Source organism: Barbus barbus, assembly GCF_936440315.1.
Source record: "Barbus barbus genome assembly, chromosome: 48".
NCBI classification, from domain to species: Eukaryota; Metazoa; Chordata; class Actinopteri; order Cypriniformes; family Cyprinidae; genus Barbus; species Barbus barbus.
Window position 1 is genome coordinate 11,260,263 of NC_136726.1, and position 114,277 is coordinate 11,374,539.

At 35.8% G+C, this 114,277-nt stretch overlaps 5 protein-coding genes and 1 pseudogene across 10 annotated transcripts; 5 read left to right on the top strand and 1 right to left on the bottom strand.

Annotated features, from left to right (window-relative positions):
* Nucleotides 1-5,877: 5,877 nt before the first annotated feature.
* LOC306867095 (putative adenosylhomocysteinase 3) lies at nucleotides 5,878-13,513 on the top strand (the record flags this gene model as incomplete). Of its 5 annotated transcripts, none has more annotated exons than XM_079412604.1 (17): nucleotides 5,878-6,180; nucleotides 8,976-9,087; nucleotides 9,179-9,322; nucleotides 9,414-9,514; nucleotides 10,095-10,197; nucleotides 10,300-10,394; nucleotides 10,508-10,614; nucleotides 10,741-10,857; nucleotides 10,945-11,008; nucleotides 11,141-11,229; nucleotides 11,314-11,384; nucleotides 11,472-11,566; nucleotides 11,675-11,773; nucleotides 11,994-12,062; nucleotides 12,354-12,432; nucleotides 12,544-12,664; nucleotides 12,763-13,513. In XM_079412604.1, exons 1-17 carry the CDS (start codon nucleotides 5,893-5,895, stop codon nucleotides 12,767-12,769), a joined length of 1,761 nt encoding a protein of 586 aa, XP_079268730.1. In that variant the 5' UTR covers nucleotides 5,878-5,892. The 5 variants fall into 5 exon arrangements, with proteins under 5 accessions (XP_079268730.1, XP_079268733.1, XP_079268731.1 ...); XM_079412607.1 differs by lacking the exon at nucleotides 5,878-6,180 and adding an exon at nucleotides 7,778-8,127; XM_079412605.1 differs by lacking the exon at nucleotides 5,878-6,180 and adding an exon at nucleotides 7,781-8,184.
* A 1,869-nt stretch (nucleotides 13,514-15,382) lies between these two features.
* Nucleotides 15,383-19,748, top strand: LOC306867126 (uncharacterized protein). Its single transcript, XM_079412664.1, has 2 exons — nucleotides 15,383-15,465; nucleotides 16,243-19,748. Exon 2 carries the CDS (start codon nucleotides 16,384-16,386, stop codon nucleotides 19,123-19,125), a length of 2,742 nt encoding a protein of 913 aa, XP_079268790.1. The 5' UTR covers nucleotides 15,383-15,465; nucleotides 16,243-16,383; the 3' UTR covers nucleotides 19,126-19,748.
* A 2,500-nt stretch (nucleotides 19,749-22,248) lies between these two features.
* Nucleotides 22,249-30,452, top strand: samtor (S-adenosylmethionine sensor upstream of mTORC1). The gene is given in 6 exon segments (XM_079411900.1): nucleotides 22,249-22,415; nucleotides 25,957-26,098; nucleotides 26,177-26,275; nucleotides 26,277-26,397; nucleotides 26,400-26,498; nucleotides 27,632-30,452. Coding segments are annotated over 6 exon segments (1,230 nt in total). The 5' UTR covers nucleotides 22,249-22,276; the 3' UTR covers nucleotides 28,262-30,452.
* A 634-nt stretch (nucleotides 30,453-31,086) lies between these two features.
* Nucleotides 31,087-35,978, top strand: LOC306866281 (transmembrane protein 168-like). The gene is made up of 4 exons (XM_079411373.1): nucleotides 31,087-32,848; nucleotides 33,985-34,127; nucleotides 34,232-34,506; nucleotides 35,257-35,978. The coding sequence occupies exons 1-4, from the start codon at nucleotides 31,712-31,714 to the stop codon at nucleotides 35,802-35,804; spliced, it is 2,103 nt and encodes a 700-aa protein (XP_079267499.1). The 5' UTR covers nucleotides 31,087-31,711; the 3' UTR covers nucleotides 35,805-35,978.
* Nucleotides 35,979-38,305: 2,327 nt separating this feature from the next.
* Nucleotides 38,306-47,283, bottom strand: LOC306866947 (zinc finger protein 277-like; annotated as a pseudogene). Its single transcript, XR_013786114.1, has 12 exons — nucleotides 47,250-47,283; nucleotides 46,279-46,489; nucleotides 46,074-46,162; nucleotides 44,582-44,664; nucleotides 43,304-43,395; nucleotides 42,485-42,594; nucleotides 41,900-42,032; nucleotides 41,745-41,812; nucleotides 41,573-41,669; nucleotides 41,418-41,460; nucleotides 39,788-39,962; nucleotides 38,306-38,810 (listed from the first exon to the last, which is right to left on the bottom strand). The product of XR_013786114.1 is annotated as a zinc finger protein 277-like (transcript).
* Nucleotides 47,284-47,588: 305 nt separating this feature from the next.
* On the top strand, nucleotides 47,589-113,756 carry dock4a (dedicator of cytokinesis 4a; the record flags this gene model as incomplete). The annotated part of the gene is made up of 52 exons (XM_079411891.1): nucleotides 47,589-47,625; nucleotides 65,522-65,605; nucleotides 66,357-66,397; nucleotides 66,612-66,667; nucleotides 67,121-67,217; nucleotides 68,640-68,788; nucleotides 70,268-70,352; nucleotides 72,210-72,361; nucleotides 74,162-74,243; nucleotides 75,188-75,248; nucleotides 75,918-76,050; nucleotides 76,178-76,266; nucleotides 79,347-79,472; nucleotides 80,397-80,521; nucleotides 81,375-81,537; nucleotides 81,673-81,779; nucleotides 82,161-82,317; nucleotides 84,897-84,994; nucleotides 85,108-85,191; nucleotides 86,060-86,160; nucleotides 90,988-91,069; nucleotides 92,052-92,222; nucleotides 94,326-94,518; nucleotides 95,259-95,383; nucleotides 96,668-96,802; nucleotides 96,894-96,992; nucleotides 97,096-97,190; nucleotides 97,288-97,363; nucleotides 98,638-98,738; nucleotides 98,994-99,052; nucleotides 99,141-99,289; nucleotides 100,131-100,216; nucleotides 100,922-100,948; nucleotides 101,092-101,187; nucleotides 101,290-101,350; nucleotides 101,467-101,560; nucleotides 101,845-101,993; nucleotides 102,240-102,326; nucleotides 103,212-103,316; nucleotides 103,840-103,981; nucleotides 104,717-104,883; nucleotides 105,236-105,322; nucleotides 105,556-105,732; nucleotides 108,695-108,778; nucleotides 109,252-109,371; nucleotides 110,091-110,218; nucleotides 110,382-110,502; nucleotides 111,264-111,345; nucleotides 111,510-111,619; nucleotides 113,009-113,084; nucleotides 113,197-113,258; nucleotides 113,352-113,756. 52 exons carry the CDS (start codon nucleotides 47,589-47,591, stop codon nucleotides 113,754-113,756), a joined length of 5,778 nt encoding a protein of 1,925 aa, XP_079268017.1.
* Between the last annotated feature and the right edge of the window lie 521 nt (nucleotides 113,757-114,277).

The window sequence follows — 114,277 nt, forward strand, 5'->3', positions numbered from 1 at the left end:
CAAAACAACATTGAACTGTTGAAGGCCCCTGAAGTCTTAATGGGAAGCAAAAATGGAAACTACTTACATTAAAGCAAGAATGATATATATCAAACATATGTATATAGGTGTGTGTCAGTGTGTGTGTTAAACTTCTTTTTTTTTTTTTTTTTTCCAGAACAGCTAAAAAGATCATTCTATGTATTTTCCTTTTGTTCTGTACATATCCTTTAACCAGGTCAAATTAGTCATGCAAGAGTTGGATTAAAGCTCTTATTTCTTACTCGTTTCACTTATAGTACAAATAGTTCTTTAGATAAAATCTATAGCTAATATATAACTACTTTGGTAGACATTGAAATAGTTTGATTTGATTTCTCACATTTGATTTGTTATCTAAAACTATTACAACAGAAACTATTACTGAAATAAGTACCATCTATTGTATAACATTTCATTGTATGTATGTATGTATGTATGTATGTATGTATATATATATATATATATATATATATATATATATATATATATATACACAGTGTTGGGGAAAGTTACTTTTAAAAGTAATGCATTACGATATTGCATTACTCCCCAAAAAAGAGCTAATTACGTTACGTAGTTACTTTTTAAGGAAAGTAATGCGTTACGTTACGTTTGCGTTACTTTCGCGTTACTTGGGCTTGATTGTTTTTAAATATAAGAAGTTCTATTTATAGCAAATGCAAAAGCCATTTCACACCAAAAAGTATAATAAATAAACCTCAGGCTGAAGGAAAAGTAAATTCACATCTGTACAGTAGAACGCAGGAGAAGAAAAAAAAACAAAGCACAATTGTTAGTTTATCTAAAGTAATTTTTGCTTATTAGTATGGTTGAACTGGATCAAAGGTCAGCAGCAAAGACATTGGTTAATAAAATGGGATTAGATACATTTGTGTTATTTAACATTTAATTATTGCATTGCAAATTATTACGTAACTCATTACTTGTAATGTGTTAACCCCAACACCTTTATTTAGCCAGGGTAATCTCTCTTTAAAAATCTCTCACAAAACAAAACAGGAAACAAAAAAACTAAAAAAAAAAATAAAAACAATTGCACCTCATTGAGTCTTCTTCAAGTGACCGAATAATATATTTAAAATGTTTACACACTGTATATTGCTGTATATATTCTATATTGGGGGCAGTCGTGGCCTAATGGTTAGAGAGTTGGACTTGTAACCCGAAGGTTCTCTCCACCCTCAATACCACGACCCTTGAGCATGCACCGGGCTGCCCACTGCTCCGGGTGTGTGTTTGTTTGTTCACTTCTCACTGCTGTGTGTGTGCACTTGGATGGGTTAAATGCAGAGTACAAATTCCAAGTATGGGACACCATACTTGGCCACACGTCACGTGACATGTCCTTTCCCCTGATTATAGCAAATAATTATTCTGCTATAAACAAACATGGAAAATTGTTTAGGCCCATATTAATATGGTTTATAGAACAGCTTTATTTAAGAGCTTTTTCAAACTGTATTAAGATCGTCTGCACATCATGCATGTAATAAAAACCTGAAAATTTGTAAAACGTATTTTAAAATTTCACCCAACCTCAAAGAATCCAATTCCAGAGTTCCAAACAGCAATAAATAAACTCCCCACAAGGTGGTGTTACTTTCCCTACTTCAACTGGATTGGGCCTGCAACTGAAAAAACTTTGATTTTATTGTTTTTATATGGATTTTATATAAAAAGCTTTTATAAGCTATTATAATCTATTAAATTAATTAATTATTAATGTAGAATTATTGTTTTTTGAACATTTTTCACCTAATTACAGAACCACCCATAGTTAAGCTTTTTTTTGTTGTTGTTGTTGTTGTTATTGGACAGCTCTTGGATATGTCATAGTCTGCCTATGCACTGATTTTCAACATACCATGTGTCCTGTATGAGATTCATATTTTAGCCATGATTTCATTTAAAATGGGACATTCAACAAAGGTTGAATTTGCGGTGGCAGGGCCACGACTTAGTACCCTGTACCCTGCCTTTAGAGATTAGAATGGCCCCTTCCCTGTCTGTTTTTAAGTCCCTGCTAAAAACCTACTTGTTTTCCTTGGTGTATTGATTGCTGTTTTACTGTAATTTCAAAATGGGTTTTTCTTTTTATCTGGCTTGTTTTCTGTGTATGTTTTTATAATTTTCTCTCCTGTAAAGCACTTTGGTCAGCCGAGTGGCTGTTGTAAATGTGCTATACAAATAAAATGAACTTGAACTTGGTTGATGAAAGCCTTATGGTGACAGCTAGGGATATGGCAGTATCAATAACCATGAAAGGTGCAATAGAAAGGGGCAGCTACAATCTATTTATACAGCCACCTTACAATTTAGACATTTATGGACCAGTCAGTGAAAACTCTCAGTCTTAAATCTTAAAAAAAAATAGAACTTAGCATTTTCTAGCAATGAGAATCCAGCCTGTTGCTACACTTTTGAATGAAACTAAAACGAAAGCAAAAACCTGTTAAATGGGGCAACCTTAATCTCAGGAGACACATGATTTCTGTCACTCTGTATTTAGTCAACACAAAAGACGAGTTTCCTGTAAACAGATCTTTCCTCAAACATTGTATTACTTTAATGATAGTCTGAAATCATCTGGAAATATAAAAACACCACTATTATAGCTATATTTAAATCATAATGTCATACACAAGCACTAATTTAAAAGTGAATCTGAACTGGCGAGTGAATATAAGTATATTAAATAAAAGGTTTCTTTTACCTCAGATGAAACCCCTCACTTTCAAGTAAACTGATTGAACTCATTGCTTACTTGAACTACCATTCAAAAATTTTGAAAGTTTTTTAAAATGTTTTTGAAAGAAGTCTCTTATACTCACCGAAAATAAAGTGTATTTGCTCAAAATACAGTAAAATAGTTATACAGTGAAAGATTATTACAATTTAAAATGGCTGTATGGGTGAATTCAGATAAATTAGGATACTTTTGCCATTGAGATTATTAGGAAAAAAGTCCCAATTAACCCAAAGTCCAATTATAAAATGTAATTTATTCTTGTGATGGCAAAGCTGAATCTTCTGCAACCATTATTCCAGTCTTCAGTGTCACATGATCCTTCAGAAATCGTCCTAATATGCTGATTTGCTGCTCAAGAAACATTTCCTATTATTACCAATATTAAAAACAGTTGTTCTGCTTAATATTTAATATAAACAGCAACACATTTTGATAAAAAGAAGTTCAAAATAACCCCCCAATCTACCTCCATGCCATTCACACTGTTTCCACAAGCAGTTAACCTGTTAACCCGCATCGGCCCGCGGGCGGGCCGGAAGGGCGTGGTCGGGCGTGGTCGGACTTTTTATTACCTTTGTTTTAGAACAATATTCAATCAATTATCATTAACTATATATCATTTGAAAGCTAAAACACTCAAGATTAACGATGTGAGCTTGTTTTTGAAATCAATACACCAGAGAGGAAAGGGTTAACAGAAATGCTGAAAGACCGGCCATTTAAAATGAACAAAGCGAACCGCAGTACTCATGTTTGATCGCCAATAGCGCTGGTCAGCTCAGACTATTCCAAGACACACCAGCATACATTTCAAGAGAAGGGTCCACTCTTCAAAATGCATCCACTTTTTAATCCAAAACAACGAAAAAATAGGGGAAAACACGATAGATCCTCCTTTGTTTACATAAGCGATTCGAGTTATAGTTATCGATAGCGTCCATTTTCCAATAAATATCGATTATAATTCGTATTCCAGCTTTGAAACGCCATCTATTTCCAGCAGAATCGTCTCTTCCGAGTAAGAATAGCCCTCCCTCGTCTCTCTCCTTCAATCGCAGGAGCTGTTATAACCCGGGACAGTAAGCGCGTCCGTGAATGGGTCAGCGAGGTGTCAATCCGGACACATCACAATAGGGGTGTTTGAAGCCAGCCAATGCTTCGCCAGCACAGTTTTGATGGATGGAAGTGTTAGCCAACCACAAGAACGTTTACAGTGATTGACAGTTTGAATAGTTTACGTAAGATTGTTTAGAGAATAGCTCGGCGTATTGTCCGTGTGTTTTCGTGCGCTCTCGGGTTACGCATGAAGCGTACACATAATGGCGTCGCGGCGCTACACAGACTGGCTATCAGCGAACAGATGTTGTCCAAAGCTCACATCTGAATCTCTCCATCGTGGATCTTCGACTTGAGAAGTGTTTCTGTGGCGTTTGGTGGTGTTTTGGAGGACGTGGGGAGAAAAATGGCTAATTTAGTAGCCGAATACGCGCTGAGATCGCTGGGAAGCGTGGATAGCATTAGCACGTAAGTGTCTCCACCCTCCTCTTGAATGTTTATGTGTCTTTATCATGTATTTGCAGCTTTTGTTTCATGTTAGCTGTTTTAGATTCTAAAAATGACAACGGAGAGGGATAATATGAGGGGATTACATGAGTTTTGTTCGTGTGGGTGGGTGGGTGTGTTTGTTTGTGGGTATGTCCCGGTTATTGTGTGTGTGTGCGTGCGCGCGTGTGTGTGTGTACAAAATGTAAACAGTGTTGCAAGTTTGATTTGTTTTGCTTACACACTTTCTCACTCTTTTTCTCTCACTCTTCCCTGTCTTTTCAGAGGTCTGGTGAATCCAGATGGTCAGAAAAAAAACCATTTTAGTGGCTGCTAGAGCGTCTTCCTCCACTGTAAATACTGTAAATAGTTTTTTTTTATTATTATTTAGTAATATTAGTAATAGTAATCTATTACTATATTAGTAAAATAGTAATATTCATAATATTCACCATATAAAATAAATAAAAAATACAAATGTTGTAAAAACAATGTATTTTGCATGTTTTGTGTTTTCACTAGTTCAAAAATGATCAAATCTGTTTTGGTTCACTGTTTTCATTATTGGAATTGTTCAGAATAAAGACTGTTTAGTTATGTTCAAATTCTGAAATAGTTTTGTGTTTTTTTGTGGTTTCATTGGTAGAGCAGTTCTGAATTGATATACATATGTAGTATGCAGTGTCTTATGGAGTCTCTAAATAGCATTTTTGAAAGGATTCCTAGACTTTTCTTGAAATAAAATATCCAAATGACTTTTCCAAAGCTTTTCTTGAAATGAAATACCATAAAGATGTACTTTCTGTAAGTCTTTACCTATAAAAAATTTATTATTTCATATTTTATTTCAGGAAATATTTAGGCGTTTTTTTTCAAAAATGCCATTTGTAGACTAACCAAATGACTAAATGAGTCAGCACTACAAATGCTGTTCAGAAATAGTTTTTTATTGTGTGTTTTGGTGGGCAGAGCAGTTCTGAATTGATATACATATATGTATTATGTAGTTTTGACTCATTTGGACATTTGTTTACAAAGTGTCTATTTGGGGTCTCCAAATGGCTTTTTTGAAAGGACGCCTAGATTTTTTTTAAATAAAAGCTTACAGAAACTACATTTTTGGGAGTATCATCCTCAAATTTGAATCAAAACATGGTCAGATGTTCAGCTTTATCTTTATGGTGTTTTCAGGCCTTTGGCATGAAAGTCTCATCCATTTTTCCCTTAGTGAGCTTCATTAAAACATATCGCGAGTCAATTTCATGTATATTTTACCTTGTTTTACTCTATTGCTATACTAATTTTGAGTTATTATGACTCTAGAGTAACAAAGGATCAAGTGTCTAGTTTCAAACAACACCAGATTTTTAAATATAGACCTTAGGGTTCAAGAGCTACAGACATTTTTATTTGGTTATATCGTTTTTTACAAAATGCTCAAAAATAGGGGCGCAGGGTAACAGGTTAACATGAAGGCAATGTTTATACACCTTTAAGACCCTCATCTGTTCAAAAGAGAAACTGTCTGTAACTTCAACACTCAACTAGAAGACATTAAAATGGACAGCAGTCTCAACAGCAAACCAGGGATTCGGTCTGCAACTCCACCAATAGAAGACAATAATAGCATGAAAGATAGTAGCCATAACAACGAAGCTGCAATTTCTTCTGCTCTGGAAACAGCTGGAAATGGAGATTCCTCACAACCACCAACAATTAGCTCCAAGTTACTGAGAATGCTGGAATCAGCAACCAACCGGCGACCTGTGCTCACAAAAATGCAGAACAACGAGGAAGTGTTCGATGAAAATTTGTCAGTTGTCAGTGAAGCACCAAGAACAAAAAGAGTAAGTGCTACTGAAGCTGAATTAATACAATGGATATTAAAGTATTGTTTAGTGTTGTGCATTATAATGTAAAAACAGACTAAATGTAAATACAATGAACTAATTCTATAAGTCTCCCATATTTGTAATATTACTGTGATTACTGAGTTATTTGGGTTCTTTACCACCATTTGTCCTTGAACAATGTACTTGATCCCTTGTTTTTCTCAACAGGAATGTCCCTATAGAGATAGAGCTGTCAATTTCATGTTTTATACCAGATTCTGGAAGGGTTAAATTCATTTTCTTTTCATTGGAGGTCATAGAAGTCCTGAGGTCAAACCTTGGAAAGGGAGAACTGTGAATCTTAGTTGTTCAGCGTCTTAACAATTTTGTCTTTGAACAAGGCACTTAATTAGTTGCTTTGATGAGAATTTCCTGTTAGCAACAGGACTGTCCATTTTCTTGTTTTATACTAAATTCAGAAGGGGTTAAACGTCTGTGCTGGACATGATGCAGAGACCCATGAATCTGGGAGCTGTGTAGGTTCTTTACCACCAGTTTGTCCTTGAACAAAGTGCTCGATCACAGTTTGCTTTAACAGGAATGTCCCTAAAGCATCAGAGCTGTCAATTTCATGTTTTATAACAGATTCTGGAAGGGTTCAATTCATTTTCTTTTCATTGGAATTCATAGAAGTGCTGAGGTCAAACCTTGGAAATGGAGACCCATGAATATGAATGTTGTTTAGGTTCTTTACCAGGATTCTGACCTGAACAAAGTGCTTGATCCCCAGTTACTTCAATGGGAAAGTCTCTAAAGCAACAGAACTGTCAATGTCCTGTTTTACACCAGATTTGGAAAGGGTTAAATGTCTGTGCTGACAATTCATTTCCAGCGATATCGTCGACCTGATTGCAATTTTTTTTTTCTTCCATTTTACACTTTTGACACACTATTTCCTTTTTTTTTTTTTTTTTGGATATTGTGCAGTTGCTTTGACACAATTTACATTGTTAAAAGCGCTATATAAATAAAGGTGACTTTACTTGACTTGACTGTGCTGGTCATTGGAGTTCATAGAAATCCTAAGGTCAGACTTTGGAAAGGGAGACCCATGAATCTGAATCCTGTTGAATTCCCTTACTTCCATTTTGTCATTGAGCACTTCTCCATAGGTTGTGTCAAGGAGACGAGAAGCGAACTGGTTGTTTTTTTACAAGGTGAGATAAGGGTACATATCTGGGTGTAGTAACCTAAATGCGTGGCATGGGTTTAAACGCCAAAAAGCCTAGAATCTGAGAGCCATTGAGTTTCCTTACCTCCATTGTGTCCTTAAACACTTGACCCCAGGTTGTGCCAAGGGGTCTCTGTGAGAAGCAAGCTGACTTCTTTATACCACAATGTGGTTGGGGTAAACAGAGTTTCTGGTTTGGTAAATTAAATGTGCTGGGTTTAAACCCTGGAAAGCATAAGCATTGAGTTGCCTTGCCTCCATTTTGCCCTTGAACAAGGCACTTGACCCCAGGTAGCTCCAAAGGACTGTCCCTTTAGTAAGAAAACAGCAAGTAATTTTGGTTACAACATGCCTGCTAAATGAAGTGTAACCAAATAACCTGTTCTTGATCATCATTAACAGAGACACAGGCTGAACAAGTGCTCTTACAGGTAGAAGCTCAGTGGCACTGGGACAGAATTAATAAATGACTTGTGGGAACTTTTGTGACCTCACAGACTTTAATCATTGTTGAATCACATAAGCGGACAGAGAGCTCTGAATTTATTGTACAGGCTTTGGTCTCACAGTGTAGGATTTCATCTGACAGTGGACCTGTGGTTCTCTAGCCTGCTCATTTAACATCATGGCATGACAATTACTGTTGTGGTTCAGCCTTTAAATGCTTACGTGGGAGTTATTCTACGCATTTCTCAAGAGGATCAGACACCATGAGGAAAGTCTACAGCCTGGTTAGTCACCCTAAAAACAGGGAATCAAAAGATGCTGTGTTATCTTTTAACATCAAGGTATTTACAGAGAAGTTGCTTTTTCTTAGAACTAGGTCATAAGACTTTTTGTGGGTTTTTTGTGATTGTAGAAATTTATATTGATTAATTTAGTCATTTTGTCCTGAGTTGTGTTATATGATTGGTTTATTGAATAGGACAATACAAATGTAATTTCTCATCCTAGAGTAGACTGTGAAAAGATTTACTGTATATTACCTAGTGCTCAAGTTAATTTTTATTCATTACTTGCTAATATAGTTAAGCAGTATCAGCACTTTTAAATATTATCGCATTTTTGTTGGCAGATAAGACAATGGGACTACTAGTGCTAATTCTAACAAACACATAATTATGATGCCGTGTTTAATTTCAAGTTCTTTCATTATTTGTTTGTTAATTGTGTGTTAGTGAGCAAGTGAAAGTTACTTCATATTTGGTCTCTTAGTATCCTGTATCTGAAATGCATATGTTTCTGTGTATTGTGTCCTAACAATATATTAACATTTCTACCATACTTTTAGAATAAAGAGGTTATAATTATTCTATTATTTTGAGAAATTACTTTAAGATTTTGGTTTTCTGCAGGAAATGGATACATTCGCAATCAAATATCAAGATTTGTAATTAGATGAAAGGTTGACAACTGTACTAAGAAATTAAAATGTTTTGGTAGTAATGCATTTGTATAAATCGAATACTGCATACAAAATTATATAAAATGCATTTTTATAAAAAAATACATATTTGAGGCATTTTAAATAGATTTTATATTAAATATACAAACAAATATAATTGTTTTTTGTCCTTAGCAAATCCAGTATCCTGAGCAGACACGAGAATTCGACAGTCGATTAACAAAGACGGGACGCCGCTCCCTGTCCCACTCTATTTCTCATTCCTCCACAGACAGCAACAGCTCAGGTAGATGCCACACAAATTCCCTCAAACTGGAAAATTTATATTTTTGGTAGTTCTTTTTATTTTCATCGCAATCTACTTTCTCGTTTTTCAGTGGGTTCAGATGCAGAAAATCCAGAAGATGAGGTCTCTCCTCGAGACATGCAACAGATTAACTCTAAAGGGAGAAGGGACTTCTGCATCAAAAACATCAAACTGGCAGATTTTGGCCGCAGAGAGATAGAACTTGCCGAGGATGGTAGGCGTACAGTATGGTTTAAAACACATAAGCACTGTACAATATTCAAAAATAAATGTAATACATTTTTGCATAATCTTATTAATTAAAGAGATGACTGCACTAATGGCCTTGAGAAAAGCTGCCCAGGGAGAGAAACCATTGGCAGGGGCTAAAATAGTGGGATGCACCCACGTCACGGCCCAGACAGCTGTAAGTGTCATCCCTTCACGGCATCTTAAATGTATACTCTATCATGCTAAAAGAAAAAAGAAAAATTCACACAGAAACAAAACCTGTTTTACAAGGTCGACAGCACCAAAGAAACATGAAACCCCCAACACCTCCCATCTCCCCCAACCTCAGCTGATTATACAATGCAAAAATAGATAAATATAAGTAATAAATACAAATTTAAACTACTGCTCAAACTACTATTGTACTGTTTGGGATAAGCAAGATTTTTTTTTCTTTTGGAAAGAAATGTATACCTTCATTAAGCAAGGACACATTAAATTGATCAAAATTAACATTAAGACATTTATAATGTTACAAAAGCTTCTATTTCAAATAAACGTTGTTTTATTCATCAAAGAATCCAGAAAAAATGATCAAAGCTACCATAAAAATATTAAGCAGCACAGCTGTTTCTAACATTGATAATAAAGGTTTCTTGAGCACCAGATCAGCATATTAGAATGATTTCTGAAGGATCTTGTGACATTTAAGATTGGAGTAATGGCTAATATATTTATACTTGCATATATATTTACATATACTTTTCCTTAAACAGGTGCTGTTTGAGACTCTGATGGTATTAGGGGCTCAGTGTAGGTGGGCAGCCTGCAATATTTACTCCACTCAGGATGAAGTGGCAGCTGCTTTAGCAGAGCAAGGTAAAATAAACTCTCAGTCTAACTGTCATTCTTTTTTTTTTGCATGTGATTATTTACCTTCTTTGAGTTCTCCCTCGTCTTGCTCTCTGCTCTCCATGGCAGATTTTCCAGTGTTTGCATGGAAAGCAGAATCTGAGGATGACTTCTGGTGGTGTATTGATCGCTGTGTAAATGTGGAGGGCTGGGAGCCAAACATGGTACAAGTGCCTTCAGTGATATGGGACCACTTTCCCTTCAAGGATCAATAGTATCTCTTATCTTGTGTTTTCACCTGTAAATAGAACTTTATTAATGGTCTTTTCTTTTTTAGATCCTCGATGACGGAGGAGATATGACACATTGGATATACAAGAAATATCCTCACCTCTTCAAGAAAGTCAAGGGTATTGTTGAAGAAAGTATCACTGGCATTCACAGGTTGGGTCCCTTTCTACTCCTGGTTATTTGTCACATTTGTGGAGAGATGATTACACTGAATTGACACTAGGGTGTTCTACAATGAAACTTACAGCTTTGCAAATGTTTTTGCATCACAATTATCAGACTTCATCACCTCTCTAAATCTGGAAAACTATGTGTGCCAGCCATAAATATGAATGACTCGGTCACTAAACAAAAGTTTGACAATTTCTACTGCTGCAGGGAGTCCATTCTGGATAGGTAAGATAACAATACAAGTGTTTCTCCATTAAATTCACAGTATTTATACGATTAAACCTACTTTCTGTCTTGTTCCTATTCTCTCAGTCTGAAAAAGACAGCTGATATCATGTTTGGGGGAAAGCAGGTGGCCGTATGTGGTTACGGAGAGGTACGTCTCCTGATTCCAGTAAATGATAGTTTCTATTGTCAATATGCCACTTGAGAGCAGTGTCCATCACCTGCAGTAGTTTAGCATTGGCCTCTGTTTTGTGTGCGTAAATGTAAATATTGGTGCCCACAGGTGGGAAAAGGTTGTTCTGCAGCTCTGAAAGCGATGGGATCTGTGGTGTGTGTAACTGAAATCGACCCCATCTGTGCTCTACAAGCATGGTAAGATATTAGTTATTTGAAAGAAACTATCAAGAGAGTTATATTTTCCACAGTATCTCTCCTGACCAACTATATTTCAACTAGCATGGATGGCTTTCGATTGGCCAAACTAGGTGATGTCGTCAGACAAGTGGACATGGTTATCACCTGCACAGGCAAGTTGCGCAATATGATAAAACAAGTGTTTGCTGTAATATTACCTTACACTGTTTGCTTTGACAACTGACCCTTTGTCTGCACAGGTAACAAAAACATTGTTGTGAGGGAACACATGGACCTAATGAAGAATGGCTGCGTTGTCTGTAACATGGGACGCTCTAATACAGAAATCGATGTCGTAAGTGGTTGTAGGACACGATAAAAACACGATTAGTGATGACAACTGTATGCTTGTAATTTAATTAGTTGCATTTCTTGTCATTTGTGTTAACTTTTGAATTTTCAGAGCAGTCTAAGAACCCCAGAGTTAGTATGGCAGCATGTGAGAGCGCAAGTGGATCACATTATTTGGCCTGATGGCAAGAGAATAGTACTCCTTGCAGAGGTGAGAGAATACAGAATACTATTAAAAATATAAAACAGAAACATGTTTACCTTATTTTTCAGCATATTAGGAACAATTTGTGCTTCAAAGCAGTGGATCTAAGAGCATGTCCTTGTGTAAATCATGTTAAACTATAATCGACATTTCCTCATTACAAACCTCATGGCATATTGGTCATTAATGTTAATGGCATAGTTACTGTTTTTCCATTTGATTCTAGGGCCGTGTCCTTAATCTAAGCTCCTCCACTGTACCCATATACGTGCTTTCCATCACAGCCACCACACAGGTATAAAAGCAGTTTGCTAATTCATTAATTTAAGTGAGGTTTTAAGTTGGTAGCCTAAAGGCTACTTCTTCTTTTACTTAGCCTAAACATTAGCTGGGCATAGCAATAAAATGCCCAGCAATAAAAGCAATAAAACATCTAAAAGAACATTTGAATTTAGTACAACACAACGTAAATGGGAAGCATGCCAGTCTTGGGCTATAGTTGGGTTTAAAATTGTTCTGTGGATAGTGAATGCATAGGTTGTCTCCCTCTTGTTTACATGTTTAGCTTTCTGTATACTTTTTGAAGGCTTTGGCATTGATCGAGCTCTTCACTGCCCCTGAGGGCCGTTACAAGCAAAATGTCTATCTTCTTCCCAAGAAACTGGGTAACAACACGATGGCCAGAATTCAATATTGTTCATCCATATTTCATAATATACCACATAATATTTGGATAAAAATGACATCACAAACTGATTCAGTATTTTGTGTACCAGATGAGTATGTTGCAAGCCTGCACCTGCAGACCTTTGACGCACACCTGACTGAGCTCACCGATGAACAAGCCAAATACATGGGCTTGAGTAAATATGGCCCCTTCAAACCCAGTTACTACAGGTGATGAATGTGTTTAAAAACTCAAATTAAATTATTGCATTTATAGATATGTAGTGTGAAACATTTAACGCTTACTTTGTGTTTTGATTTGTTTTTAGGTATTAAGTCTCAATGTAACTCATCATCATTTAAAAGAAAACAGATGGATCTATGGGCAGAAACCAATTTGACTCAGCGGGGATTTCATTCATCCTGCTCTTCACCAACACATCATATTACAGGCTTGACCATTAAGGGTCAGAGTGTACAAATATAAAGTGATGCTAGCACTTTTTCCTCTTGCTATTGTACTGCTAACCATTTTAGAGAAGGTGTCCATTCTGGTTTATACAACATACATTACCACTAAAACTTCCACAAAGTAAATAAATACATAAGGTAAAAGAAAATTCAATAAAAGAACATAGCATGCTACAAGTATGTTATTTAGACCCTTGCATGCTTCTCTAATAAAACACTATATTCTGCTAAGTTTATGCATTTCACTGTATTTCACATGAAAACTGAAAACACAAAATGACAGTATAGAATGGAAAAGGGCTTGGTGTACTCATTCTAAGTTCAGTAAAGGGGTAAAGGGTAAGAATTATAGGGAGAACATCTGTCCTTCAATCTTGAAGTAGGGACAAATTCATCAATGTGCCTCTAGATGGAGGTAATGTAAAAGAGAGTAAAGCTTTGGCAAAAGACTGGAATATTTGCTTGTCTAGTGGCAAAATTCTGGTTGGATCTCAAGTGGCTTGCAAGACAGAAATTTGTTGATTACACTTTTCCTCCACTGTATCTTTTGTGTCCAAGTAGTTTAATAAAGGTATTTCAAAGCAGCACAGCCTGTGCTTTCTGAAAGCTGTAGCTTTAAGTAAACAGAGTTGTGGTTTTCATGTGCTATCAAAGCTTCCTTTTTCTGTTACAAAATACAAGTCTCTTACAAATATTGACCAAGTTTTAGTTTACTACTGATAGTAAACTACAAAAAAAGGGTTTGGTAATAAATAAATCATTTTGTGTAATATTACTCTATTTTATTAAATGAAAATTGCTTGTATAAACATTGAGAAATTATAAATATATTTAGAAATGACCACAAATCCAAGCCTTTAAAATATACACAAAACAAGCATGTACTTTTTAAACATGCTGAAACTATTTAGCATATGCACAAATGATTAAAGAGATCACCCCAAAATTCTGTCATCTTTTACTCACCCTCTAATATCTTCCTTTATGTTACAAGAAAATAGTTTTGAAATGACATCAAGGTGAGTAAAGTGAGAAATCAGTAGTGATGACAGGATTTAAACTTTTGTGTGAACTATCCCTTTAATCATCTCCTTTAAAACATTGACACGTATATTTGCTGTGTCTATTTATGTATAACAGTGTTTTTTGTTTGAAGCGTGCCTCTAACATATTTTTTCATGGGTCAAGTTGTTTCTGCCCTAAATATAGAGTTGGCTTTTCCCTACAATGTCAAATGTAACTTGATTCCATAAGTTAAGTCACAGCACGTCAGTTGCTGGCTGACCGGCTGAGTTCCTCTCACTCTGTGCCACACTGCCTGATGGAGTCTGTGGGAGAGCTATGCAGCCCCACTGGGGCCAGCTCCAACCTACTGAGCTTGCCGGCATCCTGCCCCTGGGATGAGGATGAGGAGTCACTGGGTCTGGAAGGAATCAAGCCCAAATCTTCACCCATACCGAGACGACGGAGTTCAGCGTCCTCCGATGACTCCCTGCCTCCCCCTTCCAGCAGCCGAAGAGTGTCCTTTGCTGATGCCTTCGGTTTGAGTCTTGTCTCAGTTAAACAGTTTGATGCTTTGGGAGTAAATGACCCATCAGGCTCTTTGGAGAGAGACTTGAATGAAGATAAGGAGTATTACATGGTTCCTCTCTTCACTCTTCCACAGACCTCTGAGGAACTAGCCTTGCGGGTTCACGAGCAGAAGCTAGAACTGGAGAGTTTGGAGTTGCTTTCTGGGACCACCACCCTAAGAGGAATCATTCGTGTGATGAATATTAGTTTTGATAAGATGGTCTATGTACGTACCTCTTTAGATTCATGGAAAAGTCATTTTGATCTGTTGGCAGAGTACGTACCTGGGTCAAGCAATGGTGGGACGGATTGTTTCTCCTTCAAACTCACACTAATACCCCCATTTGGAGAAGAGGGCGCTAGGGTCGACTTTTGTTTGCGATATGAAACATATTTAGGCACTTTTTGGGCAAATAACAATGAAAAGAACTACTCTCTGTTTTGTTGTGAAAAAATGAAGGAGAAACCCCAAAATGAGAGTGAAAACAGAAGAAAAAGCTGTCTGAAAACAACCAGGTGAGTGATCACTAACACATCTGTTGCATAAATAGTAATGAATGTCAATAAATATTTTTTAAATATTAATATTACTGTACTTTTATCAAATATATCAATAATGCATACTAAAAGACTTGATTACAACTGATACAGTTTTTAAATTTAAGTCAGTGACATGCCAGAGTTAATATATGTTTAAAACTATACTACAGTGGAACTCAATGAATTATGGAACAATATACATGCTGCCTTTTCCCCAATTCTTAATTTTATAATTGTATAATTTTCCAGCCCAAATGTCTCTGCTTCAGCTGTTTCAGCAACAAACAAAGAAGAATTTCCTGGTAACTGACCTTCTGAAAATTACAACTAGATTTGGAAATACTATACATTTCTGATAAAAACACATATGTTTTGTTTCCTCAGATATAAATCTAAATTCTGGATCTCTAAATGAAAACTCTGAGAAACTTGAAAGCAAGGAATTAGTGGTGAGTTCTAAATTTTACCAAAGATTCATCCACTATCAACTAATTGTGTTTTAATGAAAATGCATTTTAGTACAAAATTATATAGTGAAAACTATTTTATAAATTGTTCTGTGACACTGGCTGCTCTCTCTCTGAATGTCATGCGGTTACTGATGTTAGGCTTTGACAAGTGTTAGTGTAACATTACAGTATGTACTGTCCCAAACAAGACACTTGATAGGTCATGCTGTTCAGGGTCTCTCCGAGACCATCAAGTTCTGTTGTTAAAAGTAAAGTCAATGGGCCTCGTTCACATGCGTATTGCGTTAGCACAATATTTTTTTCTGTGAAACCTGCATATAAACGTTTTCACGAACAAATCATGGTTCTCTAAAACTTTCATAATAAAATTTATTCTAAATTTAAGAAAAAAAAATATATAGGAACAGCTGAAAGAATATGGCGCGTGATATGGGTTGCGTGGAGTATCTTTGATGAAGAGTGACGAAGGGCTGTTAGGAAAGCGTGTGCAGAAAGTCTTTGTATGGAGACGGCATGTTTTATTCAAATTACTAATCTTGTGCATGCAGAGGCTCATTTAGAATACTCCAGAGTTTTCGTGAGAAGTTCGAATGTGTGTATAAATGCGAATAATCTACACAATTATTAGTGAATGAGATCCAATGTCTTGAAAGTTAAAAAAGGTATTTCAATAAGATCTTAAGAAAAGTTATTATTTAAATTGTATTTACTGAAGACGGCATTCAGTATTTTTGACATATATCTCTTTGGAAACAGGAGGAAATTAACAGAAACTGCAGCCGAAGAAGCAGAAGAAAGGCTGCGCGATTAGCAAAAGTCAAGGAACACTTTGCTAAGAGGGAAAATGAAAAGAAACAAGGGGCCAAGACCAAAGAACTTGGTACAGCAGACACCAGCATGCAGGAACAAGCATCATTGCTGGAAAATACACCATGCAGTTCCCTATCACAACAAACTGCTCGACCACCAACGTGTAACCAAATATCACCCTCTTCAGCTGAGTCCCTTAAATCTGCTGAGTATAGTGGAGATTCCACTGACATCGTCAGCCAAGCTCTAACACAAGATGAAGAAGACAACATAATCCACTCCAAGACTAATTTATCCACAGCAAACACAAATTTACCCCTGGAAGACTCCATCAGTTGTGATGAATCAATTGCATGCTCTGCTTCTGAAGTCTTGGAGAACACCCAACATACCGAGTGCATTACTGACCAAACAGTTTCAATCAATCAGGCTGCTCCTGTATGCCAAAATCCCAACTTGTCTATTTGCAAGAATGTTGAAAATGCATGGAAGGACTTTGAGAAGGATGCTAAGCAAAGAATTAAAAGTTTGGCACTAAGCTCTAAGATGCACGAGGACATGAATATTAGCGATGGGAAACCAAAAAAGGATGCGAGTTTGAAAACTAATTCAGAGACTAAGCTGTGCTCCCATGGCTTCACATTTGGGACCATTGTAGCGCCACTTTATCATCAGGTTTTTAAAAACATGGAAACAGAGAGAAAGGACTTCTTTCCGAAAGCTTTAGACAGGTCATTTAGGAAACTAGAGGATGAGAGTCAAAGAGCGGTCACAGCCCCTGAGACCACAGATATTTGGCCAGAGTCTTGCATATCTACAAAACAGACAGTAGATGATAGTAATGTTGGCGTCTGCAAAGAATCAGAACAGAACTCCCAACTTACAGTAAAGCCAACCAAAAAACCTCTTCCTAAACCAAACGAGAGTGAACATGTTGAAAACACAGAAGCTTCTTACAATCAAAATGATTGTACCAGTAGTATTAGAAAGTACCCAAGAGACATCACATTTACCGAAACAAACCCTCCAAAAGTTACATCCAGGCAGCCAGATCCTCCACTAGGAGAAGTTTCAACAGCGTGCACAGTCACACTAGTTTTGACTGAATGCTCCATCCAGGATGATCCTTGCCAAAGTCTGTGTTTATTTACCCAACAAGGACCAGAACTTTTAGTCACAACAAATCAAACAATAGTGTCAGGTACTGACAGCCTATGTGAACAGATTCATTCATCATTACCCACAGCAGTTTTGAAAAATGTATCATGTTTGGATAATCAGAGGTCCTGTATAAAAACTGAAAAGTCACAGAACCAGGAGGACCCTACAATTATCCACACCAAAGAGGAGAATATTTCTGAGCAAACAGAATATTCAATCAGCACTTCTTGCTCTCTAGCCCAAGCTCCAGATGACCCCAAAAGAATCACTTTAGGTTCCTATGATGATAAATTAGAGCCTGACCGCTGTGAGATGAGATCGAGCATTGAAAAACTTGAAGAACTTTCTCACTTAGCAATAGCAAAAGCTATGCCAATAGAGTCATATACAGAATTGGAGAACACACAGATAAATATGAGCGATATTTTGGAGAGCTACCAAATCAATGAAAAGGAGGAACAAATGCTCATGGGTTTTTCTACAACGACTTCAGAGACGGAGAGCTCAAATATTATTCATTTTGATGCAGAACATAACACATCAGTGATTAAAGAGATGGAAGAAATTCACAAAATGAAAAATGATGAAAGCCTGGAAGAGCAAGAAGAGGGAAATGGAAATCAAATTAAGCAGATGGAGAAGCAGAAACAAGAGAAAGAGCAAGAACCAGAAGAACAAGAAGGTGCAGAAGAAAAACATGAAAGTAAAGCAGGAATAAATAGCATTGAAGACGAGTTGAAATACATAGATGATGAAGAGGACTTGGATGCAATGGAATCTGAGAGAGAAAAGAAACAAGCAGATGCAGATGATCTGCTTTCTCTTGAACGAGATTCAGAGGAACAGAAGCAGATCATTAGTACCAACACTCTTGAATCATTACCACATCATATTGACTTAAAAGAAATAGAAAGTCTAAGTGAGTACTCCAAAAAAGAGGACATTCACATCAACCTTGGATTAGAGATCTGTGAGGAAACTGCTACATCTTGGCAAGAATCATCTCAAAAGAGTGATATTGAATTCAGTGGAAGTACGCAAGCTATGGAGAATGATTGGAATTGTTTAGAATTTATTGATAAAGAAGAGAATGTGTCCTATGAAAGTAGGAAAAGTGACTGGAAACCTATTGATGATGTAAAAATTATGCTGGAAAACATGGAATGCCTGGCAAAAGACAGAGATCTTGAAAACGTTGAAGACAATTCCTCAACAGAATCGCAGATGGATGACGAGATGGAGCTGTACCTGAACAGTCTGAGGAATTCACAACAGTCAGTATTCAGAGAAGGTGCAATGAGTGGAAGCTACTGCAAAAGACCCTCCTTGAGCAGAGGGAGGCCATTAGCTATGCCTTCAATCTCAGAGTCTGTGGACGAGCACCGGTCGAATAGTTCTCTAGAGGATTTAACAAATATGGAGTACAACATGGAGCTGGAGAGAGCTAAACTGCCCCTAGTGGATGGGAATGAGCATGTCATTGGACGTAATGTCTTGTGGTGGAAAGAGTTTCTGTCCTATGGCAATATGTCAAGGGTGACTGCATACACATTTTTGTTGATAGTGTTTTTAGTTGCAGCATATTATTATGACTTCATTGCATGTTTTGCCCTATATATATTATTACAGTGTATTGGCTGTTTCATCAAGAGGAGGAAGAACCACTGAAAAGCTCTCAGAAAGGTGTAAGAGGACTGCAGTAAATATGATTTACTCATTAACATTTGTTGGAGAACTTAGGAATGTGGAGGTGAATCCAAATATGTGTTGTACACATAGAGTTGCTGCACAACAACATTGGATTATATGGGGCTATTTATCACACACAATTTCATAATGGCAAAGACATGATTATAAGATGACTTGTAGAATGATGGATTGTGAATAAACTTTTACATTAATTTGTAAGTCAATAGGTATATCTCCTTGCTTTACAGACAACATAAAGTTGGCATACAGTATCACAATGCTCTTTAAAAAAAGAGCTGAACATAATCAGTTTGACAGATTATACAGGATTAGTCTTGAAAAAAGGATTATAGTGCAATTTCATTGACATACTTTTATGCATAGCTTTAATTTCATGCTAAGTACCTGATTGGATTATGATTTATGTACATATAAATCATATATAAAACACATAACCTTTTAACTATAACTTGTTTTTTTTGTTGTTTTTTTTTTTAAATAATCATGTTGATTTTTATGTCTAATATATCTTGGCAAAGAAGGCAATAAGATGAATGCCCATGTAACATATCATATGAAGGGATGATAAAAATTAAATGAAATTATTTAACAAAAATGTTTTCCTTATTAGTCGCACATGTTTACTAGAGTTAATTAGTGTGTTAATTTGTCTATTCTATTTACAGTAAAACTGTTTGAGACTACCTTTTTCTAAAGACATCAAGGATCCATTTCCTCTTTTGTTTCAATATACCAAACATTCTTAACATCTCCAAACTGACCAGCTTTTGCTTCATAAGGACAGAGGTGTCATATGACACGTGTGTAAACATAATGAATAAACCATGTAAAATAAACCATAATTTCCGTCATTGTGCACTCAAAATAGATAAGATTTATGGATTTTCTTTCTTTGTGGTGTTTGTAAATTTGCTTTGTCCAATCAACAGAGTATTTTATTGTAATTCAATATTGTGCACCTGTTATTATTTCAAGTTGTCTTTATCTTGTCCATTTATTGTTAGACATAATTCATGGAACTGGCTTTCAATGAACAAACAAATGAACTATGATCTCATCTCCAGGAGATTAGGCTCTGCAGTTCACAGAAATAAATTTGACCACAGATCTCCCCAAACAGATTCCTTTTTTAGCTGTAGATATTTTGGGAATGTTTCAATTGCTTCTGGCCATTCAGTGAAAGTCATTGGGGTCCATAGCAACATCGGAACCAAATGACTTTAATTACTGGAAATAAAAAGGTAATTAATTAATTAATTATTTATAAAGTCATTTATCAAAATATTGTCTTTTGTGTTCCATAGAAGAAAGAATGCATATATGAGGGTGAGAAAATCACAGAATTTCCACCTTTCGGTGAACTTTCCCTATGGTCATCTTTAGAACGCTATAATTTCATGGCAAGATGAATGACTGCATATTTTTAAGATGTTAAAATAAGAAACACTGCAGTTCATGCGGAGGAGTTTGTACAGTTGAGCATGGTAACTATTATGGGATTATTATTCCCCATAATGACATTTTCAAACCCAAAGGGACACACAATGGCATTGTGGCTCCATGTTAGCTAATTTATGGTTGATGAACCACATGATAATATGCTTACATATATGGTTAATCCATTTTTCACATTTTTCCCAATGTTAAAAAGTGTCCTACTTTACCCAAATTTAACTTATCTTTTGCTATGAGAAATTGGTAACAGCATCACCAACGTCATACTTTACATTATAGTCATTTTTAATACATAGTTTTAACATGATTCATCATAATTCAAAAAACTATACTGCAAAATATCTTACTGGGTCATATCAGAGTCGTTGAAAAACGTTTCAACAGCTCTGGGTCAGACTAGTTCTGTTATCCACTGGGTGTGATGAGGTTTCTAATACTCACAGAGTAACCCAGGCCTCTGTGGGGTGAAACGTGACAGAACTCATGTTCTCTTCTCGCCACACAGGATTCCGTGTCAGAGCGCAGGAAATGTGACCCGCTGATGTGATTCTCACTACCAAACGCTAGAAAGAGCTACCTTACGTGGATAATTTTTAGCAGTGGGACTCCCAGCTTTGACCGCCCATTTATTCGTAGTCCAGTGTATATGAAACGTCTACTATGGAGCGAAGAAAAGCTGTGAATGAACATCTTTTCTTCTCACGCCACACTAATTTCGGTGCGAACTACAGGTAAATTGTTTACGCTCAGGCCCAGCCAATCACAGCGCGACAAAGTTTATTTTAAATAATCACGCGTTGCGTGACTATGCATATAGTGTGTATTAGCGTGTAGATTTCAGTTTCTGTACAGTCTAATCTAATTGTCATGCCATTCGAATTTCATATTAAGAAATTCTTTAAACCCAAAAGGCAAACTATGCTCCTTTCGAACTGTTTGTCTTTAAAATACAAATATTGTGTAATCCCAGGTTATCTGTAATCAGAAGCGCGTTTAAAACTGGAATATAATTTAATTTCATTCACATGTGTTTCATAAATATATAATCCTTTCTGGATCACAATCTGCCATCAAAATGATACATTTAATTATTCTAGCTGCTGTGAGAAAAGGTTATAAATGAGCTGCCACCTGCAGGATCCTCACATGCGATAGCCTACTAGCCGGGACAACTTCTTTATGTTTACAGATGTGACATAATGATGCAGTGCCATGCTCGAATTTCCCGGGAAAACCTAACCGTACCACTCAAATTAGAAAACATTATTATAAGATAACTGTTGTGAATCGGGCTAAAGTAAGGTGATATATATAATTAATAATAATAATAATTAATATAATTATACATCTTATGATTATATGAGTAATTGTATAGAATAATACTGAACATAACCATAATGATGGTTAATAATAATTATTATTATATGTAAAATAATATAAGTTATCATTAAGTTATCAAAACTTAATGATCAAACTTAATTATCAACCCTTCAGAGAGTTTGATTTGAGTTTGAGGCGTTTCATGTTCAGCGTTCACAGATTGGTCGCGCACTTCCGGCACGTTCGCTGGAGAGGTGCAATCAGGCTGCGCGTTGCTGCGGTGAGTGCGTGCGTGCTGACGGAGCCGGTGCTCCGGTAGCCTCAGTGCTGTACTATGGACCTGCGGAGCAGCGCGGAGACCGAGTCGGATCTCTCGGTCGCGACGGAGCTGCAGTGCAGGAAGCAGGAGCAGGAGAAGCTGTCGGGGGTGGTGAAGAGCGTGCACCGAAAACTCCGCAGGAAATACATTGAAGGTAACTTACTGCCTGAGATGCGTAGCTGTGTAGCCTAGCCTAGACCAGTTTCTGTTTCTGGCCTCATCAGAGATGCCGACATTTAAACGACTGGATAACAACCGTGAACAAAAATGGAGTTATTTTAATGTAAACTTGTGTTGCATGACTGTTGACATGAACTGATTTCGTACTTGGCTCGTTTTGGAAACCATTGGCTGTGGCTCAAAACCTAGTGAGATGTCTACATAGACAGCATTTTGGGTAACTTTTCAATGGAACGTTCCGAACGCACTAAAGTATGGTTGTCTAGGTAACAGCTAGGCAGCACATTAGGTATTGAAACAGCCTCTGTCTGTCTGTCTGTCTGTCTGTCTGTCTTTCTGTCTGTGACCTGACTTTATAGTCTAGTCAGCAAGCCTGTGCAGGGTCGTTCATCTGTTCCTGTTTTGCTCTTCATTGATCGTTTGAAAGCATAAACAAGTTTTAATTCTCTTTAGGGAAGAAAAAGGCATGAAGCCTTTGAATTAAGTGTCCTGTGTACAGATGACAAGTGTGCTGCTCTAAAAGCTTTAGTGTCCTCTTCACTGTCAATTATTTATCCATTTATTGTTTAACACCCTTCTTATCTAATGACCTAATACAGCGATGATAAATAATGGTCAGCTGACCGATTTTTAGTGTGTCTACTTGCTGGGGATGGTATAGTATATGCAAAATAAGTATATATACCGTGTTTTTTGTATTTATTTATTTTTTTAATTTTAACATTTGTTTTAAGGATAAATATATAAAAAAGTACATAAAGTAAGTGAACTGAAAGATTCATTCAGCCAGGTAGCAACAGAAATACTGCAATCAAGAAGAGTTAGAGCTGACTTCAGTTATATTGGTTATGAGCACTTGTGGTGTAAATCTGCCTAATCTTTAGTACACTAGCTTCTCTCCTCAGTTGACTTTCATTTATTAGAGATTTTAGCATGTTCTTTTTAAAGTGTACCTAAAAAAAGAACAAAATTCACTGAGTTCACACAAAACAAGGGGAGTCTGCTTTTAGCTATTATGCCGCCCACAGTTGGAACCATCTTCCAGAAGAGATCAGGGCCCGTATTCACAAAACATTTGATATTACCACTAAGAGTTCTCCTAAATGGCAGTAAAAGTTTTTAGCTAAGAGTTTTCTCTTAAAACCTATTCACAAAGCTGCTGGGACAAACCTTTACTAAGGGATAGAGAGTCTTAAGTCTTAAGCTAAGAGTAAAGGCCATAAGGTCTCAGTGCGTGCGCTCTTCATTCAAATGTGTGAGTGCACATTAACGATCTATCACAGTCCGTGATTACCACATTGAGATCGATAAACGAGCGAGAATGATAAACTCTCTTCAGGAAGCAGCACTGACCTGATCATTCAGATGAGACGACAAATAGGGGGGCTGAAGCCCACTTAAAAAGGGTCTAGAACCGCCCTTGGCTAATTGTCAATCTCTTTCATGTATGCTTCTTGTAGTAGATGCATATAAACCGCCTTTTAATTAACAGAGTAGAATAATCGTGGCTGATAGTAAGACATACAAACGTAAAAGAAAACCAAACTGGACGCAAGAACAGCTGTAAATTCTTGCCCAACTGGTTAATGAAAAGGATATAATCAAAGGAAAATTTGGAGTTGGGATAACCTCCAAACCTTAAAGGCGATACGCGTTTAAAAGTTCATTATCATCAAATGTTTCTAAAATGTTTATATTCCAAGGCAGATTGCCGGCAACATTTTAGGATAGTTGTGAGTTGGTCTTAGTGACTTAGGAGTCCTCTTCAGTACTCCTAACGTTTCACAGATTTAGGAGCTAGTTTTAGTGCTAAAACGCTTTGTGAAATACTCTTAGAGGAAAAATTTAGGACTGACACACCCACTATTTTTAGGTTTTCTCCTAAATCGGCGAGTTAGGAGCTACTTTTAGCCTTAAGATGTTTTCTGAATACGGGCCCAGATGTGCTAAAACATTAGCCACATTTAAATCCAGACTCAAAACTCATCTGTTTAGCTGTGCATTTGTTGAATGAGCACTGTGCTATGTCCGAACTGACTGCACTGTATTTTATGTATAATCATTTTCTCTTAACTGTTTTAAATTCATTTTAAATCAATTTCTATATCATTTTAAAATTCCTTGTTTTTCTTATTATTTTTAATTCCTTGTTTTAATTGCTGTGATTATTGTTAATGACTATTTCATTTTCTTTTATGTAAAGCACTTTGAATTACCACTGTGTATGAAATGTGCTATATAAATAAACTTGCCTTGCCTTGATAGTGTTCTGACTTAAATATCTGGGTAAATATCTGCATCCAGTCCTTTTTTGGCAACCTTAGAGGTCTTGGCCTTCTCCACTGTATATAAAACAAACATGCAACCAAACATACAACACTGTCAACATTAATATGTTGAAATGAGACTAAAATGAATCAGAAACGTATTTTAATTACTTTTGTCCAAAAGTAATTCATCTTGTCACCATGTAAAGAAATGAGGGTGAGTAAATAAAGACAGAATTTACATTTTTGGGTGAACAAAAAACTTAAATCACTTTAAGCACAGTCTATCATGTTTAAAAATGCCATTTTTTTGGGCCATATTTTGCACCCAGTTTTTGGAAAGTGCCTCTTATTATGTCTGATGAAGACTAAGTCTCAAAAAATGATGCATGCACATTTTTAAAAAAAGATGTAAAAAATATTATCTTGAGAATTGTTAGACAAATAGGCCTAGTCTTTTTTTATTGATAGAGATAATTGACTGTGTGAGGATGTTGTTACATTTCCTGTTACAGTCTTGCACTGCAGTGAGCTTCATCCAAGACGGAGATTATGAAATGTTATATTTTTGCCTGCAATCAGTTGTACCCGCAGGAAGCAGAACTTTATATAAATAAATACCACCACGTTTATACCATCTGACTTTAAATGTGTTATTGAGTTTCTCATGGTTCAGACTAGCTTTATCGATTCTTCCCTCGAGAGGGACGAGCAGCGCTATAAATCCCACACACAGTAGTCTATTCACTAGACCCCGTGATGGGTTAATAAGGAAGGCGTGATCTGGTCTTCTTGGCATTGTACTGCAGTATTCATATGTAACAGCACTGCAGTCTCTTCCCTTCTTGTCTTATTCTCTGTAAATCTGATAAGGCCTGTATTTTCCATTCTGTCATGGGACTGCTCAATTTTTGTCAGTTCTTGCCCTCCCGAGCGCTCTTGTAGGGTAGCAGTTGCTTTCTGGTGTCATCGGCGTTATCAGCAAGTTTGTGAACTGTGTGTGAATCAGCACAAACACTTTGATGATATGGTACTTTTGAGCTTGGCGATGGAGTTTCACTGAGTTGTTGAAGAATTCGGGCTGTTTTGTGAGCCGTTGGAGGCTACGGTTTCAGAATCGAAATTTAGAGGAAGCACAACATCAGCTGACTTCTGAAAGTAGGCTTTGTGAAAATGTTCACTTAGTTATGCCATGCAGAAGGATCAATCATGACTGTATGCTCCTCTGTTCTGTCTTTTCGGCTGCAGTGGGAGATTTTGAGAAAATATGGCGTGAACATTGTGAAGACAAGCAGACTCTTAGCGAATATGCCATGGCCATGAAGAACTTGGCTGACAACCACTGGGTGAATAAATGCGAGGGCGAGGGGCGCATAGAGTGGTGCCGCAGGTATGAGTGCTAATGGTTAGTATTTTATGTTGAGAAGCTGATTTGGTATTTATTGCTGTTAAATGTCTCTTGCCACAGTGTTTGTCAGGAGTACTTTCAGGATGGAGGGATGAGGCGAGTGTTGGAGAAGGATGAGAAGAGCGCTAGGCATGCCACAGCTGGGAATAACACATCTGCAAACTCTCCACCACAATCATCATCTTCAAGGTGCTCTAGAACAACATGTTTTTACAGAATTTAACAGTTCATTGACTAAATCAGATTTTTATTCATGCTTGGTAACAGCTCAATGTTCCAGCTTGGGAGAATACGACTGCTGGATGTGGGCAGCTGTTTCAATCCCTTCCTGAAGTTTGACGAGTTTCTGACAGTTGGAATCGACATTGTGCCAGCAGTAGAGGTTTGTGTTTCTTGAAGTTATATGAGCCTGTCGGCTTGTTAATTAGCTTAATAAATAAAGTATTGTTGGAGCCAGTAGCACTGTGGGCAGTGCACCAACATACAGTGCTGTTGCACAACGGGTTTGAATCCCGAATTGAGGACCTTTCCTGATCCCACCCCCCTCTCTGTATCACTTCCTGTCAGCTCTGATCTGTCCTATCATAATAAAGTGCCAAAAATAAATCTAAAAAAAAAAAAAAACAATAAATCAAGAATGGCATATACCCTGACTAAAGTTTGCTATTGATTAAATTACTTTGTTTTCTTTGTCTGGATCTATTAATTTATTTATTCAAAGCATCAAAAATGTGTCTTAAATATAAGCCACATTTTATATATATTTCATTTGGATGTTTTTTGGGCATCAGTTTCAAAAACCTGTCAAAAAATGTCAGGGTAGTACAACCATCCTGGCAATGAAATATTTAATGCTCACCAGGGTTGCGTTTATTTAATTAAAAATGCTGTAAAAACAGGATTCTAGTGAATATATTATTACAATTTAAAATAACTGTTTTCTATTTCAGTGTATTTTAAAATGTAATTTATTTCAGTGATGTAAAGCTGAATTTTCAGCAGCCATTACTCCAGTCTCCAGTGTCACATTGTCCTAAAAAATCATCTTAATATGCAAAAAAAAATGTCTTATTAATGTTGAATACAGTTGTGCTGCATCAATTTGTGGAAACCGGGATACGTTTTTCTTAGTATTTTTGATGACTATAAAGTTTTAAAAAACAGCATTTATTTTAAATATAAATGTGTGTATTAAATATGGTAAATGTCTTGACTGTCATTTTTATCAATTGAATGCATTTTTTTCATTATACTATTAATCAAAAGGTTTTTTTTTAATGGTTACACCCCATTTTATTGTCATTAAATTTAAACTTTTGTAAAAAATGCTATAAATGTTTTTCAAAACCAATATGAATACAAAAAGTAAATTTCTAGGAAATTATTATATAATACATAAATTTATATCCTTTATTTTGGACACTCTTTCTGTTATTGACCCTTGTACCAAATTTGCCTGTCCTGCTGAGTCAAGCTAAATGATCTGATTTTGTTTGTTCCTCTTTATGGTTACAGAGCGTCTACAAATGCGACTTTCTCAACTTGCAACTGCAGCAGCCTCTGCAGCTGGCCAGCGACGCCTTGGATGCCTTCCTGCGGCAGCTGCGCGGCCCCATCGATGCTTTACCTGCCCAGCTATTTCACGTGGTAGTCTTCTCCCTGCTTCTCTCCTACTTCCCATCGCCCTACCAGCGCTGGCTCTGCTGCAAGAAAGCACATGAACTCCTGACCCTGAACGGCCTGCTCCTCATCATCACCCCCGACTCTTCCCACCAGGGCCGGCACGCTCTTATGATGCGCAGCTGGCGAGTTGCAGTGGAGTCTTTGGGCTTCAAGCGCTACAAGTACGTCAAGTTCTCCCACATGCACCTGATTGCTTTCCGCAAGGTGTCGCCCACCACCAGTAGCGACCTGGTCAGCCGCAACTACCCAGAGATGCTTTACATCCCGCAGGACTTTAACACGCTCGACGAGGACGGATTCACAGATTGCTATGAACCGCCGCGCTCCGATTTCGAGGACGACCAGTTGGCTTGTAGCTTTGCGGAATTGCCAGACACACCATACGATTCGGACTCGGGCGAAAGCCAGAGCAGCTCGGCTCCCTTCCACGAGCTGGAAGACCCTATTTTGCTGCAGAGCTGAACTTGTTTACTGCCCCTCATGATATTTAGTACCCTACCTTCGTGTTGCCAAAATTGCTCCGCTGCATTTGTGTACTCGACCCCTTTTTAAGAAGCAAAAAGTTTGCACAGAGTGAATGAGGACGTTTTAGTGGGCGTTGATTTTTTTAAGAGCGTGCAAGACATCCTTTTGAACACAAATGTACACACTAAACAATCTTAGCTTTGGACTTCTTCAGCTGAATTTCGGAAAAGGATAGTTCGCCCAAAATGTCGTTTCAAACCTGTATGATGCCCGTCTTCTCTGAAATGCATATATTTTGAAAAATGCCTCAGTGTAATTTTGTCCACACAGTCAATGTAACTTTTAGTAACAATGAAACTCAATGGGGTCCAAAACAACATAGTTCTTACATTGATACTAAAAGTTACATTGAAATCAAAGTTACAATGAAAGTCGTTTTGGACCCCGCTGACTTCCGTTGTAAGAACAAAAACAGTTCAACATTAAAGTAAAAAGAAATTAATACAGTTTTGGAACATGGTGGTGAATAAATGACAGAATTTTCCATTTTTGCATGAACTATCCAATTAATGGCTTGATTCTTAGCCAGTTTTCACTGGACATTTTAGATGACAATTTCAGCCATCTGTTCTCTACCGAATTTTTGGAATAGCCTTTATCAATGATATTTGTAGCATTTTAAGTGTCTGCAGAACTTGTGTGTTTGGATATGTGACATTGTAACTGTGAATGTGGATTTCTCGCTTCAACAAGGTACAAATCATGCAAAGTAGTCATAGTTTTTCAGAACAAACAATCTTGCAGGTGACTGGATTGGATGCATGCGTTGTGGCAACGTGTTTCTAATCTTGTGATCAAACGGCCTGAAAGTAGCTGCGTGTCTGCCTTCGTTTTCGTTTTAACCGCTATTATAACTAGTAATATCCGATTACTTGTCAGTAGTATGTAGTATGGAACAGGTTAGATTTCTCTGCATTTCGCCATAATGTGACTTTGAGTAGGATGATTGTTTACTCTCGAAACCTTCGGTTGCTCTAAATCTACTTCCTGTATCGTTATCTGGTGTATATCCCATTGAGTTTAGTACATTATTTTAGTTTCCCGCTTTCAATTACAAAATAAAGCTTTTAAGGTACAAAAGTTTGAAAAGTACTCTGCCAAATGTTGATTTAAAAGTACTACAAAAAGATTGTTGTGTATCACTGTACGTTTTTAGCTTCTATGTATGTAACTGCAGAATTTGCAGCTTTTTTATTCACTCCAGGTTCTTAAAAACACTATTTTGACTGTCCAAGCACATATTTGCGCTTTTTCGATAACACCCTTCGTAGGGTTGGCACAATATCGATATTGGCATCAGCACTTCATTAGAATAGCAATACATTCATAATCATAAACGGAAAAATTCCCCATATCACTGTAACCTGGCAGTTATATTGAGTAACTGATATTAGGCACTGTTTTCTATTGTATCCAGGTGGTTACCGTTTGGTAAACCTGATGACATGAGACTATGCTGTGATGGGTCTTTACTCTTGAAGGAGTGTGTGAGATGTACATTGGGGTTCTGTTGAAGTATATATGTGGTTTGGTTTTGGTGTTAGGCACTTTAAATGTGTTTTAGGGGTGCCAAAAATAAGTGTGGAAAGATTTGAAATGGTGATCGAATTCAGTATGTGATCTTTCAGGGTATCAGGAAAAAACAAATCCTCCTCAAGGTGCCTTCAAACCCAAATTGTATTTTTGCATTTGTGATTATATAGACTGGATTCAAGAACGGGCTACTGATTGTCATAAGAAAGTGCGATAATTTCTCTCCCACAGTAAACAGTTACAGTACATACTTTCAGCAAATTAACCAGCTCTTGGAAATAAATGACTGAAATACTGCCCTGTTAGCAATAGCAGTTAAAGGCATTATTTAGTGTGTCAATGATTTATAAATATAAGAAAAAAAGACGTTTTAAAATATAAAAAAAATAAATAAAAGCTTTGTATTATATTGTTTACTCTGTGGTGTGTTCAGATATTCACATATCAAATGTCTTTGTCTTCCCCAGGCTCTAATACACTGTTTGCATGATTGATTTTCTTTATCAGTGTTAAGATGGTTGACTCCCACAGAACTGGACTATTTGTGAGGAATATTGTTATTCATCTTTTATAAATAAAGGTTTTTGTTGCCTTTCATCTCTGGTCTTTCATTTGCCTATAGCAGGTCGCTTTAACTGCTTTACAGCTATTCATATAAGATTATATGTGTTCCATATCTGACAGAATACATTTGAAATGTTATCTATTGTAGTGCTATTTAATGTACACAAAAGTTTGGGGTCAGTAATATTTTTCATTCAGCCAGGATGAATTGAAACTGATCAAAGGTGTCAGTAAAGATTGTTAAAATAATTGTAATATAATGGATGGATATATAACTGTTTTCAACATTGATGTTGAGCAACAAATTGGCATATTAATATCACGTGACACTGAAGACTGGAGTAATGGCTGCTGAAAATTCAGCATTGCATCACAGGAATTACATTTTAAAATCAGCTATTTTAAATCAGAATAATATTTCACAATATTGCTGTTTTTACTGTATTTTTAATCAAATAAATGCCGCCTTGGTAAGAATAAGACATTTCAAAAACATAAAATCTCATAACTTTATATAAACAAAAATTATGCCCGTGTACAAATTTTACAGTATTTTTAATATTGTAAAAGCATTTTTTTTTTTTTTTTGCCATGAATAACTGGTGTAAATCAAACATTTTATTCCATTCACCCGTTTCACTGAGACGCGTTGTTTGTCCTTTCAGGGATTCCGTAGCGGCTTAATACCGATGTGCAAACATGGCGGACATTGAGCGAAGTTTAGGCGATGGTCAGGATATTGTGCGAAACATTTCCAGTTTTAGTTGTTTCTCTGTAAACGATAACGATCAATGACTTGTATATGTACTGGCGTATTTCTTTTAGCTTGATTTAATGGATGTTACTCTCGTCGTGAACAGAAGCAACACATTCTGTCAACTTTCTGATGCCGGTAAACGCACTGGAATCTGCTCGACTAAATCAGACTGACAGCACATTAAAGCTCTTCACCTCTGATATTTACCCTTATTTAATAACTTTTGACGAGTTTAACATTTGCGCATCTACTTCACGCCTTCCTTGTAACCTGACCTTGAGTTGAACAGTTCGGTTCATTCAGCAGTAACAGGTTTCATTGTAGATGTGACTCTAACGTTTGCACTAAAATGTCTCTAGGAACAGTTTAGTTTTAGATTTACCTCAAATCCACCATACAAGATGCCCTTCTTGCATCCTTTTTGCTGAATAGTTATGTCGCGAATAATTGTTACTGTTGTGAAGTATAAATTACGTGACTCGCGACGTTGAGTCTGCACGTTTTTCTGCTGTTGTGCGAGTTTAACTGCAGCGATGTGCAAGCTGCTCAAGTATTGCTTCAGTCACTTCCTTTACGCTGCCATGACCCGGCTGGACGAAGCCAACAAAGGGGTCAACATGTGGTCATCCATTCGGTACCTGGGTTACCTGTCCAGCCTGAACTCCCTGGTGGCTATTTGCCTGGGAATTTACGTACAATGGGAGAAAACCGCAGACACTATCATCTTGGTCATTTTCATTTTGGGCCTCTTTGTTCTTGGGATTGCCTGCATTCTCCACTATTACTTTGGTATGGAAAGCGTCAGCCTATTTCTCCTGCATCTGTGGTTTGGTTTCCTTTTGGGTTTGCTGTGCTTCATCAACGTCCCATCCAAAGAGCTCGATGTTAAGGAGCAGGTGGCCAACTATATGTTAATCGCGAGCATTGTGATACGAACCCTATGGGCTTTGGTTGGAAGAATGTGCGGTTATATCCGACATCAACCTGCTTTGCTCACCTTAAGGGAAGCTTTGGAGCTCACAGGCTTCGCTGTGGCCAGCACAACCCTGGTCAGCCAAAAGTCCATAAGCCTTGTGGTCCTGTCACTGGCTTTGGCTGCTGTAGTTGTGGATTTGCGCATGAAGTCCCTCTTCGCGATCCAAAACCTGGCCTGCTTCTCGGTTATTGCTGCGTTCTTCTTCCAGGAGTCTTTAGGAGTGTCCACCAACCCCATCGCCTTGTCGTGCTTTTTCAGCCGCCTCGTCTGCGACCCAATACTGGACGTCTACTTCAGCGGACTTTCAGTCACTGAACGCTGGTCACCGCTGCTGCTGAGAAGAGGCCTGTGGAGACGCTTAACGCTTCTTCCCCTGGTTGTCATGGAGGTGATGTTTTCGGTCGTGGCCGCTCTGAAGATGAGAGATCTAGATCGGTGGTACCTGCTCATCCCGGGTCTTTTAGTATCTGCTGTTTTCTGGATCATCTGCCATCTGGTTTTTCTCGTCACGTTGTGGGGTTTTCACAGCAAGCTGAGTGACTGTCAGAGGATGTGCATGCTGCACACGTCAGAGGCTGGAGAGTTGGATAGGATCATGGCGTCTAAGGGGATGCGTCACTTCTGTCTCATATCAAAACGCCTGGTGCTCTTCAGTCTGATGTCCACCATCATACTCGGGACTCTGGGTTGGCAGGTAAGGCTTCCTGTGAAAATTGTTCTTAGTTCTTAGAAATGTAGTAGTTGTGTTCATGGTGGTTTCACATGGTTTGAAATACATTTATACAATTTTCAAGAAAGGTTTAGACATAATGACTCTAAATAAGTAAAAGTAACATCGTTTTCTTATACCTTGAATACACACAAGTGACTGTCAGTCCTTTCAAAAAAGTTAATTTTTTTTTAAAGGGATAGTTCACCCAAAAATGAAAATTCTGTCATTAATTACTCACCCTCGTGTTGTTCGTTCATCATCGGAACACAAGTTAAGATATTTTGGATGAAATACGAGAGCTTTCTGACCCTGCATAGACCGTAACGCAACTGACATGTTCAAGGCCCAGAAAGGTAGAAAGGACATCGCTAAAATAGTCCATGTGACATCTGAGTTCAAGCTTAACTTTATGAAGCTACGAGAATATTTTGTGTGCAAAGAAAATAAAAGCAATTACTTTATTGAATAATTTCTTCTCTTCCGTGTTAGTCTACAATGCGCTTTTATAAGAGTACCACGATGAGTAATAAATGGCAAAATTAAAATTTTTGCCTAACTACCCCTCAAGGTATACAGTATAATTATTTATTCATATATATGTTTTTTTTTTTTTTACTAATATCAAATTAATATTTCAAAAATATTCCATTCTTTTTTGGAAGTCGCACCAGATGATGGTGTACATCTTACCACCCATAAAAGATCAAATTACAGTCATGAGGGTTTACAAGAGTCCTCTCCATGAAATCATTTCCTGTTTTATGGTTATTTTTCATGTTTATTGGTTTCACACCATGACTTTTATTTGGCACACATGTTTTTCAAGTAATAATATGTGGTAATGCACCTAACTGTTATAAATAACTTTTTATAAATGTATAGAAAATAAATATAGCCTGAATTTTCAGCATCATTACTTCAGTGTCACACAATCCTTCAGAAATCATTCTAATATGTTGATATGCTGCTTAAGAAACATTTATTATTATCAGTGTTGAAAGTTGTGCTGTTTAATATCTTTGTGGAAACCGTGATATATATAAATATAAAATCTTCATCAAAATATTCTGCCTGGTGATAATTTTCTTTGGTCCTGAATGTTTTGTTTTCTCCTACAGCCGTCCAACAGTCTGTTTATTGCGTTGTTTCTGCTGGTGCTGCCTCTAGAGTCACTAGCCCACGGTCTCTTCCATGAGCTGGGAAACAGCCTCGGAGGAACCTGTGTCGGCTACGCTGTGGTCATTCCTACCAACTACTGCAGGTACTGGAAACATATACACTCACATTTCACTAACTCAGATACTTTAGGTCAGTAACTTACACAGAGCGTCAGTATTTCATCCTCATCCTCTCATTTTCTCTCAGCCCAGATGGTCAGCCCACCCTGCTCCCCCCAGCGCATGTGCAGGAGCTCAACTTGCGTTCCACAGGGATACTTAACAACGTGCAGCGCTTCTTCTCTCATCACATGATCGAGACCTACGGTTGTGATTACTCCACGAGCGGCTTGAGTCTGGAAGCCCTGCAGGCCAAGCTCCGCATTTTCATGGAGGCACACACGGCTGACGGCCCACGACACGACACCTACGTGCTGTATTACAGCGGACACACCCACCGCAGCGGAGAGTGGGCTCTAGCAGGTGGGAGAATCATTACATAACATTTGTTTCCTGTAGAAACAGACACAACGGAACTTGGGAGAATCTTATAACTAAAAGAAAAATATATTTTGTGTATGGAATATTTTTAAAAATGCATTTTCCTTAACAGTTTTGTTTTTACTGTATTAACATTCTGTATAATAGTAATGAAAATAACAGAATTTGATGATGAAGATCATCTGATATATATCATCTATAACATCTGTCATCTATTTGAATAAGCAAATGAATTAAAGGCCTTAGCAAAAACAACCATAAAGTATACTTTACAATTTAATATGATTTTAGTTTTTTCAAATGGCAGCAATACATTTTTTAATTTTATGGAAAATGAAATCTAATTTAGACCAATTACCATTTTTAAAAAAATGTAAAATGCATTTTCCTTCTATTCTTTTTACTGTAATACATAAAATCTAATTAATATTAGTGTGTTTGTTAAGGATTATATAGCAAATACAATCATAATGTATAAACACTTTCCAATTTAAAAATATGATTTTTTTCGACATGATATCTATCCGTCTATCTGTCCATCCATCCATCCATCTATCTAGAGTTTGCAGATAAATATGATCTGGAAATTTGTTTGTAATTAACTCTCATATTAGTACAATTTGCATAACATTTACATAAAATGCATTAAAAAATATAATATGCATATGGAGCTCAGCCAAACTCTGAGAAAGAGTTTTATACAGGCCTTTTTTTGTCTTTTAATATAATCAGGTGGAGATGTTTTACGTCTAGATGAGATTGTGCAGCTCTGGAGAGAAAAGAATTCCGGATTCTGTTCCCGTCTCATCATTATTCTCGACACTGACAACTCGCTCCCCTGGGTGAAGGAGGTGCAGAAAATCGAGGGACTTTATGTAGCGGTTCAAGGAGCAGTGCTCTCTAGTCCCACAGACCCGGAGGTCCAGGACACGCCTCAGCTCGGGGACTTCACCTGTCAATGGGTTGATTTTAACTGCAACCCTGACAGCATAGTTCGGTGGTCTGAGCGTGGGCGGCCCGTCCGAGCAGCCTATGGCATCTCCAGTCACTGGAGCGACTACAAGCTTCACCTGCCCACTGAAAGCGACGTCACCCGGCACTGGAGACTCAACTTCCCACGCCTGACTTATCCTGTGGTTCAGCTCGCACACTGGTGCGGCGGGTTGAACCTCTTTTGGGTTTGCAGATACTGCGTTCAACTGCTCCGAAGGATCAAACTCACGTGGTTCCCACCTGCGGTGCTGGATACGGGCCAAGGTTTCAAACTGGTTAAATCGTAGAACAGGACCTAAAGTGTGGCGGTACTGTAAGCAGCTGCCGGTCGCAGCTGGTCTGAGCTGTTTCTGGACACGGTAAGGTGACGCTCACCAAAGGCAGCTTTAGGTTGTATTGACCAGCACAGCAATTTATAAAATCTCAGGTGTGAAAACACTCCATGTGTGTGTTTGTGATTGAAAAAAAATAGCAAAAAATTGGCCAACTTACAAGAATTTCATGTTCATTACTCCACGAGGGTGCATTTTGTGAAACCAATCAACATTGCTGGGTCATAGATCACCTCTAAATCAAAAGATAGATGAACATAAGATATTATATTTTGCATAAAGAAATAAAATAATTTTTTTATTAAAAATATTATTTTAATGACAGTTAAGTATATTTTCTTGCCCGAATCATAATGAAAAGATGTCATTATTGTAATATGAATTTTTTTTATTTAAAAGTAAGTTCTTATTATAATCCTTATTGGTAAAAAAAACTAAAAAACTGTCATTACCGCAGTGTGAATTTATTTCCACATAAATAATAAATACAAAAACTGTTTTATTACAGTAAATTTTGAATTATTTTTATATTAATTATATTATTGTTATATTATACAAAATATACAGGATTATTTATTACAGTAAAAATATCCCTGTGATTAAATAATGAAAAATTTTATTACTGTAATGCAATTTTGTTTTTTTTAATTGCAAAATAAATGCAAATTTCTATCCTTAATTGTCATGAAAACATGACCCTAAAATAGTTTTTAATTTTTTATGCAAAATTATTCTTTCCTTTTGATATTAGGGTAAAATATGGCCTGGAGTTTTTTTTTTTTTTTACAAGATTCACATACAATATGTTACTGATGGGCCTAACAGCACTGCACCCTCCAACCAATTCAGCTGTTACAGCTTTAATTTCTTGTATTCTTAACTCCCACTGCCATTTGAACACTTCTCATTATAAAATTTTTCATGACTTTTGTAAACTGTTATAATGTATCATCACTAAACTGTTGAATTAAGCATTTGTACACAGATCCAGCAGCACAGCGTGAAACCCACTTTACTGCACTAGACAAAGCACAGCCTTATATTTGGTGTCTATACAAGGGACATAGTGTCCGTTTAACACTATAACCCACACATTCAGATCTGTCTAGTCAGTGGAGTAGTGTATTTATGTATTTTATTTGTTTAAACAGAAAAAGATTTTCTACAGCCCTTTATAAATGGATAAATTCATACTATTTTGTATAGTTTGGTTTGTCTCGATCAGTTAAGTATATTTGACTAATATTGCGTTTCTAGCACTTACAGCAGTTTGGGTTGAGTGTTTATACTAGAGGTTACATGTTCTGAAGTGCCTTGGGTAAGATTAGTCCTCAAGACACGAGGATTTACTCCTAGTGAAATATGCAATATTTATTGATTGACTTAAAACATGTATGAAGAGGTCTAAGGCTTTGTGTTTTTTTAATGGCTTCAACAAAGTATGAACGAGACGCTGGGATGATTTCAATGATTGTTTGTCTGTTTGAAATCAGACATGAGAATGAATTCGATATTTTGATAATAAAAGTCTCTTTTACTGCAATATTGTGTATTGAATTGTTTTTATCACACCAACAGACAAAAAAAAAATACCCTGCTAAATTTTTAAATTTAGGTTACTATTAAATGCATATTCAGTGAATTGCTTCATGTTTAAATAAGTGAAATAAACGAGAAACTAAAAATGCAGTGACTCCTACCACTGTTCTGTGAGTTTCCGTGGATGTAATTACGTACAATTCGATAGGAATTTACATGATAGTATGGAAGCCCGTTTCATGATTTTATTTCATGATGAAGACTTTTTTTCTCGCAATTCCGAGGTTTTTCTTCTCAGAATTCTGAGTTTACGTCTCACAATATTTTTTTGGTTTTTGCCATGGAATAAAACACTTCTAAAAAGTTGCAGTTAGTTTTTTTTTCTTACAATTACAAAGACTTTTTTCTTGAAGTTGTGAGTATAATGTTATATCTCAGAATATATCGAGTTATAAACTCCTTGGATTGAAAGTGACTTTTGTGCAGCTTCATACTTTGCTACACTATTGACAATAGACCAATTTTTTCCCCAGAAATTTTAAGTGAAGTTTTGCGAAATTGACCGAACATTATAAATGAATGCATTTCTATTAAAACATATAACTATGTTGGTGTCAATAGTCTCCTGGAGAAAGGCGTGGACATATAGCGCTGTTTCGCTTCGAGTGTCCGAGTTTGAATCCCAACTCTCTCGCTCACCTCGCTTTTTGTCTGGAATACTGTCCTATCCTAATAAAAGCAAAAATCTTTAAAAAAACAACAACATGTATCTAACACCATTATATATAGCACCATATTTTGACTTGATATTCCCATTCTCTACCTTGTTTTTACATTTCTTCTGGCTATTCTTAATAATTTAGCATTATTAGTGTTAATGGACCTGTAAATTGTACTGACTATTGATACTGTTCTTTCTGACAATATCTTTATTAAAACAAATGTTAATATTTACAGTGCCAATACACTACTGAATTGCCTGTCAGCCATGATCCAAAATTTCCCAACAAAGAGGTTATTTTCAGTCAAATCCTTTCAATTAGGGATTTCCATTGATCAGCCCATGACATAGGTAAATCAAGTTTATTTGACTGCTTTTTCACAATGTGAGCAGTCAATATACTGTAAACCCACATGAATAGAAATGAATAGTCACATCATTAGTCTCAACATATACATTTTTACACTGAAAGCAATAGATGCATTGAGCATAATTCTCTGGGTGTCCCTCATCTTCAGTTAGAGCCGCCTCTGTCTTTGAGCAGTTTATTAAGCACGCTGGTCTGTTTTATAACCTTGAGCTTTGAAATGTCTTCAGCAATAACGGGAACTTCAGAGCTGGGATTTGGACCCTCAAATTCGCTCTCGCTGTCTGACAGAGCTGTAAGAAGAGCGTCGTTCTCATATGTAGGAAAGTAGTATCTGAAAAAGCAGCACATTATATTTTAATTAAATTTTTACAGTAAAAGAGTCAGTGCTCATTCTAATGTCCAAAGCCTATATTATAAAAAACTATTGCCGTTTAATGGCTCATTTCAATTCTACAGACTTTACTGGGTCTAATATTTCACATAATAAAACATCTAATAATAAAATAATATACAAATAAATAATATAATACAAGAAATAATACAAATAAATAAATAATTTTTAATTGTCCAGATGGAAACTCGATTGAATAATACAAAAAAACACTACAACACTGATGCGGAAATCAGGAGAAACTGTGTGATAACAATCAGAATACTTTTCAATCCACAAATTAATATTCACAATGGATTTACTGTAGTTAACACTAAACCTACCCAATTTATACATTATTATTAAACACTCATTTTAGGCAGTTGATTTCCATTTTTCCGATGTGATGAGAAAAGGAAGACAAGCGAGTTCGGCAAAACATGGACTCAAACTCTTGTCGACCGTATCATATGCTACATTTGTGTGCATTACTCTCCAACCTGCGCCACTGTAGACGCTGTTTGACTGTTTGAAACGCGAGTGTTTATTCTCTGCATTTTAATTGGACTTTTTTCTCGAAATTTAATGAATATTCTCAAAATTTCATTTAGACTTTTTTCTTAATTTAACAAGTTTTTTCTCGGAATTTAACGACTTTAATCTCAAGATCTCAAGGTTTTTTATTATTATTGCTTGGCCCTAATCCTCTTCCGTAGAATAAATAAATAAAAAACAAATAATATTAAATAATTTTTAATTGTTCAGATGGAAACTTGATTGAATAATACAAAAAAAAAGGTCACATGAAAATGACACAATAAATAATAAAAGTAAATAATATTAAAAAAAATTTAATTGTCCAGATGAAAACTCAACTGAATACTTAAAAAACAAAAAAAAGAAAAAAAAAAAGGTGATCATAAATGTGTCATACTTACTGTGGTTGGTCCCAGTGCGAGACCTCAGGCAGCTGCATCACATGACCTGTGTTAACCAGGTGTTGCACTAGTTCCTCTTTGGTTTCAAACTTCCCCTGACAGCAGTAGCACCGGCACTGGTGAAGCTCACGGCGGATGTAATTCACCAGTTTCACTTGCTGGTAAAACTTCAGGCCTGGACAAATGACACACATGACATTAATGACTAGGGATGGGTATCGTTAAGGTTTTAACGGTATTACTACTCTTATCGATACTGCTTATCGATCCGGTACTTTAACGGTATTCTTATCGGTACTTTTTGTTTTACTTTGTTTCTTTGTTCATATTCTTACAGTATCTTATCTTATGTATATAAAACACTAAAAATGCCTGCACTTCATCAATTTGTAAATGCACCAGTGCGCAGGTATTTTTAGTGTTTTATATACATAAGATAAGATACTGTAAGAATATGAACAAAGAAACAAAGTAAAACAAACTGACAAATACAATAAAACAAACACACAAACGAAATTAAATAAACAGTGCTTTCATTTTTCCATGAAGGTCTACTAATATTAATGTTCAGGTAAGTAATAGTTACAAAAGTAATCAAATGTAAATGAGCACTGCATAGTTTTCACTGTATGTACTGATTAATGTTTATTAAAGCTATAACGTTGTTCAGATTAAGAGCTGTGGGTGATTTTCTCTTTGCATTTTGTTCTTTGATTAACATTGATGGCTCACGCTCCAGTCTGACACTTTAAGACAATATACTGACACGCATCGGATTTTCTCCCAACTGTTCTCGTCCACTTAAAACATAAAAGTGAAGACTCTCATAACCGGCTATTTTGACACATTGTGTGTGTATTTTTTTGGCATATTTTTGTGTGTTATTTCGACGCGCCCGAAGCTCAAAGTGTACTTTGCTTGTCCGTTTTGGAGCACGCCGCCGCGTAGGCACACGCGCGCACACACATTTCAGCCTGAACAGCGTCACTTGTTCAGATTGTACTCTCAACGTTTTACTATCAAATATGTCCTGCAATGTAGCAACAGTAAAGACGGCATTTTATAACAATCACTGATTGAGCTGACAGATAAGTTTTGGTTCGGAGGAACGAATCCGCGCCGCTATGAAGGGAAGGGAGAAATGCGGCTATAATCCTTGGAAGCCAAAATCGAAAAAAAAAAAAAAATACTTAGCTTAATATAACAGCCATAGGAAAGTGTGAGCAGATGTTTGAATAGTTGGTTCTCTCTTCTATCATAATTAAACAGGACTTTCATGTTGCGTGTGCTGAAGCTCATCCGCGTGAGCGCGATCTGGCTTCTGAATTGCGCATAGCAAAAATGCATCATAGACAAATGTTTGAATATTATTGCACATAAAAACAGCTGGCGACATTATATATATATATATATATAGAGAGAGAGAGAGAGAGCAACAATAAATGTATGTGTGTTTTCTTAACTTATCCAATACTGACAGAAGTACCGATAACGTCAGAGCTTATCGATACTCCGGTCTTTCATAATTTAGCCCCGAGACCGATTTAATACCGAGTTTCGGTACCCATCCCTATTAATGACCCTCTGTGTGGTCAAGGGTTCTTCTCAAAAACATTTCTGCATTACTCACTTAAGTCTGTTTTTAATTCGTGCAGGTCAAATTCATGAGTTTCCTGGATGAAAACAAATCATGTTATTAGTGATACTGATGCTAAAATGCATAGCAATGTCAAATACTTTTTCAGGCACTCAAATAGTAAAATGTTGTTCAGCAGCATCATATACCTTCATGTGTGTGTACATTCTCTCCATTGTTTCGGCTTGCTGCTCACAAAACAGACACACGGCACACACAGGATGAGCCTGCCAATCTGACCAATCACTGCAGAGAGTGCAGAATATCAGGAAGGAGAATAAAACTGAAAATGTAATCAGAGTAAAAATATAAAGGCCTTACTCATCTTCATCCTCAAAGAGCTCCCTGTCATCCTCAGACTGCACCTCCTCCCATGTCTTCCCTAACTCCTGCAACATTACAACAGCACAATAGGGTGATTTCATTTCTATTTATTTGTTCAGATGAGAAACATACAAACCGACACGTGGTCTCACCAGGTAATTTATGACATAGTACCTATCGTAGTCGTGGTTTCTGGCATTTATTCGTCGATGCTGCTTTTTCCTCATGTGATCTTTCAAGGTGGTTTTGTCCCTGAATGTTTTCTCACAGTACAGGCACTGCATGCTATATAAAAATAATGGTATAGTGAAAATAGTTTTAGTCACTGAAAACAAACACACTTGCTTGAAAAATACTAAGAATGAATGAATGAATGAACAAATGAAGAAATAAAAGGACATTTTGAGTAGATTTAATAATCAGTTAAAAAAAAAAAGTTTAAAAAAAGTATACAAATATATATTATTTACTACAACAAAAATACACAGTGTAAAATAACTTTCATTATGCCTTTATTTTTGCTTCTTCTATTTATTTGTCACTGACCCAAACACTAACCCTACTTGGTGATTTTGGATTAATGCAATGACTGCAAGCACCAAGAGGGGGTGTTCAAACCTTCGCCATTTCCATTTTTAATTTTTTCTATTTGTAACAGTGGTTTGACCATTAATAATATACAGTGTATAAGTGTGGAAGATTACATGCAGCATTGTGGCAAAATCTCAAACACTCACTTCTCCAGTTCCACTCCAGAGTGTCGAGAAACTCGTTGCAGTAGACGATGTTGTCAGGCAGACCGATGCTAAAAGAGTGTTCTTTAGCCATGTGATTCAGCAGTGAAGACCTGCAGTGAATCCACAGTGCACAAATACATCATGTTACATAAATATGCAGTGCTGTTTGCTACAAATAATCAAATAAAGCAAAAATAGTGGTTTATAAATTATATCTAGATAAGCGTCAGAGTGGAGGGCCGAAGATGGGTGGCTTGTGACATTACTATACAATGAAAACTGTATTCATGTATATATACTCTGACACTACAAGGCAATCTGCCTAGGCCTTCAGTCAATGAGCTAATTAATATTCATGAGTTAAGTTTTCACCTTGGTATGATTTAGATTTACCAATTGATTTAGATTTAAATCAATACCCTTAACAAACTTTGCAGATGCTCCATGTCAAATGTATATATATATAAAAATTTGACATAATGCAAATACATTTTTTAATGTAAGAATATTTATAATTTTTATTATTTTTTTACTTAAATACTAAATAGGACACTATATATAAAATTAAATACTATATAACAAATGTTATATAATTTATAAGACATTTTATATATTAATAATATATAAATAATTACTATTATAAATATTCTTAATAAATCATTCAGAGATCGGGTCTCTTGTACAGCTCGTGTACAAGATGTCAAAACTCAAATGATAACCATTTCACATCAAGACATTATTTTAAGTTAAATATACTGATTCTAAAATTAAAAATTCAGCAGAAATGAGTTTTTACTGCAAACAACAGTTGTGGGTCACCTGTTTCTAGTAAACTCCTCATTGCAGAACATACATGCGCGGTGAAACGTTGTGTCGTCCCTCTCTTTTTGCTGCTGATCCAGAACTTCCTCCTATCAAAATATATCAAACTTCATTAAAGACTTTGTAGCATTGTAAGACATTCCCATAGTGCACATTATAAATATGGTTACATAATTGTTGTGAGTCTATAAACAATATTTAAAATAATCAGTGTGGTGTGTTTTTATCATTCTGCGTTTCTGAAAACCCGCTGTTCGATTGCCATAATCATCGATAATGATCCCAGACACAATCTGTGAATGATTTGTGTTTAATAAACAGTGCTAATCTTCTCAGCTCGGGTTTCACTGGCGTGCAGCGTGTCACCGAATGATTGAGAAAGGTCACAGCTGCACTGTTAAACAGCTGGTCGCCACACTGCAGAGCCCACTGCAGAGGTGCTGAGAACTCTGGTTGCCTAGCAACCACAATCCCAGATTTTTGCCTGAGATGAAATGTGTGTGAGATGATTATGTTGACTCATAATATCTCTGCAAAAACAATCTTTTGGGGGGGGGGGGGGGGGGGGGCTTTTTGGCTTCTCATAGAACACTGTGTTAATTGTTTCCTCAGTATTTTTAAGCATGTAACCATTGTGGATGTGGAATTTCTGGCAACCCAATTGGCAACAATATTTCAGACAACATAAAATCAAAATGCTTTATAGTTCAATAGTTTAAAGTGATATACATATTCAAAACAAATAAGTTTGCTTCAATAGTCTTTTAACTCTCAATAACATTTTCAATCTATAACATTACATTGTCTGTCTGACATAATAGGATTTGTAGGTAGAAAAAATGATTAATAATGAAATAATTATTAACCAAAATATCTCTTCAAAACCATTTTCATTACATATGAAAATACATACTACTGTCATTACATTAATAGTTTTTAATAACATTTTCACAATCCAATAATTTTTAGTTCAGGACACAAAAATCCCTTGTTTTACAATTCATAATAAACAAAACTGAAATATTTCTTTAATTTCCAAATTTGTTTAAAAAAAGAAAATACTTTTTGAAAAAAGGAAACACAAAGACTTCTCTTATGATTGTGTTACTCATATTCCAGATTTTCTGCATATTAATTTGATTTTGGTTTGTGCTACTGTTTGATTGGATTGGTTTTGAATACTCATAACCTAATGTCAGACAGGATGGGAGCTGATCCCAGAACAGCACTCCTAACCTGACAGTCGCAGGTCCTTGTCTTTTTATAGACACTCACCAGTCGTCTCTGTTGTAGCTGCTCCCTAAGGATCCTGTCCTCTGGCAGAGCATCACACAATAGGAAGTAGTGCTCTTGTTGTTCTAAAATGACACAAAGCAGCTTTTCGGTAATTGGAGTCTAAAAAGGACACCATTTGAACAGGCCTTCATAGATTTAGACTTCACTTTTAAATCAGTGAAGTTAAAGGGCTATTCCCCAAACCAGTATTATTTTAGTACCATTTATAGTATTTATTGATATTTTGAATTCGCTTTTATTTATTATTATTAGTTTTATTTTTATAAGTATAAAAGTTTTTACATATTTCTATTTAGCAATTTAGAATTATTTGTATGGGGGGTGCTTTTCATCTTTTAAATTCAGCTTCATTTTAATTAAAATTGTCTTTTTATAGCTTCAGTTAACAATAACATCCTTGAACTGTGCCCTAGAATCTATAAACAATTATGCTAAACTATTGGCAGATCATCACCGATATGCCATTTTTAGCCCAGGTCACAGCAGGCATTTAAAGTTGCACTAAGCAATATCTGAAAAACTCTTTTGACCACAGTGTCGGACCAAGTCCCAAAACACACGTGTAGCCAATCTGTAGTAAGGGGCGTGTCTTGTAATGATGGAGAGAAGAGAGTGCCGTGTGCACAGGATGGATTTTAGTAGACAGAGATGGCAGATTAAAAAAAATTAAAAAAAAGAGGAAAATACCTGAGGAACAAAAAAAAAAAAAAAAAAGGGTTACGATCAGGCAAGAGATAGGACCTGCGTAAATATCGGAGCATGTCCAGTTGGGAAAAGGGTGTGTTTGATGTTTCAAATATCAACATCGTTTGGCAAAAGTCGCTTAGTGCACCTTTAATTTCTTATTTTCTATTCATTTTACATGAGGTTTTCCACTTTTGGAACCTTGTTACTAAAATTTGTCATGTTCATTGTCCACATACAGCTAAAAAAAAATGTGTGATTTTGTAACATAAAAAACATCAAAATTTAATTAATAAAATCTCAAAATAAAAAGCAATGGCAGATTTTTAAGGTTTGCAAGTCGCAGACTTGCATTTTTGAAATGTGGGAAAAAGTTCAAATGTGCAAAATGTGGTGCAATGTGTTATGTTAAATATTATTAAATATATTTTGATATTTGAATCTATATGTTAAATATAATGTCTTGCTCATTAAAATTAGTTCATAATTAAACATAGTATAATAATTCAACATAATTCTGGGATTTTTTCCATTATATAATTTTAAATGTTGACTACAGTGGGACAGAACAAAATCACTATTTTAAGGGGTGGATAAAGATTTTATATGATTTATGTCAGATGAACATATTCAATTTATAAAAAAAAAATAGCTTTAAAATATTTAAAAAAAATAGTTTTAGCATTAGTATTGTAAATTCCATAGCTATTAACTAACAATATAAAATTTAAATACATGTAAATACAAGATGTTAATATAAAGATAGTTAATCTCAAATGTGTCTTACCTACAGGACCTTCAGAGTTGGTCTTGATAACACTGCAGAAGTCTGTGATGGGCTGTTCTGTAAAGCGTTTCTTCCAGTACAACATGTACCTGCAACAAAACAATTAGAATTTTTTCATTATTTTGTGTTATTTGTATTGTGCTCGATTAATATCTCTTTAAAGAAATGCTGACACACATAGGTTACAAATCTTGTGAATTCTCACCGTGGAAAGTCAGCGATGAGTTTGACATCCGCGATAACCAGTTTGTGATCCAACACTATGTGCTTGAGAAGCTGCTCTTTTTCGGAAGCAGGAAAAGAGTCTGAACAGAGCGCACATGTCACCGGACGGCCATCGCTGGAGGAGGTGAGAGAAGCGCTACCACAAAGGTGCTCGGGGAAACAAAGCGGCTCAAGAATACAATCCTGCTTAGCTAACAATGAGAGAAAACACAATATTCATACATTTAATAAAATATGATGCACAAATATCTTTGTGTAAATCCATTCTGGGTCATTAATTCAGTCTGAAGTACTCCAGCTAGTGAGAAACCCTTGTCTCATAAATCCCACGACCTTTCAAGATGTCCTACATTCACACAAACAAGCATCACACAAAATGACAGTGTGACTCATATAAATAGCAGATTATTCTATAAAAACCTGATACATTTATGCTCCTAAGTGCACTTTATGAGTTATTTTGCCTCTTCAAAATGAGCTTTTGCAGGGACAGATTAAAGGGTCACTGATCATCTATAAGAAGATCCATATCAACAAACTTTACACTTTAACCACCCACTCCTTGCTGAGAAAACATCTTAAACTATGGTCTGCTGGTTTAAGCTGGCCTTGTTTTGCTGGTTTTTAAAGCGTTTTGGCTTCTTTCCAACTGGAAGGCCAGGTAGACCAGCTGAAAACCAGCTTTACAGGGCTGGGAGACGAGTTCAAACCAGTTTGACCATTAAAGTCCAGAAAGCGTATGACAAACTTGTATTACTGCAATAATTTTGTGCAGATGTTACTGTTATAACTAGCCATAGCTTTAACTTTTTTTCTCTCGTTGCCGTAGTTTACGGACATTATTCAGAAAAATAAACATATAACTTGCTAGATATTTAAAAATTAGATATAACGTAAATAAAGCAATATAATATAAAATCTCTGCCAATATTAATAATTCCGATAACCAACCTGTCAAACTAGCGTTGTGCATCTGAGCGGCCATGTTTTGGGTTTTTCAAATCACGTGACCTGGTGAATGACGCACTGACCAATCAGAGTTTAACCGCCGCTGTGTATGCGGTTACTGGGTGTTGTAGTTCTCCATCCAATCTTTCTCATTCATTTCCTACATCTCCCATGAGGCAATGGTGTTTTTCTTCAGGGCTGAGAAGTGTGGTGTATGTGGGATGCTGCTGTGGCTCTGCCCTCAGAACAATACAGTGCAATCCTGTGTAACAACAATATGGATAGTATCCGCCGTAATTGCCCTGTTTTATAGCACATTTTCTTTTACTTGACGCGGAAAAAATGTGGATACCGACTGAACATGAAAAATATGGCGTTGGTAAGTAATAAATTTACATTATATTGCCGCATCGTTAATAAAACTGAAGTTATATCGCTGCAGGTGCGATAATGAGCCGTGACATCTACAATCTGATGGCAGATGAAATGTCCGCTGATTTAAAACCTTGAAGCCAAGTGACAGAATAATGCATATCGAGTGTGTGCTTTATTATTATTTTTTATCATCCGACTGGAAATATTAATTTTTTTCTTCATTAATTTGAATCTTGAATAACCCTTATATGCAGCAATAAGCAGAAATAGAAACAGAATCTTTTGTTTTCCTTTATATAGACGCTCCGATTCATTTACTGAGCAAATGATTTTACGTCTAAAACCGAAGCAATACTGTTTTATTTGAGAAAAGCATATTCTATCTATTATTACATCAACAGCAAACAATAACGTATTCGACTTACGTTATATTTGTACTTATGTATTTATATATATATATATGTACATTTTTGTTTACATATGAATACATTTTTAAATGTTTATCTATCTATCTATCTATCTATCTATCTATCTATCTATCTATCTATCTATCCATCTTTGATCTTTCTTTTTCTCTCTGTTTTTCACACACACCCACACACACGCATGCACGCACCCTTTATGTACATATTGATAACTGATTAATTATTCACTAAATTGCTTAAAATAGTGCTTGTATTAAGTGCCATCAAATGTTCAGGGCAATTTGAGCCAAATGATAACCTCTGTGATATTATTTTGATTTGTTATTTTTTTGGTAAGTTTGTTGTGACAGCAGCTGACAGTTTGAAGGATGATTTTTGGCAGATGAGCAGTCTGAAATCTGCTCATCTCTCATTGGCTGACGGGTAGAGGTGGACATAAAGTCAGTTGAGCGGTTTTGAGGAGTCTAGAAGTACAGTGGAGTTCACACGGGCTTCAGGTCTCCTGTGATCCTGTCCACTACAGCTTTACTCAAATAAACAGGATGACATTTGGTCATTTCTTCACTTAGAAGGAGAGAAGGTCAGAGCAAAGAAGAAAGGTTGTTTGTGGAGGCAGGGAAGGTGGGACAACAAACAAAGCCTCTGTTTTTATGTTGTTAAATTGCAGAATGATATTATGGAAAATAGCAAAATGATTTTCTTTTATTTTCATGTTAGCCACATCTGGAGCATATTGCTGTGGAATATGGCAAAATGGCTGAATATTGCAGTTCTGCTCTTTGGAAAGTGTACACAGCTACCGAAACCTTTATCGGTCATGAAATATGGATGGAGTCCAGCCGGGATAGCACACACACATATAAATGCATGCATACACATTTACACACAGGCATGCACTGTAATCTTGGCCTCTCAGCCTTTTTGGTTGCAAATTCAGCTTAATGAACCATCTGCTATTTACAGTAAATGTATCGTTAAATGCAATGGCATTTCAAACAAGAATGTGTCTGTTGATCATCTTCCCGCACCTGGCTTTTCCTCTTTAAACCAAAGCTGATGGAAGGAAATGGGACTATTAATGGGACTAAGAAAAGATCGCTTAAAAAAATGAACATTTTGTCATTATTTACTCACCTGCATGACTTGTTTTTTTTCTGTTGTGGGATTCAAAGGGAGAATATTTTAAGGTCTTTTTTTGTCCCTGCAATTAGAGTAAATGGGGAATGGCACGTTTAAGTTTCAAAAAGGACCCAAAAGTGCCATAAAAATATTATGAATGAAGTCCATATGATTTGTGTGCAGTATTCCAAGTCTTCTGAATTAAAGGAATAGTTCACCCCAAAATTAAAATTGGCTGAAAATTTACTCGCCCTTAGGCCATGCAAGATATACAGTAGATGAGTTTGTTTGTCACTTGCTCAATGGATTTAATGGATTCTCTGCAGTGAATGGGTGCCGTCAAAATGAAAGTCCAAACAGCTGATAAAAACATCACAATAATCCACAAGTAAATGACACAAATCCAGTCCATCAATTAATATCTTGTGAAGTGAAAAGCTGCATGTTTGTAAGAAACAAATCCATCGTAAAATGTTTTAACTTCAAACCATCGCTTCCAGCTGAAATATGAGTCCATTTCTCCAGTTAAAAAGTCATCTTGTCTGAATCAGGAGAGAAATATGCACAGATCAAGCACTGATTACAAGTGAAAACAAATGAAAACTGTTGTAAACAAATCTGTCAGTAGATTTTGATGTGAGAGGACAACAGGAGATTAACTTTTTCACTGGAGGAAGCGTTATAGATTATGTAGAGGTATTTTGGTTAAAACGCCTTAATGATGAATTTGTTTATTACAAACACACAGCTTTACACTTGACAAGACGTTAATTGATGGACTGGAGTTGTGTGGATTAGCTACTTGTAGATTATTGTGATGTTTTATCAGCTGTTTAAACTCTCATTCTGACGGCACCCATTCACTGCAGAGAATCCATTGGTGAGTCATATGTAGATTTCTCCACATCCATTAATATTATTCAAGCAGGAATAAATGCATAAATGCAATTTAAAGCAATAGTTCACCCAAAAATATAAATTCTTTCATCATTTAGTCACCCTCTTCTTATAAACATTTGAACAAAAACAAGAAATTTTGGAAGTCAGTGAAGTCCAGTGTTGTTTTGGACACCAGTGACTTTCATTGTATTGTATGGATGAAAACAGTTCAAACATTCTTCCAAATGACATAAGAATTTTCATTTTTCGCTGAATGTTCCTTTGAAATCGCGTCATTCTGAATGTCATCTCTGCATCCCTACTGAATTTGGATGTTGATCGGCTCGTGATGAAAACCACCATGTGGAATCTGCAGGGAACAGCTGGGAATAGACAGTTTGACAAGTCCATATTGGTTTATAATTACGCCATAATGTTCTGAACATTTAATAAGTGAAAGCTAATGTCACCAGCACATAATAGCAGATCTCCCACATGCAGATCAGCAGCACCGTGTTACATCTCTTCTGATTGGTGAAGAATTTAGCGAAATTGAAACATCCAGCGCTTCACTTATCTCCAGCCTAAAAACTGATCTCGGTCAAACTATTTAGCGATGTAGTCAGGGATCGGCACATTCCGTTCCCGTGCTTCTCAGCTCGGATTTATGATGCTAGTGCTTTCCGCATACAAATGAGGCTCTTGCTTTTGTCACATGCTGACTGGGCGCCTACTGTGCCCTGGTCAACAGGCACGCTGCCACTCCGAGAAAGAGATAAGATTGACAGATAAAGCTAGAAGTGGCCTAGTCAGCTGCTAGATCTGTGAGGCGTCAGTGGGAATTAAATGAGACTTCTAGAGCACACATAAGCTCTGTTCCCAAACCTAGCGAGCATTTTAAGTCATCATGGGATGCAAAAGCTGTTTCAAAAGGTTGGCAGCAACATTATGCAGCCCTCTAGGATACCTAATTTTGGCCGAATCTTAAGGCAGCACTGCATGTGTCCTTAACAGACAGGGCCATCCCAGAATTCATTGCAGCAGATTAAGTAAAAAAAATCGAAAGAAATGTTTAAGCAAACCATTAGCATTCAATACCAAAAATTAGCACTAAAATTAACAGTCTAATTTCTATAAACAATCTATCTCAGTCCATGTTAGGTGCAGGGTGTTTTATTGCGTTATATATATACCAAATCACATTATATTACCCCCCCCCCCCCCCCCCCCATCTTGAAGTTGCTATTTTAATGAATATTTGTGTACTATATCTTTTTACGGTTATTAAAGTAACACATTCTTATAGCAACATGTTAACGTCAAACTCTTTTGGAATCAGCTGTAAAATCGAGTCTCTTACTGTGAGTGAAAAAGTTCTGAAGAACAAAAAAAACACAGGATGGGAGTCAAGACTTGTCCATACGCTTAACATAATGTGTGCTGTTACTATTACAATATTTAAGTCTAATTTGACAATGTGACTATTTCACTCCGTATTCATGTGAGAAGTTGCTACTTATGTAGAACATTTCAAATCATTCACTTAAAACTTAAGTTTCAGTTCAGTTAGGATGCTGTCTATGTAGGCAGTAGATGGCAAGACAGCTCACTAGGTTTTGGAACACAGCTATACATAGTATACGCTGACATATACTTAAAGATTTGTGAAAGCTTAAAGGTTTATTGCCCATAGCGAGCTTTCACTGTTCAAATAGCTGCATGTCGCAACAAGGTGTAAAAGTGTCAGTTGTGAGCTCTTTGAAACCAGTCATGTAGAAGCGTATTTTTTTAAATATCCTGTCACTGCAAAGACTCAGTTTAGAGAGAGAGCAGGATATAGATTTGAATCATTCATGCTTATAACAATCTCAGCAGCTCTTTTTGCATAATTCATTGTCATGTGTGCAGAACTCATTTTTGCATGTTACCACTTCAATAACATACGACGCTCTATGTTCTCTGTCACTGCCAAAACAATCGTTAGGGTTTTATTCTTTGTTAAAATCAGCTCACCCAGAATCCTGTTGCTAGTATCCACTCATATTTTACTCACTCCCAGTCCCATAATTCCTTTCACCCTCCAGGAGAAGCAGAAAGAAGCCAATATTGGATTCATTTTTCTATGGCCTTGCCAGGAACAGGAATCTCTACGAATTTCAGGCTTTGAGCTTTTGATTCTTCAGAGCTTTCTTCTAATTTATCTCATGGGTTTAAAGCGATCGTTCACCCAAAAATGACAATTTTGTAATTGTTTACTCATGCTCATGTTGTTCGAAACCCATGTTGTTTTTTTCTGTGGTACACAAAAGTGGATTTCTTGTAGCAAATATAGCTCATTCCAAACCACAACTGAAAAAAAAGCACAAAAAGTGGTCCAACAACGTCATATTGTACAGTATAAAAAAATGGTTATTGATTTTGAGATTTCTTAAAGATTATATTTAACTGTTATTAAGGTATTAGTGTTTTTAAAATATTACCTTTAAAGTTAGCATGAAATGAAAGTTTACCCTGTATATTTTGTAAATGCGTGTACATACATAGTGTGTACATTGCGAATGATTGTATATGTTTCTTGTAAAAAAAAACAAAAAAACACTAGTTTTCTCAAAAATGAAAATTGGCTGAAAAATGTAGCATTACATCACTTGCTCACCAATGGATCCTCTGCAGTGAATGGGTGCCGTCAGAATGAGAGTCCAAACAGATGATAAAAACATCAACAATCCACAAGTAATCCACATGACTCCAGTCCATCAATTAACATCTTGTAAATCGAAAAGCTGTGTGTTTGTAGGAAATAAATCCATCATTAAGTTGTTTTAACTTCAAAAATTTGAATGGATCCTCTCTCCATAATGTTGCTTTCTCCAGTGGAAAAGTCATCTCATCCGAATCAGGAGAGAAATATGCACAGATCGAGCACCATTTACAAGCCAAAACAGTTCTAAGCAAATATGTTGGTGGATTTTGATGTGAGAGGACAACAGGGAAGGACTTTTTAACTAGAGGAAGTGTAATGGAAAATGGACATGTATTTTGGCTTTCAATTTAAAATGCCTAAATGAGAGATTTGCTTCTTATGAACATACAGCTTTTCTCTTCACAAGATGTTGATTGATGAACTGGAGTTGCATGGATTTGTGGAGTAATGGATTGATAACATTGTTTTTATATATTAACAAAAATATTGTGAATTGGCCAACTACTAATAAAAGCATGGAAACAGCTCTTTGTTTACAGTAGTTGAGTAAAGTTTATTTTAGTCCTGAACAACAATTATATACAGTTGTAGATTCCATATAACATGCGATTTTTGAAATCTCCAAAGATAAGAACTGACCGTATGTGCTGGAGCCTGTCTGTCAGGTAGTTTACAGTGTGACTTCAACAGTTGTGCTCGTCGGTTGCTGTCAAAACGCATGTAGAGCATGGCTGTCTGTGTGGGAAGGGTTTGAAAAGGGCATTCGCTCGCCAAACTGCTACCTTTGTGCTTGTTACCATCTGTCAGAGCTCGTCGGCTGTTTTTCATAGCAACCACGTTGATAGTCAAGTGAATTTACTCGCACCTACAGGTTGGAGAAGTTGCATAAGTTGCATTTTTCCTCAGAGAAACCTGTGAGGCCGTACGTGACCTGGAGAATGAGACCTCAGAGTTATGTCAGATTTATTTTTGCCATGCTGTTGGACAGACCCAGTTGACAGGCTGGGAATATGATGCATTCAAGTCCTCCTGGGAAGTTACAGCATCAGATGAGTTCAAGTAACTTTGGTCGGAGCAAAATGGCAATGTACGTTTTTTACAAAATAATTCAGCAAGATTTTGAAACTCTACTTCTACAAAAAGATGACTAAAGAATCCACATCAGGTGTATTTTTGCTTTTTTATGCTGTTATTCTATTTATGAAGGTACTGTAAATTTAATTGTTATATATTCTATTGTAATTGTACAGTACTAACGTATTTTATGGTCCTTTGTCTTTCACAAACGATATAAAACCACTTAACTTAGTGATTGCTATTGGGATGTGAAGAGACTTTCAACCGGGTGTGCCGTGAAGCTGCGGGCTCTTTGATCGCCCCCTGGTGGCTGGCTGTAGTACAGGTCATAAACCCCGCCCTCTCCATGTAAACAAATGGGACTTCCAATACAATTTTCCGAAATAAGGTTTTGGTCATTTAAGGTAGTTGTTATCACGCTGATATATGTTCAATTGTTCGTTTTTGTGAGAAGTTTGATTTTAGCTAGTAATTTGATGCTATAAAAATGGGACGCGTCATCCATCTTTTTTTTACAGTCTATGCTTTCAAATGCATAACAAAAATGTTTTTGAACCAAATTACCTACCCTGCCTTTAATGAAAGTTCAGATTTTCACATTTTGTGGTGACTTTTTTGTGGTGGACTCAACTTATAAGTATGATCTTTCCAACTTGCCTTGAACGCACCAATATTGGCTAGAGAGAGTTGGACTTAAACCTACATCGCCTGCATGAGCACCATGACTCAACGTGTCTGACATTTTTTGCTGAAATCAAGTTGTCAAGTGATAATTCTCTCCTCAAAGCATTGATCAGGTTGATGGCGCAAGGCGATAACGCGGTACTGAAATGTGTTACATGCTCTTGGCTTTCTCAGACTGTCAAGTACAGTTTCTCTGTCTTCTGTAATATTAGAGAAAGCGACAGCCGAAGACAAACAATTCCCAAAAGTGAGTTTGCTGTGCGTTTTCCACCACTCTCCTCCAGTTCTTTCTCTCCGTCTCAGTTGTTCTCTCTCTGGGCATTCTGGTAATAACGGCCGCCCTGTGCTCCGTGGAGAATAGCTACAAGACATTCCCATCTGAGTGCCACGCTTCACTAATGAACACAGACTACAAACACATTTAGGCTGTATTCAGTTGTCAGAAAATCATCTGAGAATGCTTTCTTATTTAATTTTGAAACCGTGAAGTAATATTATTGATTCTTGATAGATTTCACTTAACTTTCTTCACTTAAATAATGACTCTTTGCAAACAGGTTTCCAGAACACTTACCCTGCCTGTCATTGGTCTAACAGCAGAAAGCTACGCCCCCAACTCACGTGATTGGTTGAGCCACTGTTGCTATGTCAGGGTGGTTGGGATTCTTAAACAAATAGTAATGTTTTGATGGAGCCTCAGAGCCTCATTTTACACTGTTGTGGGGGGGGGGGGGGGGTGTTTTACCATGTCAGAAACATCTTTTGATGAAGGACAGTTACTGTTATCAAAGTGTCTTTGTCAAAAAGGCCCTGACTGTCAGGAGAAAATCAGTAGTCTTGATATCTAGGAGAAACAGTTGAGATGTTAAAGAGACCTCTTTTGTATTTCTCTTTTTTAAGTTTGCTAATCCTGCAAATTAGAATTGATTTGTTAATCTAAACGTTCTTTGTGCATCATAATGGCCTGTATTTATTTTAAGTGAGATGTCTTTATGGTGATGGCGTTTTGTTATTCTAGAACTACAATAGGACCTGCGCTGTTTTATATGCAAATAAAGTGTTAATATAGAAAGATGTTGCACTCTGGGACTGAACAGAACAAAGCAAAATATATGAGAGATGTAATATCAAAACTAATATTCTCATTACTGCACACGAGGGCTGAGTCTGGGAATGATTACACATCAGATGAGAAAACTGCACTGCTGGTGTACCTCTGATGCTTGATTTTTATTAAAGTTGTTTGTTTTAGAGACTGGCTGAGCCATTTTCGGCCAATATATTGAACTTGCGTCTCTGCTAATGCTTGGTGTGATTAAATGAACCGAAAGCTTTATCAGCATCTTGTATTCTAAGCTTAGAAAGCCTATAGTATTTATCATATTTGCTTCAATAATAATGTCTAAAGGTTCAATGAAATGTTTTATTATGTTTGTTTTTCTTTTTCTGATTTATATTTTTCATGTGTCAGGGTTAAATCACATGAAATGGCTTGATGAGTGTAGATTTCTTTATTTTGTTTACGTATTTCATATTTAAACATGAACCATGATTTGTTAGTGAGAAAACATGTCGAATGCAACGTATGCAGCATCATTATTGACGGTAAATTTATTCAAATGCATGAAGTTTTATACATTGTTTTTAATTTACAAAAAATAAGTTGCTTATTACTTTTCTATTAAATTAATTTAATTTTTATTAATTTATTACTTAATTTAGTACTTTTCAATTCAATTATAAGCTTCATAAACTGAATAAAAACTTAAAAAAACAAAACACACTTTAAGCATGTTTTTAATCATAATGTTTAGTTTTAAAAAAATATTTTCAGAATTTTATGTAGAAAGGGTACTGTGCCATCTTGCTCAGACCAGGGTTATTAAACCATTAACTAAACCTGAAACAAAAACCTTTTTCTTTACTTGAAATAAAGTAAACATTAGCTGTTTTTTTCAGCTAGTTAACAAGGCAGCATTTCTCATTTCTGTGTGGTTTAACTTAAAAAAAATTAGAATAAAAAATGTATTTAAGATATGCTAAATACTATATTACTAAAATAACACGGTTGTAGCTGTGTGGACTAATTATAAATGTGTATACAAGTAGAATTTATAAATGATTAGGTAACAAACAACAATAATAATTTAATCATTTATGATGAAATAATAAGAATTATGATAATAACACAAATTGACAGTAAAATAATTACTACTACTACTACTAATTATTATTGTTATTATTAATTAATCATTTATACATTCTAATTATATATGCATATGTATGTTTTAAATTCAAATTACAAATTGAAGTTCCAAAAGAAACAATCATATAATCAAAAATTGTGTAAAACACCTGAAATATTTGTGATTTATATTTTGCTTATAAATCTAAATAAATATTATAAAATAAATATTTTGCTTAGCTTCACTCACTACAAGAATAACTGCAGGATCCCAGATGTACCCATACGAACATCCCTCCCATTAGCAATCTAAGTGTTGTGTTGGTATTTCTGTGTATCAAGAGTATGTCTGTTCGTGCTCTGCCTTCGGCTTGTATTGTCCTCTCTGGAGGCTGACTCAATACAACATTACAGCTAGCGTCAAAAAGCAATATGAAGAGAGGTTAGTGAGCACGCCCATCCATCACCCTGACACACAGACAGATATCAGCGAGCTCTGACTGTCTACAGGGGATTCTGCTGTGGTTTAATGTCCTGACATCAGCCATTTACTGTCTCTGGTAACGCTGATAAATGGCATTTGCAGTGAATATATTAGTGCATGTAAAATATAGTAAGTAATGATGGTTTTAAAATACAGAATAAGTGTTTTGTGGTAAGTTGTATTGCATCAGATCAGTAGGATTTGCAGCTGTTCTTTCTATGAGGACTGCAGGTGAGAGTGTTTCGGGTCAATTGATGGTACCTTCAATTGCTGAATCAGATCAGTTCTGTGTTTTTCAGGCTAACATCGATGAAATCTTGTGATAATGATAGTTGTGGAAGCATCAAACTATTCAGTAATGTTATGCATCATGTGATTGTATTCTAACAAAAGTGTGCGTATGAATTCACAACTTCCATTCAAGTTATATTTCAGCTGATGCAATTTCCAGTTACTATTGTAAATTTTAAAACATAGTCAATTATTTGTAGTATTTTTGCAAAGAAAATAGCCTATAACATTAAAATAGAAAAATATGTATGTATAAATATTAAATAAACCATTATTATTATTACCATATATATATATATATATATATATATATATATATATATATATATATATATATATATATATATATATATATATATATATATATATATATATATATATTATATATATAATATTATACTAAAATGTAACACGTATAACATTAATAATTTATTTCAAATATATATATTTGAAATAAATTATTATTGTTATATATGTTACATTTTAGTATAATATTCAGTTTTTATTATAAATTTAATAATAGTTTTTTATACTATTAAAATGATATAAAAAAAATAGCAAAACAAATTTACCATTTCAAATGGACATAATATATTTATATATAATTATATACATAAACACACACACACACATATATATACAGGTCCTTTTAAAAAAATTAGCATATTGTGATAAAGTTCATTATTTTCTGTAATGTACTGATAAACATTAGACTTTAATATATTTTAGATTCATTACAACACAACTGAAGTAGTTCAAGCCTTTTATTGTTTTAATATTGTTAAATAATATTAATGTTATTAATATCTCAAAAAATTAGCATATCATGAAAAGGTTCTCTAAACGAGCTATTAACCTAATCATCTGAATCAACTAATTAACTCTAAACACCTGCAAAAGATTCCTGAGGCTTTTAAAAACGCCCAGCCTGGTTCATTACTCAAAACCGCAATCATGGGTAAGACTGCCGACCTGACTGCTGTCCAGAAGGCCATCATTGACACCCTCAAGCAAGAGGGTAAGACACAGAAAGAAATTTCTGAACGAATAGGCTGTTCCCAGAGTGCTGTATCAAGGCACCTCAGTGGGAAGTCTGTGGGAAGGAAAAAGTGTGGCAGAAAACGCAGCACAACGAGAAGAGGTGACCGGACCCTGAGGAAGATTGTGGAGAAGGACCGATTCCAGACCTTGGGGGACCTGCGGAAGCAGTGGACTGAGTCTGGAGTAGAAACATCCAGAGCCACCGTGTACAGGCGTGTGCAGGAAATGGGCTACAGGTGCCGCATTCCCCAGGTCAAGCCACTTTTGAACCAGAAACAGCGGCAGAAGCGCCTGACCTGGGCTACAGAGAAGCAGCACTGGACTGTTGCTCAGTGGTCCAAAGTACTTTTTTCGGATGAAAGCAAATTTTGCATGTCATTCGGAAATCAAGGTGCCAGAGTCTGGAGGAAGACTGGGGAGAGGGAAATGCCAAAATGCAGTCCAAAATGAAGTCCAGTGTCAAGTACCCACAGTCAGTGATGCTGGTGTTGGTCCACTGTGTTTTATCAAGGGCAGGGTCAATGCAGCTAGCTATCAGGAGATTTTGGAGCACTTCATGCTTCCATCTGCTGAAAAGCTTTATGGAGATGAAGATTTCATTTTTCAGCACGACCTGGCACCTGCTCACAGTGCCAAAACCACTGGTAAATGGTTTACTGACCATGGTATTACTGTGCTCAATTGGCCTGCCAACTCTCCTGACCTGAACCCCATAGAGAATCTGTGGGATATTGTGAAGAGAAAGTTGAGAGACGCAAGACCCAACACTCTGGATGAGCTTAAGGCCGCTATCGAAGCATCCTGGGCCTCCATAACACCTCAGCAGTGCCACAGGCTGATTGCCTCCATGCCACGCCGCATTGAAGCAGTCATTTCTGCAAAAGGATTCCCGACCAAGTATTGAGTGCATAACTGAACATAATTATTTGTAGGTTGACTTTTTTTGTATTAAAAACACTTTTCTTTTATTGGTCGGATGAAATATGCTAATTTTTTTAAATAGGAATTTTGGGTTTTCATGAGCTGTATGCCAAAATCATCAATATTAAAACAATAAAAGGCTTGAACTACTTCAGTTGTGTTGTAATGAATCTAAAATATATGAAAGTCTAATGTTTATCAGTACATTACAGAAAATAATGAACTTTATCACAATATGCTAATTATTTGAAAAGGACCTGTATATATATATATATATATTAAATATTTATATGTTGATATTTTTATAATGCAAATAGAACATTTTGAAAAATGCAAGATATGCTTAAAAATATAAAATAATGCAATTTGTGTAATGTATCTATGAAAAATCCTGTCAGATATGATAATTATTTTCATGTTATGGTTGCAATCAGTAAGTAATTGGTATTAAAATGTTAAAATTTTGTCTAAAAATATAAAAACAATAGTAAATAAAAAAATAAATAAAATAATTTGTTTAAAGTGCTTCAAGGAATTTAGGCATCTCAAGATTTTAATGTACAGTATGAATAATTAAATATTATGTTTGAGATAATACTCAAGAGCATTTTAAAATAAGTGTTTTTAAATGTTTACTTTAAGTGATCATAAGATGACAGCAGATGTAATATAAATGTAAATAAACATTCTAGGGCTGCCACTAACGACTATTTTTATTTCGATTAATCTATCGACTAATTTGTCGATTAATCTAAATGATTAATTTCCCACAAAGAATCTACAATTTTACTGTGAACGGAGCCGCTGTGAGACGCACGTAGGCTACTTAACCTACACGCATGTAAATAAAGCACATATACCGTGTCAGAACTGTATCGCAATTAAATCATAGCGTTTGTGAATTCACAATTATGCTTAATTATGATTTTTAAATGCATTTAATATATCATGCAGTCTAATAATGTGTTTTATGGATTTTCGTCCGTGAAATGCGACACTTCCGGAATTTTGCTCGTTAGTCGAAGCGAGCAAAATGAAGTCGACGATTTTTAAAAATCGACTAAAATCGACGAATCGCGACAGCCCTAAAACATTCAAATATATAATACTGTTTGCTGATTTAAAAAATCTGTAATATCAGTGATAACCTATAACTGACCGCATTAACAATATGTACATTTGACTGATTATAAGGTGTATTATAAATGCACAGGCTAGAAAGCTTTATACAATTGTTACACATTGTTCTTCGAGTTCATACCAGTCTAACTTGAGGAAAACTGATTTCTGTGGGTAACCTTTGAGCACAGCAGAGAAAATGTGCCAACACATCAACCGGAGTGATGCAATGAGCAATCGCGCAGTCCATCACAACATTTTTCCCAAACATACCCTGCTCAAAAAATGTGTGACGTGTGATATTCTTTATATCCACAGAGATTTAGAAGCTGAACATGCACAATACTATGCAGTCTATAAATGTGGGCAGATTAATTAATGCTACCTTAACCTTTCTAAAATGCTCCGATGTGTAATAGCAGCCGCATTACCGCAGAAGCAACTCGACTGAACCTTCCTGCACGGTGACTGTAGATCACAGCCGCGCGACTGAGTCACAGGCTCAGCGTTATAGCGGTCCGGACGGCTCTTTGCACCTGGTAAGGGTTATGCGAGACGGGCCTCTGGCTGCCCTGTCTCTCTGCCAAGCAGCAGTGTGTGTCCACAGCGCTGACAGCAGGACCGTGGGAAAGCATTTAGCACAAGTGCACAGCTCAGACGGGTTCGCCCGTCCTATTACAACAGAGCTTTTGTCACTCCCGTTGGCAATGACTGAGTTTCTCATAAAAAATTAATTGCTGAGATGCTAAGGTGTTGTGGGTGGTTGTCAGGGTGTTGCTATGCTGTCACTTAGTGAAGATCAATTTGTTGTTGTTTTTTTGTGTTTGTGCCTTTCAGTTAATCTAGTTCACAAAATAATCAGATTCGTTAGCTTCGTCTGAATCAAAATGAATATTAAATTCAAAAATCCTTAATCCAGTAATCACTAGGGCTGCCCTCGACTAAGGATTTTTCTGGTCGACTAGTAGTCGTTCATTTGAAGCATTAGTCGACTAATCGCACGTTTATTAATAAACCATTTAAATCATTATAATGAGCCTTTCATTGCCTAATAAGCACTCAAGCACACGCATAAAGCTTGCCGCAGAAGTACTGATTATGATTGTGTCAGGGGAAAAACAGTACAGAGGCTGCATTAACATTTTAATAATTTGATTAACTAGTGCTTTCTTTGTTTTCGGCTTAAAAGATAAATTGGCGACACGGACTCGTCATCGCCACAGTGATGCGCCTGTATGCATGTTTCATACAGATTACATAATCTGAGAATTTGTTTTCCATTTGAATTGGTTCATTGAAAGTAGGCATTCCACTCTCTCTATATTTTTAATGTCTGTAAGGCAAAGATATACACAGAATTTCGTGCCTGAGTTCACTAGGGCTGGTCTGAATACCATTTTTTGAGCTTCGAAGCTTCGGTAATAATCAACACCGAATATTTGAAGCTTCGGAGGGAGGGGCTGAACATATTCTTCTCTCTAATAAAGGCAGGAATCTCTGTGTGTGTGTTTACATTTTTATTATGTCGAGAACCATTCATCCAATCGACTTCACGTGTGGTGGGTGTGTTGCTGCAGACGCAAGGGTCGCATTTCAGTGCAATATGGACATGCAACGCATTCAGAATCAATAAACTTTTAATAAAGTATAGAACAGCGTGAGCCGGAAGCGGCGTGCCTCACGCAGGTAGGGTTAATGCTCAGAGAACAGACACTTAACTAGCGATACAAAACACACAGTAATTCCGGGCTTTCTTGTGCATCATCTTTAGAAGAGGCTTCCTTCTGGGACGACAGCCTTGCAGACCAATTTGATGCAGTGTGCGGCGTATGGTCTGACCACTGACAGGCTGACCATCCACCCCTTCAACCTCTGCAGCAATGCTGGCAGCACTCATACGTCTATTTCCCAAACACAACCTCTGGAAATGATGCTGAGCACGTGCACTCAACTTCTTTGGTTGACCAAGGCGATGCCTGTTCTGAGTGGAACCTGTCCTGTTAAACCGCTGTATGGTCTTGGCCACCGTGCTTCAGTTTCAGGGTCTTGGCAATCTTCTTATAGCCTACGCCATCTTTATGTAGAGCAACAATTCTTTTTTTTCAGATCCTCAGAGAGTTCTTTGCCATGAGGTGCCATGTTGAACTTCCAGTGACCAGTATGAGAGAGTGAGAGCGATAAAACCAAATTTAACACACCTGCTCCCCATTCACACCTGAGACCTTGTAACACTAACGAGTCACATGACACTGGGAAGAGAAAATGTCTTTTAGGGTTTTATCAAATCTTTAGGGTTTGCCCAAAACTTATTTAGTTACAGAGACTCACGGGTACTGCCGCTCGAGCATGAGGTCTTGCTCCCAGCACGCGCACTTCTCCCTCCCTCTCTCTCTCTCTCTCTCTCTCTCTTTCTCTCTCTCGCTCTCTCTCTGCGTCTGCATTGTTCATCAAGCGCCGGAGAGGAGCAGTTAAACACAAATATTATGTTGCGTCTCTAATTTTACATGCAAGTATAGCCGAAATCACAGCACAGTTATTGTCATTATCTTATGTTTATTTGATTTCATCAGACGACGGCTTGATTATCAGGATTTTTGTGCAGATTAACTTCTTGGAAGGGAGCTGGTTATGTAGTCTTAATGGGTCGCGTTTCAATCACTATTTCATATTCATTCCATTGTCTGACAACAGACACAGTAAAATATATAAATGAAAACAGTTTTATTGAGAATTTAGCTGCATCAAAATACAGTATGTAGGCACAGAGAGAGAGGCAAACAAATCTAATAATAAATAATAAATGTACATTTTGCATGTTCAGGAGAAGTGAGCTGCCCTGTCCTGCAAAAATGTAAACAGGTTTGTGTAAGTAAATTACTCCGTGCAAAGAAAGAGAAGTAATGGGAACTTGGTATTTCTTTTTTCATGTGTCTAATAGACATGAACAGCATCTATGACCTATGTCTAGTCTTCATGCTCTATGTTGACTATGGTTTCAATAATAATAAACATATATTTGCATAAAGCATTCATATTTGTCCATGCCCATGTTGATTAGAGTATTAAAAACTAATTTAAGGTACATTTAGAAAGGAAAAAATTGTGAGTTAACTCATGACAATCACGCGATTAATCGCAATTAAATATTTTAAACGATTGGCAGCCCTAATATTTATATATAATATATTTAGTGCTGTCAAACGATTATTCGTGATTAATCACATCCAAAATAAGTTTTTGTTTACATAATATATGCATGCTTGTATATATTTAAGAAAAATATGTTACGTTTATATATTAAATATATTTGTTTATGATATAATTTATATGAATATAAATATATACATGTAAATATTTTCAAAATATATGCTGTATGTGTGTGTCTTTGTATATATAAACATAATAAATATGCACAGTACACACATATATTATGTAAACCAAAACTTTTATTTTGGATGCGATTAATCGCGATCATTTGACAGCACTAATATATTGTATATATACCGTAACATTTGACCCATCTATTAAATTATTTTATATTTAATCCAGAAATTGTTAAAATTGATAATTTAACTGTAATTACCTGTTCTAAAATTGTTGTTAATTAATGAAAAAAAAAAAATATATATATGTTTTAACCTATTTAATGTTAATAGTAATAATAATAATAATAATTTGGTTAAATGTCATTTCATCCTTAGAAATTACACAAAATATCCTTTAATATATGTATCAATATTGATAATGGTGATGTTAACCTTGATCGTACTTGGTATCTGTTTGGAAAGAGTCTTGCTGGATTCAGGCCGGATGCTGTGTGTTTGTTTCAGCATGTATTAATGCACATCACTGACTGCCAGCGAGCTCAGCAACACATCCCGTCTTTAAAAGCTGACACGGCTGTTTCGGCAGCCTGCTTAACCTCTGAGCAGTGTCAAATCTCTGGCGGGTTTTTGTTTATGCACATAATTATTTATTTATTTCCATGTCAGAATATTTCCTTACCCACTTGATATGCAAATGAGCACTCCAAATAACATATTTGTGCATAAAGAATCTACGCATATGAATGCAAAAAGTAGTTGATGGGTTGAGCCTCTGCGCTCCTGTGTGGAGAGATCTTGTACTTGTGTTATGTAATTTATGCTTAGGGATGTATGGTTTATTTAAGAAAGCAGTGAGATAATGTTGGAAGTACAGATCTAAGCATAGTGTGGTTTAATGTTTTTTTAGGAAATGTGTGGAGTGCTGGGTTGTGTGTTATTCAGAAGTGAATTGAGAATGAATTTAAAGTCCCTGTTCCTGAATTCAGAGTCAATATTGAACATAATGTTGATATTACTTCAACCACTGATCTCTTCCATGCAAAGTTTTGAGAAGACAGATGGTTTTGTCACATTGCCGTCTGTCAGAGCCATTACTCATGGAAGCACTGAATAAAAATAAAAAAAAGGTTATTGTGACTTTTTATCTCACAATTCTGACTTTTTTTCACAGAATTGTGAGATATAAAGTCAGAATTGCGAGATACAAATGTATAATTTTGACTTTTTTTCTCAGAATTGCGTGATATAAACTCATAATTGCGAGTTATAAAGTCAGAATTCCGATTTATAGTCACAATTGCGAGATATAAACTCACCATTCTGACTTTTTTTCTCGCAATTGTGAGTTTACATCTTGCAATTCTCAGACTTGCGTGATATAAACTCGAAATTGCGAGTTAAAGTCCAATTTGGGGGGGGGGGCTGATATGTTCTCAGAATTGCGAGTTTGTCTCACCATTCTGACTTTTTAATTCGCAATTGCAAGTTTATATCTCTCAATTATGAGAAAAAAAGTCAGAATTGTGAGATAAGTCGCAATTAACTCAATTACGCAATTATTCAGTGGCGGAAACAGGCTTCCATAGTTACTTTACTCAGGAGCCGCACAATTTTTTTTACTTACTGTTTGCTTTTTCTCCTTCAGTGCTGGCAAATTTTCGAGGAATGGTTCAACATGGACTTCCGCTGGAGATCGGTGACACGGTGCAGATTTTGGAGAAATGTGAAGGTAGTCGTCGTCGTCGTCGTTGTTGTTGTTGTGTAGCTGACAATCAAGCTCTTTAGAGATGCATATCCTCAGCTGTGGAGACTGATTCTGTTGAATATAATAATAACACAGTAGATTTAATTCATTCTTACTACTTTTTTGGTGTTTCTTCAACTAGAAGCAGACACTGCTAGAAAAGAAGCCACTGACATGTTTTTTTTTTTTTAGTAAAAATCCTTTATCCCTGAAACATGTTTTATTAGAGCATGCTGGGTTTAACCACTGTGAGAAACCTTTTTATTTTCCTTTTTTTTTCATTTTTCATTTCAATTATACTAAGTTGAACCGAGTATAATTTTAGAGTATTAACAAAAATCGATTTATAAAATCTCATATAAATTACTGTATATTTTTCTTGTCATAAAATACCCACAGATGCTAGCATGATAATAAAAAAACACATTTTTGTTTATATTAAATATTTTAAAATATTTTTATTTAATATTTTTAAATGTAATGTTTAATCAATTTTATTGTGTAAAAATACATTTACAAATACAACTCTCATAAACCGCACTTTCCACACTGATCACTAGTATATTTTCTAGAATTCCACAGGGTCAGAGTGTCCATAGCTGAAGAAACACCCCCAGTGAAACCAGTTCATTTTTGTACAACATACTTAAAGTTGAAACGGTTGGAAGTGTTTAATACGCTTTGCATTCTGCTGTTGAAATATGAAAGTGAGATTATTATAAATGCCATTTTGCAGGATGGTACAGAGGATTCATCACAAAGAATCCAAACGTAAAGGTGAGAACAATCCTATATCGCTGTATGCTTGACTCCGTAAATGTGCAAAATTTAAATGATTTCTATATTTCTGTCAGTTTTTTTTCTGTTTATCTGTATTTTCATCTGCTTTGACTGTCAGCACATTTATATACAGAAGTGCATGTTTGTTTACTCTTGTGTGTTTTACACGGAGTAATTGGCTCATTAAATAACTTCTTGTTGTCTCTCCCAGGGAATATTTCCAAGCTCCTATATTCACCTCAAGAATGCCCATGTCAAGAACAAAGGGTATGAGTCTATGAAAAAAAAAAGTATATATACATATCTGTGAGAATTAAGCCACACTTAAAAACATAAATCTAAAATTTCTAAAATGTTATTGCATTATATAATGAATAATACATCAATCCAAGTGGCATTTATCTTAAAGAAAGAGCGTTTTGAATCTGGTGGAACTGGTGACCCATGAATGGACGGCTAATGAAATCTCACCTTTGACCTGCCACCAGTGCCCTTGAGAAAAACCCTGAACTGCTACTAGGGACCGTTCTTGTGCTTCAGATAAAATGCATTTTCAAAATGACACATCTGCTCTATTAAAGTGACAGGAGCCATCGCAAGTATATTTGCGGACACGTCCTCATGAGTCAGTGTTACTCCTCAGGGTCATGCGAGGTCACTGCTCTCCATCCTGCACTCGTTCAGATGTGTGTGTGATTGTGTGTTTGTCTTGCCCTGCAGGCAGTTTGAGACCGTCATTCCCACCGAGGACTCGGTCATTACAGAGATAACTATGACCTTGAGAGACTGGGGCACCATGTGGAAGCAGCTCTACATGGTAAATATCACTCTTTGTGCCGCACTAAACAAATGCAGTTGCTTTAACAGTGGACATTTCATTTGGAAGTTCATATTTTTTTATTAGTCTTGTCAATGATACGTGCATTTATCAGAAATAAATATTTTTACATTCTAAGCTCATTAAAAACCTGGAAATCTTTTTTTAATTATTTTTATTTTTATTTTTTATATTTAATGTTATATGAATATTTAAATTGTGGCCTCTAGGCTTGGAAAAATCATGAAAATGAATAATAAAATATAAATATATTTTATTATATAATAAATATATTTAAACTAAACTGTTATAATTTAAGTACAAAATTATTTGTTCCAATTTAGCAGTTTATGCACTTTAATTGTGCGGAAATAGTGCTGAAGTATATTTGATTGTGCTAAAGCAGAACTATTGCAAGTGCACTTTAGGTAAACTTTAAATATCTTGCATTTAAAGACCAATATTATTTAAAGATCATACTATCTTCATCAATAGGGAGATTAAAACACATTTTAGGCTTAATATTAAGAAAGTACTTTGGTGTACTACTCCAAATAAAGTTTAATTATATTTTTATATCAGCAGGTCTTGAGTGTTATGTCAGTAAATATGTTAATAGATTTGAACTATACTTAATATGAAATAAATGTATTTTAAATACAATATATAACTTTTTAACTAGGGATGTTTTTTTTTTTAATTATCCAGGAATTACAAAAAGAAATGTGTCAGTTAAAAATTGTCCGGGAACCCTGTATTTGCCAAAACTGTATTTTGCATTATTTCCTAAAAAGTTATTTCCTTTTAAGTGTGGGGTCAGAACCCCCCCCCCCCCCCCCCCCCCACACACACACATTTTTTTTATTTTATTTTTTTATTAATTAATATTTTAATAAATTAAAATTGTTATTCAGCAAGGATGCATTAAATTGATCAGAAATTACAGTCAATACATTTATAATGTTACAAAACATTTGAAATAAAAAGCTGTAGTTTTGAACTTTCTATTCATCAAAGAATTCTGAACAAATTATATAGATAGATAGATGATAGATAAAATAGAATTTTATTTATTTATTAGTATAGTTTTTTCTTTAGATAGACCGATATAGATGTAGTAATAAACATAAAATAAAAAATAAAAACAATTACTTACATTTTGATTTGTTTTAACTATTGCTTTGTTAAAAAAAAAAAAAAGTTACCAGGCAACTGGTCAGTAATTTTGTTTAATTTACCCAAAGACAAGTTTTATTCATTTAGAGCATGGCATGTATTAATTAATAAGACTAATAATGAATAAGTCTGAAAACGGTTTCTGCCGAAACTGTGGCAGCTATATCATTTTCTTAAACTCGTTTAATTAAAAAAGGTGAACACACTTTCTCTGTCACCCACTCATGTTTTTTCTGTGTCTCTCAGAGGAATGAAGGGGATCTTTTTCACAGACTGTGGCACGTGATGAATGAGATACTGGAGCTGCGGCAGCAGGTTCTGGTGGGCCACCTCACTCACGATCGCTTGAGTGACATCAAACAGCACATCACGGCACGGCTGGACTGGGGAAACGAGTGAGTTACAGTCACATACACCACAAATAAAAATACTGTCATTGTCGTGATGGTATTTGTATCGACTACTGCAAATTTGGGTTGTGTGACAACTTCAAAGCCTTTCAGAATCATTCAGTTTGATTCATTTATGCCATTAGAGTTTGGCTTTCCTGTCTTTGCCACATTGTGTTATTATTTCAGTGATTGCGAATGTATTGTGCAGTACACATAAAAACAGTGGGTGGAACGCAGTGGTTGGGACAGTGATGATGAACTGCCGGCAAATGCTGGCCAATCTGTCAGCCACGTGCTTGAATGCTTATATGCTGTTTTTCTCAGAAAAATAAATCGCAGATGGTAGTAACGAGTGGGACGTGTTACATATGGTTTTCTGGTGTCTTTCAGTACATATTCGTTTTTTGGAGGGTTTACAATGAAATGGATTCTTCTCACATTTGATTCATGCTTTGTGTAGGTTACTGCAGATTGTTCTCTGAAAATGACTTGGGTTATTGTTATGGGCGGAATCATGGAATTTGGTCATAAAAATTAAATTGACTGTATAAAGTGGAATGTCACAGAATTTGGCAAAATTTGGATGAATAAAACAAAAGTGGAGGTGATATTTATGTGATATTTTAAGGAAAATCACTCAAAAACTATTTTACATCCGTGTTTTGATTTAAAACCTCTGTTATTTGCCAAATGGTTAATTAAACTGTTGATGTTTTTTGATAATACATTTTTACAGATCAAAATATATTTGTATATTGTGCAACACAGAATTTCTGGAAAAAAATCAAAAATAAATTCATTAACTATCATTTGTTAAAATTGTTATGAATTATTACATTGTTTAAGTTTTAGGAATTCAGTTGATTAGACATGCTTTTTCATTAATTAATTAATCATAAATAAAACCATTAAAACAGAATTCAGAAAAATCAAAACAGAAAACATGGAATTTTGGAAAAAATTTAATGGAATTTGGGGGGGGTTATCGAATTTCATAGGGCCTGACGTTTATAACAACCAAGACAAAACTGTTGATTACGAAACAATTACATAATTTGTAAAATCAAATAATGACAGAAAAATAAACAAAAATCTGTGTTAATGGCACATTGTTTTCAGTGATGATTTATGTGTTTAATTGCAATTAATTAAATAAATTTTCATTAATTTAATATAATGTAATTTAATGAATAATTACAAATTGGGTTGTCACAATACTTTACATATTTTTATACGTTTATTATTTATATATTTAATATTTTTCATAATAAAAAGATCAGTATTGTGTGTGTATATATTTATTTAATATAAAATGTATGTATCTATGAAATAAAAAATGTCACTAACAAATCTGTATTTTTATTTGTTGTTGTAAATCAGAAAATAGTGCTAAAATAAAAACAAAATGGAAAATGCAAAATTATAATAACCACGGTGGGATTTGATGGGTAGAATCAAAATGTGTGTTTTTGTGTGTGACAGGCAGCTGGGTTTGGATCTCGTCCCCAGGAGGGACTTCGGCATGGTGGACCCTGATGAGATCAGCATCACAGAGCTGTATCGGCTGGTGGGTAGTCATACATTCACGCTCACGTACATGCAGGCATACACACACAGACACACACACATTCCCATTACCCATGAGTCACCTCACCTCCCTCCTCTGCCACCCATATTCTTTGCTGTGTTACTATGGCAACTGCAGCTCGACCTGACGCCAAGGCTCTCACTCAAGTGCGTCGTCCTGTGTTTTAACAAAGAGACACACACACACACACACACACCTCCAGTCGCCTGTGTATAGGGAAATTACAGTAATTAAGGACAAGAGAGAAATGCTAAATGGCGCATTAACAGGCTGTTTGCAAACTGCAGAGACACTTCACGCATGTAGTTTCCTGCCCTTATAATTTGGCATGCATGCAGCATCATTGGTGCAATTGGTTCATATCTTTCAAAGCCACAACAATGCCTGTGTACAGATCTTTGCGATACAATATCTGTTCCAAAACCTAGTGAGCCGCCTACTGCGGACATAAGCAGCTGCCTGCTAAGGGAACATCTTAACTGACGTAGAACATTTTGTTATTTTTGTTTTATTTTATTTATATATTTTTTAATTTTGTTAACTTTTTATTTTATAATTAGTTAATTAATAAAAAAAAAAAATTATTTTATATCTTATTGTGTGGATTAGATTTCATTCCTTTTTATTTGACTATTTATTATTATTTTATTATTTTAAAGACTTAAATTTTAAATAGTCTAGTTTTAAATAGACTGCTTTTTTATTAACTACACTTTGTCATTATTAAATATCCATAGCATCTATTAGTATATTGCATGTTTAGCATATTTTACTACTTATATTGAATAGTATAAATAAATAAAAAATAAATAAAAATATTATTGTATTTTCAATTTAAATACTATTGATTTAAAACTATATTTCTCAGTATTGAATATACAAAGCACACACATTTGGGGTAACATAGTCATAAAGTCATAATATAGTCATAAAATAAATAGTTTATCTATTTTATAATTAACTTTTAAACTATTTTTATCTATACTTCTCAGTACTGAATGAATAATAGTATAATAATATGAAAAACAAATTGCTTTGGAATTGCATTCTCTGCAAAGGAAACACAAATTTCTGCATTAGAATTTAGTAGGCTGCATTAGGAGGTTAAGCTTTTGTATCAGGAGAGCGTCTGTAATGTCTTGAAATGCTGCCTAGCTCACTAGATTTTTAAAAGAGAGCTAGTAAGACAATACCAGTATAGTCAGAATTCACTAAATTCTCTGTCTTTTCTCTCAGCTGCAAGCCTGACCACACGTGTCCCAGTTTCCACTGGTCCATGGGTGGGCAGAGGTGTGAGGGTAGGGGTTAAAGGAGGAAGGAAAGAAACAAAAGAGAACAAGATGTGGGTGTGGATGTACTAGACTAGAGAGAGCGTTTAAAGAGAGGATAGTGGGAAGTGAGGGCGCAAGCAAAAAAGACACCATTGTGGCGTCCCCAGGGTCAAGTGTTTTGAATGATCTTTCAGTTCAGAATAAAACAGGAAAGGTCAAAAGCTTAAAGATGAAACCACAGTGCTAGGGTTTTAATGATCTGTTATTACAATATATAATGTAGTAAAGGTTATTGTAATTTGATATATGTGGTTTATAGTGAAGAAATACATAGGTTACATAAAGCTTTAGTTTTACTTACTACATTCAATATAAATTATGCATTTTAGCAGTATTGCATGATTTTTTTAATGTATTTTTACACAAATATACAGTATGTGCTGCTGTAGTGGTGGTTAGATTGGGGGCTGTTAGTACATTTATGTATATTTTGAGTGATCGTGTTGTTGTAAATGTCTTTGTCATTATAATGATTAATGATTATATTTTGGTTACTTTTGAATAGATGGAGAGACGTCATCGCAGACGCGAGGCTCCCCCGCAGGCCAGTATGCACCACCTGTTCCTTCAGATGAAGAGCATGATGAGTTCAAACCTGGGGGAGGAGCTGGAAGTCTTCTTCTCTGTCTATGACAGCAGGGAAATGCGACCAATCAGGTGCCAACTCCGACCCTAGACACCCAATCGCAAGTCTTAAATTGACTGGAGTATAATTAAATCACCCAAAAATGAAAAATCAGGCATCATTTAATAATTCTCATGTTGTTTAAACCTGTATGACATTCTTTCTTCTGTAGAACACAAAGATGTTTTGAAAAACATCTTCCATACAATAAAAGTAAGTGGGGTCCAATGTTGACTTGTTTTGGACCCCATCGCCTTTCATTGTATGAACAGCTGAAACATTCTTCAAATATCTTCTTGCATACTTGAAGGGATAGTTCTCCCAAAAATGAAAAATTCCCCATGAATTACTCATCCTCAAGCCATCCTAGGTGTATATGACTTTCTTCTTTTAGACTAATACAACCTGAGTTAAATTTAAAAATGTCCAAGCTTTTTAATGGCAGTGAATGGGGGTCGAGATTTTGAAACCCAAAAAAGTACATCATAAAAAATCTCCACACAGCTCTGGGGGATTAATAAAGGCCTTCTGAAGCAAAGCGACGCGTTTGTGTAAGAAAAATATCCATATTTAAACCTTTATAAACCATAATCTCTAGCTTCTGCTAACTGTCACGCGCGCGTTCACAAAATAATGCCATTCCAGCGGATGACATAGGACGTAGGCGTAGCGTAAACTCTGGTGAGAAGTGACAAACGCAGAAGCACAGAGGAGAGAGCAAAACAAAACACCATTCACAAATTAGAAATACAAAATGAGGATTTGTAAAGGAAAATGTCGGAGGTAAATGTAATTCAATAATCCAAATCCAAATTTCAATTGCTGTAAACAAAACTTGGTTCTCGCAAGACTAGCATATTCTTACTGGAGTTTACTCTGCACCTTGAGTAATTGGACTTCAAAATCTCGACCCCCATTCACTGCCATTATAGAGTTTTGAAGAGCCAGGACATTTTTAATATAACTCTGATTGTATTTATCTGAAAGAAGAAAGTCATATACACCTAATATGGCTTGGGTGTAGGTGGGTGAGTAAATCATGAGGTAATTTTCCTTTTTGGGTGAACTATCCCTTTAAATACATTTTCGTTAAACATTTGATTTGGTAATCAAAAAGGTTAAAATGCAATAAAAGGCTTTCATGTTGACTACTCACTAAGATGTCCATCAGATCCGGCAATAAAAATTCCAGAAAGCATGCATCGATTCACTCTGACCACGATTTCATTAATTATGAATCGCTATACTCTTTTTAACTGTCTGAAAGACGTCTCTAAGCCCAACCAGTCATCCGTCAATGCATTTACCTAGAGCATATATGTATGACGCTATCAGACGTGGTTGTGCTGCTATTGGGATCTAATATCTGAAATTCAATTCGGCTGTGACGTCAATGCATCTGTTTACCGCTCTCCTTCCTACATGCATCAGCCTGAGGGATGTTTTAGTTTCACATCCATGACGGAACTACGGCCTTGATGTGTTTGTTGAATTTTTCATTGGTTTCTGTCTCTTTTTCTCTTCCTCCTCCTCTCTCGCCGCTCATGTTAGGGGGTGTACTGTTCAGGCATCCCTCCTCGTTGTAAATTATTCAGAACGAGTGGCGCCCCAGGGCACTTAGTGAAAGTGAAGGAGAATCGAGGAGATACCCAGCCTCAATGGGCCTTTCCTTGTAATTACCTAGCACCATTGTCAGAGGAGATGCACTAACACATGCAGTTGCGGACGCACACATACACACTCGCGCTCGCACCAGTCTTGCTTTGTTTCCTTATGCTTCATGGTGTGTTTGTGGTGAACTTGACAGTCTCTCTCTCTTTCTGTCTGTGCAGTGAGAGGTTCTTTGTGCGCCTCAATAAGCAAGGGCTACCAAAGTCTCCAGAGAAGACTGAGAGGCAGTGTACACTCTTTGTTGTAAGTATGGACTTTTTTTGGGGTGCACCAAGGGCGTGTCCTTGGACTTTTTTCATTTGCTTTGGCATTGAATGGATCTGGTGCTGTTGTAGATAAATGTTTTGTAGATAAATAAGTTTCCTAAGTGTAACGCATATCCTTGACTGAAAGTTTTTGATAATGGGGGAGGTTTTAGGTTTAAATGTTAACAAAAAAAAGCATTGTTTTGTGAATCTGAACAGGATTTTTTTAATAAAATAAAATAACACATTTTAGATGTGTTTTCTTAACAGTTATCATTTGTAAATATCTAGAGTAAGACTGTCAGTCGATTTAAAAATCGTAATCAAATTAAATATATGACATGCTGAGTTATTAATCATGTTGATTGCAATAATCACATTTATCACTACTTGCTGTGAAAAGCCCCCAAATTTAGATTATGTAAGGAATTCGATTTTTTTGTGGCAGACAAAACAGATCATTGTGACATCCAAAGCCACGTTTTGTAATGTCGATACATTACAAAACGTGGCTTTGGATGTCAAAATATTTTATTGTTTCACTGTTTATAAGGATGTCAGGAAATCCTGTTTTGTTTTCCTTGTTTTGTTTTGCTAGTACTTTCGTTTTTTTTGTTCTTTTGTTTGTTTTTGTTTTAGTAGTTCATTTGTTTTTTGTTTTGTTTTGTTAGTTCTTTCATGTTTTGTTTTGCTAGTTCTTTTGTTTTTTGTTTTGCTAGTTCTTTTGTTTTTTGTTTTGCTAGTTCTTTTTATTGTATTATTTTGTGGCATTTTACAGCATTGCATTGTTTTTGTGTATTTAATAGCAATAAATTAGCATGTTAAACTGACATACTTTATTTGATTGTTTAAATAGTAACTTTTAACAGTGTAGGTTTAGAGAATGTTTGGTTCATGGAATCTAGTAAATATTGCTCAATAAAACATTTGTCTTTTTTTAAGGATTTGGGAAGTAGCGATCTACGCAAAGATGTGTATGTTGTAGCTCATATTTTTAGAATAGGTAAGAGCTGTTGGATACACATCAATTTTCTCGCCGTGTGACCTGTCATAATGCCTTAGTGACTATCATAGGTGTCATATGGATTTCACAACTTGATAGTGCACTGCTTGGTAGTGCTTTAAGATTTTTATTGACAGATTACGTCAGACGTATTCGTCAGTAGTAATGGCAGCAATTTAAGGGCTGAATGACAGGCCACTTCAAGTCGGTTGTGACCAAGATGGTGTCTTTGTCTGTAAACGTCACCTTTGTGTCTGTGTAGCAGTCGTCGCTACATGCATGGCCTGCACCGGTACAGATTCTGTGATGTTACAGTATAGATTAATGCTTATTTGCATGTATGTAATTCATGTCACTGTGGACTGGGAAGTGTTTGTTGTGTAACGGTTGTTGGTATGTCTATTTTGTGTTTCAAGCGTCATTATAAAGACATAAGTGTTAATCATTCTGCCATAAGAGCTACATAAAACTGACAAGTCAGCTAGAGTTTCTGGGTAAGACGTGGCTGTAATGCTTAAGTTGTATCACGTGACGGTTTAAGTTAAGCTTGTGACAGTGCTATGTGTTCTTTGAGGCAGAATAAGAAAACCTTTGTTGCATCTTTTTGTATTAACTTATATATTTATTCTCATAAAAGCAGTGTGTGATCCTCAATATGTGTGTCCGCAGGGCGAATGGTTGCAGGTGAGAAGAAGAGCGTGAGTAACACGCAGTACAAGCGTCCATACGGTTGTGCCGTGATTAGCGTGGCTGACCTGTTAACAGCTGACTTCAAGGACGATCACTTGCTGAAGATTTACTCGTGAGTATTCAAAATTTCCCAAACAATTTCCAGGAAAATCATTAATGTATTGATGATATACAAATATATCACACAGCCTATAACTTGTTGAAATATATAGCAAACTTATGGCACATTATGTTTACAGATGTAATGCAGAAAGTGAGTGGTACCAAATCCATGACAGTATTATCAGGAAGGTCAGCTCACGATACAGCCATATTGGCTCAAATACAGGTAAGATTTGATTTTGCTTGTCTTCTTAAAGTCTTCTTTGTTCAACAAAAAATTATACGTATGAACACAATGTCATGTCATTCCAAACCAGTATGACCTTTCTGTCTATAAAAGGAGAAATTTTAATCAGTTTTTGGACAACTTAAGAACAGAAGGCTTAGTCTGTAACAAAAGACTTAGTCTAAAATACATAATTTCCATTTTTGGGTGAACTTTCCCTTTAAAGAACATTTTGTCTGTCATAGCAACAGTGTTCTTCTGAAAATGTTGAACCAAGCGATTTATTTAATTGAAGTATTCAAATTGTACCAAATCATGCTGCAGAATTTCTTTTCTTCATGCTCTTTAGATATAAATAGTAGAACTCTTTACAGAGAAATGCCGGGGTCTCTCCTAGCAACAGGTTCTGAGCAGCAGCAGAAGCCTGCAGTCAAAGCATACGCCAGTGTGAATTCAACAGAGAGAGCGAGGAGAGCTGTTATTCAGGCGCTTTTGTTTTTATGACGTCTGCGTGACTCAAAGAGTCATGGCCACTTTAATAAGACCAGCATTTCAAGAAGACCTTTGCACCAAGCTTATTTTAGTGTTGGGCATTTGTCTTAATAGAATGTATGTTAATAGCTACTTATTATCATTTATTTTAAAAGTGGTGGTGTCTCTTACTTGCAGTGGATTAAAGGTGAAGTGTGTAATTCCTGTGCACCACATGAGCTCGCAAGAATGACTTTTTTTTTTAATACATTTTCTGAAGAAAACGTGAACGGTGCTCATCTGTTCTGTTGTGGCTAGTTGCCAGGGCACTTCTATACGGTTGCTAAGGTGTTCTGAGATGTTTCAAGCAAGTTGCTCAGGGCTTGTAAAATTGCTAGCCCAACGTCCCAGGGCTATTGTGTTTTCCAGTCGGGCTACCAAAATGCCTGATGAGCTATCTTGAATAGTGAAATGAAATCCCTTGCTTGGGGTCATTTGTTTATTTGTTCTTCTTTTATTACTGACGGTTAACTTTTCTTTAATAATGTTTGACCTTTTTAGTTATGTTACTAGTTTTTGGTCATCCAAAGTTACTAGTTTTTGGTCATCCAAAAACCGATCCAATCTGTGAGTCAAAACCCACAATATGATCCAAACCATGAGATATGTGATCTGTTGCAGCCCCACACTCTTGATTTGCTATTTGAAGAAGAAATACAATCACTGAAGTTTTCAGTCATGCTGATTTTGTCCACAGTGAAGTTCAGCCAAGATCTTTTTTTTTTTTTTGTATTCGGGCTAGTTAAATTCATTTTGGGCTACCAAAATCTGAAGAAATCTGCCCGAAGGGCTACCAGGGATTTTGACATTTTGATTCAATGATTCAATGATGCTACAGTATGTGGTCGCTGCAATGTTTGTTAGGTGATTGTTTACTGGCCCAAATTAAAAACACTGTCCTCTATGAAATCTTTTCATATAGTATTCTATTTTTTACATGATATTTTATATTATTTTTGTATTTATGTTTTGTTTTTAGCTTTGTTTGTTTTTTTGTAAAATTTTGCTTTGTAACAATATTTTTTTATTTACGAGCCAAATGCTTTGTTTTGTTTTGGCTTATTTTGGCTTTCTTTTGTTTTTGTTTTTTTGCTTTGCTTGGCTTTGTTTTGTTGTTTTATTTGTTTTTTTGTTTTGCATTGCTTGGCTATTTGTTGTTTTATTTGCTTTTTGGCTTGGTTTTGTTTTCTTTTAGTTTTTTTTTTATTTTGCACTCTGCTTGGCTTTGTTTTGTTGTTTTATTTGTTTTGTTTTTGGCTTGGCTTGTTTTTTGGTTTGCTTGGCTTTTATTGTTTGTGCCATTATATGCCATTATACCAATTTATATCTATGTCTGGTCTATAGTCTTAGGTCTACAGACTCTTTTTGGAAGAATCCATACTATGGTTTACTTATACATGTCTATAAATGGGATAGGAATTACGAACAACTGAAGCCACAAACACAGACCTGTAATTCATTCAGCTAGATAAAAAAAAACCCTGATCTCAATTAGCTTGTAAACGCCATCCAGTCATCTGCAGTAATTCAGTTACGCGAAATGAATGTCTTTTTAACTGGTGACCATTAGTAGCTATTTATCAGTCACTAGAACGCCATATCGATCTCGTGCACAGAGAGCAGTTGACCCTTTTCATGACATTGTTGTCACTCGAGATGTTTTAATGGCCAAATCGCCAGCTCTTATAAGCTAATCACTTGGATAAAAGCCAAATTACTGTTATTGATTTTGTTGCTGGGTTAAAAAACGAACAGGGATAAAGAAACAACAATGTTTGTTTTAGGTTTAAAAAGGCAAACAGATGAAAGACGAAGTAGGGGTCTCTCAGTGCATGGTGTTGTGATGTTGATGCCATGTTTTGTGGAGGTGGTGGAGTAGTAGTTATGTAATCTTGGTGTGCATCATCTCGCAAGTGGTTTCAAAATGAATGGACTGCTGGTGATTTCACTCGTGTGGGCAGCTTACTCTGAATATATTATGAAACCATAATGAAGCCATGGCTTTATAGATGCTTTCAGATCTTATAAACCCATCAAACCTCATCTATGCAACCCGAAACTGAAAAATGTACCTGCAATGTTTGTTGTTTGTGAAGTATGAGACAGTTTTCCTGCAAAACGAAGGAGTCCTGAGGAAGACATTGGAGGCTTAAGCTTGAAGAAGAGGGCCAGATAAAAAAACGGAGGGAGTCAAAAAAGGCGATCAAGCAGGAAGGAGATTACGCAGTTTCTCTCATGTCAGTCTAAACCGCAGGCTGTGTACCTCAACAGATGTACAGCAGGGTTATACTTGAGATGAAAGTCGTTTAGACAAATGAAGGAATGGGAATTTATTAGTTTTTTTCCCAATATATTGCCACATTAGTGAGTGAATTGTGAGACCGAATGATACATATTCTGTTAGGACTTTCTCTACATACAGTACAGTTAGAGGAATCCAGCTGTTTTTGTTGGCAGACACTTATGGTTGTTATCTGTTGACATATGGAATAACACTGTCAGATTTTACCGCAAAGATTAATTGAAATGCATTTGTGTTTATTTTGTAGGCCTTAATGTCTCTCTCCAGCTCCTGCATGGGGATATGGAGCAGATTCGCAAGGATTACATGCGTCTTTTCACCCGCAACGTCTCTATTACTAAGAGGCTTGGTTTCTCCGATATCATCATTCCAGGTGGGATAATCGTGTTTTGTTGTCATAATGCTGCTTTTATTCATCACATTACTGTTGAATTTATGTTTTGCAATGTTATGCAAATGAAATGTGTAGCTTTATGATATCTTTTGTCATTCAATCATATCATATGGTAATGTGGCCGCTCTGTGCCATTTGTAGTAATGGTTTAATCATGTCATTATGCAGTTAAATAATTGCTTAGCAGAGTAAATGCAGGCTTTACAGGAGCAAAATACTGGTTTTATTGAGTTACCATGAACTTTGAGAGATAACATTGTCATATACAGCATATCATAATTTAACACAGACACATCTAACAAAGATATCACAGTCAATTTTGTTCAAAATAGGATTGGTTTTACAGGATGTTCTTGTTTTGCTCACTGTCACATAATGTACGACTAAAGAACAAAATCAGTGGGATTTTTTCATGTGTTTTTTTCCCTTTGTTTGACTGTAACAAAAAATGGCTTGTATTCTGTCCTTTCATTACACGTAATGCACTGGTGCGCCCACATTTTATTTGATATTTGCTTTCACACCCTCAGTTGCGATGAGGCACCTTTGAGCCACATGTGTTGACAGAGTAATTAGAAATGTTTTGTGGTGTTTCTAACATCTCTGAGGATCTTTGACAGTTTAAGCTGAAATTTATTCTCGGTTTTCTTGTCCTGCTCGGACTTTATATATGTATAAAGGAATGTGTGTTATATAAAAAATACATACAACAATATTGTCTTGAAATAACACTTGTAAACAAGGTATTCATGGTCAGTTATCAATGTATCTGCACACAATAGAAAAATCGACTCCATTTTCAGCTACTTCTCCTGATAAGCTGATTTCAACACCCGATAGCCGACTGGAAGTGCTGTGTTGATGGAAAATGGTTTCTGAGATATGGTTATCTTCCTCCTGCAGGTGAAATAAGGAACGACCTGTATGTGACCCTTGAGAGGGGTGAATTTGAGAAAGGTGGAAAAAGCGTGGCGCGTAATGTGGAAGTCACCGTCTATCTGCTGGGAGGTGATGGGCAACTTCTGAAGGTGAGAACTGTCATTGGATGTCACGTGTTTCATGTTACCATGTCATGTTGCGTCTAAATTAATAGCTGTTTCTCTCACACTTTCAGTTTTCAGATGTTTTTTTTTTTTTCATCTAGTTTATTAACGTTATATGCGTTCAAATTTGTCCTCTTCCTTTTTTTTATTCCTCTTGTCTTGAATTGAAAGTTTGGCAAATTAATAAAAAAATATATATATAATTTTCTTTGTTTAATTGATGTACTAAACTGAAATAAAATTCATAAAAATGACAGACATTTAAAAAAATTCAAATTAATAAAAATGTCAAACTAAAATTAAAATGAGAACTGAAAATATCCAAATAAATAGAAATTCTAAATATTAATAAGAATTATAATATCTCAATGATACTAAAATCTAATAATATAATATATTAATGTTATTTAAAAATAATTCTGTATTATTCAGTTTTGAAATAAATACTTATCATTTGTTTACATGCGTCACTTCATTACATTTATGTCAGTAAATAATTAAATACTAACAGTTTCTTTATCAAAACAGTAAAATATTTGAGCATAATCCAAGTAATATTAATAATCTATGCTTTTGCATGGCTGTGATGTCAAATTACCTGCCAAGTAATTATTATTATGTGTTTATTTATTTATTTGGGAAGTTTAAGCCTTAAAAAATAGCATTTCTGTTATTCAGCTTTTGGCTCAGTGGATCCAAAATTTATAAAATCATTGATCATTTATGGTTCATGACTACTTCAAAATAACATACACTGTTGAGTGGTTCACAGAACGACTATCGATATTTATAAAAAATGTAATTAGGGTCAATTTCATGTTTTCCATTTCTCTCTCAGGGTCTGGTTTGTTGCGGCTCCGGGGAACCAGGAGTGGATGAGCACCGCTCTTTTGTCTTGTATCACAGTAACAGCCCTCGCTGGGCCGAACAGATCAAACTGCCCATCCCTCTGGAGATGTTTCACGGCACACACTTACGCTTCGAGCTCAGGCACTGCTCCAGTAAGACTCCACTACGCTTGCACTTTTTTTCTTGAAAATTTATTTTACGTCTACTTGCTATTCCATCTTCGGAGATTTTAGACTTTGCAATTATTGACTCATTTCACATAACTACTGTTGCCTCTGTTCATGCAGCAAAGGAAAAGGGTGAGAAGAAGCTTTTCGGCTTCTCTATTGTTCCTCTGATGCAGGACGATGGGAGACCATTGCCTGATGGGACGCATGAGCTCATTGTCCACAAGGTACTGTCTCTTTGTGTATCAGACTGTTTGTATGAATTGTATGAATCGTCTTATTATATATATATATATATATATATATATATATATATATATATATATATATATATATATATATATATATATATATATATATATATATATATATATATATATATATATATAGACTTTGTGTCTTACCAGAATTAACAAAGGAGAAAGCTCTTTGCAATTACTGAATAGGATCCTTGCTACAATAATGTTTGGTGATGGGAAAAACTTACCCGTTAATCATAGATGGATAGATAGATTTTTTTAATACAAAAGATATCCATGGTTTCTTTGTATCTGTTGTGTGTTCGTGACATTTTTGGTCTGTGAACTTCACTGTCTCCCTCACAACAGTGTGAAGAGACAGCTGATCTCCAGGATCCCGCTCGGTACCTCAAATTGCCATTTTCCAAAGCCAGCCTCCAGCCGGGCAACAACCAGACAATAAAGAACAGCAAAGAGTCTTTCTGGATCCAGTCGTCTCTCTGCTCCACTAAACTCACTCAGAATGGTGAGACGATGTTCCTCCTTACAATATGCCAAAAAGCTAAATTACGTTATCTGGATTTGAGATGTGAGATTAAGTTAAACCTGATCTGGCGTAAACACATCAAAAAGAAATTAGGGGTGGGCGATATGACCAAAATCTTATATTATATCATCACACAAAAAACTTAATACTACCCTAATTTTAAAATAAAATAACTCAAGCTCGCTGAAGACAAGTAAACAGCGATAAAATAAGAACAAGAAACTATTTACAAGCAATAGGACAAACAAAACATGAATAACAGACAGCAGGAATATTATACTGCTGTCACTTTAAGAGCTGCCCAGATCCAGTATACTGTTACATATGTGCTTTCTTTCTCAGCTGTTTGCTTTCAATTAAGACGTGAATTACTGTGTTTACGAGGATACTTGTAGATATGGGCATTTTGACACATAAAAGTATGTACTTAACCGTTCAAGGTTTCAGAAAAAAAAATCAGTTAGATCTGATTCTGTTGCATAGTACTGAATAAAAATAATAAAGTATTTTGACTATTATATTATTAATATATTTGAATATTTATTATTAATATATTTTCTGTCCAATTTTATTGTTTTGCTTTCAATAAAAGTGGTGTTATTTAAATGGCTTGTATTTTTTTAAATTTAGTAAAATAAAAGTTATTGAGTTAACTTAAACAATTTTTAACAAAATTATTTCATATTATCTAATAAAATAATAAATAATTATTCAAAAGCAATTTTAACAAACCGGTTTCAGTTTTCGGGAAAGTGCATGCAGAATTTTCGGTTTAGATTTCGCAATTCTCAAAAACACATGCAAACGATATGTTTTTCGTGACCGCGTAGCACGGCAACGTCACGTGAGCGTGTAACCACGATAGAGATGATAGTCGTACATCTCTACCAGTTGACACATTTCTAGCAGTTAATCTTTTTATATTATATATATATATATATATATATAATATATATAATACGTATACGTATATCGGCCACCCCTAGAAGAAACACAAAACACAAACAATAAATATTCCCAGCAAGTTGTAATCAATGAAAAATGGAAATGAATGTCTCAGTCAAGATCTCAGATCTATCCCATCCAGTCTGATGTCTGTTAGAGAGCGGTGATTTCAGAAATACCTTCTCTCTGTGCCATATGGCCCCGTCTGCATCATGACCTTGATATTGTGATATATTGATCTGAGCCCTTCAGCAGGTGAATGTCATGGTAACAGTGGCAGAAAACAGAGAGGTCTGCGTTTGGACCGGAGATCACAGCGGGTTGAGTCCACACCTGCCTCTGTTGACCTTGGAGCTTCGCCCAGTGTCTCTATGGCTCTGCCGCGCCTTCGCCCAACTGCACACATATCAACGGCCATCTGGCTGTTATTTAACTGAACCAAGTTAGATTCAGTTTATATTGCATCTATACTCAGTCTTAAACTTCAGGCTTATTTAAGTTTAGCTGTTTATATTGAGCTTGATCTTTGAACTATATCGGTGAAATGTATGAACTATAGACAAAGCCACTTTTGTCATGTTGTAAGTTTAAGTATTCAGTTGAATGTCTTTGTCTTTGTCAGTCTTGCATATGTATCTATGCCACATATTTAATGTCAGTGTTTGGAGGGCCCCCCTAAAAGGTTCACCGGTGATTGATATGAAGACGGTTGATTAACGTACAGTTGATTTGCCAATGGTTGATTTTCCAGTGGTTGACTCACTAGTGTTGACAGTTGATTCACCTACAGTAGTTGATTCGCTGGTCATTGATTCAGTACCAGTTGATTCACCAGCGGTAGATAGACTAATGATGATGGTTGATTCACCGATATTGGATTCAACAGTGATTGATTTACTAACAGTTGATTCACCTACAGTTGAATCACAAATGGTTGATTTCATACCAGCTGATTCGCCAAAAGTTGATTTGCCAGATGTTGATTCACCAATGATGATAATTGATTGATCTGCAGTAGTTGATTTACCAATCGTTATCCAGTACCAATTGATTCCCCAACAGTTGATTCAACATTGATGATGATTGATTCACCTACAGTTGATTTGCCAATCATCAATTTGTTACCGGTGGATTCGCCCAATAGTTAATTCACCATTGATGATGGTTGATTCACAAACAGTTGATTCACCATTTGTTGATTTGGTACCAGTGGATTCACCAAAAATTGATTAATCAGTGATGATGGTTGATTCACCTAGTCGATTCTCCAGTGATTGATTCAGCAACATTTGATTCACCAGCAGTTGAATTGCCAGTGTTGGATTAATCAGCGATTGATTTGTCAACAACGGATTCATCAGCATTTTATTTGCAGACAGCTGATTTGGTAATTGTTCATGCTTTAATGGTTTATTCGGAAACTACTGATATAAAAATGGTTGATTTGCCAGCATTTGATTTGTTAGTTGTTATTTTACTAGTGGTTGATTCATTATTGTTTATTCTGCCAGTGGATTGAATGGATCTGCCAAAAGACTGATTCAGCCACTTTATCAATAACACAATTTAAATAGTTTCTATTCAAAAGTGCATGTTTCTTATATTGTTTTCAGGTGACATGTTGGACCTGCTGAAATGGAGAGTCCATCCGGACAGAATCATTGACTGCCTCTCCAAACTGAAGGACATTGATGGCACTGAAATTGTTAAGGTATAAGCCACATACAGCAACTTGCTTTTACAGCTGAAACTGCTGAAATAGCATTGAATATTTCCCCAAAAAACTTTTTTTTGTCTCTGTAACAATTGATTGCCTCTGTATAGTTTTTACAGGACACACTGGACACCTTGTTTGGGATTTTAGATGAGAGTCCCCAGCGGTACGGACTAAAAGTGTTTGACTGCCTGGTGAGTGATGCCCTGTTCAAACTTTATGAATGTGAATGTATGAAATGTAGGCACTGCAATGCTCTCAAGTTTCTAGTTTCCACAGATACTCTACATATTTTGACTGCGAAATCGTATAAATTCACCCATCTCTTCCGCAAGGAGACGGTTTCTTGCCGTTAATGAGTACAAGATGCTTTCCTCATCTTTCCTGCACTGTGTTTCCACGGTTACATGCCAAATATGGCAACTCATAAAATCCATCTTGGACTTCTCTTGCTATAATCCAACTCCTGTCCTCACATCCTCTTTATTTCAGGCAGAACAAAGTACTTCTAGATCAGAAAGCAGATTTTAAATAAATGCATGATTGAGCGTTTTTTAGGGCTGCGTGGGAAGTGTTTTGTACAGTAACTTTACTTTTTACACGGTTCTCTGGAACACCTGATTCTGACTGGTCAGTTGCTGCATTCTTCAGTCTGTTAAAAACAATTGTTGTCTTGGGCAAACCGATTTCCAACATAGACAGCTGTGCTATTTTTATGTGTCATATCTTTCCACGGCCTCCTCCTTTTCGCATAAAATAACTTAAATTCATCATGGAAATGGCACCTTAAAAGGTTCATTGAACAGTTGATTCACCAGTGTTTGTTTCAATGGTCTCAATGCTTGATGTGATGCCAGCTGATTGACCAATGGGTTGACTCACCAGAGATTGGTTAACTTATACTGATTTAAAAAGCTAGGCTTTTCTTGATTCTGCTGGTCAGTAATGCAAAATAAATTCTGCCAAAGCCAAAGGGACTTATTTAGCTTAAATTATGTTAATAATATTGCTACTGATATGCTTACAGCTTTATTGAAGTGATGGTTTTCATTTTCTCCTCAGGTGCATGTTATAAATTTGCTGCAGGACAGCAAATTCCAGCTCTTCAAACTTGTAATGGACAACTACATCGAGAACCACTTTGCTGGTGCCCTTTCCTACAGGTAAACACTAGGGGTTACAAATCACGATTTATAAGACAAATGGTTTTAAATTGTCACTGATTAAAAAAACTTTCTGCAGCAGTTCACTGTTGTTATGTCTTTTGTGGTGTCTCACATATGAGCGCATGATTTTAAAATGCTGTGTCAAATTAAAGGGATAGTTCACCCAAAATTCTGCCATTAATTATTCACCCTCATGTTGTTCCAAATTCGTAAGACCTCCGTTCATCTTCAGAAGACAAATTAAGATATTTTTGATGAATTCTGAGAGCTCTCTGACCCTCCTATAGACAGCAATGTAATTACCACGATCAAGGTCCAGAAACATAGAAAGGACTTCTGTGTGGCGCTGCTGACACAGAACAGCATACATTGTTTATGTATGTGATACTCTCCAAAATGGCGCCAGGGTGACGCGGAGGAGACGAATTGTTGAATAAAGTCATTTTTGTTTATATTTCAAAAAGTAATCTTGTAGCTTCGTAAAATTACAGTTGAACCCCTGATGTCACATGAATTATTTTAACAATGTCCTTACTACGTTTCTGGACGTTGATCGTGGTAATTACATTGCTGTCTATTGGAGGGTCAGAGAGCTCTCAGAATTCATCAAAAATATCTTAATTTGTGTTCCGAAGATGAACGAAGGTCTTACAGGTTTAGAACGACATGAGGGTGAGTAATTAATGACAGAATTTTCATTTTTGTGTGAACTATCCCTTTAAAAGTAGTTTGAATTTTATTTAAAAAAATGAAGAAAATTCAAATGCTTGTACAATGTGAAATCAAAGCGACTAAATATCGCAGTATAGAATCGGGAGATCTAGCAATTCCCACCCCTAGTAAACGTGCTTCGCAGAAATGATGCATCAGAGAATTGTATGAGTTTCGAAACACTCCAAAAATCCTAGAACTTCTCTGGTGTTCACCTGAAATTGCATGTCATGCTTTTGGGAGAGTTGTGTTTGGTATCGTAGAAAGATAAAAGGTGTTTTATGTTGAGCTCCAGGCGTTGTATACTGTAACCCGTGGAGTTTCTTTGAGTCTCCAGGTCCTGTCAGCGCAGAGAGAGATGCAAAACACAGCGTAGTCTTGCTTTCATCTGTCATAACCTGTTTCATTTTACTGACAATGCAGTTTTTGCACTAGATGTGTGGTCAGGAAGGTAATGCGTGTTGTCAAATAGTTTTTTAGATCTCAAGTAGAATTCATAGGTCGATGCTCCTGAAAAGTCCTCTTTTGACTTTTTGTTGTTCTTTGTCTTTCTTTCTCTCTTTTTCTTCTGAACCTTCTGCTTTCTGTCTCTCTTTCCCTGTCATGTTTGGCTATGTTCTGTGTGTGTGTGTGTGTGCGGTGTTCTGGCCGTGCAGTCTGTCAGTAATGAGGTGTGTGGTTGTGTTGTTGTGTGTGTGGGCAGTGATGTGGTTTCTCTTCTGTAACGGTGTGGAGCATCATGTCAGTGTTGAGGTGGATGTGGGTGGCTTGCAAAGTACTCACTCTCGTGCTGTTCCCATCACCCAGTCCCTTAATGATGTCCCGTGTTTCTGTCTCACCATGTCTTGGTCTGTCTCGGTCTCTATTCTCACTCCTTCTTTCTCTTTTTCGTCTGTATTTTATTTTTATTTATTTTTTGTTTTGTTTTGTTGTGATGCCTAAATTCAAAAAAAAAATTTTTTTTTTTTTTATTATTTTAGTTTATTTTGTTTTATTTTATTTTATTATTTTGCATTGTGTGTGTCAAGAGTATGTTTACATATTATTTCAAACTATTGTGTTTCAAAAGAGCCAAGAAAATCCCGGTTGATATGTTCCCTATGGATTTCAGACAGTGTTTTTTTCACAGCCTATTTTCATTTAATGTTATTTGCTTTGTAACCATTCACACACACACATCTTCACACAGAGCTGTTTTTCTCCCAGCATGCTCAAAGACACACTAAGGTTAATCTGCAGTCAGGATGGATACTGTGGTGATAAGAGGCTGTTTTTCTCAGGGTAGTGAAAAAACTGAGCCGCTGGGTTCAATCTGTGTGTCAGTATTCCTAAAATCTCTGCAGTAAATGTAGTTGATGATGGTGTCAGATTATTTACTGCTGTTATCACTAGTGAATAAACAATTAAAGTCACATATTAGTAATCACATTTGCAACACTATTTAAGTAGTGTGAAATACGAGGTCTGTATTAAGTAAGTTATGGTACAATCTAGGTGAAAAAAGTGAATAGTTTCTAACTGAACAGATTTGAATTGATGGAACACAACATATGTACTGTAACTGAACTGAAATAAGCTGAACATAACCAAATTAATTGGTTCTATCTGAACAAAGCTGAATTAAAGAAAATTAAATCAAATTTCAACCTGAACAGAACAGAAAAAAACTAAACTAAACCTTTTTGAATCACATTGAATCTGGAAACAGGACACAGTTGAATCAAATGTAACTGAACAGAACTCACTGAACTAAACAAAAATGAGTTGAACTGATTTTAACCAAGCTAAACAGACAAAACTGAAATCAAATTGAGTTGTTTCTAGCTGAACAAAGCTCAATTTAATCAAAAAAAATTGAATTGACAGAACAACAAACTGAGCTAAACAGAAACAAACTGAACTGAACCAAGCTTAACTTAATCGGTTTGAATGGAATCTACATGAACCAAGATTAACTGAATCAAACAGAAAAACTGAACTGAACTTTATTCTGAACAAAACAAAACACAACTGAACTGAACAGAACAAAATGAATTGAGGGCTGTGTAGTTCAACCAACATATTCAAATTAACAGTCAGATCTTTGTAAATATAAATAGGATAAATAATATAAAAAGGTACAGTTCTTGGTCAATATTTTTGGACTATTTTCAAGGCAGTTGATTTTAACACAATCACAACATATTTTAAAATTAGTGAGGTGCTACAGTGTGATTAATTAAGATCTAATTGGATTTTAAATGAAATGTTTTGGGGGAATGAGAGCTGGTATTACGTACGCCGTGGTTAACATTAATTGCAATCCCATGCTGGGAATGTTAACATTTTCCTCCTTATGGCCAAATTACTCTCCTGGGCTTCCAAAATCAACAAGAGCCTCATAAAAGACCCAGTTTTCCCCCAATTATTTTTCATTTGTTATTAATCACAATATCTCACTTTTTATAAATTAAGCAATGCAGCAAAAAAACAAAAGTTTAACCAAAAGCAAACTAGCCTCAATCTTTTTCTCAGGTTTTTCCAAGATTTTGACCTACTGTACACACCATCCACAGAAGCACAGTCCTTCTGACACAGATCTTGATGGATTGGACCCTAAGGATGTTTTAAACTATTTGAATGAGTTTTGACTGACAACAGAGACCATTAACCCAGAACGTTCAGAGTCTGTTTACAAAGTGTTCTGGCGGCTGCATCAAGTATTCATGAAGACCTGTGTACTCTAACACCATTGATTCATTATCACCATCACTTAACATCTCAGATGTTTCATCGCCTGAGTGTTTAAGTTCCCTTATGGGATAAAGGGGACAGTTATTGATCTTGTAAAAACATTCAATCTGCCAGCACCCTCTGATTCTGGTGATCAGTTTCAAAACCTTACAAAACCTGTTAACAGCATGAGCAAATATATTACATAAGATACACTGTAACGCATGTGTCAGATTTACTTCATATACTTGAGTAGGACATATTCCTGGGTCATCCTGGAATAACATCCATATATAGAAATCCAATATTAGGAATAGCTTTAAATTTGGGCACTGAACAACTAATATCAAGGATATTATTGTTAATTCTGAATGCAATAATAATATTGTGAGGACAAAAACTAGCAGTGTAAAAAAATGTATTGTCAAAACAAAACTGTACTAACAATATCAAACAAAATACACTATACCATTCAAAAGTTTGGGGGTCTGTAATATTTTTAATACTTCGATCAATAGTGACAGTAAAGACATTTAAAATGTCCAAAAACATTTTCATTTCAAATAAATACCGTTATTATTATACTGAACTTTCTGTTCATTAAAGACTCTTGAAAAAGTTTTTTATCACGGATTCCACAAAAATATTAAGTTGCACAACTGTTTTCAACTGATAAAATTAACAAATGTTTCTTGAGCAACAGATCCGCATATTAAAATAATATTTCAGAAGGATCATGTGCCACTGAAGACTGGAGTAATGATGCTGAAAATTCGGCTTTTCCATCACAGGAATAAATTACATTTTAACATATTAACATAAGTTATAATAATATTTCACAAAATTTCTGTTTTTACTGTATATTTAATACAGTTTTTATTGAACATAAGAGACTACTATCTAAAACATTACAAAGTCTTCAGACCTCAAACTTTTGAACGACAATGTATATTTATTCAAAATAATACTTTTCCTAGGTCTGTCAATTTATTTCAATTTTGAATTGAGTTTTATGTCATTTAATGTAAATATATCAGATCATCAAATTAAATGACAATTAATCACATATACCAATAAAAACATAAAAAATCAACTCTTTGAACAGAAGTATAAACCTTTATTCTCCATTAAAACTAAATGAATAACTAAAATATAAACTAGTGAAAAATAAAACAAAAAAAAACATAAAGGTACCGAATAGTGTAACATGAGCATGCAAAGATTTTTCTTTTACCATTTTAGGTGATCCATAAAATCTTGAGCACTGCTGCCTATGAATAATTTGTGATATGATATATTTTCCCTCCAGGACAAACAGAAACGTACAGTATTCACACATAAATACATAGCATTAAACAAACATTGCCCTTGATGTCTCATATTCATGGCTTGTGTCTGCAGGGATCTGATCCGTGTGTTAAAGTGGTATGTGGATCGTATCATTGATGCCGAGCACCAGGAACAGATCCAGCAGGTTTTGAAGGTGAGAAGATGTAGGTTGCAGTATATATGCAAATCTATAAGGAAACATATGCACCCAATCTCTCTCTGTCAGCCCATCATGTTGGGGTTAACCCTCACCCCCTGCTGATCTTCTGAGCTTCCTCCCCAGCAGCTATGAATACCCTTGATGCAACTGTTCTACCGCTCCAGCCTCTCTCACCCACAGAAGTTATTTTCTTACCCATCATGCAATTAAGCTACAAACATTCGGTCTTTTCTTTTGTTCATTCGCCCGTTTTGCTTTCATGACCTGCCATGGGACCACCAGGCTCATTCTCCAAATGCATCCACGCTCATTTACACCCTTCAAAGGTGTTATTTAAAAGCCATTCCCACTTTCTTACCTTGAACCCTTCAAACCTCTTTGGGCACAATGTGTGCCATTCATCTTTTGGTGTTTTTGCTCTTTCTAATTGAAATCTTTTAAAAAAAGAATGAAAATGCACTTAACACAATGTCTCCAGGTTTGACCTTCCTTCCTTCCTTCCAATTTATTTATTTAAAAATAAAAAATAGTAAGTAAACAGTTTATGCATCCCAGTATATTCAGTATGTTAAATAAAAAAGGCCTGTACATTTTCAACATGTTCAAAACTTTGCTGAAAAATGTGTTGTCTCTACTACGTCTTCTGTCGTCTGATTGATAGTTTATATTTTTTTTAGCAAGTACAATGCCTTTTAGTATAATTGTAAAAATGTCCATACTGATTTTCATAAGCATAAGAGTAATTTTTATATTGTTATTAATATTTCAAGATGAATATTTACTGGACTGATGAATATTTAATATTTTTATTGCAACTTACATTTACTTGGTTATCCATACTCTGTTTTTAAAAATCATGATAAAATTCCAGTGTCAGGTTTTGAGAAACATCTCTGTCATCATCGTATTGCATTGCATTATGTTTTGCATTATATGTTTATTTCAGTAACAGTTGTTTGATTTCATATGCTTGCAGGCATCTGAGTACTTGTTTAAGTACATTGTACAGTCACGGCGTCTGTACGCGGCGGCCACTGGAGGCCAGAACGAGGAGGAATTTCGCTGCTCTGTTCACGAACTCTTCAAATCCATCCACCTGTTCCTGTCACATGAGAGTAAAGGCATCAGCCCCATCACACATACACAGGTGAGACATACACACACACAAGCCTGTAGATTAAAAAATTTGTACTGTACTGAGTGATGAGAAAGCATGCACTTCTTTTGTAAGAATGTAGTAAGCTAATATTCTAGCACTTGAGCATACTACACCAGCACAACCTAAAGTGGTCAACCCCCTGCCCTCAGCTAAGATCCAAATAATCATATCTTACACTGCTGTTCAAAAGTTTGGGGTTCGTAAGTCTCTTGTTCTCACCAAAGCTGCATTTATTTAATCAGAAATACACTAAAAACAGTTATATTGTGAAATATTGTTACAATATAAAAGTTTTGAATACGTTTTAATATGTATTTTATTTCTATTATGCAAAGTTAAATTTTCAGCAGCTGTTGCTCCAGTCTTCAGTGTCACGTGGTCCTTGAAGTTCAAAAGAACAGCATTTGAATTAGTTTTTTATATATATAACAATATAAAAGTGCTTACTGTCATTTAATCAATTTAATGCATCCTTGCTGAATAAAAGGTTTAATTTCTTTCCAAACCTTTGAAGTATATACTGCTTCAAGAGTCAGAATTGTTGTATGGCTGTATAAAAACAAACAAAAAAAAATATATAATATATATATATATATATATATATATATATATATATATATATATATATATATATATATATATATATATATATATATATATATATATATATATATATATATATATATATATATATATATATATATAATTTTTTTCATGTTTTATTTAAAAAGAAAACCAGAAATGTTGATAGTGAATTTTGAAGTTTAAAGCCATAATACCTTATAATACTAAAAGTAAATTTAAATACTTATTCAATAAAGCTAATAACAATAAATAATATTTTTAGGAAGGAAATGTAGAATATAAAATAAATAATAATAGATTTTTCCCATTGAAAACAGATGACATTAAAAACAGAAAAACAGATTAGATTACTAAAAGGTGTTTCTTATTTTAGCATTATTAGTCAGTGAAATTTTGTAATTGGACCAATAGAAATCATTATTTGCAATTGTTAGTTGTTATTTTAAAAATCTTTTGCATAAAAATTATTAATCATTTCGAATGGACCCAAACTTGGGTCTGGATTCGAACCTTGATCTGCTGTTGGTGACATCTGAGTATGTATTTGAAACACTATTGTCTATGGATACACACCTCCAGATTTTCAGTTTGTCTATGATTGCACTAATTTAGCCCTATGTATGTAAACTACACTTGGATTTGAATTTAAGATGTGTAAGGAAATTGGATTGAGACATTATTTTACCCATATTGGAACCATTTTACTAATCTGTTCTGTTCCCACCAGTCTAGTTTTACTGTATTTGTGAGAACATTTCCAGAAATCTGCCACTCAGTTATAGTGAAACAAATACATTAACTTGGAAAACACAAGTTAGCAGTGTTTATTGAGCACAGTACTTCTTTTTCAGCCCCACCCAGATTTGTTCTGCTAGCATATCAGTGTTCAAAGCTCAGTCAGCCCAGGGAGAGTTAAGCCAGTCTTGATATACACAAACAGAGATGCACGCTGAGCGCGCTAAAAGCCCACCACACACCGTCACGACCCGCCGAGCTCCAAGTCAGCTGAGCCATGTGTGTCCGACGGGCAGAGAGACCCGCTCCCGTTCTCTCTGAGATTGCTTTCGGTGCGCACACATTCACACATTCGCTCGCACTGAACTCTCACACAGGCCTGTTCTTGTTATGGCAGCCCAGCAGGAGAGCAGATTTCAATTAACACGGCCAAGAAAACAAAGCGTCTTTGGACACCGCGGCATAATCCGAAGCACATGCAGGCGACTGGAGCTGTGCCAGATTTGTGTCACTGCGATATTTGTGTGTGCGCGAGTGCCTTTGCTTACATCTGTTGTTTGACATCCCCTACCGTGCCAGAGGAATATTTTCTCACTAAATCAATGTGAAAACGCATTTGGAGGAAGATGATAGCGACATTACAGTGACACAAATGCAGCAAAACACACACATACTGCAGCATGTTACACGTAGTATTAAACTTTATCTCTTGGGTACCAACTAATGAGGCTTTTTTGTATTTAAATAACTTGTTTATTGGCATTTTCGCAGGCCGTGTTCCTGAGATCGTTCCCGACTGTGTGCTGCGAGCTGCTAAAGATCTTCAGCATGAGAGAGGTGGCAAATCTGGCCTGCGACACGCTGAGCAGCCTGCCTGCCCTCACGCACACGGACTGCCCTCTACAGGCCGTCAAACTGCAGTGCATGGCCAAGACCGTGGAGAGTCCACTTTACGTCAACCCAGGTAAACGATCTCACTCAGTTTTCTGTTTTGAAAAGTAGTTTAAAATGAATAAGTGTTGCTAGAAACGTAATTAACGTAAATCAAGTCTAGGTTTATTAGAGGCCATCTCAATGCTAGCATACACTGTGTCTGTGCAGTTTAAAGGGACAATTCACCCAAAAATGAAAATTCTGTCATTAATTACTCGCCCTCATGTCGTTCCAAACCCATAAGACCTTCGTTCATCTTCGGAACACAAATGATGAAATTTTTGATGAAATACGTGAGCTTTCTGGCCCTGCATAGACAACAATGCAACTGATTCATTCAAGGCCCAGAAAGGTAGTAAGGACATCGTTAAAATAGTCCATGTGGTGCAACTGTAATTTTATGAAGTTACGAGAATTTCTTCTCTTCCGTGTCAGTCTTTGACGTGCCTAAAAAAATCTGTTTCGAATCATAGGTACATCAGGCTTTTATGGCTCATATAGTTTGATATTCTTTATTCAGTGGTCTAAACTGAGCAAAGCAGTTAAATATATTTATAAGGCCAAAAAGTAAATTCTCTCAATAATATTTATTAGTAAGATAGTATTTAAATGTTTAGTTTTATGATCAAATCTCTGTAGTTTTTCAGCAATGTTTTGATAATGTTGATTATTTAAAGGCCTTAGAGATTTGCGTATCAAATACGATACAGTAGGCTTAATAGGGTTAGATGCTACTTGATTCTTTTATGTGTGTGTGTTGTGTGTTGTCAGAGTCGAGGTGTGTGCTGTTACCTGTAGTGCTGCGTCTGCTGCACACACACCTGCAGGAGCAGAGGGAGCTGGTGCTGTGTGCCAATATCCTCACCAGCATGCTGATGGTCAACACACCTGCCACGGTCAGTCTTACACTAAAACTCTGCTGCTGGAGACCTTTTCACACTGTTTACTTTATTCTCTGCAAAAGTTTCTTCTTTTGTTCTATTTATTGGTTAGTTTGTTGCTCTTGTCCTTTTTTATTAATTTATTTTTTCTGATTAGAATTGCTTGTATGATTTGGTACCTATTTTAGTTGCTGATATATATATATATATATATATATATATATATATATATATATATATATATACATACAGTGCCCTCCAAAAGTATTGGAACAGTAAAGACAAAATTGCTCTGTTGGCTGCGGAGTCAAGACATTTACAAATATGATTAAAAGATGAATATGAGACAAAACTACAGAATGTCACATTTTATTATTGGGTGATTCAACACACAGATGTTTTACCAGCTAAGAAGTTCAGCACTTTTAGAGTTTCATCCCTCTATCTGATGTGAGCATAAGTATTGTAACAGTTGCCTCACGGGTCTTTCTAAGTGATCAGCTGTGTCCTGTTGCATTAATTCTTCAGATATTAAAAGCAGGGAATGTGTCGTATCAGTTATATCCATTACTTCTGTATTCTGAATCTTGCATTCGATGATAACACACACAAGATGAGGGAGCTGACTTTGAGAGAAAAGCAAGCAATTTGGATGCTAAAAGAAAAGAGGAAGTCAGGTAGAGCTATAGCAAAAACAAAGGGCATGGAGAAATCAAGAGTTTGAAAACCACCAGCGACCAACAACGACCTGATCGGCTGAGAAAACAACAGTAGTTGATGACAGACAAATCATAAAAGCTGTGAAAATTAAGCCTAAAAGACGTGTCTGTAAAATCACCAACAACTTCACTGCAAAAAATGCTTTTCTCACTTAGATTTTTTGTCTTGTTTCCAGCCCAAATATCTAAAAATTCTTAAATCAAGAAAGATTTTCTAGACAAGTAAAAATTATTGTCTTGTTTTCAGAAAAAATTGTCAAAAGTAAGTGAATTTTTGCTTGAAACAAGCAAAATAATCTGCCAATGGGGTAAGAAAAATTATCTTGTTTTCTGTTTGACATAAGATTTTTTTTTTTTACCCCATTGGCAGATTATTTTGCTTGTTTCAAGCAAAAATTCACTTACTTTTGACTATTTTTTTCTGAAAACAAGACAATAAGTTTTGCGGCCCAGGGTCACATATGTGATTTAAATGTCATTTCATTTGATCAACACATATTTAAAATATATGGAATATTTAAAAAAGATGTTAATGTATTTATCCATTATTAAAAATTAAATAAAGTTTATGTCTCTGTAGGAGTGTGGTGTGTCTGAGGAGGTGAATCTGGTCATGGAGAGTCTGTCTGGAGTGTTACTCAGAACTGTACTGGAAGTGACCAACCGGCCTCAGCCTGCCGCCACCTCACTGCGGCTGCAGTACCAGGATGTTACAGTGCGTGTGACTTTTTCTGACGACCTTTGATTTTTACTTCAGGGAAAGTATTTCAGTAAATCGAATAACAAATGAGATGTGTGTGTTTCAGGGTGAATTTGTTGCCTGTTTGCTCACATTGCTGCGGCAGTTGAAAGATAAAGAATACCAACAGCTTCTCAGCAGATTTCCCACTAAAGATGAACTAACGGTAAAATTATGTTGTAAACCTTACCAGAGTGCAGTGAGACTGTTTAACCAGCTTTTTAATAATAGTGATTGCTGTAGTCTAACTTTACAATCTGGTTTTCCAGAGTTTTCTCCTGCAATTATTCACTGTCTTCAGAATACTTATCCGACCGGATATGTTCCCCAAAGACTGGACTGTCATGAGACTGGTCGCTAATAAGTAAGTGCGGAAAACATAACCTGAAATGGTTCATATATAATCTCATTCAGCCATAGAAATGTTTCATTGCTTGACGTTTCTGTTTGTTTGTGTTTAGTGTCATCATAACCACCATCTTATATCTCTCCGATACCCTGCGCAACAACTTCCTTAATGAGAAATTTGACTTCAAGGTAAAGAGATTTTACATTCACTACTGGTTTTTATTTATTAAACTGATCAAAAGTGAAAGACATTTATAAGATTTTGAACTACTCATGCAAATGTAAAATTGAACTGCAATGGATATGTCATTTATTTTCTAAATGCAAGTCTGGCTTTTTCAGTTGTCTTGCAGAAAGCTCTTAAAAATATTGATTAAAAAAACCCCGCAAATATATAAAAATATATTAAAAAAAATATATATTTTTTTTACTCATTAAACTGATCAAAAGTGAAACACATTTATAATGTAATGAGAGATTTCGATTTCAAATGAATGCTGTTCTTTTGAAATTTCTATTCATCAGAGATTCCTGAAAAGAAGTCACAAAATTATAATACAAAGAAAAAGGAGAGAAGTCCGCACACTGAAAATAGCTGCTCCAAATGAATTTATTAACAGCAACGTTTCGACCCTCAGGTCTTCATCAGGCTCAACGTTTTTGACAAAATTATAATACAACATTGAAATGTGTCTTGAGCAGCAAATCAGCATATTAGATGAAATATTTAAAGTAATAACAGTATTTCACCATTTTACTATTTTTATTATATTTTTGATCAAATAAATGCACCCCTGTCTTCTTTTAAAAAACATTTGTGAATTGAACCCACGACCAGGCTGTGGCTAACATCAAAACCAGTTTGTGAAACATCTGCACATAATCTTCATTCTCAACTTTTATATAAATAAATAAAATGCAGATGTTTAAATACTACAGATTATTAATTTATTTTCAGCTCTCTAATGTACTAAAATACCAGAGAAAAATTAGCATGTACTGCATGAAATTCACTAATAACTTTCCGTCACTTTTACTAGTTCATTAAATATGCTAATATATTCAGATGTCTTTAGTACACGGAGTATGTAGAAAATCTAAATGCAGAAAGTCTAAAAACCATTTACTCTAAACTATAAAAATGTTTCATCACTTAACCTGTAAATAATATATATAATATAATATACTTTAATATAATGTTATTTAATATGGCAGAATCAACTTGAATACAGTAGATTACACTAGGAAAAAAAAGTTACGGGTCAGATGAAGTAGAAATATTTCCTTGCATATTTTTATTTACAGTATGCCATATGAAAAAAACAAAACAAAATGACTGCATAGGAGAAATGTCTTTTTTTTTTTTCTGTATCTCCTAGAGCATCCTGGGAACATGTTAAACGTGTGCCTGCAGTGCAGATAATCATCGTCAGCATCTTAATTAGCTCTCTTTTTATCTGTAGGTATGGGAGTCCTATTTTTATCTCTGTATATTATTCATCAACCTGCCCTGCCTCCAACTGGAAATGTTCCCGCCCTCCAAGAGGAAAAAAGTCCTGGAGAAGTGAGAGCCCTTCCTGTTCTTTTCCTTTGTATGATCAGAATCCTCCTGGGAATGAGATTGAAAGATTTCACGATGTAAAATAACACATTCGGCGTAATGAGATGCTATTAGTAGCAGCAGGTTTAGTGATTTACTGTATACTTGATTATGTAGTACTTTTACATCGTGAGCCATTAGCAAGTTGCATCATGGGAAAACCGTTGCAATTACCACAAAATCCAGATGTGATATGATTTTTTTTTTATGTTTTTAAAGGTACGGTGACATGAGAGTGATGATTGGCTGTGAGATTTTCAGCATGTGGCAGCATTTGGGTTGGTCCTCTTTCACAATTCTGCATTGAGCACTTATGGAGTCACATGACCAGTGCAAATAAAAGCAATGTATGGTTTTGTCTCTCAGGTGACTATAAGTTAAATCTCATTCCCACCCTGATTGGTCCGTTCATGGAGGTGACTCTGGTACCACAGATGGACCTGAGGAACGTCCTCATCCCCATTTTCCACGATATGATGGACTGCGAACAGCAACGGAGCGGCAACTTCAAACAGGTGCTGAAATCACAGTGACATAAACATGTCTGAACGCGCGAGAGCAGCTTGATGATGTTCATGTCACAGTAAATTATGTGCGGGCGTCAGAGTAAAACGCTGTGGATGAGAGGAAATTGAGCTTGTTTACCAAGATCGTGTCGCTTTGGAATGGAATCAAAATTTGAAAAGGATTGTCAGCAAGATTTTGAGCTGCTCATGCAAATTTAACAATGGATATATAATTTATTTTCTGCCGTCTTGCAGAAATCCCTCAAAAATAATGATAAAAAAAATACAAATATGTGACCCTGGACCACAAAACCAGTCATAAAGGTGAATTTTTCAAAATTCACATCATCTGAATAAATAAGCTTTCCATTGATGTATGGTTTGTTATGATAGGACAATATTTGGTTGAGATATAACTATTTGAAAATCTGGAATCTGAGGGTGCAAAACAAAATCTAAAATATTGAAAAAATCGCCTTTAAAGTTGTCCAAATGAAGTTCTGAGCAATGCATATTACTACTCAAAAAATAATTATTGATATATTTATGGTAGGAAATTTACCAAATATCTTCATGGAACATGATCTTTACTTAATGTCCTAATGAGTTTCGGCATAAAAGAAAAATCAATAATTTTGGCACATACAATGTATTTTTGGCTATTGCTGCAAATACACCCCAGCGACTTAAGACTGGTTTTGTGGTCCAGGGTCACATATATGATACATGATGATGTTTTTGGTGCAGGAAACCTTGACTAACATCATACTGTAAGTGGATTTAAAAACATGCTTTAATGAAAACTGACATTTTGAGGATTGCATTTTTTTGGCATTTTGTTTTTTTAAAGGTGGAGGCCAAACTAATAGACAAACTGGATGGCCTGATGTCAGAGGGAAAAGGAGATGAGACATACAGAGAGCTCTTTAACAACATGTGAGTTTTAATTCTTTCCTAAATCATGATGTTTTGTAGCTGCAATTAGAAATTTAAATTATAATTATATTTATAGGGATTTATATAAATATCAAACTTTATGTGCTATAAATGATGAAATATAAAAGTCTCTGCTATTGTTCAAAAGTTTTAGGTAAGTTTATTTTTATTTACTTTATGTACTTTTTGTCAGCAAGGATGCATTAAATTGATAAAAACTGGCAGTAAAAACAATGTTAAAAAACATTTCTGTTTCAAATAAATGTTAAAAAAAAAAAAAAAAAAAAAAAAAAAAAACCTTTTATTTATCAAAGAATCCTGAAAAATACATCATGGTTTCCACAACAATTTTATGCAGCACAGATGGTTTCAACATTGATAATAATAAGAAATATTTCTAGAGCACTAAATCAGCCTATTAGAATGATTTCTGAAGGATCATGTGACACTGAAGACTGGAGTGATGATGCTGAAAATTACAGGAAAAAAATTTAATTTTAAAATAAATGCAGCCTTGATGTGAAAGACACTTTTTTCAAAAACATCTTATGGCCCCAAAGTTTGAGAAGTAGTATATAAATAAAAATATTACTTATATTATATAAGTGTTAAATATTACAAACTATGAAATACTTCAAAGTATATATTCAATTTTTAAAAATATAATAAAATATTTGAAATTGTTTTTCTATTTTTCTGCATTAGAATTCCACTGTTTGGTCCGTATCCGAGGTAAGACCCTCATTAAATACCATGTACTATATACTGTACAGCTGGGTGTAACAAAATAAAAGGGTGATCAGGTAATTTAATTAAAATTTGACTTTAAGTTTGTATTGTTGTTTTAATTAGTTCTTCTAATATATCTGATTTAGTCTCCTGAAGAAGATTGAGAGAGAGACCTGGAGAGAAAGTGGCGTTTCCCACATCGCTACCGTCACACGGCTAATGGAGAGATTACTAGATTACAGGTAAAGCGGACACACTCACATCCATACAGTATACAGTACAAACACACTCATGTTCCATGCATGAGGCTCAGAGATACTGTACTCTTCAACATCTCTACACAGGGACTGCATGAAGATAGGTGAGGTTGATGGGAAAACAATGGGATGTACAGTCAACCTTGTGGTTAGTTTTGGATATAAAATATAACACATTTAACAATTTTTTTTTACTGTTTTATGTGTTATAAATAAAATATAAAATAAAAGCATGTTCTGGTCACATTGTCCTGTTCTTTTCAGAACTTCTACAAAACCGAGTTGAATAAAGAAGAAATGTACATCCGTTATATTCACAAGCTCTATGAGCTGCACCTGAAGGCACAAAATTACACCGGTAATATTTGCTCAACATATTTGTGTTGATCTGTATCAATTTCATTTTAATTGTTTTACTGTAATTTCTGCGCCAATTAATTTAAAATAATATGAATATAATTGAAATATAATTTTTTTTTATGTAAATTGTTTAAATATTATTTTATAATAATTTTAAGAATAATACTAATAAATATTGTCCTATTATATTATGTACTATGAATATATATTATGAATATTATGTACTATTATAAATGACTATTTTCTAATAATTGTTTTATGATCTTTGTGACTGTGTTGCAGAGGCGTCCTACACCCTCCTGCTGTACGATGAGCTGTTGGAGTGGACCGAAAGGCCTCTCAGAGAATTCCTCACGTACCCTATGCAGAGTGAATGGCAGAGGAAGGAATGCCTTCATCTCACCATCATACACAATTTCGACAGAGGAAAAGTGAGTCCATCCATGCACCTCAACCATCTTAAAATATGTGACTAATTAATGCTTAATGTTGAAGGATCAGGGCGGCTACTGTAAGTTTAAAAAGCAAGTTCTTTTCTTCCTACATACTGCCATCTTGTGGCTGAAACCTACTGCTGCGATTACGCAACCGTTTTGACGAGAGCAGGGTTCCTTGTTTATAGCTAAAAATATACTTTTATGTTTGAAGTATTACTGTTATTTAACTATTCATTCCAGTGCTGGGAAAACTGCATCATACTGTGTCGAGAGCTGGCCAATCAGTACGAAGCGTTTTATGACTACAGGAACCTCAGCAAGATGAGGGTAAGTGTTTTCTCTTTACAGACCATGCAGTATGTGGGTATGTATTTATTTTTACATAATTTTTATTTTGGTATTAGCGCATTAAATACATATTTGATAAATAATATGTATTTTTAAAGATTTTTTAAAGGGCTCATATGACGTTGCTAAAAAGATTTTTACAAAGCTCATCGTTCTGAAAAGCGAGGTGTGCTCTGATTGGCCAGCTATCCAGTGCGTTGTGATTGGCCAAATATGTGATTGGAAATGTTACGCCCCTTACCATATTTGGAAACACAGCGTCTCCACAACCTAGCGGCGGCAACAATACTACAGCGAAAATAAGAGTTACACCTTCTTTCTTTGCGTAAACATTTGGGCGGTTTTATGCAAATCTTCCCACACGGTGACTTAGATATGTGGGGATGTTTGAATGAGGTGCTTTAGGAAAGCGTGGACGAGTCTTAACTTTTAGAAAAAATATCTCTTTGGGTTTGAGACTTTAATATTTGCAACTTTACGAATCTTATATTTGCACGAGCAGTTTATAACACTTCAAAGACAAAGGAAAGCATGTCATATGACCCGTTTAAATTTCTTTGTAGTTTTACAGTATTTATTTACTTATTTTCATGCACTCTAGTCGGCAGTTCAAACTCCCACTGGCTGTAAATATAGCGCTTATTTGAACTAAATTGAGTTGTTAATATGTTCATTACACTTACGGCCAATTGTTATCCTAATGAGGCGTTTGGCTTTAACTGTTAAACTGAATCTCCCTGATTGTTTTTTGTTTATTCTGTTACACAGTCGATTGCTTCACAGATTGTGGCAGTAATTTGTCATATTAACAGCTGTTTGTGTTACAATGTGCTCAATGGTCTGTTTTATTTGCATGTTTGATAGATGATGGAAGCCTCTTTGTATGACAAAATAATGAACCAGCAGCGGCTCGAGCCGGAGTTCTTCAGAGTCGGCTTCTACGGAAAGAAGTTCCCCTTCTTTTTAAGGGTACAACTCAAGCATATTAGTGTTAGATTTATATGTTTGTATACATATTATTTTTCATATATTATAATAATGTATATAATGTAAAATAATGTAAAATAATAAAAGCTGATTATATTAGGTAAATATTTTACAGATATCGCTGTCTTATTCATCCATTGTTTTGGTATTTAGATTTTTCAATTTTGGTTGAATTATGATTTATTCTTTAATTCAACATCATGTCCTCTAGGGGGCGCTTTCCTTCCAGATCTCACTGCAACTCAGCTATAATCTGTAACATTTCTGCAACGTTTCCTTTTTATTGAGCTATTTGCATTTTATCCAATTGCTATCCTTTTGTATTTTCACACCACAGTGCAATGTGTGGATGATTGTAGTGAGAATGGAGGGGAAAATGAGAATGAATTAGGAATTATGAAAGATTTACTCTATTCTCATTTAGTCCCTCAAACAGTCAATATCGTGTCCGGTTTCTTCCACTTTCCTCATTACTTGTGTTTGTGTGTGTGTTGCCGGCGGTCAGAATAAAGAGTTTGTGTGTCGAGGGAACGATTACGAGCGTCTGGAGGCCTTTCAGCAGCGGATGCTCAGCGAGTTTCCTCACGCCATCGCAATGCAGCACGCCAACCTGCCAGACCAGACCATCCACCAAGCAGACGCGCAGTGTATCCTGAAACACATTTCTGTCAATTTAATTTTTTTTTTTTTCTTTTGTTCATTATGATAGCCACATTAAAAGTCAAAATGGTTTTGAATTTAAAAAAAGAAAATAAATATTTGTTCATTATGAAAGCCACATTAAAACTCAAATTGGTTTTGAGTAAATTGAAAAAAAAGTGTATATATATATATATATAATCTGTTTGTCTTGTATTAGCTGGATTTGTTTATTCAGAACAGTACATTACAAGTTCACATTTAATTTCTTAAGATTGCCAAATTGCTCCTCAAGGATTCTTACATGAGGATGGATAAGGGCAATTAAAGAATGGGGAAGTGCTAATAGGGCAGCTGTTAGATGTGTAAACTGTTGGTCGGCAGCCAGCAGCACAGTTTCGAATCAGATGGGTATCTGAACTGAGTTCATGCTGCTCTGTGACCTCTTCTCTTCACAAAGTCCAACCATCTGCTAATGGTCTGATAGCTGAGTATATCTGTGGCACAAGTTCATGAGTAGCTCGAACTTATTTCAGAGGAAGGATTTATTGCTCTATTACAGTTCGGAGACTTAAGTCTCAGTTATGCTTAATTTATAAGTGACACCTTTGTCTCGGATGTTTCTCCTGAATCCCATAAAAAAAGAAAAACAAATGAGAGAATGAGATTATTAGTGGCTGCTTGTTTGTTTGTGTGAACTGAGTGAATGCGCTTTGTACGTCCCTTAACTGGTCGTGATTCAGATCTGCAGATCTATGCCGTTAGTCCTGTCCCTGAAAACCAGGACGTCCTGCAGAGAGACGGAGTCCCAAACAACATCAAGAGCTTCTACAAAGTCAACCATATTTGGAGGTTTCGCTATGACAGGCCTTTTCACAAAGGCACCAAAGACAAAGAGAACGAGTTTAAGGTACTGTAGACTTAGGTTATGTTTGTTTGTCTGTGTCTGTCTGTCTGTCTGTCTGTCTATCTACTGTATCTATCTCTGTGTGTGTGTGTGTGTTTGTCTGTCTGTCTGTCTGTCTCTCTATCTATCTGTCTGTGTGTGTGTGTGTGTATATGTGTCTGTCTATCTATCCATAAATCTGTCTGTCTGTCTGCCTGTCTGTCTGTCTATCTATCTATCTCTAAATCTCTTACTCTCTCTGAGCAGTTCTTTTCATTTTTTGATATTGCTAAAGTCTTGGGCACCAAGATGATAAAATGATTTCATTTTTAAAAATCAGTTTTGTGATGTTCATGTTGTTTGTGTTGTGTTGTAGAGCCTGTGGGTTGAGCGGACAACACTGACCCTCTCTCAGAGTCTACCTGGCATCTCTCGCTGGTTTGAAGTTGAGAAAAGGGAACTGGTGAGTCATAACTTAATAAAAAAGAAAAATTCTCATTTTGACAAGACATTTGTAGACTACAGCCTTTGATAAATCACACTGCCTATCACGTACAAGACGATCACATACTTTTTTAAGCACTTCGCCAGTGTCATAAATTTAAAGTAACTGCCCCCAAGACTGCACATCCACCATCAAAACAATCATATAAACATAAACAGAGACATTATAACCTCGGTCTGCTTTCAATACAGGTGGAGATGAGTCCCTTGGAGAACGCCAGCGAGGTGATTGAAAATAAGACGCTGCAGTTGAGGACGCTGATTGCCCAGTGTCAGATGAGGCAGATGCTGAACATCAACCCTCTCACCATGTGCCTGAACGGAGTCATCGACGCCGCTGTCAATGGAGGACTGGCTCGATACCAAGAGGTACGGGACTCGATGGAGAGCAGGGTCAATCTACTTCTGGTAGATTAGAGGTGGACTTTGGGTTGACTTAACTGCCTTAACACTTGGATCAAACATGTAGAGTACTGCAAAAAATAATTGGGAAAATTGGAGTGGGAAAATGTGCAAAGCTGATAAAGACCAACGGTATTCACATAAACTTGAGGCTTGTATATTCAAGCAGTTTGTATAACTATAATGTAAAATTTGGGGAATCTGATTTTTCCCCCCAGTAAAATAAGTCATTTTAATCAAAGTCACTATTTTAGGCAACTGGTTAGTTCAAGTTAGTAGCAATGAGAAAATATTTTTTATGTTGATAAAATAAATATTGAAAATTTGAAATCTTTGAACTCTTGTGATCCAAATGCCTTGGCATTATTGTTGTGTCATGATCTTGGTCTTGAGCTGCTGATAACAAGTAGCTACACTAAAGTTCATTTCATTTTATTTTATTTTGTTTTATTTTATTTTATTGTATAGAGAGCAGTATTTATCTAATAATTTATAGCAGAAAAACTGATTATCTAAATATTACACTATTATTTTGCAAAATTATTATATAATACTATGACTATAATTTATCTAAAATGTTGAAAATCTAATTTATTTTTTTTATTATAATTTTAGTTTATATTTTAGGTGACTGATTTGTTCAAATTAGTGGCAATGCTGCTGTTATTTACTGCCCAATATTAATTGAATGCAAATGCAAAATATTATTTTATGTTCAATCACTATTACAGAAAAAACTATTACGCAAAAAGTTTGCATATATATCAATTACAAATACATCCTCTGAGTTTGTCATTTATAAAAATAAAAAAAATTGTTTTATGAACTGTTGTGATCTAAATGTTATCAGAATCAGAATGAGCTTTATTGCCAGGTTTGTTGGCACATACGAGGAATTTATTTTAGTGACAGTAGCTCCACAGTGCGACAGAATGACAGCAACAGGACAGGACACAGATAATAAAGAATAAAAATAAAATAAATAATGTACAAATATACAAAAATGGACAATGTGCCAAATAGCACAAACACAGTATACAAAATAGACAATTTGGTATGTACAGGTATGTTAGGTGCAAATTTGAAGTGTAGTAAGTATGTGTGTTAAATAAAAAATAAAAAGTATGATAGTGCTGTGTGTTTCATGTTTATTGTTAAGAGTTCAAATGTTCATGAGATGGATTGCCTGAGGGAACAAACTGTTTCTGTGTCTGGTCGTTCTGGTGCTCAGAGCTCTGTAGCGTCGACCAGACGGTAACAGTTTAAAGAGGGAGTGTGCTGGATGTGAGGGGTCCAGAGTGATTTTACCAGCTGTTTTTCTCACTCTGGATAAGTACAGTTCTTGGAGACTGGGGAAGGTTGTACCAATGATTCGCTCAGCAGTCCGGACTACCCTCTGTTGTCTTCTGAGGTCAGATTTGGTAGCTGAGCTGAACCAGACAGTTATTGAAGTGCAGAGGTTAGATTCAATGATGGCAGAGTAGAACTGTTTCAGTAAGTCCTGTGGCGGGTTGAACTTCCTCAGCTGCCGAAGGAAGTACAACCTCTGCTGGGCCTTTTTCACAATACAGTCAGTGTGAATGTCCCACTTCAGGTCCTGAGAAATAGTGGTGCCCAGGAATCTGAATGACTCCACTGCAGTCACAGTGCTGTTCATGATGGTGAGTGGGGGGAGTGCAGGGGGTTTCTCCTGTAGTCCACGATCATCTCCACAGTTTTGAGCGTGTTCAGCTCCAGGTTGTTAAGACTGCACCAGACAGCCAGCTCCTTAACCTCCTGTCTGTAAGCAGTCTCGTCACCGTCCTGAATGAGGCCAATCAGTGTGGTGTCATCTGCAAACTTCAGGAGCTTGACAGAGGGGTCTTTAGATGTGCAGTCATTGGTGTAGAGGGAGAAGAGCAATGGGGAGAGAACGCAGCCCTGAGGATAAGTAAGGGTCCAGTGATGTCCTTCAGATAAGCCAAAACGAGTTTTTCAAGTGACTTCATGACCACAGATATTAGAGCCACAGGTCTGTAGTTGTTAAATCCTGTAATCTTGGGTTTCTTTGGGATGGGGATTATGGTGGAGCGTTTGAAGCATGAGGGGACTTCACACAGCTGCAGTGATCTGTTGAAGATCTGTGTGAAGATGGGGGCCAGCTGGTCAGCACAGGATTTCAGACGACAGGCTGGTGAGATTGATTGTGTTAGACAACCAAAAAACAAGAAAAACTAACAAAAACACTAAAACAACTGGAGAGCCAAGCACAATGGCTGCCATGCGCGGCGCCATCTTGTTTTTGACTGTTGATGTCTCGTAGCCTTGACAACATAAATTGTCTGTAAAGTGATTTATTGGTCTGAGCGCACTGACTCCAGTTTCACCTTCTTCCTTTTAGCAAGATGAAAGACAGTTTCTAGCTGTTGTTTTCAGCGAAACCCAACATTCAAAAGAACATTTGCTGGATGTTTAATGACTAGCCCACATGCGTGTATCTCTGACAGTTGCCAAGCAACAGCATGTTGAGCACTGGCCTTTTGTGAGCGTGAGCTTCAGCTAACTCTATTAAAAGGGAAGCGCTAACGGCAGGGGTCCTCCTGAATCCCAGCATGCACCTCTCTGCACAGATGATGAGTTTGCCACAGAGCACAGGGGTTCAGGTCTAGTCACTGGGCTATGAAAGCTGGATCAAAATGTCACTTACATATGACAATTAGCATGATATATTAAGCGAGAGTCGTGGAAATGTTCCCCAAGCGTCTTTGTAATATTGCATCAGAGTTTCTAAGAAATGAGTAGGAGTGCAGGTTAGTTTACTGCATTGAAGTGCCTGTGAGACATGCACTGGATTTCACACTGTATGAGTTTATTTATTAACTCTTCTTTTCTTAAAAAGTAGCCTGAATACAAATGATTCATGCGTCTCTTTATGTACTTCCCCACGCAGGCATTCTTTGCGAAAGATTACATCGCAAATCATCCAGAGGATGGAGAGAAAATTACTCGACTTAGGGAACTGATGTTTGAACAGGTACAAAAACAATAATTATTTGGGTCAGTTATGTGACACTCATTTTTTTTTTTTGTCTGTTTATTTAAAATATATTTTTAAAAATTATATATATTTAAAATATATATAAAAAATGCTATTTGTATAATGACTTTAATACATTTAATAATGTGTCTATCAAATATAATGATATTTGTGTATTAACAATTCATTATATTTGTTAAAAAACATTTACTTTGGAAAAATATTTAAAAGTTTTTTGTTTTTTGAAAATGCTATTACCTTTTACTTGATGGTTGCAAAACATGATACTTTTAAAGCTATTAAATGTAAAAATTTATTGAAAATTCAAAACAATTTGAAGCAAAAACAAAATGAAGCCAACATTTATACAAAATTATAAATATTTCTAGACATTTTCCTCTTTTATGTTGTTTATCTAATTATTTAGTTTGTTCTAAGAATAATACAATTTTCTCTCTGAATTTTTGCAGGCACATATTCTGGAATTTGGTTTAGCCGTGCACGAGAAATTCGTCCCACAGGATATGAGGCCGTTACATAAAAAGCTTGTTGACCAGTTTCATGTAATGCGCTCCAGTCTGGGGATTCAGGTATGTTTACTTTTACACATAGATACATATTCACTGGTCTTAAAGTGGAATTGTGTACATTTTTAGATGTTAAAATGAATATCCCAATTTAATATGCAACTTTAAAGGGAAAGTTCACCCAAAAATGAAAATTACCCCATGACTTACTCACTCTCAAGGCATCCTCGGTGTATATGACATTCTTCTTTCAGACGAATGCAATCGGAGTTATATAAAGAAATGTTATATAAAGAAATATCCTGTCTCTTTCAAGCTTTATAATGGCAGTGAAAGGTGGTCGAGATTTTGAAGTCCAATAAAGTGCATCTATCCATCATAAAAAGTGCTCCACATGGCTTAATAAAGGCCTTCCTAAGCGAAGTGCTGCATTTGTGTAAGAAAAATATACCAAAATATCCATATTTAAAACTTTATAAATGTTATCCAATGATAACGTTGGAATCACTTTTAGAACAGTTCCGTTGATGAACCATAAAAACACTGACAGCCAATCAGAAATCCCGACCAGTCGGCCATCGTAAGAATGGCTCAACCAGTGGCATGAGTTTGGGGCGGGGCCACTGAGTTTGTCTGACCAATAGCAGATGAATGTTTGAGAAACCTGTTTAAAAGTTCATTTTGCTTAGTGCCACTAGAGGCATTGTGACCCTTAAAAACTGTGTTAATTTGAACAATTTGATGAAACACTTTCTGTAACAGTTAATATTTTTTTTGTTTAGCCACAAGAGTTTCCCACTTATGTGCGAGTTAGTCCTCTACATTTTGCAAATGGCAGCCCGCGCACATGCAGGACCCCCGTACCTAATGCCATCAGCCCAGAGGGAGGCCGAATCGTGGCGAGACGCAGGTTTGTAGTTTAAAAAGTTGAACTCAATTGAAATCTCGGCCAAGTAGATGCTATTTAGGAATGCTTATGTTTTAGATCAGGTTTGACAGATTGGCAGCATGAACGCACCCACACGTTTGCTAAATTTATCCTGTCTTTCTCATGTCTTTCAATTCCCTTTCAGTCCTCTCAGCTATCCAGCTGTCAACAGATATTCCTCATCCTCACTGTCATCACAGGCCTCAAATGAAGTGAGCAACATCACTGGCCAATCAGAGAGCTCGGATGAGGTCTTCAACATGCAAGTGAGAAATTCAAACTTTTTAGGGAACTAAAAAGTCACTAAAAGTTAACACTATTTACTGTCAGATTCAGACAACCATTCTATTAATTTAATGAATTAATTTAAATTTTATTTATTTAGAATGAATTTTTCTGTTCAGTGCTGTTAGCGGTCACCTTAAATTTAAATAAGAAAGTGCAAAACCCATTCTTTTGTGGCAGAAAATGCAATATCATAAAAATAATATCATTGGTGACATCCAACAGTTTTAAAAAATATTATTTAATTATTTAATATTATTAATAATATTAGTAATTATGTTATATATAAATATATGAAATATATATATATATATATATATATATATATATACATACACACACACACACACACATATATGTGTAATATATAATAAATTTATTTATATAATTTAAACATGTTATTTCTTTATGATAATTTATACACTGTATATATATATTGTACATTTTTAAATTAAAATTTTCACAAAAATAATGAATTATTAAAGAATACATAAACGTCACAACATTACATGTATTTAAGTATTTCATTTTGAATATATATTTTTTTTAATGATAAATATTTTAATAAATTTTATAGGTATATATGAATTTGTACAATGATATTTAATAGCATTATTTATATAATTAACATTTTGTTATTAATATTATGATATTTATATGGTCATTTTTAATGTATCTTTGCTTATTTACTTCATAAAAGAACAAAACAAAATCACATTGCATATCTGTTGTCTATTTGTAGCCCAGTCCGTCTACCTCAAGTCTGAGCTCAAATCACTCTGGCTCACACAATGTGAATAGCTCTGCGCCCTCCAGCAATAGAGGTGAGTGAATTCAATAGACTATAAGCAATCCGGCACTCAAAATCAAGCAGTACTTACAACGCCCCGCAACATAATTGGCATCATTTTGCAGCATTGCCTCATTTCCTCTGTTATTTCCTATCTTTTCAACTCTCACACTATGTGCCTTTATTCCTCTTCATTAGCTTCTCCACTGCCGTCTGACAAGCACAAGCACTCCAGAGACAACGCCTGCCTCCCTCCGCGGGACAGACTCTGCAGCGGCATTTTCCCCAGCCCACTGGACCCCACACAGGTCAGAGCGGCTCCACCACCACTCTTTAACAATTACATGTCAAACTGAATATTCAGTGGGAAATAATGTAGGGTGGGGCTTAATTTGTATCCACCAAGAATTATGAAATTTTAAAATTCTCATAAACTTACATTGAATCAGGGTCCCAAGCCACATCTAGAGACCATAATATATTTTTTTAAGTTAAAAAAAGGTGGGCTCTGTGATTTGATTAAGTAATCACCCAGAACACCTTAGTAACCACCTAGCAACAACTCATATACTGTATTGTTTAGAAACTTTTTTTTTTTGTGCTGTCAAACAATTAATCGCATCCAAAATAAAAGTTTTTGTTTACATAATATATGTATGTGTACTGTGTATATTTATTATGGATATATAAATACACACATATAGAGTATATATTTTTTAAATATTTACATGTACACTCCTGAACAAAATCTTAAGACCAGGGGAAACATTACAAGTATTCGCATTTCGCGCTGGTGGATCATAACCAAAAGAAGAAACAGGAGCAAGAGACAAAAAATAGAGAATAGGCAATTTATCTATTTATTATTAACAGGCTGTTCATCACCTCGTGATGGCGTGTTGCGAGAACCCTTGCTTGTGCAGCTCAACCATCCTGCCACGTTCAAAGACAGAAACCCGTTTTGCCTTTGCCATCAGGAGGTCATGACAGTGTGACTGACTGAAGGACAATGACATGAAAGCCATATTTTTGCGCAGATTTTAACTTTTTAAGGCTATGGTCTTAAACTTTTGATCAGCTGATGAACAGCCATTTTGAGTTTAAATGCAGTTTTCAATAAATTGCCTATTCTCTATTTTTTGTCTCTTGCTCCTGCTTCTTCTTTGGCATTTTGAAGCAGTAAGAACCTGGTTACGATCCACCAGCGCGAAATGCGAATACTTGTAATGTATCCCCCGGTTTTAAGACTTTGTTCAGGAGTGTATATACATTTATATATTTATATTCTTATTTTTTATATTATACATAAATATATTTAATATATAAAAATATTTTTTTTTCAGAAATAAGCAGAAATAAATACTGAAAATAATTTTAATAATTACTTTATGCATTATATAATATAAAAAATATGCAATTTCATTGTCATATATTATTACAGTATATATAATGTACTGTATGTAAATAGTATAAATAATAATTGAAACTTTAAATATTGAGTATTTAAAAAAAAAAGAATAAGAATAAATTCTCCATAAATTAAATAAAAACAATTCTTTAGAGTAATGTGCCCTGATGAATCTGTGACAATGATTTATAAAATCAAGTCCATTTTATCTTACAGTGTTCAGTAAACGTCCACAGTATAGCAGGAGTAGCAGATTAACTGGGATTTCTATCTTTTCTATCTTTTGCAGAGGATGATTCCGTTCCAAATACCAGTGGATTCAGCATTATCACGCTGTGAACCCAATCTCCCCACACCTGAGACAGGTACTGCAGCTTTCTGCTGTCAGATATCAGCCGTTACACTTCAGTCGGTTATGTACAGCTCAATGACACATCCTTTTGTTCCTCTGTGCGTGTGTGTGTGTGTGTTGAGCAGGATCTCTGTGCAAGAACGTGAGGTCTCTGTCTCCCATGCCAACCGCCCGTTCCCCTCAGAAGGTGACTGATTTATGCTTAAGTCACTCTGTGTTAATAGTTGGTGATAAGTTGGTGTATATATAATAAAGTTTCGTCCTTGGTTTTGCTCTGCAGTCAATGGTCCCGCCCCTCACTCCCTCCCCGACCGATGGCTTACCGATGGGGAGCCTGGCGTCTCACTCCCCTGCCCGCTCCGGCAGCTACAGCAGCGGGATCTCGTCCCTCAGTCGCTGCAGCGTCTCTGAAACGTGTGGGATGGACCTCCCGTTGCCCGACCCTCCTCTACCCCCCACCGTCCCTACAGACATGCCTATTCGCCGGGGCAGCAAGACTCCTCCGCCCTACAGCGTCTACGAGCGGAACAATCCCCGGCGAGCCACTCCGCTGCCTCACAGTCTGTCAGTGCCGCCCAGTACCGACAACCCCAGCCTGACCGGCAAACCCCAGCTGAACCGCATGCAGCGCATTAATTCAGAGCCCCGTCACCGGCCCACACCCAGGAAGGTCTCTCAGCTGTAGCGCATCAGCGGTAACTTGGACTATGTCGCATTTTTTCAGCCGTTTACTGTAAAATAACTGTAGGTTATGTATTATAATTGGCAATGTTTTCAAATTAAGGAGGTGCATTTTTGGGATGCTTACTAAAATTAGTAAGTATATGTCAATAAATAAATAAAAAAAGTCAATATGTCAAAGTCCAAAGCAAAAATGTAATTTGAAAGTCATTTATTTATTTGACCCATTTCATGCTTTATTATACTATTATTTATAATTAAAATCGTATAACAATCTTTCAATAAGCATGTCAATAAGTAAATCAAGAAATGTCAATTAAGTAAATAAATAAATGGTAATAAATCTATTATAGTTATTTATGTATTGACACATTTAATTCATTTTTATTCACATTTCAAATATTGTGTCAATAAATAAACGATGTCAATATTAATACATCAAAGTCTTTTGCAAAATATAATTTATTTATTTGACATTTCATTCATGCTTTGATTTATTTGTTTAAATGTTATATATAATATTTT

What these genes read in the sequence shown, in the direction of transcription:
- LOC306867126 (XM_079412664.1), top strand. Translation starts at nt 16,384, where the DNA reads ATGCAGGAACAAGCATCATTGCTGGAAAATACACCATGCAGTTCCCTA.
- LOC306866281 (XM_079411373.1), top strand. Translation starts at nt 31,712, where the DNA reads ATGTGCAAGCTGCTCAAGTATTGCTTCAGTCACTTCCTTTACGCTGCC. An exon ending in TCGGGACTCTGGGTTGGCAG is followed by an intron (nt 32,849 to 33,984) that starts GTAAGGCTTCCT and finishes TTTCTCCTACAG; the next exon opens with CCGTCCAACAGTCTGTTTAT. An exon ending in CGGAGAGTGGGCTCTAGCAG is followed by an intron (nt 34,507 to 35,256) that starts GTGGGAGAATCA and finishes TAATATAATCAG; the next exon opens with GTGGAGATGTTTTACGTCTA.